This window comes from Rhinolophus hipposideros (assembly GCF_964194185.1).
Source record: "Rhinolophus hipposideros genome assembly, chromosome: 6".
Classification (NCBI taxonomy): Eukaryota; Metazoa; Chordata; class Mammalia; order Chiroptera; family Rhinolophidae; genus Rhinolophus; species Rhinolophus hipposideros.
Genome location: NC_138052.1, coordinates 84,665,375 through 84,804,581, shown reverse-complemented (window position 1 = coordinate 84,804,581; position 139,207 = coordinate 84,665,375). Strand labels below are relative to the sequence as shown.

Below are 139,207 nucleotides of genomic sequence, written 5' to 3'. Positions count from 1 at the left end.
ACTTTTGTTTTTTTACAGTTGCCTGAAGGCACAAGCAATCCAGGATCCTCACCCTAATTCAATTTCAGCAGTGAGATGTTTTGAAGCTCAGCTGCAGCCCTTTAGAAAGCGAGTCTATTTCCAGTCCTCAATCCTTTTGGGTACCAACCCAAAGTTTGGTATAAGAGATCATGGGCTTCAGATTTTCACCCGCAGGTCAGTGAAGCTAAACTACTCACTTCTCATCATCTGAAAATGAGATGTACCACTGATAGGAAAGTGGTACCTGTGCCTAATTTAACCCTGGATTTCTGTCTTCTCCTGGTTCTTGTCTGCTAATTCCTTGTTCCCCCGTTTGTTCCCTGATGCTGATGACTTCAAGTAAATGCTTGTCATGTTTTTTTTTCAGTTTTTCAAGTTATCCTTAGAAAGAGGGTTGAGTCCAGTATTAACAAAAGTGGAAATTCAATTTATACTTTTATTTTTATTTTTCCCCCTTCTGGGTTCATTTTCTTGTTTTAAATTTTTTTTAACCTTTTAAAAATTGCTTAATGAAATCTCCTAATACATCCATATAAAGCTATACATTTTCACATGATACTATTTTGTCCATAACCTACAAGAGTCAATAATCAGTTTCTCTCACTGTCATCTATTTCCAAATAGTTTGTAATTTCCATTTGGATTTCTTTTTTAATCTAAGGAATTAAGATCAGAAAGATAGAAAGGTGTTTTTATTTACTTGTAGTTGGAGTTTTATTCTTGGTTTTGAAAGAGAACATTCTTTTTTTATTAATTTATAATGTTATTACATTATGGTCAGAGTGCATAGGTTCTGCATTTTAGAATTATTAAAATGCCTTTGATGGTACAGTATTTTCTGCATGTCCCTTGTGTATTTTTGAAAAATATGTATTCTGTTTATTAATTTATTAGTTTTGTTATATAAATCCTCTATAGCCTTACTTATTTTTGTCTACTTGATTGGTTAAATTTTGAGAGTTATGTTCAAGTATCGCCAAAAAATGGATTTGTCAATTTTTCTTGTATTTCCAACAGTTTTTGTTTTATATTTTGAAGGTCTGTTGTTAGGTTCATAAAGGTTCATGACTATTATATATTCTTGATGGAAACACCATTTATAAATGTGAAACATTAAATTGCTTTTGATTTAGTTTGTTTGATTTTATATTGTTACTCCTACTTTGTCTTTAAGCATTTGTTTCAGATATCTCTATTCATTCCTCTATTTTCAATCAGTGTGAGTTATTTTGATTTAGAAGTAGCTCTCATAAATAACATGTAGCTGGATGTGTTTCTTACCCAATAAGAGATTCTTTAAATAGCAAATGTCATTTTTATCATTTGAATGAAAGTTTAAAAATAAATAAATAAATGAAATGAAATGAAAACACAATGGATAAATTCATAAAAGAGGAATTATAAATAGCTCTTAAACATATACACAAATGTTCGACTTTACTTATAATTAAAGCATGACAAATCAAAACTACATTGGAAACAATATTTCATCTATAACATTGGCAAAGATCAAAAGTTTGATACTACTATGTAGTTGAAGGGCCAGGTCTGCTGTCTCAATCATGGTTCAAGGGAGTATAAATTGCTACAAAGCTTTCAAAATGTAAGGTGTACTTAACCTACTTCTAGGGATTTATTTCACAAATATGCTTGCATATTTGCAAAGTCATGAATGTACAAGGATATTTACTGCAGCACTGTTTGCAGAGATAAATACAATATTGGAAACAAAATGAACACCCATCAGCAGGGATCTAATGAGATAAACCATGGTTAATCCATGCATTGGAATCATTTGCAGCCTTAAAAAACAATGATACCAGTAGTTCAGTGGTTACCAGACGGTAAGGGAGGAGGGGGGTGGTAGATGAGGGTAAAGGGAATCAAATATATGGTGATGGAAGGAGAACTGACTCTGGGTGGTGAACACACAATGGGATTTATAGATGATGTAATACAGAATTGTACACCTGAAATCTATGTAACTTTACTAACAGTTGTCACCCCAATAAACTTTAAAAAAACACAATGACACAACCCTATATGTACTGATATGCCACAATTGCGAAGACAAATAAAAAGAGCAAGATGCAGAACAGTGTTAGGGTAGGCTATCATGTAATTATGCCAGTCATTGCAAATGCATAGAATATCTGTGGAGAGATATACAAGAAACTTATGAGTATCTACCTCAAGACAAAGGTGGCAGGGACACTAAGAACTTCACACCATGTTCATATGAACCATGTTCATACCTCTGAGTTATGTAATATGCATATGTAATATCCACTTCTTCTCAACTAGCCTATCCAAAAGTCACATAGCAAGGACATTTTCTTTTGAACTTTCTGAAAATTTGTTTCCCAAAGTGATGTCTGGCTGTCCATTAACTTGGTCATCAGAGCCAAGAACTTTAGTGAGAGCAATAATAATATATTAAAATAATTAAATCTTTACATACATACATATATATATATATATAGCACCTTACTTTTTCTTTCTTTCCTTCTTTCTTTTCCATTTTTGGGGGGTGGGAGGATATCCAGAAAGAAGTACGCTGTGGAAAATGTATAATTAAAGATATCCATGAATTAAGTACAAGGAAAAACAGTGTGCATAAAAATTGGTTTGAGATGTGAGAGTAGATAAAACTGATCTGATTATTTTAATTAACTCATATTTTGTGATTTTGAAAATTAAAATAAAAAATTTCCAAAGCTCCTGAAAGTGGAAAATTTGCGTTGCTTTCAAAAGAATTAAACTGTACAGAAAAACATCCCCAAAGTACAAATCACCCATAATCCCACCACTTGAAAAATGTATATAAAGTAACAAAATGAAAGACCCTGCTTTGCTTCCCCAATTACATTCCCTCAAAATGAAGCACTGTTCATATTTTAGTACATATTCTTCCAGACCTTGTCCTATATTAATATAAACATTTTTTTACTGTAGGTGAAAAATATTATATTGATACTTTAATGTGAATTCCTTTAAATATTATGAAGGCTCAGGTTTTTTGTTTTTGTTTTTTTAAATATGCTTATTAAACATTTCTCTTTCTTACATGAAGTCTTTAGTTATATCATTTGATTTTTTTTTATTTTATTGGATTGTTTTTTCTTATTGTTTTGTTGGTGTTCTTTTTCTATTTAGGGAGATTAACCTTTGCTATATACCAGGGGTGCCAAAAAAATGTGTACACATGACTTGTATTCATCTTTTGTGATCGGTATATATTGAGTTTTACAATTTTAATTTTCCTTAAAATGTGCATACATTTTTTTTGGCACCCTCTGTATATTATAAGTATTTTCTCCTGGTGGCATATTCCCTGTATCTTGACTGTATTTAGGGTATCTTTTGGAAATTCCTGTGTGGTTCGATCTGGCATTTTTTCCTTTTATAACTTCTGACTTTCCTATCTTGCTTGCACTGCTCCAAGATTATAGGGGAGAAAAATCTCTTATACTTTTACCTTACATTTGATAGTTTCAATTTTCACATGCTACATTTTTTTTTCAGTTAGCAATTCAATCCATCTGGACTTAATTTTTGGGTTTGGTATGACCTAGAATCTTAACATACATTCTACTTATTCCAACATCGTTTATTAAATAATAGCTCAAGAGATTGCTGGGTACCGACATTCCCTATATGGGAACAGCGTTCTTTAAATTACAGGACTTAGTTAATTTTCCGTTTCATTCCAGGGTATTCCTTTGGTGCCATCAGCTTTCAGAAGCTGGCTCTGGGTAATCCTCTGATACTGCAATGAGCAGCTGGAGCTCAGAGTCACAGTTTCCCCAAGGGTGACCCTCCATCTTCACTGGAGGCTGGTAGGAGATGAGAAGAATGGACCCTTCCACCACATCCCACTCTGTGTCTTTGGTGTTCACAAGACCAACATTGCAGAAAGCACATGTTCCTTTAGCAAAAGGTTAGGACATTTCCAGAGGGGAATCACTCACTACATAGGAGAATTGAACATGTTAAATGTCACTTCTCCCTCGGGCGGCATGAGGATAGGCAGCTGGTAGCCTAGGCCTTCATGACCCTATACTTCAGAGGCTTCTCCAGCAGCCCTCTCACTGGCTTCTCCAGCACTGTGCTTAGTCCATCGTCCCTTTTGCTTCCTCTTCTCCAGGTCTCAAAGTGCAGAAACTCCACCTTCCTTTCCTTAGGAAAATGCCACCTTTACCCACAAGGACCCTGGTTTCTTTTCTTCAAATAAGGTTTTGAGTCCTAGTTTGGTAGTCTCATCCAATTCCAAGGTCCCACAGGTGTGGGGGACTGGGGTATCCAGCTCCTGGGAGATGGTGAAAGAAGAATCTCTAGCTCCTGTTTTATTGACAATATTTGTACCCATAATCATGGTGTCAAGGTTGCTGGTTTGATTCCTCTCCTGGTTGATCTATAAAAGTAAGCATCTCAACCTAGATAAATTACTTTTCTTCCCCTTTAGGCTACCCTAAACCCATGCTGAAGCAAAAATATTTCTTCCCAACATTAACAGAATCAGTAAGTATCGATATTTTGCTAAAGAACAAAGCAGCTGGTTTCTCTCTTGAGTACACTCTCTGATACCCAGGGAAAGGCTCCTGCCTTTATTAAACTCTTTCATGTCAACAACTATCCTCTGATTTAGGATAGGATGGGATGGGATGGCTAATTCTTTCACACAAAGCTTCCCCAGAGGTTTGAAATACTATATACATTTTTTCTTCAATTCTAGTAAGTGTTTGGATCTATTTCTGTACTCTCCATCCCAGAGGTCAAAAATCCAAATAGCTTTAAATCAAACAGACCAGGACAGACCCCAGAATAAGGGAAGGGTCAGAATTGGGGTAAATTGAAGGATACGGCCTCAGGATAGTCACCACCCAACTCCAGCAAACTACTGGTGTTGCTAGAGCTTTGGATTTTTTGAAGAGACGCCCAAACTCAGAATTTTTATGAGAAAACAGTTGAACATCTTTTTAAAAATTAATCAGGTCAAATAAAATCTGTGTGTGCTAATTTTCAGCCTGTTTTATTATATTCCACTTTTCTCTGCCTGTTCCTGTGCCAGTACAATCCTGTTTGAAATACTGCTATTTTTAAGCTGAACTGTGTGCCCCCAAAATTTATATGTTGAAGTCCTAATGGCCAGTGCCTCAGAATGTGACTGTATTTGGAGATAGGATCTTTAAAGAGGTAAATAAGGTAAAATGAGGTCACGTGGGCCCTGAACCAATATGAGTGGCCTCCTCGTAAGAAGAAATTTGGACATAAGCATACTCACAGAGAAGACCAATGAAGACACCTGAGGAGCATAGCCATCTACACACCAAGGAGAGAGATCTTAGAAGAAACCAACCCTGCTGACACCAGGATCTCAGACTTCCAGCCTCCAGAATGGCGAGAAAATAAATTTCTGTTGTTTAAGCCACCCAGTCTGTGGTACTTGGTTATGGCAGCCCTCACAAATGAGTACACTGCCTCTTCACAGAAAGATTTACTGTTCACAGCAATCTATTTCAATACCACAGCCTCCCTGAATAGTTAAGAGGTTGTTCTTCTTCACATAAGAAAAATGAAGTTCAGGTAAAGCACAGTAAGGGGCAGAGCCAGATTTTGAACCCAGGACTTCAGGGGCTGAGTTTAATGCCCTTGCCACTAGATTTGAGGTAAGAAGGGAAGGACTAGGTAGTGTGAGCATTCTCACTGCAGAAACGGGAAGTCAAGAGCAGCGCACTATTACCATGATAACCAGAGGCTGGGTGATGGTCCATAAGAAGGTAGAACCCCTTGCCTGGCCCTGCATAGTGACACCTGCCTGGAACGAACAATACTCTCCAGCCCCAGTGATGAGCATCTCTGGGAGGGAGGTGTGTGTGTGGGGGAAGAGTTGGCTCACTGTTATCCCAACCAGGGCTGCCACGCTAAGGTCTCTAAGGACAACTTCAAGGGCATGTGCCGGCCTTCTGAATCTGATAGACTCTTGTTTGGAATTCCATTTTGTATCAGAATGTTATCCTCAGTAAATTTAGGGATACCTGATGCTGTATAACAAAAAATTTTTCTGGTCTTTGTCCTAGGTTCTTAAGATGGAGCTTCTAACTCCTAAAATTTCCCAAGTGATGGGAGTGTCTTTGTTATTCATGGTGGATCCCTAGACAGTTTCAGAGTGGGGGCTGGTCATGCTGGAAAGACTGGTCACATGATTAGAGGGGTGGGGCTTCCAGCCAGGTGATTCCAGCCCAACTTCTGGGAAGGGGAGGGAGGCAAGAGATTGCATTCAATCAGGTGGCCAATGCTTCTATCAATCCTGCCTTTGTAAATCCTGCCTCCAGTAAAAACTCCAGACACCAAAGCTCAGCTGAGTTTCCTGTTTGGTGACTATATCAATGTGTTGGGGAGATGATGCATCCTGATTCCATGGGGAGAGGACATGGAAGCTCCATGATCAAGACCCTCCTAGACCTCATCCTATAGGTCCCGTCTCTTGGCTTGTCCTGATTCAGATACTTTATAATAAAATTGTAATTGTAAATATAGAGCTTTCTTGAGTTCTGTAAGTCATTTTAGTGAATCATCGAGCCTGAGGGGGTTGTGGGAGCGCTGATTTTGTAGTCAGTTGGTCAAAAGTACAGGTGGCCTGGGAAGCCCCAAACTGCATCAGAAGCAAGGGCAGGCTTATTGCAGACTGTGCTCTTAACCTGTGAGTCTTCACTAACTCTCAATGGTTAGTGTGAGAACTGCAGTACTACACGTAGCCTTTCCTTTTCCTGTGGTTAGGTCTCATTTGGAGGGATTACATTATACCGAACAAATGTAAGGGTCCCAACCTGGTCCTCAGCTGCTATTGGCCCATGCTGCCATTACCGGAAACATCCTCATTTCCGCCTGGCTTCTCCTGTACCCCTATTCCGACAAAGGGCTCTCACTTTCTTTTCTCTCTCTCTCCCTCCTTCCCTGTTTCTCTCTCTTCCACATCCTCTTGGGTTCCTGGGAGCATCTGGCTCTTCCAGAACTTAGGGCAAGGGTAACTTTGAGGTCATCTCAGGCCTATCTGCCTACATATCTCAGATGTCCCCATACAGGGCATGAAAGAAACTCTGGGACCTACCTTCCAGGCAGCAGGAATAGGTATTTTCTGTTCTCAGATTCTCAAAATAATTGGTAGAGGAGAAGTGCAGGATACATGCTCTGATGTCAGGAACACATACCAGCCTAGAAAGAGGAGGAAGAAGGGAAGGGAAGAGGAGAAAGAATGAACATTTGAGGGTTTACTATGTACCAGGCACTGTTCTGAGCACATTCTTAATATTAATTCATTTGATTTCTGCATCAACTTTAAAAGTTAGTAATATCTTAGAAAACAGAAGAATAGAGATTAAATATAACTGCCCAAGTCAGACAGCTAGTAAAGTCAGAGCCAGAATTCAGAAACTGGGATGCTCCAGAACGACTTCCCCTTGCTAGACCTGTGTCATGCCTCCCCTTCTACTACCTAACGTAACTCTTCCACTCTTCAGGACAGGAAATTCTGGCTCTCAGTAATAATCAAAAATTTTTTGTAAACATTTCATTATATAGCTGAAATTCAATTTTTACAAAGCAAATCACTGACTACTTTGCTCTCTGCTATGTCAGTCTTTCCCTAAAGGGAATGAGATGAAACACTTTAACTACTGCTTCCTTAATGAGGGAAAGGCCACTCAATTAAAAGGGAGCATCTGGAGGTGTTGTTATACTTTGACACTTGAATGGAGCTCCCTATCTGAAACCAAAGAATGTATTGAAACAAGATGGAGCATGTTACAGTGATAAGAGTGTGGGTTTTATTAAAATGCTCACAATGTTCCAGTAAGAAGAAACCAAAACAAGTTACAAAACCATTTCAACAGTTGATTTCTTTCTCCCCACCTCCTCAAATGTTTACAATATTAAAGGACATAGACTATACAGATATACAGTCATACAGACATAGATTCCAGTCTTTGCTTTGTTACTTCTGAACTATGAGACATTGGGCACATTATATAATCTCTTGAATAAGCCTCAGTTGTCAACTGTTAAATAAGAATAATTGCCCAAGTCATACGAGGTCTGACAATTAAGTTCGTGAACTTGTTGCAACAATGTTGCTAACCTTTTTTGATATCAGAAGGATTATTCATTATAAATTTGTACCAACTGGACAAACAGTTAACCCAGTTAATTATCTGGAAGTGCTGACAAGGCTGTGTGGAAAACACAACCTGAACATTTCGCCAACAATTTATGGCTCTTGCATCACGACAATGCACCAGCTCACATGGCACTGTCTGTGAGGGAGTTTTTAGCCAGTAAACAAATAATCGTATTGGAACATGCTCCCTACTCACCTGATCTGGCCCCCAATGACCTTTTTCTTTACCCAAAAAGAAAGAAAATATTGAAAGGAAAATATTTTGAAGACATTCAGGACATCAGGGGAATATGACGACAGTTCTGACGGCCATTCCAGAAAAAGAGTTCCAAAATTGCTTTGAAGGGTGGATGAGGCACTGGCATCAGTGCATAGCTTCCCAAGGGGAGTACTTCAAAGGTGACCGCAGTGATATTCAGCAATGAGGTATGTAGCACTTTTTCTAGGATGAATTTGTGAACTTAATTGTCCGACCTCGTATATGTAGTAAAACAAATAATTTGTGTTAGACTTTTGCTATTGCTGCATGACAAGCTGCCCAAATACTTAGCAACTTAAAACAACAATCATTTTATTACGAGTGTGAATTCTGTGAGTCAGGAATTTGGAATGGGCACAGTGGGGTAACTAGTTTCTGTTCTACAATGTCTGGGACCTCAGCTAGGAAGGCTCAGAAGCTAGAAGAATTGGAAAGCAGCTGATGACTCCGCGAGAAAGACTGCTGTCCAGAGCGTCTCCACGTGGCTTCTCCTTGTGGCTTGGCTTCTTCACAGCATGGCAGCCTCAAAGTAGTAGGACTTACTACATAGTAGCTGAGGGCTTCAAGTATAAATGCTCCAAAGAATAAGGCAGAAGCTGCATGATCTTTTTTGACCCAGCTTCAAAGTGATGTAGCATCACTTCTGCTGTACTCTTTGGTCAAAGCAGTCACATGCTTTCCCAGATTCAAGGGGAGGAAAATTAGGCTCCGTTTCCTAATGAAACAGTGGCATGTGTAGAACAGCATATGTATTGAAGAAATCATTGCAGCTACCTTTGGAAAAAAACAATCTCCCACATTAGCCATCAGGAAAATGCAATGTAAAACACAATGAAATAGCATGAAAACAATTACCAAGACAAATGAATAAAATTAGAAACACTAAAATTACAGATACCCAAATGTTGTTCCGCTTCAACTGGAACCTTCACACACTGCTGGTAAAGTTTCAACGGCTACAAGTACTATGAAAATCTAGTCACATTTATGAAAGCTGGACTGTGCCTACCCTATGGCACTGTAATTCCACTCCTACACAAATCTAACAGAAATGTGTAAATATGCTCACCAAAAGATGCATGTAAGAATGTTCTTAGCAGTTCTACTTGTAATAGTCCGTAAATAAAAATCATTCAAATATGCCTGACAGTAGAATAAATAAATGATAATATATTCATACAATGGAATTATATACAGTATGAGAATGAATGACCTGCAACTACACACAAGTGAATCTCATTAGCATAACGTTGACTGAAAGAAAACAAACCCAAAACACAACATACTGCATGATTCCATTTACATAAAGTTTAAAAAAAAAGTTTAAAAACAAATGAAAGTCATGTATGGTGCTAGAGGAAGGCAGTGATCAGCAATTAGGGGGGCTTCTGGGGTTCTGATCATACCTGTTTATTGTTCCGAGTGCTGGTTTCATGGCTCTGCACACTTCCTAAAAATTCATCAGACTGTACACTTATGATTTGTACACCTTTATATATGCTATACATCAATTAAAATTTAATTAAAAAATAAAGAGGATGTCAGTAAAATGGTGGAGTAGGCAGCTCCAAACGCCCATGCCTTCACAGAAACACCACGGGGGAAAAACCCCTGAAATTGTCAGAACCAACTTTGTTAGAACGTGGAAAAACCGTCCAAAGCTCACAGCAACCAAGCAAATGCTGAATCAAGAAAAAGGCAACTTAAAAACAGTAGGAAAGCTTTGTGGCACTTTCACTTGTCGTTGTCCTATCCCTTTTCCCAGCTGGGTGGCACCGCTGAAGACAGCAGCCAGTATGGGCCCCTGACCCCTGGTTCTGGAAGGTGCAGTGTAGACTTTTTTCACAGACTATTTTTTTGTCTGTTCTAACCTGTCTGGGAGCTGCCTGCAGGACTGATAGCAAGGTGCTAGTCTCTGTTTCGCTTCTCTCAGAACCAGACCAGGGCAAATGGCAGACATTGCCCAAAAACACTGCAAGGCAAAACTGCAGGATATAAAATCAACACACAGAAATCAGTTGTATGTATAGAAATACATATACCAGCAATGAACAACCCACAAAGAAAACAATTCCATTTACAATAGCATCACAATGAATAAAATACTTAGGAATAAATTAAATCAAGGAGATCTAAGACTTGTACACTGAAAACTATAAAACGTGACTGAAAATGACCTAAATAAATAGAACAATATGCCATATTCATGGATTGGAAGACAATATTATTAAGGTGACAATATTACCCAAATCTATATTTAAATTCAATGTAATCCCTATCAAAATCCAAATGGCATTTTTTGCAGAGATGACAAAACCTATCCTAAAATTCATACGGCATTTCAAGGGACCCAGAATGGCCAAACAATCTTAAAAAAGAACAGAGTCAGGGGACTCACACTTCCCGGTTTCAAAACTTACTACAGAGCTACAGTAATAAAACCAGAGTGGTACTGGCACAAGGATAGAAATCTGGACCAATGGAATAGAATTGAGAGCCCAGAAATAAACCCTTACATTTTTGCTCAATTGATTTTCCACAAAAATGCCAAAACCATTGAATGAGGGAAAGAACGGTCTTTTCAACAAATGATGCTGGGAAAACTGGGTATCCTAATGCAAAAGAATGAATGAGGACTTTATCTTAAACTATACACAAAAATAACCTCAAACTGGATCAAAGATTTACATTTATGATCTAAAACTATAAAACTCTTAGAAGAAAGTGGGAAAATTTACATGACTGTAGATTTGGCAATGGTTTTAAAAATATGACACCAAAAGCAGACAACAATGACAAAAAATAAATTGGACTTCATAAAAATTAAAAACTTTGTGCATGAACAGGCACTCTCAAGAGGGTAAAAAAAACAATTTACAGAGTTGGAGAAAGTATTTGTAAATCATATATTTGGTGTGAGTTTAATATCCAGAATATATAAAGAAATACTACAACTCAAAAATAAAGATAAACAACTAACTGCTTATTTTAAAAATAGGCAAAGGACTTGACGACATTTCTCCGAAAAAGACATACAAATGGACAATAAGCACAAGAAAAAATGTTCAACCTCTTTTTTCATTAAGGGAATGAATTCAAAACCACAGTGAGATATTACTTCATACCCTCTGAGATATTTTAATTTAACAAACAAACAAACAAAAACAAAATAAGTGTTGCCAAGGACGTAAAGAAAATTATAAGTCTCGTACATCACTGGTGCCCAATGGTGCAGCTGCTGTAGAAAACACTTTGGTATTTCCTCACATAGTTAACCAAAGAATTAACATGTGATCTAGCAATTCCACCTTTATTTTTTATTTTTATTTTTTTAAATTTTATTTATTTTTAAAAGATTTTATTGGGGAAGGGGAACAGGACTTTATTGGGGAACAGTGTGTACTTCCAGGCCTTTTTTCCAAGTCAAGTGGTTGTCCTTTCAATCTTAGTTGTGGAGGGCGCAGCTCAGCTCTCGGTCCAGTTGCCATTGCTAGTTGCAGGGAACACAGCCCACCATCCCTTGTGGGAGTCGAACAGGCAATCTTGTGGTTGAGAGGACTTGCTCCAACCAACTGAGCCATCCGGGAGGCAGCTCAGCTCAAGGTGCTGTGTTCAATCTTAGTTGCAGGGGGCAGAGCCCACCATCCCTTGCGGGACTTGAGGAATTGAACTGGCAACCTTGTGGTTGAGAGCCCACTGGCCCATGTGGGAATCGAACCGGCAGCCTTTGGAGTTAGGAGCATGGAGCTCTAACCGCCTGAGCCACTGGGCCTGCCTGCAATTCCACCTTTAGATATATACCCCAAATAATTCAAAACAGGGACTCAAACAGATATTTAACATCAATGTTCACAGCAGTATTACTCACAATAGCGAAAGGACGGAAACTACTCAGGTGTCTGTCAACAGAAGAACAGATAAACCAAGCTGGTATATACATATGTACAATGGAATATTATTCAGCCATAAAAAGAATACATGCTGCAACATTAACATTGTAAACATTATGCTAAGTGAAATAGCCAGACATACAGGGACAAATATTGTATTATTCCACTTGTACGAAATGTCTAGAGTAGGCAAATTCATAGAAAAGATTAGAGTTTACCAGAGGATGGGAAATGGGGGGGTGGGGAGTTATTGCTCAATGGGTACAGAGTTTCTGTTTGGGGTGATGAAATATTTGGAAGTAGGTAGTGATAATAATTGTGTAACACTGTAAATGCAATGCCACTGAATTGTACACTTAAAATGGTTAAAATAGCAAATTTTATGAAAGAAGAAGGAAGGAAGGAAAGAAGGGAGGGGGGAAGGAGGGAGAAAGGAAGGAAGGAAAGAAGGGAGGGAGGAGGGAGGGATGGAAATAGGGAAAGAAGGAGACCAAGATCAGTCTGGGGCTGAAGTAGGCAGGAGTTAGGTGGGAAATCAGGTATGCATTCCATTAATCCAAGCTGGAGTCTATGTCCATACTCATACCTGTGCACATAATTTGTACCCCCAAGATTCCTCACTCCAGAAGTTTGTTATATAGTAGAGGGTTGGCTGGACCCATGATGAATTATACTCAGTAGAGCAAGTGAAAGGTCAAGAATAAAACCAAAGGACCCACCTCCATTTCCAAACATAAAATATGCAAATGTGCCATAAATAATAATTGAGTAATGATGTTGGAAACCCCATTTGACAACTGGCAGAGGTTTTTATTTGGACATATATTGTCTATTTCATCATTCTCAATGAGGGGAAATGTATAGGAACATATTGTATGCGGAAAACACGAAAATATCATTTACAAATTAATTATTACTTTATGAACTGTTAGGGTCATAAACTCTTGATCACATGATTAATTCACTGTCATATTTGTCAATCTCTTAGTATTCTTGCCTCTTTTTTGGCTTCATATTCCATCCTTCCTTCAACCCAGGTCTTTGCATTGACTTCTGAAGTCAGCCGCTGCTACAAAGTACTAGGAAACAGGGTGGAACATGTGTTCAATAATTCATTCAATGACTTTGGACGATTCATTTAACCCCTCTGAAACTTGTTTTTCTTATCTGAGAAATAGAGATAACACTGAAGGGTTTTTTTTGTAAGAACATGTGTGTGTGCATATACATGCACATGTGTCAATACTGAAAGTAATACCTGAATCATAATAGAAACTTATTAAATCATAGCTACTATTTGTTTTGCTTGAGCATTAGGGAGAGAATTACACTTATGCATATATTAATAAAATGTCTATCTCTTCCAGTAACTACAATTTCTCTTCTGAAATATATTATGATGAGATCCTCAATGTCAAAGAACTCATGTGTTAATACCACAGCCCATAAGGAAAGTCATTTGTACAGGATAGAGATGAATTATAGAAAAAGAAATTTATCTCCAGGGATGTGAGCCTTTTCTCATCTGGTAGAGGCAAGAGAGAAATCTGATAAGAGAAATCAGTGATGTTTATCTCCGCTATTGTCTCAGGTATGATTGCTGAGATACCTGGTCTTTCCCCAAGCCCATGCATTTTGAGTCCATTTCCCAACAAGAGAAATGTGTCTTAAAAATTTATATCCCACTGGCTATGAGCATTCAGATTTGAGATGTCTGGTTTCAATTAAATAGTCTTTCCAATTCTAAATCTACCATGCACTCTAATAATTTTCATGATTATTTGCATCCCAAGACTGATAATGTCATTGTCACAGCATTGTGAACTCCATTCCTAGGTATATACCTGTGATGGGTTGAACTGTGTGCTCCCCAAATTCATATGTTGAGGTCCTGGCCCTCAGTACCTCATAGTGTGACCTTATTTGGGAAAAGGGTTATTGCAGATGCAATTAGTTAAGATGAGGTCATACTGGAGTAGGGTGGTCCCCTATTCCAATATGACTTGTTCTTATGAAGACGAGGACATTTGGACACAGATATGCACACAGGGAGAAGGCCTTATGAAAATGAAGGCAGAAATCAGGGCGATGCATACACAAGCCAAGGAATGCCAGATGGCCAGCAAACCACCAGAAGTTAGGAAAGAGGCATAGAACGGATTCTCCCTCACAGCCCTCAGAAGAAGCAAACCTTGCCGACACCTTGATCTGCTAGCCTCCAGAACTGTGAGACAACAAATTTTTATTGTCCTAACACCACCCAATTGGTGGTACTTTGTTACTGCAGCTCTAGCAAATACAATATTCAAAGGAAGCGCAAACAGGTACTCAAACACGTTCACAGCAGTGCCGTTCACAACAGACCAAAGGCAGAATCCACCCAAATGCCAATCAGTGGATGAGTGGAAAACTAGATTATGGTATATACACACAATAGAATATTACTCAGTCATATTCTTCATATTGCATTCTATACAATGGAATATTAGTCTGCCGTAAAAAGGAATGAAGTACTGACAGATGAAACTTGAAAATATTACTCTAAGCGCAAGAAGCCAGACACAAAATATCACGTATTGTATGATTCCATTTATATGAAATATCCAGAATAGGTAAATCCATAGAAACAGAAAATAGAAAGCGGGGGCAGGGAGTAGGGGGGCTGGGGTTTCCTTTTAGATTGATGAAAATGCTTTGGAACTAGACAGAGGTGGTGATTGCACAACACTGTGAATGTACTAAAATGTTCACTTTAAAATAGTTAATTTATGTCAATTTCACCTCAATTTCTAAAAAACATGCTATCTTTAAAGCGCACAGGTCTGAAGTATACAATTCGATGGGTTTTAACTAGTGCATTACCCCTATAAACAACACTCCCAATAAATAGAACATTGCCGTCACTCCAGAAAGTTATTTTGTGCCCCTTTTCTTACTATACTATTAAGTCCCCGAGGAAATCACTCTTATAATTGTAATCCCCATAGATTAATTTCCTCTGTTCCTGAACTCCATATAAGTAGAATTATACAATATATACACTTTTGTGTCTGGCTTCTTTCACGCAACGTAATGTTTTTGAGATTCATCTATGTTGTTGCAATTTTATTTTTTTTACAGTATCTTTATCTGGTTTTGGTATCAGGGTAATGTTGGCTTCCTAAAATGAGTTTGGAGTTTTCCTTCCTCTTCAATTTTTTGGAAGAGTTTGATGAGAATACATATGAAATCTTTGAATATTTGGTAGAATTCACCAGTGAAGCTGTGTGTTGCCCTGGACTTTCGTTTGCTGGGAGGTTTTTGATTACTGATTCAATCTCTTTGCTAATAGTATATTCAGATTTTTTCCTCATGAAGTCTTAGAAGATTATGTTTCTAGGAATTTAACTATTTTTTTATGTTGTCCATTCTATTGGCATATAATTGCTCATAGCAGTCTCTTATGAACTTTTGTGTTTTTCTGTGTCAGTTGTAACTTCTCTTTCATTTCTGATTTTACTTATTTAAACTCTCTTTTTTTCTTGGTGACTCTAAGTTTGTTAATTTTGTGTGTCTTTTCAAAGAACCAGTTCTTAGTTACATTGATCTTTTCTATTGTCTTTTTAGTATTTATTTCCACTCTGATCTTTATTATTTCCTTCCTTCCACTAACTTTGGGCTTCACTTGTTCTAGTTCTTTTATTTTTTTTAAAGATTTTATTGGGGAAGGGGAGGACTTTATTGGGGAACAGTGTGTACTTCCAGGACTTTTTTCCAAGTCAAATTGTTGTCCTTTCAATCTTAGTGGTGGAGGGTGCTGTTCAGCTTCAAGTTGTCCTTTCAGTCTTAGTTGTGGAGGGCGCAGCTCAGCTCCAGTTGCCATTGCTAGTTGCAGGGGGCGCAGCCCACCATTCCTTGCGGGAGTCAAACCGGCAACCTTGGGGTTGAGAGGATGCACTCCAACCAACTGAACCATCCAGGAGCTCAGCAGCAGCTCAGCTCAAGGTGCCGTATTCAATCTTAGTTGCAGGGGGCAGAACCCACCATCACTTGTGAGACTCAAGGAATTGAACTGGCAACCTTGTGGTTGAGAGCTCACTGGCCCATATGGGAATCAAACCGGCAGCCTTCGGAGTTAGGAGCACGGAGTTGTAACCGCCTGAGCCACCGGGCCGGCCCTTTGTTCTAGTTCTTTTAGGTGTAAAGTTAGATTGAGATTTTTCTTGTTTCTTGAGGTAGGCCTGCATTGCTAAGATCTTCCCTCTTAGAATAGCTTTTGCTGCATCCCATACATTTTGGTATGTTGTACTTCTGTTTTGTCTCTAGATATGGTTTGATTTCTCCTTTGATTTATTTGATGACATATTGGTTGTTCAGTAGCATATTGTTTGATTTCTAGTTTCATACTACTGTGGTGGGAAAATATGCTTGATATTATTTCAATCTTAGATTTATTGACTTGTTTGGTGGTATAACATGTAACCTATCCTGGAGAATGTTCCATGTGCACTTGAGAAAAATGTGTATTCTGTTCCTTTCAGGTAGAATGTTTTGTATATATCCATTAAGACCATGTAGTCTAATGTGTCATTTAAGGCTTTATTATTCCTTACTAATTTCAGTGATTCCTTATTAATTTTGTCTGAATGATCTATCTATTGATCTAAGTGGTGTGCTATTGTATTGTCAATTTCTCCCTTTTGGTCTACCAACATTTACTATATATTTTTGGTGATCCTATGTTGGGTGCATATATAAATATTACATCTTCTTGCTGGATTGATCCCTTTATCGTTATGTAATGCCCCTCTCTTTTATTACAGTCTTACTTTTAAAGTCGATTTTGCCTGATATGAGAGTATAGCTACATCAGCTTTGTTATTTCTATTTGCATGGAATATCTTTCTCCATCCCTTCACTTTCAGTCTGTGTGTCCTTATTTCTGAAGTGAGTTTCTTCTAGGCAGCAAGTGAATTAGTCTTGGCTGTTTTTGGAGTTCCTCTCTGTTCCTTTCTTCTTTCTTTCTGCCTCTGGCTTCCTTTACATTTTCTTATATGTATTTACTATAGGCTTTTTTGCTTTGTGGTTGCCATGAGGTTCATGTATAACATTCTGTGTATGTAACAATCTTAAGTTGAAAGCAACTTAAATATGAACACATTCCAACACTATATTTTTACTCCCATTTTGGTTTAATGTCAAACTTCACATATTTTATGTATCCTTTAACTAGTTATTGTAGTTTTGTCTTTTGACCTTCATATTAGCTTTATAAGTGATTAATCCACTACTTATACCTTTTACAGTGAGATTTTTTACTTTTGTGCTTTCTTGTTATAAATTAGTACCATTTCTTTTCAGCTTAAAGAAGTCCCTTTAACATTTTTTATAAGGCCAACTTTTTTTTTTTAAGGCTGTAGTTTGTTTCTTTTGATTGCCGAGTAGTATTATAAACCAGTTTATCTGATCTCCTGTTGAGAGGTATTTGGGCTGTTTCCAATGTTTTTATTATGAATACAGCTGCAAATAAATATTTTTGTTGGACATATTATTTCATTAGTGGGGAGGACAGAATACCTGGGAGTGGAATTGCTGAGTCAAAGGCAAATATGTTAATTTGTACAAAGTTCTGGTGTTCCATAGTAGTTGCAACATTTTACACCCAACCACCAGTCACTATGGGAAAGCCTTAATTGTTGCAGTCTCTCCAACATTTGGTCTTGGCTGCCTTTTTAATTATCCTAGTGTAGTTTCATTGTGGTTTTAATTCGCATATGCATCATGAAATAGTATTATCTTTTTAAAAGTTAAATTTACTTATATACAATAAAACACCCATCTTAAGTGTAGAATTTGATGAGTTTGGACAAAAATACAATCATATACCTACCACCACGAGATACAGTATTTCCAATGCATCTCTTTACAGTCGATCCCCTCCCTCACCTATAGTCCCTGGCAATCACTGATATACTTTGTTACTAGTTTACCTTTTCTAGAATGTTATATAAATGAAATTATATAAAGTATGTAGTCTTGTTTCTGGCTTCTTTCACTTAGCATAACAGCTCTTGAGATTCATCCATGTTGTTGCATGTACCAGTTTATTCCTTTTTTATACTTAAGTGGTCTTGAACAGATACATCACAATTTGTTTATTCATTCATTAGTTGTTGGATATTTATGTTGTTTCCAAGTTTTTGCTGTTATGAATAAAGCTTCTGTGAACATTTGCATGCAGAAGTAAATTGCTGGGTCATATTTAAGAGGTTTTTTTTTATAAGAAATTAATAAGCTCTTTTCCAATGTACCATTTTGCATTCCCACCAGTAATGTATGTGGCCCATTTACTCCCCATTCAGACATTTGGTATTTTAAGTTTTCTCTATTTGAGCTATTCTATTCTATGAGTGGTGTCTCGTAGTTTTTTTCCATTTTGTTTTTGTTTTGTTTTTTAGTATTTTTTTCCCTTCAAACCCTTGTGTTAAAGGCTGGCTTTCAATAAATCAGTGAGGGAGCAGCTCTGCTACATAGCAACCCTGACCCAGGAGCAGTACTTCTGAGTGGTGCAGCTCCCCAAGAAATGTACATTGTGTGACATGTGTGTGCGGGGGGAGGGGGGGGCTTTCCAGCTATGCCATTTCTCTGGAGGGGCTCTGCTCAGTGCTCAGTCCAGCATGCCCCTGCACCACCTGGGCAGCACTTAGCCACCTGCCTGCAGGGTCAGTGGGGTACCAGCAAACCAAGGCTCAGCCACACTGCCCTATCATTCTGCCTTCATGGGATTTGGACTTAAGAGGTTCAGTCATAATCTCACAGATGGTAGCTTCACCCCACTGGCTCCTTAGCCAAGCATATACACCAAAGGTCTGAATCTGTTTCATTATTGTTTTAATTGCCTGCAGCTTTCAATGTTCTAAAGTTGATGAAAGGTCAAATCCAACAGGCCTGAATCGATCCCTTGACATCAATGAGGGTGCAAACTCTTAAGGAGGATCTAAGAGGTAAAGAAGGGTGGTTTGAGGCTGGACCACACTCTCTGGTGGCATGAAGTGGAGCTCCCTCAGCCTCATCTCTCTGAAAACCATCAATGTTGCTAAGTCTCAAAGTAGTTGGGTGATTCGAACAGTAGCCAGAGGTGAGCCTTAGTCCTAAGGGAGAAAGCCAGAGGAAGCCAGGAGGGGAGGTCTCATGGCTGCCTTTGGTGACTACCTTACTTAGGTAACTGGTCCAACTGATGGGCCAAGTGGAATGGATTGTGTACCCAATTTATCAACCTCCTTCACTGGCCCAGTGCTGTATGGTTCCAGAGGGCAATCAGGTGTGTCGTTTGGCTAGGGTGACAGGGAGGGACAATCACTCTCAACTAAATAGTTTGAAATCGTAAGAATGTACCTGTCATGACAACAGTCCCTTCTCACAGCTGTCAGGTCTGTTCTCTGGCTCCAGCTCTAGTTCAAGGTCTCTGTTTTCTGTACCAGACTCCTCCTCTTTCCAGCCACCGAGCACCCATTGCCCCCTTGCTCTCCCTTTCGTGTCAAAGCTTCTCTTGGGATAAGACAATAATCTCATTCAATTCACATACTTCTAATATTTAATGTGCGTCCCTACCCAAGGAATACGTATTCTGTGAAATATTTAAGCAAGGAAATAAATCCCCGACAAAGAGTAAAACAGAATCAATGATGATAGAGTTTCTGTGTATTGGGGTGAAGGTAGGGGTGGCAAAGTATCTATCTAAAACCCTGTTCTGGCCTTCTTCACCTGTAAAACGGCTCCATAGCTGCTTCACTTCCCTTTTACATTTCTTGCCTGCCTTTCCCTACCCAAAGAATAGGGTTTGGAGAGCAAATGGAAAAAGGAGTAACCATGCGCTATGAACCCTCTAAGGGCTTTCAGTGTATTTTGCTTAATTTTCACCTTCCTTAAATCTAGGTATTATTTTCGTATTAAAAAAAACAGAAAAAAAAAAAACCGAGACTTTAAAAAGTTAGATGACACGCCCAAGGTCACACAGCAGACCCACGATTTGAACCCAAGATCAGCCTCCAAGGCCCACGCTCTTTTCCTATCAGAACACCACCTTTTCATTAGTATTTAGTTTCTGACCAATCCTGAGTGAATCTGAAGTAAACAGGAAGAGTGCCTACCCCCCTTGCCCTCCACCCAAATCCTTACTGCAGCGCTCCAGAAATACTCTACTTCATTCCGCGACTCAGGAGCACTCACTCCCCTTTCTCTAAACAGGGACTGGGTAAGTTATCACCTTAGGAAAACGACTGACATGTTCTGACCAACATTTATTCTACTATACCCCCAAATTTAAACTTTCAAAAAACCCCAAGAAACAAAACCCAAAACCCTCATTACTTTCCCGAAATTCCTTATTCAGCTGAATAACTTATGCTGTGGGTATTCATTGCTAAGTATGTATGCTGAATGCTTAGTAAGACTTAATTTTCTCTCGAGGGCGAAAGGGAAATGATCCATAAGCCCCATTTCTTCTCCCACCCAGCATAACATCCATCAGATACTTAACGGTGATGAAAATTTAAAAACGCTTGGCTTCAAGGACCTCTCCTATTGGCCCTGAATGTGAAGTCCTTACTACAGAGCAGCAGGAGCTGCCCCAGGACTCTGACACCATGCTTTTTTCACAACTGTCAACACAGCCTTCACACTGGCCGGCAGTCACCTACTGTGGCCTTAAACCCAGTCAGGGCTCTTAGTGATCTTTCCCTGGTTCTATCTGAACTCACCACAGAACTCCAGGAGCCATGCGACAGGGTAGAGCATCTTCCCAAAGCTCTGGGAGAATGAAGGCAGAGAGCCCTGGGGGAGAGCTTCCTTCCCGCCTGATGTGCAAAGGTGAAAACTTGGGTATGACAAACAGGGACCAGTTGGCTTCTTGTTGGGCCCTGCTGCTGGCAACATGAAGTAAAGGGATTGCAGGGCTACGGAGGGGGCAAGCAGCGACCGGCAAGTGTGGGGTTAAGGAGGAGCACTGCTCAAGTGAAAACAGCCTTTCTGATCCAAGCTCCCGCCTGGCTCGACCTTCCTCTGCAGAGAGAGACGCAGAACTCCTGGGTCAGGTGTCCTTGGAGATCTCCATCTGTACAGTTCACTCGAACATTTATTGAACACTCACCATGTTACTGAGATTGAGGGAGGGAGGTAGATTCAGTGAAGAGTACCAGAGTTAGTCAGCAGTCTGACTAGGATCCCATCCTACAATGGTGACGGCTCCTGAAACCCACCTGCCATCCCACTAGACTCTGCTTGCCCTAGGGACCCGTGAGCCAGACCCAGCTAATCAGAGACACAAAGGGGAGTAAGCAGAACATGAGCCTCCTCTGGGTTGGGGGGGAATCACAGCTCCTTCTACTGTCCCCCAGGACCAGGACTGTATCCTTTGATATACGGACACAGCCAAGAGCTACTGGGATTCTCTGGGCTCCTTCACTGCGGCTATACGAAATTCACAAAGTTCACAGAACCTCTCACTCTCAGAAAGTCAAAAGCTAAAGAGGTAACATCCATAAGAGAGAGGTCTAGAAGGCTGACCACGTAGTGATGGGAGGTCAGAATAGGAAGACCTAGGGCTACTGGCAGGCTGGATGTATGAAAAGGTAAATGGTCTGGCGGTGGTGAAGCCCCCGAGACGAGGCTGACAGGAAGTGAGTTCATCGTGTCACAGCCTCTCCCTGTCTACCGAGGATGCCTGAAAGTGGCTCTTCTGGAGAGACGGTGAGACCTGAGGAGACTGTGACCTTCCCGATGACAAAGGGCTTCAGCCCAAATACGTTCACTATGTTTCTCCTCTTGAACTATAATTCAATCACTGTACCAAGGCCTAAAATAAACCACACATGGCTCTCTGAGGGTAGAAACCAAACCCTGCTTTATAAGGCTGAGTGGCCATCATTGGCTTCTCTGCTGAGATATGAGGTACCAGCCAGTGACCCTTCCTCACCTTGTCTCTCCCCGTCCCCACCACCCCTCCAGCCCTCCAGATACCCATCTCTGAAATTCAGCCACTTCAAAAAATACTCTGAGGAGGGGCAAGGTGCAGGGGGTGGGGGCTCAGGCTGGCCAGCTGGCCGGTTCCCATGAGGTAGCTAACAGTGCTGATCCTGGGCAGCAGCTAGTGGAGAGAGGCCAGTCATGGGCTCACAGCCAGGAGGGAGTCACCGGTTGATTGGGAGGTGGGGGAAGCAGACAGTGTCAAAGTCTGCCCAGAGGACTTGTGGGTGGCGAGGCTGGGCTCTTTGCTGGTGTCCTCACTGTCCTTTGAAGAAATGGGATTCCTGAGGAAAGAGGAAAGGTCAGCTTGAGTCTTCTTGGGCTTGGGTGTGGTCCCATCATTGGGGAGTGGCATTATTCCCTCAGAGAAGCTGTGTTTTCTAAAGGGAACAGGCGAGAAACAAATGGCTGAGACTGTGTAGCTGAGATTTTGACCCCTGATCTGCCTTCAGAGTCTGGACCAGGCATTCCCAACATTACGGTGTTATAGGTCATAATTATACGGAGACATAAATAATCATTTATCTGAAGGCTTGAGAGCTTAAGTCAAGTATGAATGTATGTAAGGCAGGAGGGCTAAAGATTTCCTACAGCTAGTGGGCATGGCTGCAAGTGGCCACTTGTGCAGACGATTCTGTGCTCAGCTCAGTTTCACTGGGCATACCAAGAGCCACCAGGATGAAGGTATAATGGCTGCATATTCTAGTACTGCCACCAATGCTCAGTTGGAGAATGCTGATCTTATCATGATCGAGGAAGACAGGAAGAAAGAAAACTCCCTAAACTCACGCCCAACACCTTTCCCTTGCCCAGGGAGCACTCACCCCAGCTTGCCAGTCTCTGATTTGGAGCAAGCACTGAGCGTCGTGTCACCCTTTGAGCCAGTCAGAAGTGACGTTGGGAGAGACCACTGAAAGCAAAGGCAGCGGTGAGGCCCAAAGGGCGAGGCAGGGATCAGGTATGGCCGGGTCCTGGGACTCCCTCCCCGTTCAGCTTCTCAGTGACCCTGGGGTTTCCCCTTTCCTACCCTTCCGGCATGGGCCCAGATGAGAAAAAGTCTTGGTTCTCTCCCAATTCAGACAAAAATTGAGGCTACACAGCACTTTTTGATCTTTGAAAGAAAGGTACCCAGAGACAATTATCCCCTTGAAAAGGACGGGTGATTGAGACACAGAGGCAAGACCCAGGGGAGAAATGAGAGGGTCTGGAGCTACACTCAACCCACGCGGCACTCTCCAGGCACAGAAGGGAGGCACCTGAGACGGAGCTGTCCCCCTTGCCCTGACAGCACCACTCACCACTGGAGCAGAATCAGAGATGGCTCCTGTGTGGAACCCTTTGTAGCACCAACTCCGAAGCAGATCTACTCCTACGACAAGATTAGCAGGGGTGGGACTTAAGAAGGTGGAATCAACTGGCCAATTCTTCTTGCCAGGGAGGCTGATTTCTGGGTTTAATCTCTCACTAAACATGGCCTCCTGTGGGCAGGGAGGACACATCACCTTTGAGCTTGTTGCCATGGTACTTCTGTTCCCATTGGGTGGTGAGAATGTTGAAATATCGTGGCTGCTCAAAAAAGCGGAGATAGCGAGAAGAAATTCGAGAAGGAAAAATTCGTTCAAATTGACCCCGGCGAGAAAACTCATCTTCCATCTCGACCAGAACCCGAACGTCATCTGGTGTCAGGACATCCAGCACTGACGCATAGAAGTCCTACGGCCCAAAGAAAGGGAGGAAGAGGGTGTGACAGAGAGTATAAGCCAGAGGAAGAGAATCAAGAAGGCGGGGGACAGGGAGCAGAGTTCTGGGATCCTAGGGCCCCATGACTCTCAGGAGACCACCAAGGCAGTCTGGTGGGCCAGTTCTGGATTTCATCTGTTCCCAAGTCTACTGAGCTTAGCTGGGGGATGGAGATACTCTTGCTTGGGGTGAGGGGAGCCACTGAGGTTCCCCAGTGTTAAGTGGTTTGTTGGATGGAGTCAAGATCAGAATCCAGCAACTCAAACTTGGCAACAGCTTTGTGGCTGCCATTCTTTCATCTGGCTCCCTCACCTGCTCTGAAAAAGCCAAACCTTCCAGGAGCTCACTGTACCTCAGGGAAAGAAATGCAAAGGGTCTACAGCTTTGAGAACAATGGTGGGTTAGTGCAGCATTTTGCTAAGAGCAGTGGCTCTTGAACACATGATAAAGACCATCAACTCTCTCCTGGAATAATGCACAAGCCAACATAGCTCTGCACATCAAGGGGACCGGGGTTAGGAAACCCTGCCCTAGACAGAAGAGAAACTGGTTGCCTCAGGGTTCCAAAAGTTTGAGCAGGGAAGCTTCCTGCTGGCTCTAGAGGGGAGGTAATTTCCTACCTGATCAGGAGTTTTCTGGGACAGGTAATAGGCTTTCTTCATCTTCTGTGCAGTGAAGTGCTCTGGGACCATTTGACATTTGTCTCTGGGGGAGATGGGCAGGCTAAGGCGGGGGGGGGTGGGAAAGGGAGAAAGGGCAAGGTCAGCAGCTTCACATCCTGAAGACATGTGGGGAGAGGGTCCAGCCCAGGAAGACACCCTTCTCAAGAAATGACAAAGAAATAGGGACAGATGTTTGTTACTTGAGAAGATTAGACTGCAATGTATTCCATTCAAGCAGCCAGTCAGAAAGTCAAAGATCAAGTACCATGGAAGAACTAAAAGAGTACAAAGTGCCAATTCTAGATTGTATTTCAATGATAAAAAAAAAAGACACTGAGGTAATTACTGTATACTTCAGTTTAGTTTAATTTCGTGAACACTTATTAAATACCCAGCTCGGCCCTACTGGCTGTGTAATCCTGGGCAAATGACTTGACCTACCTTCACCTCAGTCTCATCATCCACATTACTACAATTACTACTGAGAGACACAAAGATGGCCTCCAAGGAGCTCACAGGATGGCAGGTGTCAAATGACAAGTACAGCACAGAACCAAACATGAGTCTACAAGGTATGGTAGGAAAAACAAGTTTGTTACCGGCAAATTAGGAATTGAATTCCAACTCTATACCACTTTATAGATGAATGACCTTGGATGGACTACTTAGTTCCAGTCATTTTCAGCTTTCTCATTTGTCAACGGAGGATAGCAATACCAGTGTCACAGGGCTACTCTGGGGATAAGTTATAGGTCTTTCCTTACACAAGAAGGTATTAAATATTGGCTCCTTTCCCTCAAGAATAGTTCCCAGAGGTTTGGGGGTGTGGAGGAGAGAGCCCACACTGAGCTGGCGTCAGAAGATGTTGCCTTGAGGTAGGCTTTGAAGTACGGGTGAGGTTGCAACAGGGAGGTCTGGCTGAGAGGAATTTCCGGAGGAAGGAACCCCTGAGCAAAGAAGGGGACACTATGGGGAAACAGCAAGGGGCCACAAATGTTTCAGAGAGACTGGATTAACTGATCTTTAAGGAGTCTTCCAACCTTGAGGTTCTATGAGTGATTCCGTTTATCAGAGCACGGAGACCGGAAGAGGCATAAAGGGAAGGGCGCCTGGGAAAAGGAGGCTGGGGCCTTGAACGTCCACGTGAGTGGAACGCTGATTCTGCAGGCCCTGTGGAGATTCCTGAGCAGGAGAGCAGTAGAACCAAACGTGCCTTTGGGACGCTGACACGGCAGTAGCGCATGAGTAGACCATAGGGCAGATGGCGCAGCAAGAGACACCAAGCAGGAGTGCCCAGGCACCATTCCTTCCCAGGGACACGACGGGCTGTGCATGCTGCCAGCCGGCTGCGGAAAAGCAAGGAGGCTGACCTGGTCGTGGAGCTGGAGCTGCTGGAGCTGCTGGAGCTGGAAACGATATCCTCTGCGTTGGGCAGAACAAAGCCTGCCAGGTTCAGAAGGTCACGGATCATCTGGCCTTTGATGCTGATGTCCAGTGGAGAGTTGGAATGGAGGCTTTGGGGAAAGGATGCAAAGAGTGGTCAAAGCACATTCCAAAACTGTTTCTGGCCACACGTCCCAGTCAGAGCTAGCCCCATTTACTCCCTTGAATCTCTAGGATGAAAGGCCTCTGACTTTCAAACTCATGGGCACCATCATAGGGGTCGTCTTGCCCACAGATGTGAATACCCTTATTTAGGTGGTCCTTGTCTATGGCCTTCATTTTGCTAGGGGAAAGCAAGCAGTGGGATCAGCTTCAAAAGAACAACTTTTAACAACCCCTGTCCATCCTCAAAGAACCCTGAGATCATGGCAAAGAATGAGTAAATGGGCAAACAAACAGATGATGAAGGGAAAACTCGAATTGTAGTGAAGGAAAGGTCTGCCCAAAGTAAGCAAGACTTGAGTGGAAACAATATCATGAGGAGACAAGAAGCGTGGTACTGTGAGTGCCGAGAACACCTCCGACCTCGGGGAGATGTTCACTTCCAGGACCCAGGGCTTGAGGTGCTCGTCCAGCATGATGTCGAACCCGAAGAGCTCATGGCAGCTGTAGGGCCGCCGCACATACATCTTCAGCAGGCTGGTCACATATGGTTCTGACCTGGTCAGAGGCAGAGAAGTATTCAGCCCAGCTCTTCCCAGGGGCTTTACCCAGAGCTGCCCTGCCACTGGAATGCCCCGGAGATAGGAGAGCAGAGCAACCTAGAAAAAGTGCCTCTCAGGAGAGGCCCCTGATCTGGGGTCAGCTTCCGGGGATGAACTGCAGTAGAAGAACAGAATAGTACTCTGTCCACACCTTCCTATTCCCTGTCCTCAGAAACTGAAACACAGCATGGCCAAAATCTGGAGCACAACAGCATGAAGGCCCACGGTGGAGAGGGGGTTCCCTGGTAGGACCCCCACCAGGGTGGCAGTGTGACTCACGAGATGATGGTTTTGACAACCACATCCTTTATCTTCTCCCAGATGGCATCACTATTGACTCCCTTCTGGCTCAGGTAGTTCCATAAAGCCTTCAGTGCCCTGCAGGAGGGGGAGGAGGGGCAGTATTGGGGGTTTTAGTCCATGAACTGAGTGATGAAGAGAAAGAAAAAGGGATAAGAAGCCCAAAGGTATTTTCTTTGTATCTCTTCTATATTTTGAATTAAGAAAGAGATGAGCTTGGATGCAAACTGACCGATTCTGAATTGCCAAGTGTCTGTATCATCTTTGGGTCTTATATTAATTCTCTGCCCACCATCTCCCTGAACTGCCCCAAACCCCAGAACCCTGCACGCCTCCAGGCCTCCACTCGACAAGGACGCAGCCTAGGTACCATTTGTGGCCTTGGCAGGCCGTTTCATCTGCATTGGCCTGGTACTCAGCATTCTTTTTATTGACACTGTAGTTGGTCAAGTGCATGAACTTGTTGCCAAGGCTCTTCATGGAAGGGGAATACCTGGAAATAAGTGGAAAGGCCAAGGGTAAGATGGTGAGATAACAGACAATGGTCCCCACATTTTCCCAAATCCTGAGGCGGAAAAGGGCAAGTGCACAGATCTTTTCAGATGCACAAGAGCCTCAGAAACACGTCTCTTGGTAAGGTTTCTAGAATACCACAGCTAAATTCATCTCCTTTATCCCACCTCAGTCCTAAAGGAAGATCCTCCCCAGATTCAGTGAAGTAGAGAACCTCCTTAATTCCCATTCCTCATGTGATATTGTGATTTATAATTTTATATACGTATGTAATATATATCTCTGTCCCCAGTTCCTGACAGAGCTCCTAAAACTCTTATAAATTCTTAAGTGATAAGAGCACTAGGATCACCTTTTGTTCTGATATTTGGTCTTTGGCCACAGTTCCTTAACATAGAGCTCCTGAAACTTTGTGATTTCCTGGGTGACAGGAGTGCCTTCTGTTCTAACGAGGAGATTTTGGGGTGGGCTCCTGGGTGAGGGCTGGTCTCCAGAAAGACCAAGCCATGCATAGAAGTTTGGAATTTTCAGCCCAGACCCCCACTCTCTTGAGAAGGCAGATGGGCTGAAAATGGAGTTAATAATCGATCATGCCTATGTGAAGAAGACTCCATAAAAATCCCAAAAGTATGGGGTTCAGAGAGCTTCTGGGTAGGTGAACACGTGGAGGTGCTGGGAGAATGCAATGCCCAGAGAAGGAATGGCAGCTCCATACCCTTCCCACATACCCTGCCCTGCACATCTCTTCCTTCTGCATGTTTGTTTGCGTCCTTTATCACGTCCTTTTCTTCTAAAGTAGTCAACGTAAGTAAACTGTTTCCCCGAGTTTTGTGAGCTGCTCTACCAAATTAATCAAACCCAAGGAGGTGGTCATGGGAACCTCTGATTTATAGCTGATGGGGCAGAAACACATGTGGCAACCTGGACTTGTGACTGGCATCTGAGGTCGGGGCTGGGGAGCCCTGTGAGACTGCGCCCTTAACCTGTGGGGTCTGACGCTATCTCTAGGTAGATGGTATCAAAGCTGAGTTACATCGTAGGACACCCCACTGGTACTGCAGAGAACTGCAGGTGTGGCGGCAAAAACATTTGGCGACCAGAAGTGTCAGAAATGAAGTATTCTGTGGGAAAGTAAAAGAGGCACACAGGAGGAAAGGAAGACTAGGTTTTCCCAAATAAATCCCCCCTTCTCCTTCGCTAACAAAAACTACCAAAACATCTGTTATTTTTCTGCTGGCTGTCCTCCAGTTTCCCTTCCTCTCAGGAAAGCAAACCCCGAAAGCTGTCAGGGTGACACCTCACCACTACCACATACTTGCAACTGGCAAAGCGGACAAGTCCATCGGAGAAGAGGTAAATCCGTAGAGGATCATAGGAGGTGACGTAAACATAGATTCGCAGATCAAACTTGCTGCCACTGATGAGGTAGGGTTTGTGTAGATACCTACATAGGGAAAGGCGAGTGTCAGGGACATGGCACATGAGATAGGCTCATGAACCGTGGCAAGCCAGCTAACAAACAGTCCCCCAGACAAAGACTTAAACAGTTGGCTGAAGAAGGTGTGTGGCTGGAAGGGCAAAGGGCAGAAGAACATGGTAAAAAGGGAACCTCTAGGGCAGAAGAAATGAGAAATTGGGGAGCGGGATCCGAGTGGGAGGCAGGCTCACCTCTGTACCAGAAGGGGCCTTCGCTTGGGGAGCTGACTCCACTTGTGAATGACCTGGATGCCAATGCCTCGAGCTGACGCTGGCTGGAAGGCAAGTGGGAAGGAGGTGAGATCGGCTACTGGCCCAGGACTCCGCCGTTCCCACTCTCAGACTCTGGCCTGCTACCCTCTGTGACTCACTCACTGGTTTAACAATCCACTTTTGGCGGCGGCTGCTCTCCCAGGCTTTGCGCAGAAGCTTGGCATCCTGGGGCAGGATAAAGGACTGGGGGAAGAAACTGAACTCCTTCTTGCCAAAGCGGCTTTGCATTCGGGACAGGTTCCGCCACAGTCGGTCCTTTCGCCCAATCTGGAATGAACCTGGAAAGTGGTTTAGCTACAGGAGGGACAGAAGGTGAGAACAGGGAGAAGGCCCAGGTAAGACCAGGAGGAAGATGGCAGGACTCACGATCCCATCCCAACTTCTTAGCAACTTTCTAAGCTCCTGCTCCATCTTCTTATCACCGCCTAATAGTCCTTAATATTCAGCTACTGAGCACTCACCAAAAGATGATTAAAACACAAACAAAACACAATAAAGTTCATGCCCTCTAGGACTTGATAGTTCATGACACATAATAGCGATTAAGACAGGCATGACATCCACCTTAAGTGCAAAGAATAAGCTGTTAAGTCTTTCCCCATGGCAACCTATCGGACAAACACAGAAAAGAACTGGTCCTTCAGTAAGTCTGGGGACAAGGGACTCATTCATTACATGAGACCAGAGTCCTCTTTATACATCTTCAGCTGGAGGAAGGGAGGAAATGTGCAGTGGTTGTAGGGGAAAGATAACAAACTGAAAACAGACACTGCTCAAGACACATTAGAGGCTAGTGTCTCTGAGAGGCTACGACTGCCCGTCACTGCAGCTGACCTGCTAGATGTGCGTGATCTGCTAGGGTCTGAGCCGGCGCCCTCCTCCTGTACTTTCTCCACTCCTCCACAAACCTCCCTGACTTCTCCGTGGTCAGCCACCTCTTCCCCCAATGCCATCCTCCTCCCGTCTAGAGCAAACTCTTGGGGAAGAGTATGTCGGAAAGGGCCCCTACCTTCTGATGTTCCCGGATGGACCGGAAACCAGGAGACTTCATGTGGTGACCCCAGCAGCCCAGCCAGTCGTCATTTCCTATGGAAGGCACATCAGGGAGTCAGTCCTGCTAGCAGCTGAGCCCCCGGGAGAGAGAGAGGTCCGGAGGCCCCCAGAAATTCCACTGGGCCTGGGCATAGCTCCCAGACCCTGTTTGCTAAGAGTTACCATGGAGCCGTCCTACACGAGGCCCTGGGGTCAAGAAACAGAACAACGGCTCTCTGTCTTACAATTTTGAGGAACAGGGTCTAGTCCAGAGAGTGTTCAGAACTATGTACTCCTATGAGGTTGGAAACTTCAGGACAGGGTCCCCACATAGCAGGAGGCAGCTAGAGCTCTCCTGCTGCCCGAAGCCCACGTGCTGGGGCCGAGGACAGGCTCACACTAAGGCAAATGACTCACTCTTGCTGATTTTGAAGTGGGACCGTCCAATGGTCTGCTTGACAATGTTGGGGGTCACTGTGCTCATCTTCCACCGGAGCAGCTTCCTCTGTTCCCAAGGAAGTTTCTCCACTGGGGGAGAGTGGGGGTAGGAGGTGGGGGATGGAGAAGAGCAGGAGAGTCGTGGTGAGAAGAGGAAAAAGATGGCACTATTGTTCAACCTTCCCTGGGTAGGCAAGTCACTAAGTATTACTGCAGATCAGAGTTTCAAAGAAACAAACTTTGGGGAAGAAAGGAGGCTGCACAGGAATGAGGAACACAGAATGAAAGAGAGGTTGAAAGGGGAGAAAAAACATTTTAGAGGGAAAGAACGAAGAATGAGCTTATGGGGCTGAGAAGGATCAGCTCAAGGACGAACAAGAAAAAGGTCCCCAGATCAGACCCGTGAACCCGGTGGGGCACCGAGCACCATAACAGCCACTCTGGAAAGGTAGCCACCCTTTTGCTACCTCCTCCTAACTTTGCTAGCGTCCTTCTCCTGAGGGCTCTTCTGAGCTTAGACACTTGGCTAGGTTTACCTCTCTCATCCCGAGTGCTAAAATAGATGGTAGGGGGCACGTTGGGAAAGAGACTATAGATGAGGGCTGGTCGGACAACTTTCTCACTGGAAAGAGGTTTGGTCAGAATCTCCATGCAGCTCCTAAGGAAAAAAACAGACATGTAGTAAAGAAAGGGAAAGCCACAGCCCTCAAGTGTTGTTACTGTTACATACAATTTCTTTTAGGGTGCTGTCTTTTAAATTGTACTTCTACAAAGACAAGTGCTCAATAATTATTTTGCAAATATTAATCAGTGAGGTGCTAGGGCTCACCCATATACAACCATACCATTAAATGTCACCTAAAGACAAGGCTTTCTTATACTTCATCCTGTGATACAGCTCCAAAATTTCCTATGAGAAGCCACAGGCTGGGGAAGTTCCTGAGAAGAGTGGTTCTCAGAGCAGGTAATGAGTTTGGGTGGATACTAGCACAGGAATATGCTACACTAAAACAAAGAGAAATAAATGAAGAGAGAAAAAGAATGATACGGATAATTAAAAAGGGGGGAAAGTAGAAAAGACCTAATGAGAGGTATAGAGATTTTTAAAAAGAAAAAGGAAAAAAGCAACAGAAAGAAAAGAGATGCTTTTAACTCATTTTATATTTAGGTTTCTCTGAAGATACACAGTTGATTAATGCTCTTCTCCATTTGGGAAATGATTTGTGACACCAGATTGTTATGTAACAGTGCAGTTAGGGTTTCCGGGCAGGAATTCCCGCCTGTTCTCGTGAATTTTTTTTGCTTTCCTGTTCCCGAATCCCGAGAAAAGTTGGTCGGGAAATCGGGAAAATCAGCTCCTTGAACCCAGTAATACCCATAATGGGAAATAAATGTACTATTCACAATGCATCTCTTAGACATTTTCCTATTTATTGCTAGGGTTTCCAGACGGGAATTCCCACCCATTCTCGGGAATGTTTTTCGCTTTTCCATTCCCAAATCCAGAGAAAAGTTGGTCGGGAAATCGGGAAAATCAGCTCCTTGAACCCAGTAATACCCATAATGGGAAATAAATGTACTATTCACAATGCATCTCTTAGACATTTTCCTATTTATTGCTAGGGTTTCCAGACGGGAATTCCCACCCATTCTCGGGAATGTTTTTCGCTTTTCCATTCCCAAATCCAGAGAAAAGTTGGTCGGGAAATCAGGAAAATCGGCTCCTTGAACCCAGGTGGTTGGTAGTATTGGCCGTCACTTTGTGGAAATGATTCATCGTGGAGAACAGAAAACAGTTTATATCTTGGGACTCGGGGATGAGAAAGCAGAAAAAAAACTTCTGAGAACGGGCAGGAATTCCCGCCTGGAAACCTTAAGCGTGGTAAGACAGGTCTTACGGGGCACGAGGCAGTGGGCCGTGGGGTCCCTGTTGTTCCAACAATGGCTAGGCCAAGGCTACCTCAAGGGGTCTCAAAACAGTGAACATGTCAACTATCTGTTAATTCAAGTTGATAGATCCAGACCATGTCTTTAAATAGCACTGAAAATGAAGAGAATAGCACTACTCCTCTATCCTGAGCTGATATGATCCACAAATATTACTATTTAATTTTTAGCTTATAAAAAGCCATTCTACCTGTTGTTTTGCAGCACAACAGAAATAGGCACTGTATGTAAAACGCCACAGTGTTTTAAATCTTCGGAATTTTTAATGAAGTTTATTGGGTCAAGTTAAATACTAAGTCCCAATTAAAGAATTCCAATGAATTCAACGATTTCTCATTTCCAAAATATTTTACTTCAAAGACTTTTAATTTACTGAGTATCAGAATTTGAAAATCAAGGAGAATGAGTTAATTTAAAAACAAAGACATCTGAAATTAACGTAATATTGTATGTTAACTGTATTTGACACACACACAAAAAAATCCAAAGACAAGATATAATGCAAAATGGTACACCATTCCGGAAAACAGTTTTGGCAATTCCTTAAAAAACTAAACATGCAATTCCATATAACCCAGCAATTGCACTTCGGGGCATTTAGCTCAGAGAGATCAAGACTTATGTTCACACAAAAATATGTACATGATGGTTTACTTGTAATAGCCAAAAAAGTGGAAACAATCCAAATATCCTTCAACAGGTGAATGGCTAAACAAACTGTGGTACATCCATACCATGGAATACTACTCAGCAATGAAAAGGAATGAACTATCGATACGTACAACAACCTGGATGAATCTGCAGAGAATATGCTGAGTAAAAAAAGCCAATCCCAAAAGGTTACACATGGCTATCATTCCATTTGTATAACATTTTTGAAATGACAAAATTATAGAACAAATTAGTGGTTGCCAGGGATTAAAAGGGGTTGGGAATAGGAGGGAAGTAGGTGTGACTTTCGGGGAACAGCAGAAATGCTTGCAGTGATGGAAATGTTTATATCTTAATGTTAATATTTTGGTTGTACTGCAATACTGTAATTTTGCAAGACGCTACCATGGGGGAAAACTGAGTAAAGAGTTTGGAGGAATTTCTCTTACAATTGCTTATGACTCCAATTATCCCCAAATCAAAAGTTTAATAATTGAAGAAAAGAAAGAAAATCTTTGTTAGCTGCCTTTCAAGAATACTGGACTTTTATCTTCAAGAGGCTTGGCTTCCGGCCTAACAGTGCTAGAAACGATGACCTTGCAACAGCTACTTAAATTCTCTGGTCCTCAGATTTTTTTGTTTTGTTTTTTGTTTTGAAGATTTTATTGGGGAAGGGAAACTGTGCATTTCCAGGACTTTATTGGGGAACAGTGTGCCCTTCCCAGGACCCATCAGCTCCAAGTCAAATTGCCGTTCCTCAATCCCAGTTGTGGAGGGCACCATCCAGCTCCAAGTCCAATCACTATTCCCAATCCAGTTGCAGGGGGCGCAGCCCACCATCCCCATGTGGGAGTGAACGGGCAACCTTGTGGTTGAGAGCATGCGCTCTAACCAACTGAGCCATCCAGTGGCCACCCACCGGGAGCACAGCAGCAGCTCAGCTCAAGTTGCCGTCCCCAACCTAGTTGCCATCCCCAATCTAATTGCGGAGGGCACAGCGCACCAGCCCATGTGGGAATCGAACCGGCAACCCTGCTGCCCAGAGCTTGCGCTACAACCAACTATCCAGCCATGAGCTATCCAGCCGCCCATCTGGTCCTCAGTTTTTACATCCGAAAAAAGAGGCTAGACTTGGTAACCTCCATCTCTAAAATCACGTGATTGTTAGAAAAGAATATGGAACTGGAAATGCAATAAACCATTGCTGGGTAGAGAAACAGAGGCAGTGTTTTCAATGATCTTTCCGTAATTGCTGAATTTTCTCTTATAAATCTTTCATAATTGGAAAAAATAAGATTTTAGCAATTCAAAAGAATTTCTGTTTTCATCATCCTTAAAATGCAAAGTGGGGGTGGCCCGTTGGCTCAGTTGGTTAGAGAGCAGTGCTCATAACACCAAGGTCTCTGGTTCGATTCCCACAACGACTTGACTTGGAGCTGATGGGTCCTGGAAAAACACAGTTCCCCAATATTCTCCAAAAAAAAAAAAACACCATGCAAAGTGGTTGAGAATTCCTCAATCTCCATATGCTTGAAAACCCATGTTTTAAGCCTCATATAGATTATAAGTTCTGTGCGTTTTGTAGGAGTTAAATTAATTAATGAAAAAATTATTAACAAACACCTTTTGTGAATTTTATCTTATAAGTCAGAAAGGTTAAATAAAGGGCTATGCAGCTATCTTAAAGTAGGCCTGAAAATAAACCCAGATCACCTTTAAGCATGGAAAAGGTGGGGCTCCAAGTCAATTACATGTCAACTATCTTTCTCTCAGGAAGAGTGGTGGTGCTTAGTCAACATCCAATATATACAACCAGAAACAGCTTTGCTGTTCTGAAAGGAGGATGGGTTAGGCTTAAAGGAACAGAATTTATGCACCAGACTCAGGGCACCTATAACAGGATTTCTGTCCACCTTCACAGAAAGTCCCAATTCTGTCTCTCCACTTGCCCAACAGCTCTCTCTGCCTTGCTGGTTTGGGGCTCTAAAATTGGTACAGCTGTTACCACCATCATATTCACAGAGATGCAGCTTGCTTTGTCCATAATAACCAAGGCATGGAAAGCTCCTTTTCCTCTTAGCTTCGTCTAAGGCACAGCTGACACAAAGAAACGCAAGCTGAGTCTGGGTGCTCCACATGTTAAGCGACCCTTCACATATACGGCTGGATTTTAATTAAAATTAGAATAGAAAGTTTTAATCAAAAATAAAACACAAAAACAAAACTCACCAACTTTCTAACTTTTTGTATTTATGTTTTGTTTCTTTTACATTTTCAGTAAAAGTTACTTTTAAACAGAAAAATTAATGTTTAGTACTTTGGGCAGTTCTTTTTAATATTTAATAAAACAATATAGTTGAATGGAGCCTCACATTGAGGCAAGGCTGGAAGTGGTGAGGGGAACCGGGAAGATTATGTTGAAGAATGTTAACTTTTTACCCTGAAAGGTGGTGTATACGATCCTTTAGCAAGTTCTACCAATCTTCAGCACAATGCCATGTCCTCATTTATAGTAATTTCCTCATAGCCCAGCATTCCTTCCTTTCCCACAACTTTCCACCTCAGTTATGCAGCATCCTACGACTGTTTCACAAAAGAAGGGCCTACTCTAAGAGATTGATTTTTTGGTTCCCTTGTTAGAGACAGATTATCACTCAGACTCCACCAAGGGCTGTCAATAAAATAATGTAGACTAAAGCTACAAAATTTTTAATTCAAATTCTTATTACTAAGGTTAATGCCAGTCTTATTTCCCAATATAAAACTAATCTCAGAATGGAGCAAAAGAGCATTTCCAATTTCCAAAAGCTCCAGTTAGTGGTACATCTATCCCAGAACTGTTCCTGACAGTGGAACACATTTATAATGCAAGGTGGCAATTACCCTCGTGTGAGTGGCCTAACAAATAATTTACCTCAAACATTATGTTTCATAATTAATTGGTTATTAATTTTCTAACCACTTCTTGAAATTATTTGCTTTCCACTTGAACAATTTCTTGGAGCCTAAAGACCAACTTGCAGCCTAAGAAACACGGTACTACTGCTTTTAGCCCAACTGACAAAATATGCTTCTGGTCCTTTCTATTCCTCCTTGTTTGAAAACTAAAGTTCCAAATGTGAAAATCTGGTAAAAGTGAGTTAGGGTTAACAGGGTCATTCATGACTTAGGTGATTAATCTCTTTATAATCTTAGAAAATGAGCATCTACCAACGATCTGCAGAGACAGCACTCACCGAGAGATGACTGCTATCGACCCGTTGGGGGAGACGGCACTGGGTAAGGAGCACTCGGAGTCTCCTGCAGGGGAAGCAGAGAAATTCTGAAGGGAAGAGGCTGCTATACAAACTCACAAGCCTAGGCAGCTCGTCCTGGGACATCATGGTCAGCCTTCTTGGAAAGCCAGGAGTACCACCCTGCTGCCTTCCCAGGGCTCAACAGCAGCAGGGACAAGGCAAGACTAGTGGGACAGGAGGACTAGAGAACAAAGTCCCCCAAAAGCCACTACCCACCAGCCTTGGAGCCCCAAGGCAAATGAGCAATGCAGATGATAAAGTGGGTCAAGGAACTGGTACACAACTGATAGCCCCCCCCTCGCCCCATGGGTAGTGACCAATTCCCAGCAAGAGGTAAGAGGGCCCCCTACTCACCTTCCTCCTCCTCATTCTCGTCATGGCTGCAGCAGTCCTCCAAACCATCTCCCAGCTCTTCTTCTACATCTTCAGCCTCAGCCTGGTCTGGCTGGAGGTCAGCAGCTGAGCTATAAGAAAGATTCATGCCGCAGCCCAGCCAATTCCATAATGGAGGTCACAGTCAGATTCTCATTCTGTCCTCATCGCCCCATGTTTGTCCCTCCCCCAGGTACCAATCTGCTGTCTCTTGCATAGCTCTCACAATTCGCTACCCTTGCCCTCAGAGCTTAGGGCTAGCCATACTCAATCCTATATCCCCTATTCTGTAGAGGCACTACCGTGTTTCCCCAAACAGTAAGACCTAGCCGGACGATCAGCTCTAATGCATCTTTTGGAGCAAAAATTAATATAAGACCCAGTATATATTATATTATGTTATGTTATATTGTTATGTTATATTATATCATATTATATTATATTATTATATCAGGTCTTATAGTAAAACAAGACCAGATCTTATATTAATTTTTGCTCCAAAAGACGCATTAGAGCCGATCGCCCAGCTAGGTCTTGTTTTTGGGGAAACACAGTATATACGTCTTTTATCTTCTCTGAAGTCCCTCAGAACATACAAGTACAAAATTCTGCATTCAGAACCCCATCAATGACTGTCTGGTAATGGACTTCAAAGGTCCTTAGGCCTCTCTCTGGCCAAGGCCTGGGTGAACCAAGGCTCAAGAGAAGTAACAAGAAGCCAAGAGAAGCAGCCAAGTACGTGTATGCTCTAATGCTGAAACGGCTGTCATACCAGGAATGACTGAGAACCTGATTGGGTTTGGAAGCAAGGAGAAAAGTCACAGGCTCCAACAGGTGGTGTCTGGAATTCTTATTTCTACCTGGTTATAACGTAAAGCAGGGTCAGCAAACTCTTCCTCTAAAGGCCCAGACAGTAAATATTTCCCGTTTTGTGCACCATTCAGTTTGTCACAACTACTCACCCCTACCACTGTAACAAAAAAAAGTCATAGATGGTAGTAAATGAATGGGCAAGGCTCCATTTCAATAAAATGTTGTTTACAAAAGCAGGCAGTGGATGCGATTTGGCCTGCAAGCTGTGGTTTGCTGACCTTCAACCTAAAGTGAAAACCAAAATTCTAGGGCAACTGAAAAATAAAACCTTTGGAGACACAAGATCAGTGTCACCAAATCATGGTGTGTATACTCTACAGCTCTAAAGGAACCAAAACGTTTCCCCCACTTACCCAATATCCCTAGAAGATGAGTCCAGCTCCCTGGCTTCTTTAGGCCCCTCCTTCCCAAACTGGCCCAGATGGATGGAAGAGAGGCGGGTGGCCACGTCGGCTAAGCCACAGGGCTGAGGGGGAGAAGGCAGAACTGGAATTCTGTCTTCTCCAAGTGGTGGGGAGTCGGTCGCAGACCCACAGGCAGGGCTGTGGCTGAGCCCATTGGCGTGTGAGGCAAGGAGGTGAATGCTGATGCGCTTGGTGCAGAAGACGGTGCTATCCAACTCCAAGGCGTCCGAAGCTCTGGGGAGGGTCCTACCGTCTGCGCCAGCATCCTCCTGCGGGAATGGCGGGTCTACCGCTGGAGGTTTCCACCGCCTGTTCCTGTTGAGGAGATCCCACTGCAAGCTGGGGTTCATGAAACAAGACTGATCAAACTGGCAGCCTTGCCTCAGCGGCTCAAAGCCTCGTGCAGTCAACTTCCTCACGGCTTCAGTGAACCGAACCTCCCTGCTCAGAGCCTGGGAAGCAGAGTCGCCATCCAGGCCAAAGGGATGTGGCTTTGCCCTCGTGGCTAAGTTACTCTGGTTAGACTGGGGAGAGGCAACACTGGTGGCGGAAGCGTCTAAGGAGCTGGGGGAAGCCAGGGTGCTACGGGCAAGGGCGTCCTCTAGGACAGTGCCATTGCTCTTGGGGAACTTGTGTTCAATAGGCTGGAGTGCACAGTCTCCAGTGCCCCCTGAATGATGCCAGGAGGCAAAGTGGACCCTGGGTGAGGACAGTGGCTTCAGGCCCTCTGTGGCCTGTGATAAAGGCACTTTAGTGCTATTTGGCCGCATGAAGGAGTTGTTATTTAGCGTGGGCTTGTAGGAGGAGGAGGAGGAGGAGAGTGGAGATGGGATCTTCCCTGAGATGGCAGAGGCCAGGCTATTCCCTGAAGGGATTTCCCCGGCTGCTCCCAGTGAGAAGTACGGATCTGTGGATGAGGATGCCGTGGGCTGGGCCATGGGGGAGACCGGGAGAGACGTGGCCTGATTGGCAGTGAGTCTGACAGGGAAGCTCTTTTGAGGGAGAGAAAAAGATCTTCTTTCTGACGGGCTTGAACGCAAGCAGAAAGACTCCAGTTGCTGGTATGTTCTGTGCCTACAGTTGGAGCGGCGGTACAACAGGGTGTGGCTGACCAGGTCCGGGAGAGAGTGCAGGTAACAGGAGTTGCTGTGGCCTGCAAGGACAGCTGTGGGCCCAGGGCTACATAAAGTGCTGGGGCAAAAGAAATATGCTGGTTGGGGTGGGCCCAACTCTGCCGAAAGTGTCCCCACGTGCTTCTTCTCCAGCTTCCAGATCGGCTTCACCTGCTGATGAGCCTGAGGCCAGACTTTGCCCTCACAGCGTTTCTCAGGTGGCAGGGCAGGCGCGGGGCCCGCAGGACCCGTCTGCTTAAAGCCGTTGCCCTGGCGGACGCCAATGCTGTAGTGCTCTGCTCCCGCTGAGGCCATGGGGGGCCCACATCATGGCCACGTGGCCTCATGGCCCGGCTGAGGAAAGGTGCCACATGCCTCCAGTAACGGCAGCTGCATCCTTGAAGTCCGTCAGCTTGAAGGGGAGAGAAACAAATGGGAATGTCACAGTCCCAGGAGGACACATACAGTGCGACAGCAGTCCCCAGGTAAACGACAAAGTCCCACATCAGTATTTCTTGGGTGACCAGTCTTGGTCGTCATTTGGAGCCCTGGGAGAAGAACACTAGATTCTTAGGATTTTTTCAGTGGCCTTCCTGCTGCCCTCATGCGATCAAAGCTGGCAACATCAAGGACTAGACTTTACAGCTCCGCCATTGTGAGTCTGCTCACCTGATGCCACTCTCTCCCTCAGAGGGCCAGTTCCTTTCTCTCCAAAAACAAAAACAAAAACCCCATCTTTTTGTTTCATTATCCACAACTTTACATGAGGGGCTTCCTTCCCTCACCTAACACTGGTGGGGCTAGGAATAAGGCCAGTCTGGGGGTGACACAGAAACCATCCAGTATCTTCTTTCTCATCAACCAATTCTAAAAGGTCAAACATCATTCAAGAAACATAGTTCACATCTACTGCTCTTTGACCAACGCTCAGCTGCTCCTGGTGTGGTCTGCTTTTCAGCGAAGTACGACAAGTTCAGAAAACTCCCCTGACCTCTGGAGCTGGGAAAGTAATTTCATTTCTTCAAGAGTCTTGCCAACTGTATAGATTTAAAATCCGTCCCATGCGTTGGTGGGAAATAAAAGAAAATGGAAGTAGATACCAACATTACTTTTACTTAAAATGACTTTATTTCCAGTGGGTCAGGAGAGTTCAGGGAGTAGAATATAGAGGCAAGAAGAAGGGGACAGAAGCCTTCTTTATTCCAGATCCCAGGCTGACCCCAGGGACGGAGAGCCTGTCTCCTATGTTTCTCATTTAGTATTGTCTCTAAAGCAAAAATCTCTGAACCAGCTGTAGTTCTGGGTCCCAAACAGTCTGTTCAGCAGGGTCACTTACTTTCTAAATCAACTGCACAAAACAGTCTCCAGTTTTCACAACTGCAGGGAAAGATGGGCCTTCTTTCATGACAGCATCCGGAGGGAAAAACAAGGTCCTTTTATAAGAAGTCATTCATCTGAATGGAATCCTGGCCTCCTCCTCAAGTGTTTTCAGAGTGGCTAGAGGGAAGGAATTAGCAGAGAATTTTTTGTTCAAGGTACATTTAAAACATAAACTTCAACAGGGAGAGGACCTTGTATTTTGATAAGAGAGTAATGGCCAAGGGAGATCCACGATTCCTGTTTGCAGCTACAAAAAGCCTGCAGAAGCCACACGATGTCACCCTCTTCCCGCAAAGGCTGACTTATGTGGATTCTTTCTCAAAAGTACAAAACCCAGAACTCATCACTACTGATACTCAAAATGATAGTGGGCTAAAACAGCGGAAGTGTCACAACTAGATTTTGATGCCAGTAACTTCAAATTAAGGACAGTAAAAGGACCTCCACCACGTCCAAACTCCAGAAGTACCGTGCGGGGCACAATTACAGTCTATGCACTCATGGTAAAGCGGCACACACAGAGGAAGAGGCAAATCGTGCCCATGACTTTACAATATGACACATGAGTGCATGCGCTGTGTACCATCAACAGATTCACAGCCCCAGCTCACGGAGTCCTCTTTCAGGATTCCACATCTCGCCCCACCGATACAACACAGCAGACCCCAAAGTGGTGGGAGGAAAGGGCTAAGGACATGAAACGTGGGGCTGGCACTCCCTTAAGAATATCCCACCTGTGGTTCCCATGTGCATTCTGCTATGTCAGGCCTTCATGTCTTAACAAGTGCTGCTCCCTGGAGCCCTTTCCTTCTCTTTCACCAGACTTCAAAACGATCAGCTAGAATATCACCTTCTCCAGGTAGCCTTCCCGGACTCCCTTGTTCAAACAGGATGCCTCATCTCCATGCATGCCACCATCATGGTTTCTCTTACAATGAGCTTTAAGTATGGACTGCTCATCTGACTAGGAGCAAGAAGCACGTTTTCCTCCTACTGCTGTCGCCAGTACAGAGTCTGGTACACAGTAAGTGCTCAATAGTCTGTTGAATGAATAAACTGAAAAAGCACACTGCATGAACAGGAAACACTCAAGCCCTGAGGAACGCTAGTTTGGGTGCCTAACGAACGCCAGGTCCTGTGCTAGGCGTTCTGCCTGCATTACCTCATTTCATCTTCACAGCAGCCTCCATTCCATTTCTGATGATGACTTGGAGACTCAGAAGAGCCGCGCAACTCTTCTAACTTAAACCACCAATGATGAGTGGTGCCTAGCTGAAAACTCAGGTTTGTCTGACTCCACACGGCCTCTTAAACAGGAATGAAACACACACAGTCACTATCCCCTCAATTAGCCCTAAGCTTCTGGTATCAGAGAAAAGCCAGGCTGGAAATACTCTTCCACTGTTTATACTGAGCTCCTTTGTGAGCGAAGTGACTACTTCATTCTTATCAGCACCACAGCCAATCCCACTTTCCTTTGCGGCCCTGGGTGCCCTCTGCACAGACTGCCCAATGTCTCCCTCTCTGCACTGTACTGTGTGAATCCTCAGGGCCAGGAATATTGCACACAAGTGTCCTGGCATCTAGCCGACTTGACTTCTAATGCAAATGGGGAAGAGGGAGGCGACGCTGCAGGTGGCTTGCTTCCAGGCAGAATGGGAAGCAGGCCAGCGGGGCAAGTGCCCGAGGAAAGTGCATTCTCTTCTAAGAGGATTCCAGCTCTCGCATGTCTCTGCAACGGCCATTTCCCACTCATGGTTTCCTCTCATAGTCCCCATGACGTGTAGGATGGCAACTTGGAAAAGGGCCACCTGTCTTCCCAGAGATGCCTATCTAGACCCAGGGGCCTAGCAGGTGAGAAGATGTTTCTGTAACTCTTTTTGGGAAATAGCTCCCCAGCTCGTAAGAAACATTCAGAGATGGCCAAGATAGCTGTGTCAGAACTACCACGCAAAGGCCAATCAATCCGGTCAGATAATTTGGAGAGAGTAGCTTCAAGAACATGAAGTAACCAGTACCACTCAGAACACTGTCACATACAAACGTTCCAACCTGGCATCACTGTTTTGGGTTCAGAAGTTGTGTCTGGTGTAGACGAGGAAATGATGATTGCTAAAAGTCACTTCCTTCTTTCTGCTTACAGACAATCCTGATGAAATCAAAGCTCCATGTGATGGGAAAGCAGAGACCTAGCTCGAACATTCCGGCAGCCTGGGTCCCGGCCCCCACTGCTGCCACAGGTCACCTTCTCCTGTGTGCTGCCCTCAACAGCACTGCCACTGAAGTGCCAGGAAATGACCCCTTCACCCTACAGGAATGCAAAGTGACAAATTTTAAAAAGCTTTAAAAGGCCCAAAATATAAGAAGCAGAGGAAGTGAGAAAGTAGTTCTAAAAATCTAACATACTAAGAATAGTGGTTTCTGCCATAAAGTCAAAGTCCAAGTGGGCAAATAATGGCTGGCACCCAGACTCTCCAGACAGCATACACCCAGCAGGCACGTTTTCTTCCAAGTCATAAAACCTGTCCCCTGTAGTGTACTTGGGGCTCCTGACACAATGTCTGCAAGGCCCTTCTCCCAGCTTCCCTCAAATTTCTAAGTGAACTGTGATGCAACAAACTTGTGGTGTCTGTGCCTTTAGAATCCAAAAGACAGGTTGCCCATATCCCAGGAAATATTTTAGGATGAGACATCAAAGAAAAAAGAACAAGGAGAAAAGGTACTAATATTTATGTATGTAGACGGCCGCTAATGGGAAGCATTGTTTCAAAAACACCCGACTTAAGCAAATCTAAACTTATAGTAATTGGTGATCATGTAAATTAAAAGGAATCACAAGTTCCATTGTTTTCATTCAATTTACATATATATTTTTTAGCAACATCTATCCACTACTTAAAGATAAGCAAAGGCATTCATACATACTCTCTACGTCCAAACGATCCATCAATTGACCCTCCAATCAACAGTTTACAAAGAACTTACTTTAGGAAGAAATAAACTGACCTCATCTGGAAAATAATATTTTGAATAATCTAACATATTTTAAAGAGCTACTAATCTTACACCTTTCTTGCTCCTACACATTATCCCTGGACAACAGGAGGCTTACTTAAGAAGCAAACAGGGGGTACAAAAGTTCAAGTTTAGAAGAAACAAGCCTGTGTCTGGCTAAGTTCCTCAAAGTCCAAACCGGAATATGCCCAGCTGAAAAGAAAGGTTAGTTGAGGGCAGAGCAGCTGAGGAACGAGTTCTTGGGAAGAAAAGTCCCTCTGAAACAGTTCTCAGGACATTTTTTATGCTTATGGAAAAACACAGGTCTGGAAGAATATACACTAAACTATTAGGGTAGTTATCTTGGGGGAAGGGGTGGGATGAAGGATTGGGCAGTGGAGGGGAGTGGGCCACATTTCCAGGTTACTTCACAGGCATCTGTATTGTTTGATCTTTCAAAAACAAACAACCACATACTACTTGTGGGAAGTTTTTCCAAGAGTCTCCAGGGCACTGCCACTACTCACACCCATGTGGCATCAGCAGCTTCCACCCCTTGGTGACTCATGTTAAACAGAGCTCTGATGAATAGAGAATCCATTCAATGCAGAAACAACACAGCTGGAATGTCTGGGGAAAGACTAGAGAGGAAGTACCATAACCCCACTGGGTAGAGGTGGAATCTAACTAGAAAGTTCACATACAGCACAGTGCGTGGCCCATACTCACATTCAAGTGATGCTCAGTATCACACTCACTATTATGGGAACCAAATGATCTGACCTTCTCCCCTCAGCCTTTTTCTTAAGCTTCAATGAAGAGGGGAAACACATGGAGCAGGCAATATTACTCCACCCCTGAATTTCAGCTAGTATGTGTAATGCTCTTTTATACAAAGACATACCTGTCTTGTCATTTGAGGACTTCTGTGATATTTGTTACTTGACCAGTAACTGGATTTTTCAGCTGCAGGTATGACTTGGCACTAAAAAGCAACTGAAAAGTGCTTTGGGACATACCAGGAAAAGACCCTTGCTTCTGGATCTTCTTTTGGTTTTTATAACTAGATATTCGAGATTTCTGAAAACATTGGGTGAAAAGGTAAAAAGTGATTGTTACTCACCTACTGCCCAGACACCGGTTCCCATACATCATTTGTTAATAAAGGGAACCAAGGAACTCAAGTTCCTTGAAAAACAGCTGGGGCAAGAAAAACATCACATGAGCCTAGAATATGCTGTAAAAAGGAAATACTCAAAATTTGATAGGAACATGTCATAAGATCACAGAAACAGGTAATATCATATTTAATAGTGAAACACTTGATGCTTTTGCTCTAAGATTGGGAATAAGGCAAGGATGTCTACTTACCCCATTTGTATTCAACACTATACTGGAAATTCTAACCAGTGCAATAAGGCAAGAAAAAGAAAATAAAGGCATGTAGATTGCAAAGAAAGAAGTAAAACTAAATTTATTTGAAGGAGACATGATCGTGTACATAGAAAATCCTAAGAAATCCACACTAAACCTATTAGAATAAGCAAGTTAATTAAGATTGTAGGCTATAAGATCAATATACAAAACTAGATTTTATTTCTATATACTAACAAGTAAAATGAAATAAAACAAATAATTCTACTCACAAATAGCATCCAAAGGAACAGGAATAAATTTAACAAAAGTACACTGAAAATTACAAAACACTGCTGAAAGTAATTAAAGCTCTAAATAAATGGAGAGATATAACATTCACGAATTAGAAGACTCAATATCGTTAAGATGGCAATTCTTCCCAAATTGATCTATGGGATAAATGCAATTCCTATCAAAATCCCAGCAGGTTTTTCTGGAGAAACTGGCAAGCCGATCCTAAAATTTATATGGAAATGGAAAAGAACAGAATGGCCAATACAATTTTGAAAAAAAATAAGTGAACCAAGTTGGAGAACTTAATACTACCTGATTTTAAAACTTAGTATAAAGCTACAATACTCCAGATAATATGGTACTGACCTAAGAATATAGATCAACACAACACCATAGAATCTAGAAATAAACCCTTACCTTTATAGTCAATTATAGGCATATCTTGTTTTATTGTGCTTTGCTTTATCAGGCTTCGTAGATGTGTTTTTTACAAATTGAAAGCAAGACCTTTCATCAGCAAAAAGATCATGACTTGCTTTATTGTGGTAGTCTGGAACTAAACCTGTAATAGCTACAAGATATGCCTGTAATTGTCAACAGGCTGCCTAGGCAATTTAATGAGGAAAAGGACAGTCTGTAACAAATGATGTTAGAACAATTGGATATCCGTGCACACAAAAAAATGAACTTAGACACTTACCTTACACCATAAATTCACTCAAAATGGATCAGAGAGCTAAATGTAAGAACTAAAATATAAAACTTCTGGAGAAAACACAGAAGAAAATTTTTATGACCTTGAGGTAAAGGTTTCTTAGATATGATGTCAAAAGCACGATTGATAAGAGGAAAAATTGATAATAGTCCAGCTGTTAGTTAGCTATATCACAATTAAAAATGTAGAAAAACATCACTGGAAAGATGAAAAAAAATCCACAAACTGGGAGAAAACATTTGCAAATATAATATAAAGGATTTATATCCAAAATATACAAAGAACTCTTACAACTCTTACAACTCACTAAGAAGATGAAAACCAACCAACTTTAAAAAATACATTAATAGGCAATTTTAAAAATAGGCAAAACATGAATAAATCTTCATGTTCACTAAAGCACATATACAAATAACTAATAAACATATGAAAAGATGATCAGTATCATTAGTCATTAGGGAAATAAAAATTAAAACCACAATGGGATACTACCATGTGTCCCCGAAAATAAGACGTAGCTGGACAATCAACTTTAATGAGTCTTTTGGAGCAAAAATTAATATAAGACCTGGTCTTATTTTAATAAAATATAAGACTGGGTATAATATAATATAATATAATATAATATAATATAATGTAATATCAGACTGGGTCTTATATTAATTTTTACTCCAAAAGACACATTAGAGCTGATGGCCCAGCTATGTCTTATTTTCGGGAAAACATGGTACTACGTATCCACTAGAATGACTATCATCAAATAGATTGATAATACTAACTGTTGGCCAGAACATGAAGAAATGGAAACTTTCATACATCGCTGATGGGAATGTAAGATGGTCCAGCCACTTTGAAAAATAGTTTGGCGGCTTCTTTAAAAGTTTAAAGAGAATAGACATTTCTCCAAGGAGAACATACAGACAGCCAACAGACATATGAAAAGATGCTCAGCATCACTAATCATCAGAGAAATGCAAATAAAAACCACAATGAGATATCACCTCACCCCTGTCAGAATGGCTATCGTCAGTAAATCAACAAACAACTGCTGGTGAGGATGTGGAGAAAAGGGAGCCCTCACGCACTGCTGGTGCGACTGCAAATTGGTGCAGCCACTATGGAAAACGGTTTGGAAGTTCCTCGGAAAATTAAAAATAGAACTACCTTATGACCCAGCAATTCTACTTCTGGGTATTATCTGAACAAATACAAAATACTAATTCGAAAAGATATACGAAACTCTATGTTCACTGCAGCGCTATTTACAATAGCCAAGATATACCGTGTTTAAAATAAGACCAGGTCTTTTATTAATTTTTGCTCCAAAAGATGCATTAGAGCTGATTGTCCGGCTAGGGGTGAAACACAGTAGAAGCAACCTAAGTGCACATCGATAGATGACTAGATAAAGAAGATGAGGTACATATATATAATGGGATATTAGTTGGCCATAAAAAATAAAATTTTACCATTTGTGACAACATGGATGGACCTAGAGGGTATTAGGCTAAGTGAAATAAGTCAGACAAAGACAAATACCATATGATCTCACTTATATGTGGAATCTAAAGAAAATAAACAAATAAAACAGAAACAAAGATACAGAGAACAAATTGATGGTTGCCAGATGGGAGGGTTTGGAGACCTGGGTGAAAAAGGTGAAGGGATTAAGAAATATAAATTGGTAGTTACAAAACAGTCATGGGGATGTAAAGTACAGCATAGGGAATATAGTCAATAATGTTGTAACAACTATGTATAGCGCCAGGTGGGTCATGGACTAATCAGGGTGATTACTTCATAAATTATACAAATGTCTAACCACTATGTTGTACACCTGAAACTAATATAATATTGAATGTTAACTGTAATTTAAAAATTAAAAACTAATACAAGTTGAGGTAAAGATTTTAAAAAACAGTTTTATAGTGACCCAGCAATTCCACTAAGTATCTACCCAAGAGAAACAAAAAAGCATATGTCCGCACAAAGACTTATACACAAATGTTCACAGCAGCATTTTTCAAAATAGGCAAAAACTAGAAACAATTCAAATGTCCAGCAGCTGATAAAGGAATAAACATATGACATATTCATATAATGGCATGCTACTCAACAATAAAAAGCAGTGAACCACTGATACATGCAACAACCTGGATTAATCTCAAAAACATTATGCTTAAGAAGCCAGACACAAAAGACTATGAGGTGTGACTGAAAACTACGGTGAATATTTAAATAAAAATTATTACAGTAAAAGACACATTGCTATTAATCCCCCTCAAAATACTCCCCCTCGCTTCGAACACACTTATCCCATCACTCTAGCCACTTTCTGAAGCAGTTCCGGAAGTCCTCTTTTGTGAGTGTCTTCAGTTGCGTTGTCCTGGCTGCCTCGATGTCCTAAATCAATTCAAAATGTTTGCCTTTTATGGTCATTTTGACTTTGGGGAAGAGCCAGAAGTCGCACAGTGCTAAATCTGATGAATAAGGTGGATGAGGACACACGATAATGTTTTTATTTGACAGAAATTGCCATATGTCAGAAGCGATGTGTGACACGGAGCGTTGTCATGATGGAGGAGGAAGCAGAAACACTCACAAAAAGGGACTTCCAGAAATGCTTCAGAAAGTGGTAAGAACAATGGGGTAAGTGTGTTTGAAGTGATGGGGAGTATTCTGAGGGGATTAATGGCCATGTGTCTTCTACTTTAATAAATTTTTTTTATTTAAACATTCACCGTATTTGTTGATCACACCTCATACATAATATGATTCAATTTTTACAAAATTTCTAGAAAAGACAAAGTTACAGAGATAGAAAGTAGATCAGTGGTTGCCTAGGGCTAAAGGTAGGAAGAGGAATGAGTATAAATGGGGATGAGGAAACTTTTTGGGGTGGTGCAAGTGTTCTACAACCAGACTTGTGGTGACAGCTGCATAACTGTTCAAATTCACTGAAAGCCATCGAATTCTACTTTTATACTGGGTCAGTCAATTGTATGGTATGTAAATTATACCTCAACAAAGCTGTGAAAAGTGGAGGGGACAAAAAGGACAGAGAGCCACCTTCAAGACAATCCCTCTCACCACATCTAGGACGATACGAACAGCAAAATAAATGAGTTATCAGATTAACTGAAAGAAGAATCCACAAATCCACGCTGATATAAATGAACAGAAGAATGAATGATGAGGGAGAAGGAACTCTTCCTTACAGTACAATTCCAATTAATAAGAATAGAAAATCCCCATTGGCAACCACTACAGTAACAACTGCTTCCGGCAAAACTCATCAGTGGATCCGAAAATAGGTGGGTGAAAGATTGTTGGAAAATAGGATAATTATATTGTCTCTAAATATCTCTGCACCAGATTTTATTAATTACAAAGGGGAAATCCTAACTTGAAGTGGAGAAACCTGACAGACACCAGGTAGTCAAAGATGCCATGGTCAGAAATAGCACAAACTGACTTTGTGCCCCATGACATGATGCATTGAAGGACACGTCATCACTTCTGTGATTTCCTGCCCGAAATGCATCATCTTCAAGGCATGAGAAAGTATCAGGCAAGGTCAAGTTGAAGGTTGTTCTACAGAGTAACTGGCCTGTGCTCTTCAAATGTGTCAAACTCATTAAAGACAAAGAAAGGCTGAGGAATTATTCAGATTAAAAGAGACTAAAAAGACACGACACCGGAATACAGTGTGTGAGCCTGAAACAGATAATAGGCATTGACAATATCTGAATAAGGTAGACCAAATAATAGCATTATAGTATATGGTATTACATCAAAGTTAATTTCCTGATTTTCATCATTATACTGTGTCAATGTAAGAGAATATCCTTGTTTTAGGAACTTTTTAGGAAAGATTCAGAATGGAAAGGGGCATCATGTCTGCAGTTTATTCTCAAACATTTAAAAAAACAGTTCACAGACCAGATATGAACGAATAATAAAGTGAGTGTGGGAAAACATTAACATTTGATACATCTGGGTAAAAGTAAATAGGAATTCTTCATACAATTTTTACAATGTTTACAATTTTTGGCAAGTCTGAAATCATTTCAAAATGAAAAAGGCATTACTATTTTAAGGGAAGCCTGGTTTTCCTCGGACCAGCAGGCAGGCAGCACCCAATCAACTTCAACGTTCTTTGAAATTAGACTGGCAGGAATGGATTTTACCAGTGAATGATTCAAGACGATAAAACAGAAGTCACTCCTTGCTCCATTACCTGAAGCAGGCTCGACTGGGGGTTCCACCTATCATCCGAGGTACAAGAACTGAGGTCACACGCTTCAGGAAGAGCCTAGTCAGGACACAAGTCTTTCCCATGCAGCCACTGGGGGGTGGCCACCTTCACATGAACTAGCCACCCAGCACACTGCGGTCTAACCTGCCAGTGCATCTGCAAACTTTGGCTTCAGGGGAGCGTAAGGGGGAAGGCACACACCCGCGCCTGGCAGATGAAGTTTAACATTTAATAGTACTTTCTCTGGGGCCCATCAACACACAACGTGGGGGGAGGGCTCCAATTTTCAGGGGAGAAATGCTGTTTAAACTTGGTTTTATGTGAAAACCTCGTTGCCCAACAAAACCCGAAGTTCTCGTTTTGCCTTCAATTGAGAAGGCCGTTGCTGTCAGCACCAAGCTGAGAATCAGGAACCTAGAGGCTGAGATAGGAGTTTAGAGCTGCAGTCTAGGGAACAGGGGGCAATGTGGGAAGCTCAAAGTTCTCTATGACCAGTTATTCAAGGAAGGAACACATTATCTTTTAATCTCCTTGAAACTAGACAGGAATGTCAGATTTTAGTAAAAAGAAGGGCTAAGGGAAGTGGGAGGAGGGCTAATAAAACAGGAATGATCAATCACATTCCTTATTTAATTGACCTTTTAGAGTCAAATAATCTTTCAGAATCAGGGACGGGAAATAAGCTGCAATTGCACAAAGAAGGCTTCAATTAAAAAAAAAAAAAAAATATATATATATATATATATATATATATATATAAATCTCCAGGCAGAAGGGTGCTAAGTCCCTGGGACAAGTGTTCATGCAACACAGAAATTCCCAACATGCCCTGCGGCAATGATCTCACTCTGACCCAGCATATCTTCACTTCCACTCCTCAATCAACAAGTCCTTCCAGTTTCAAACACACGCCCTTGCACGCATGTATCCGTCTCCATTTCCACTGTTACTACGTTAGCCCCAGTTACCATCATCTCTCACCTGTGGTTTCAGCTTCTTCTCTGACCTCTTCTTATAAGCTAGTCTCCGGGTAGCGATTATGCTGCTCTTTGTAAAAGGTAGTTTAGACCATCTGACTCCTGACTCTCTGACCTTATCAGAGCCACTCTTGCCCCTCACCAGGCACGTACCCATCTGTCCTCCCAGGGTCTTTGTGTTCCCTCTAAAACACCCAAGTGGCTTAAAAGGCTAGCTCAGATCCCTCACTCAGTATTCAGCTAATATCACCGCCTCACAGAGCCTGTCTACCCTAATACTGTACTACCCCCCATCATTCCCTATCACGTTACCTTGTTCCAGTCTCTGTTTTCATTCTCCCAGGATCTAAAATTATTATATATTAACATTTCCTCATAACTGCCTAAAGAAAGATTGGAAGGATGAACAGAAACTGATTTTTTTCTATAAAGGTTACCAATGGGGTGTGAGACTTCTCTGTGTATACCTTTTCTATCATTTTGACTTCTGGGCTATATAAACGAATCACCTAGTCAAAAACCTTACTAACTATATTTTAAAGTGAGAAACTCCAATTATTTAAACATTCCTTTGCTATTTGTCTACCTTCTCTTCCGGAATGAAAGCTCTATGAGAACTGGGACCTTGTTCGCATGGCATATGTCCAGCCCTGGAAATGTAATCAGGGTTCCTTAAACATTTGCTGAATAAACAAATGCACCTACAACAGGTACAACCAGCAAAACCACAAGATGGGCCTCTTCAGATTAAACAGGCGCTCCTCTCCTCCCACCGTCTCCTTGTTGCTGCTTCTTTTCTTGGTGCAGAATCTCTGCCATCGCCACACCCGACTCCTTCAACAATAAATACCTTTTTTCCTCCACCGAAGGACCCCTCCAAAATTCTCCACAGCATGTCTTTCTTCCTCTCCCACATCAAACCAATCTGCTCTTATAATTTCAACTATCACCTGCAGGAAGACAGTTTTCAGAACTTGATCTCTCTCATGCTTCATGTCTTCACCATCAACTGTCTGCTCCACCTTTTCCCACGTGCATGCCCAGCCCTCTGCACTCTTGACTTTCCAGGGTCTTTCAGTGGAACCTTCTTTCTCTCAGTCATCTAAGAGGAAAACGTCAGTCACTTCCGACTCCCTCCTTTCCCTTATTCTCCAAGACCACACCAGTCACAAAACTTAGATGCTTTCTTCATAGCATGCTTCATCTTTTATTTCCAGCACCACCGCCACAGAGCTGGACCACTGCGAGCATCCAGCCTGAAGTCTGTGTCTCCAGAGTCTGCCCCTCTTAATGCCGTCCTGTGCTGGTCTTAACGCTAAGTCCTGGAACAGACCTTTGAAACCGGTCGGTAGGCCTTTATACTCCACTAAGCCTCCTCCTTCTGAATCTTTATATTTTACTCACCTTTTTTTCTCCAGGCCCAGCTCAAGCCCCACTCTCTCTATGAATATCCACTGTGTATTTACTCCTCTAATGTGACATTTTGCAAAGGCTATCTTTTACCACTGAGTGCTCTCCTTTCACACGGATGTGCCGTGTAAACCCACAATAGTTTTTATAGGGAAGCCCTGTGTATCTATAACAGACAAACGCAGAGCTAATCTGGCAGAAGTGGGGAGATCACTGCCCTAGTTTGGTTTCCTCAGCGATGCTGCCCAACTCTCCTCCCCCAACAACAGCATGGGAGCGCTGAGGCTCCCCAGAACAAAGTTTGAAAACAACAATTAATTCATTTGGGAGTGATGTATACATTCCACGTCAATTATACCAACACAAAGCCGTTAAGGAAAAAAACAAAACTTGACTAAAGGGACAAGAAAGGAGAGTAAAGAACTGCAGAGTATTCTAAAGATTAAAAACAAATGGTCTCAAACATGCCTTTCTGTTTGCACAGCTGGCTCAGCCCAATCCCTAATCCACCCCCCACCCCCACCACCCTTCCCCCCACCGCCAAGTGTAGGACTGTCACAGTAGACCCCTGACAGAAGTCCCTGGCTCCAGCCTCTTCCCTTCTAAAGCATTCAGTCTCAGGAATCTCACCATCCTGCTCTGTCCTCTTTATACAGCATTCAGAAACTGCCTGTCTCATTCTGCCTTCCGCTCTGTGATTGTGCCTCAAGTTTCCTCCTTAAGTCGGAGAGTGATGAGCAGCCTAGGCTTGAAAAATCTATGGTTCTTGTGCCAACTCATCAGGTCTCCAGGGGCCCAGCCCAGACCAACTTGGACAAGGTATCTGTTTGTACAGAAAGCAATTATTCATTACCCACTGATTAAATCACTCTCCTCTATCACAGGAGTGTGTGTGACTCCTGGGATCTGCAGGTTCCCTTTCCTCCTCCATCTAGGTGTTTCCCTCGGTCACCAGGGGAACTCAGGACATCAGAAATGGTTCAGAGTCTACAATTCACAAGATCTCTCATGAGATTACTTTAATTGCTCTGTAGTTATGTTAGAAGATAGAACTGACTTATGTGGAACAAAATAAAATGGGGAGGAGTGTAGGAACCAGACTCCCTTTCTCTTAGAAGATAAATCTAAGCTGTGTCCCTAAAGAAAGCTGGAGGAGCAATGAACTTCCTCAAGTCCTACTGAGAAAGGTCAGTACCTCAGCCCTAATGAGAAGGGAGGGTCAGTACACGTGAAGACAGGGAGCGCTTGTAGAACACAGTTCAACAAAAAGAGTTAGCAAACCTGAGGGGAAAACACTGATCACACCAGTTAGAGCCCAGGGAAGTAAATCTCCAAATTACTGAAAAAGGAAAAACAGTTGAAGGCTTAACATAATTAGGTGACTAGCTCTCCTGAAGCCCTGACCTTTATCAGCTTCAGAAAGGACCTTCTTTCCTCCTCCTGAGTAAGCTCTAGAGCAGTGGTCCTCCAAGGATGGTCCACAGAACATGAGGGAACCCCAAGACCCTTTGAGGGGTTTCACTAGGTGAAGCTATTTTCATAACAAAACTAAGATGTGGTTTGCCTTTTTTACTATGCTGGCCTTTTCACTGATGGTGCAAAAGTAATGGTGGGTTAAACTGCTGGTGCCTGAGCAGGAACTGAGAAACAGCACCTGGCTTGTCAAACTAGCTCTGCACTCTTGACTTTCAAGGGTCTTTCAGTAGAACCTTCTTTCTCTCAGTCATCTAAGAGGAAAACGTCAGTCACTTCCGACTTCCTTTTTTCCCTTATTCTCCAAAACCACACCAGTCACAAAACTTAGATGCTTTCTTCATAGCATGCTTCATCTTTTATTTCCAGCACCACCACCACAGAGCTGGACCACTGCAAGCATCCAGACTGAAGTGTGTCTCCAGAGTCTGCCCCTTTTAATGCCGTCCTGTGCTGGTCTTAACGCTAAATTCCTTCACCATCACACACTTCTTCACCGCACAGTGAAATAATAAATGCCAGCTTTACTTAAGAATGTCCTTGATGATGCAGTAAAAATGATATTAAGTCTCAATCCTTGAGTATCTTTGTAATATTGTGTGACAAAATTAGAAGTACATTTGTGTGCATACAGAAAATGATAGTCTCTATAAACACTTGTGTGAGTGTTTGAATTGCAAAATTTTTCTGTGAAACACATGTTTACTTAAAAGAATGAATGACACACAGTGATTTGGCAGACATTTTCGGTGGAGGGGGAAAGAAAGCTGTCACTTCAGGGAAAACAACTGACAATATTTGTTGCCAATGGTAAAATTTGAGCTTCCAAGAGAAAATTAGAATTTTGACACTCATATCTGCCACCCTGAGCTTGACAGCTTCCCAATACTTAACCATTTTTCTAATGACAGTGTGGTAACATGACTATGGTTTTTTGATACTGTGTAATAAAATGTGGCAAGAATTAGAAGATCTGCATAACTCAGTGAACCACTATTTTCCAAATACCTCTCACACAATGTTACAGAATCACACATGGGTAAAAGATACTGTCAAAGTGAGAGAGACCAACAGATTTTAATGTAACAAAGTATGAAAAGTTCAGTGATACCATTTCAGATTCCACACTGCAACTAACCTTCACAAAACCACCCTTTAACTTTTGTGTAGTACCAAAGAAGAATACTCACGATTACCAGAAAAGGCTATGGAAATATTTCTCCCTTTTCCAACTAACTATGTGTGTGAGGATGGATTTTCTTCATAATTCAACCAAAACAACATATCACAACAAACTGAATGCAGAAACATATGAAAATTCAGCTGTCTTCTATTAAGTTAGACATTAAAAAGATTTGCAAAAACAACGCCACACTTCTCACTAATCTTTTTTAAACAAAAGCACTTTCATTTAAAAAAATGCTACTTATGTTAACTTGTAATGGATGTATTATTATTTCTAAATGAATATTTCAATTTCTAATATGGTAAATATCAGGACATATGTATCCCACACTAAAAAATATATTGAAGATCCCAAAGAGCTTTTGAAGTGCTTAGAGGAGTCCTGAGACTAAAAAGTCTACGCACCTCTGGTCCAGAATACTGCTGCCTGTCCACGGTACCCAGGAGGGCTCCTAAGGACAAGGTCCTTTGTATTTCAGGGCCTAAGAGAAATTAGTACTCTCAGCATTTGTTCCAAAATGCCAGGTCTGGCTTCCCAGTTCTGCCAGAAGAGGGTGAGAAGTTCAGGCATTAGAGAAAATTTTTCTCTGTATTTCACTGGCAGATCAAAGCATTTGATCCCATCCTAAAATCCAGGAAGCCAATGACCAGATTATTCCAAGGTTATAAAGGAATCTAGGTGAGAAAGCTAAACTCAACTCCAGATCATGAATATCAGATTCTGAAGCGAAGACTTCATCTAGGTAAGTTTTCAGCAAGTGACTTTTCATTTACATACTCATTTTTGTGTTTGGTTATAAATTCTCTGCCTTCATCCTCCATCCCATTTCCTCCCCACTCTTTCAACGGTGGTGTTCCTCTGAGCTCAGGCTTCCCACATTGCCTAGCACATGGTAAGTGCTCAATAAATGGCACCTGCCGTTATTACCACAAACTCGCCCACAGCAATCTGTTCCATCCCATGACTTCAATCACCTGCTGTATTCTTAACTTTCTATCATCACCCAGACCTCTGCCATGAGCCCCAAATCTACACAACACCTCCTGGGCCTTTCTACCTGGATGTGCTGCAGTGACCTCCACTCACCATGTCTGTTGTGTAACTCCTTTATCATTCTCCTCAAAGCCGCCCCTCCTCCTATTTCCTTCTGCATCAAGAACCACCTGGTCACTAAAGTCAGAAACTTAGGATCATTCTAGACTGCTCCTTGTCCCACTCTCCCTAGAGGTATTCTGCCATCAGGTTATATCCACTCTCCCATCTTTAATCTCTCTCAACACCCTCTCCATTCCTACTGTAACCACCATAAACCGCTCATCGTCTGTAGCCTGGTCTCTAGTTTTCTCATTGGCTCCCTGCATCCAGTCAAATTCTTCCTATGCAACCCACACATTGACACTACAGTAATTTCAAACACAAATCTGATGTTATTTTCCTGTTATTCATCTTTCTGTGGTTTTCCTGCAGCATACTCTTCAAATGGTTTTACTCATGTATACTCATGTAAAAGGATTTTTAAAAACGTGTATTCCTTGTACATCTTAAAGTTGAATTGTAAAATTTTTCATCGCAAGTTTAAACCAAGTTTATTTTGTTAAAAGGAGGTAGAAAATACTAAACATTTTATTAAAAGAATTGTTAAGGATTAATTGTAACTAGAATAAACACTTTATGGTAAGATAAGTTTTAAATATTTTATTGAATGACACATACCTAAACTAAAAAAAACTCTTTAAAAATTTTTGTGTAAGTTTTACCAACTGTAACTTGAAAAACCTGTGGTCCCAAAGAACATTCCAGTCACATTTAACTGTTATGTTCTTCTGAACTCAAAATATCCCAACAGGGAACAAACTTCACCCTAATAGCAATGTGTATTAAACAGGGAAAGACAAGAAGCCTTCTGGGTTTTCGAGGTAACTTAATCACTAAATGAGGCCTCTCTCAAATCAGTATTTCCAAAATATTCCATTTTGCAACTGAGGTTTTTGCACTCGGGACAATATACTACAATAAAATTTGGAAATCTGAGAGAGATGACATTCCCTCCACCACCCCTTTTTTTTTGTAAGATGAGTTTTAGAAGAGTTCATTTGGAAACTGAGGTTCTGGAAATTGATTCTTCTAAAGCTTTGTGTGCAGGTACTGTATATCCCTTGGAAGTCTTGGGCACTGGTTATCCCAGCTTGAAAACCACTGCTCTGGAGGATACAACTCTAACTCCTTAGCAAAATATCTAATGCCCTTTGTGATCTAACCCCTATTAATTTCCCTCTTCCTAAATGTCACTGGATGGCTCCCATCAAACCCAACTCAGGTCTGTCAAACTGTTTCCAGTTCTGTTTTCAGGATTTGCTGTATCTTCTCTAAAGTTACATTGTATCTGGAATGTCTTCTCACCTCTTTATTCCCAGAAAACACCTGATAATTTTTCAAGGTTCCATTCAGTTCAATCAATGAGCAGCTGGTAATTTACCGGGTACCAAGGAGGTGGTTTTCACACAAGAAATGAAGGATGGATTGGAATACTGTCCCAAAGGGTCCCCCAGCTGCTTGTTGATTGGCTAAATTAACAGGTGCTGAAGTTAAGGAAGATGCCATCTGGAGTATCTGGGAAAGCAGGAATGACTGCACAAAGAAGGAAGGATTAAAGCACTTCCTAGATCCAGGATAGGATTGTGAAGACCAGGGAACAGGAATAATAGTTTTCCAAGTGAGTATGGGTTAAATATCTTTCTAATGTTCTATCAGAGCACACACCACACAGTATGACAAGTGCTTGTTTACTTGCTTAAAATCTCCCCTAGACTGCAAGCTCCGCGAACACGCCTGTCTCGTTGACCACTGTATCCCGCCAGCGCCTTCCATCGTGCCCTGGCTCATTAAATATTTGTTGATGTTTATTAAAAATTATTGAATAATTAAATGAAGAAATGGATGGATAAATGAAGAGTTAAATTCCGCAGGATCTCAGATGCTGTTTCAATCTCTACAGTTTAGGATTTTCCTATAGGTACTGAAGGTGGGAAAGTAAACATGTAGGTATCCAGGTTAAAGGCAGTCGCGAAGCCTGAGAGGAGCTTGGGCTCACACCCAAGGGAGAATTTAAACCGCAGAGTGGCGGGAAAGAGGAGGCCCGGAGGCCCGGGGTGAGGGGATGCAGCAGGGTTCGGTACCCAGAGGCGAGGCGGACTGAGTTCACACGCGCAGAGAAAGAAAAGAAGGGTTCGGAGGAGGGGTCCAGTCCTGGCCGGTGGAAGCCACGGCCCCCTGGCCTCCCAGCGGATGGAGAGTTGGAGGGGAGGGAGCCGGGCTGGAGCGGAAGCGGCCGAAGGGCTGGGGACCCGCGTGAAAGGACCCGGGCAGAGGGAAGGGCGGGAGAATAGGGGCGGAGGAGAGTCGCTGCCGCGGCTCCGCGGCCACACTCACTCACCTAGCCGACTCGGCTTCGCCCCGGCACTGAGCTGGCTCCGCGCTGCTGGCTCCTTGGCCTGCTGGGCGAGCGGGCGGCCTCAGGCGCCCCTAGCAACCACGCACCGCCACGCGACCCGCGCTCCCAGCCGCCAGCTCCGCTACCGCCTGCCACGCACTGCGCGCGCCCCCAGTGGACGGACCCAGGGCCTGGAAGGGGCGATAGCGCGGGGAGGGACGCCGGCGCAAGGGATCTCGGGGGTTGTGGGGTTGGGCGGCCTGGGAGGGCAGGCCTTCACCGGCCTCGCGCACGCGCAGTCGCTTCAGGGCGGGTGGGACCCGGGGAGCAGAATTCTGGGAGATGTAGTCCTGAGATTAAATCCCTGACGGGCTCCGTTCTGGCACTTCAGGACTCTCTCGTCTCTGATTCTATCTAACCCCTATGGACTCTTTCTTTGGCCGTGCTTTAATTCGTTCTTATAAAATCAAACATCTCGGGCTTTATTAAAGATTAATTTTTAGTAGCTCTTTCAAGTAAAAGCCTTTGAGTTTGACCCCGGGTAAGATCACCAGATCTACCATGCGTCCCTCCAACCCATCCTTCCCTACCCCAACCCACTCAGCAGGGTACAGCTACAACCACCTGTTTTGTGGGCTTCAGGTGTGAACTTTAGGAAACACTGACTCAATTCATTATCTCCCTAGGCAAGACCGATCATGCCCCCTCAGTCTCAAATGTCCGTAGACCTAATGGATTTGGAGATCTAAATGGAGCTGAAGGCTAAGAAGATCTCTTCTAAAGAGTCTGCTACATTAATAAAGGGGACAATAAAAGATGAAACTAACCTAATGAAAACAATCTGCACCAGAGCAAGGATGCTTCACAAACAATTGATTTCGGCAACAGTCATTGATGGACACTAAAACCATCAGAGGATTAATGGAAGAATTTTACTCTGTAAGGATGTCTGCCATCACCTGTATATTTTAAGTAATCTTGGATCATGAAACATAGGACAGCTAAACATTATGTCTTCTGATGTGATGCAATCTGAACTACACAGTAATATTTAGGAAGTAGTGTATTTTGTCAAAAAAAAAATTAAAAGTTGAATCTGAATCTAATCAAGCTTTTGGCTCCAACTTCCAGTTTATAGGAAACAAAGAGAAACACTACCACAAGAAAGCCATCGGACAAATCCAGAATGTGGGCCAACATACAGATGAATGACCTTGTTTCTTCAACAATTTCAGAGTATAAAAGAGTGAGGTGTTCTAGATTGTAGAAGATTTACGAGACATAATCAACTGCAATGAGTGAACCTTGTTTGGATCCTCATTCAAACAAACCAACTGTAAAATTATATTTTTCAGACAATGGAGAAATCTGAATATGGACTGGGGACATAAGAACATAGCCAATGTTAAGAAACCATTATTAACTTTGTTATTGTAGGACCCCCCCCCAAAAAAGATATATCCACATCCTAATTCCAGAAACCTGTAAATATTACCTTATACTATGGCAAAAGATGTGATTAAGGATTTTGAGAGAATGATTTTTGAGATGATTAAGGAATTTTCCTGGATTATCTGGATGGGCCCTAAATCCAATGACAGATGTTCTTAGTGAGGCAGTGGGAGATGTGACAGACACAGAAAAGAGGAGGCGGCAATGTAACCACAGGCAGAGATTGGAGTGATATTCCTGGAATGCCTGGAGCCACCAGAATGTGGAAGAGGCAAGCAATGGATTCTACCCTAGAGCCTTCTGCGGGAATAGGTCCCTTTGGGCAGCCTAATTTCAGACTCCTGGGCTCCAGAACTGTGAGAGAATAAATTTATGTTGTTTTAAGCCACTAAGTTTGTGGAAACTGGTTGTGGCAGCCACAGGCTACTTTGGTTCTTTAAGAAAATACCCTTTTTTTCTCTTTTTTTTAACAGACACAGACATATATATTTTTCACGATTAAATGAGATGATGCCAGGGATTTCCTTTTGCTTTAAAACACCCCAGTAGCAATGAGCACACCTGGCGCCCAGGTCTTAGTTTCTAGTACAGACAGTCCCCAATTTACGATGATTCCACTTAACGTGTTTTTGACTTTATGATAGTGTGAAAGTGATATGCATTCAGTAGAAACCATACTTCAAATTTTGAACTTCAAATTTCGAATTTAATCTTTTCCCGGACTAGTGATATACAGTATGATACTCTCTCGTGAAATAATTAATTTTAGTTCAATGCTTCAAACATTCTTCAGGCCCAGAGTGATTTCAGCTGCAAGTTAATGGTGAGTACCCACACAACCATTGTTTTTCACTTTCAGTACAGTATTCAATCAATTACATGAGATAGTCAATACTTTATTATAAAATAGGCTTTGTGTTAGATGATTTTGCCCAACTGTAGGCTAATGCATGTGTTCTGAGCACATTTAGGGTAGACTAAATGTTAAGCTATGATGTTCGGTAGGTTAGGTGTATTAAATGCATTTTCGAATCATAGTATTTTCAACTTATGATGGGTTTATCGGGACATAACTGCATTATAAGTCAAGGAGAATCTGTACCATTCTGATTTAAAAGGAACCAGGTCTCCTTGGAGAAGTGGCTGATTCTAGGACCATGACAGGAAAACACAAGATGAACCTCAAGTATCTCGTAGTACCAGAAAGAAGGTATTTAAAAAAACTAAACAAAACCACATTGTTGGGAGTAAGTCACAGGAGCTAACTAAAAGAACTCCCAATGACCAAAGCTGGAACAATGTGAGCAACAAAATTAAAGTAGTAGTAGTTTATAACCAAAGTATAAAACAAATATCCATGAGTCCCTAGTATAAATAAATGGTTGACTATGTTAAACAAATGTGGTAAAGAGACAAATCTGTGCAGAAGAATTCCAAATAAATACTCAGCCCCAAAGGAGGGGGAGCATTACTCCCTACTCCTTAAGTGTGGGCAGTGCAGAGTGACTTCTTTCCAAAAAGCACAGAATAGAAAGGGGAGTGGGGTAGGGCAAAAGGAGTAATAATAGAAAAATCTGACAAACACTACTTCAGCCAGGTAATCCAGGTCAATATCAACAGGCAGAAATCATGTAGACAGTATGTGCCCTTGATATGTGATGAAAATAGAACATAACTTTTGTGATATTGCTCCCAAAACTGTAACACCAATCTAGTCATGAGAAACAGACGAATTCCAATAGAGGGACATTGTACAAAATGCCTGCCCAGTACTTCTCAAAACTGTCAAGGTCATCAAAAACAAAAATCTTCTGGGAAACTTACAGCCAGAAGAGCCCAAGGAGACAACTAAATGTAATGTATAATGAGATCTTGGAACAGAAAAGGGACATTAGGTAAAAATTAAGGAAATCTGAATAAAATATGAGTTTTAGTTAATAATATATAAATATTGGTTCATTAATTGTAACAAATGTATCATAATACTGTAAGATGTTAATAATAGGGGAAATTATGTGTAGGAGTGGAGTATAATATGTGTACTCTATACTATCTGTTCAATTTTTCTGTAAATCTGAAACTTTTCTAAACTATAAAGTCTATTGAAAAAAGAAAAACTACAGCAACAGAAATTTGCCCAGCCTACCTTAGCCAAGTGATCAGGGGTAACTTCACCAATAATGGGAAAAAGCAACATCATCAACCTCCAGATATGATGTACGAAGAGGACACATCATCACTTACGTAGTGTTTCTGCCAAAAATATATAACCTGAATCAAATCACCAAGAAACATCAGATGTACTCAAATTGGCCAGTACTCTTCAAAATGTCAATCACTGTCAGAAAAAAACAAAGAAAGGATGAGGAATGGTTCTAGATTATAGGCTAAAGAGAATCACAACCAAACACAAATCATGATCTTGGATTGGATACTGGACCAGGAAAAAAATTGGTATAAAGAACATTATTGGAACAATTGGCAAGATTTGAATATGAACTGTAAATTAGTTAATAGTATTATATCAATGTTAACTTTCCTGATTTTGTTAATTATACTGTGGTTATATAAGTAAATATCCTTGATCTTAAGAAATTCACTGAAGTATTTAAAGCTAAAAGGGCATGATATTTACAACATACTCTCAAATCATTCAGAAAAATATGATAAAACTAATTGTGGCAAAATGTTAACAGCTAATGAATCTGGGTGAAGGGTATTTGGGAGTTCTTTGTACTATTCTTAAAACTTTTCTTTAAATTTTTCAAAATAGAATGCTTTTCTAAACTATAGCAATGACAAAATTAAAAAAGGAATAGGTAGAGCCAGTGTCAAAATGTTGGTAACAGCTGAATCTGTGGGATCAAGGTATGGGGGTTTATGATGCCATCTCTCTGCTTATGTATGTTTGAAAACTTGAAGCTCCCTCCCCTCCACCCAAAAGGTAAAACACATATACGCTCATACACAGGCACAAATCTTCAAGCCTTCCAGACATTCTCTGAATTCCAGACACTACTCAGACCGTTTACTCCCAATCCTCTCAGCACTTTGTGCAATGATCGCTAGATATAAAATTGTTTTCATATTTCTAATCCTTTACACTGTATGCTCCCGAGGATGGGAACATGTTTCCTTATTATGCATCTCGTAAAATGATTAAGTATTGCTTTATGTGAGAGCCTAAAAAGTTTGGATGTATATTTAATTTCTCTACATCAAATTGTTTATGTACCAAATAAGCATGATCTCTCAAGCTAGTATTAAATGAATTATTTGAAAAAAAGAATTGTTTCATAAGGTAACTCCCCCTAGTTTATCTTTTAGAAAAAAATCCAGATTTTAAAAAACAACGTTGTATTTGCCTAAATCCAGGCAAGTCTTAGTTTAGTAAGTACTGTGGTTCTGTTAAAAACAAAAACAAAAGTTCTGATCTGGTAGAGATATACACTCATAGAAGTACTTATCAGTAACATTGTATGTTGCCCAGGATTTGTTTTAAAACACCCAAGTGAAAAAAGGATACAAGGTGATCGCTGTTGAAGCAGTGATGGCATTCACTGGGCTAATCTCTCTACTTTTGTGTGTATTTAAAAATTTCCAATTAAGACAATGCATTCAAAATTGAACTTGAGGTTTCCCATCCACTACCATTCCACTAATAGCCTTGCCTGTTTCAGTGAATGGTAATTCTATCCTTCCAATTGCTCAGGCCAAAACCTTGGAGTCACCTTTGCTTTTCTTTGTTCACACCCCCACATCCAATCAGTCCAGAAATCTGACTTTCCCCATGTTTCAAACATATTCAAAAATCTGACTACTTTTCATCACTCCATTGGTACCACTCTAGTCCAGAATGCCTGCATCATTACAATAGCCTCTTCGCTGTTCACCCTGCTTCCCATCCTCCCCGATTCTTCATAGTCCATTGACACCAGAATGAAGAGTAACCCTTCGAACATAAGGTAGAGCACAGCCTTCCTCTATCAAAACTCTCCTGTAGATCCCTCCTCTATTTGAAGTACAAGATCCACAAGCCTTCCACATCTGGTCCCCATCACTGTCCTGCGCTCATTGCCTATTCTTCTCTCCCTTCTTCCCTTCTTCCATCCAAACTGACCTCATAGCTCCACAATCACTCCAGGCATACTTCCAGCTCAAGGCCTTTGAAGAGATCATTCTCTCTGCCTGCGCTTTTCCCTCAGATAGCACACTGCTCATTCCCTCATCTCCTTCAAGTCTGCTGAAATGTCGCCTTCTCAGTGAGCCCTACCATGACCATCCAACTCAGCACTCCTCATTCCCCTGCCTTATTTTTCTTCAGTTTTTATCACTTTCCTACATACTAGATGTAATTCACTCATTTTAATAAGTTCAGTCTCCCCCACCACAATGGAAAGTCTATGAGAGACAGGCACTGCCTGGTATACACAGAAAGGATTCAACAAATACATTGAAGTGAATTGAAATAATCTGGATAGGAGGAAATTATGGTGGTCTCTAGAGAGTAAAAATATTCCTTTTGCTAAAATGTGAACAGAGTCAAGTCAATCAGTGGGCAATAAAGATGATGACTAACTATAAAATTCCTTGTCAAAACAAGGAACATGTGGAAGGCAGTCTTTGTGACAAGGTGTCCATTGTCTTCCCTTAATGCTGCCATTTTGGAATAAACCTGTGCTTCTTCCAAAAAAAAAAAAAAAAGGAACATTTTTCACTTCTAAAACAGCTGGAATTTAAGGAAGGACAAAAGTAGTCTCCCATCTTATGGATGGAGAAATAAGGGCCCTGGGAAACTTGCCACAAGGCATCCAATGAGTCGAGGTTTAAGCTTCTCAGTATGTTTCCAGCTGGGTTACGATTCTAACTAATGGGTCTACCAAACATCGCTTTCTGGTAAACCACATCATCTCCATACACAGCGGCCCTACTAAAGCAGCTGGGGTTCCCTATACACTGAAACTCCAGCAAATGTTAAAACTAGCCACTAAACCTGCAATCTCAAAACAATCTAATATACCTCTCTGTTTAATCCTACCCTTTCCTATTTCAGCTCCACTGGCCTGGGCTTGGAAGCAGGTGTCCACATGCTGCTCATCTGGGGTGGAGAAATCTTCAAGGCAGGAGGAGATATCAATAAGCTCCCACAGCAGAGTCTTGTGTGAATGCGATACCAGGGCTTCCAGCACCACACTGCAGCTGTGGTGTTGCTGTACCTCCCAACCCCTTTCCCTGGCAGCTCACAGGAGGGTGAGGAATACCTTTTATTACAAGAGTTTACAAACATCTATAAAAATAATCATAATAAAAAGGATACACTTCCCACCCCCTCCCAATGATGGAATGCGGGCTATAGGCTGGGGAACTCTCCACAACAGACAGAGCGTTTATCCCCGCCGCCTAGAGCTGGGGCAGGCGCTGTCTTCATGTGTCCTGAGGTCAGCGCACCTCAACCCAGAAACTGCTGGGAGGATTACAGGAGCTCTGGAAAGAGATTCCTCAGGTAGGAAGCATCTCCCTAAGATCCAGGAGCACGTTCCTGGGGTTAAAGGCACAGTAGCGGAGAAAAGACCCCTGGATGTAGAGAAGAAAGGAATCTTCTCTGGCACCAATAGCAATGAAGTTTACTGGTTGAAATCATCCTGAATTTGGGGGGAGGAAGGAGCTTTGTACATAAATCTCTCCTAGTTTCTTGTTCTCCAATCAGTGGAGTTGGCAGCTTCTCTCTCTTTTTTCATCTTTTTAGCGCTCAGTTGAGTTGGTGGCTTGTAGAGCAGAAGAAGGAAGAGCTGGCAATAGGAGGGCAAAAAAGGCTGAAGACTGGACCCCAGGAATCTGGGATCATGTGCTGTGGGTCGGCCTCAGGAGGTGAATGAGTTTCCTGCAGTGTTTGGCAGAGGTGGGTCTGGGACTGCTGCGTGGCAATAACTGATTCCCCAGAGAGAGCAAGGCTAATTTCTCACTGGCACCCAGGGACACCAGCACCTGTGGGATAGAGAACAGAGGACAGTACATGAAGGACTCTCATTTGGCCGAGCAATTCCCACTCCAGAAAAGGAAGAAGTAGGTTGTGTGGGAAAAGAGAAACCTTGGAGACAGGAATCGTCAGGACCACAGGTCTACTTCTGATCTCTTTGGTTACAGACCCCGAAACCAGTGCCTCAAGGGACGATGCACTTGTCCCCAGGAAGAGGTCCTGACTGCAGCAGTGATAGTAAGCCAAAAGGTGTGACTCCCAGCCATGGATCTGGACCAGTGAGTCTTAACCTCATCATTGCCAAGAATCCCTTTTATTGTGCCCTCATATGAATTGCCAGAAAACCCTATAATATATATCATTGCCATCGTGTTAAAATTGTATGAACCACCCAATGCTACCACACTAAACTTCCTTATAATTTGGAGGTTTAGCCTTATCGTACGTAGATGTGTGATTTCATTGGGCTGCTTATATATTGAAAACTGAGAAGGAAAGGCAGAATATAGCAGTGGCTAAGAGGATGGGCTCTGGAGTCAGGCTCTTGAGTTTAAAAGTCTAATCTTACATACTAGCTTTGTAATTTGGACAAGTTATTAAATTCTTTGTGCCTCAGTTTCATAGTCCGCAGAATTAGGAATACAATAGCTTAAACCAGATAATGAAGGCAAAATTCTTAGCATGGTGCTTTTCACATGGTAAGTGCTAAGAAAGACAGCATGTACATGGCCCCCAGAATGAAACCACCCTATACCTCAACATCTCTAATCTTCCCTCATCTCCCTCCCATGCAGCCTCTAGAAGAGACAAACAGTGGTCCTTGAGATTCCAGGCATTTCCCAGCCCAAGGGAGCCCTCTTCTAGGGTGGGAGACGGTAGATGGAAAACTCATCTCCAAGACACTGGCCCTGGGTTTCCTGCTCCCAGAGAGGGACACACCTCGGGTTTCTGGATGTCCTAGTTCCTCAAAGACTAGCTCAGAAAACTGCTGTGCAATACAATCCATCACCATGGTTCCTACCTGATGGATGCAGGGTTCCTGGCGGAGGCTCCGAAGGGCAATGAGGGCGGCCTCCTTCACGGTTGGCTGGGGGTCTCCACATGCCACCTCTAGGAGCCGCTGGGGTACTTGGCACTGTAACAGCTCTTCCCCCAACCCCTCAGGCCCCAAGTTGCCCAGAGCTGACACGGCATTGCGCCGGATACCAGCCTGAGGATCTCCAAGCAGCTGGGTCATACTGGGCACCGCGGCTGCCAGGGCAGGCCCCAGGGGACCAGCCTGGTAGGCTGCATTGCCCACAGCAAAGCTGGCACTGCGCCGCACAGCAGGGTCCTTGTCCCCAAGCCCCAGCAGCAGAAGGTTGAGCAGTCCAGCCTGGCTCTGCAGAGCTCCACGCAGGGCCATGCTGTGTTGGAGCAAGTGTCCCAGGAGCCCGTAAGTGCGGGCCCGCACGGAATTCTCTGGGTGGCCCAGGAGGCTGCGCAGGGGCCGATAGGATTCATCGGCACCAGCCAGGAGGTCTTGGATAAAGGACAAGTGGCTGGGAGACAGAACCCGGGCTGTGTGGGCCAGCAGGGAGAGAAGGTCAGAGGTCAGCAGCGGCTGGTTACCCAGGAGGGCAACTGAGAGAAACGAGATGACGGTACTAGGGGAGGCAGACACAGTGTTCACAAACTTGCTGAGTGAAGTGGGATCTGTGAGGGCCAGGCGTGTGAGGAGACTGATGGGCAGCTCGACCTGTGGCAGCGGAAGATGATGGCAGCAGACCTGGGCGAAGCGGGGGGAGGAGAGCAGGGAAAAGTAGTTCAGGGAGAAGGAGAGTACACTGCAGCTCGACAGCCGGAAGGAGCCAAAAATCTGGGAGAAAAGCCAAGTGCCCAGCTATAAGAAAGACCCCAGAGCTGGGAGAGTGGATCCACAGCACACAGAATGGGGGCCCCTAGAGGACAGGTCCTTTCCAAGTTCAGTCCTTGCTCTGCTTGTCAAAGGCCCACTGCTTAATGCCAAGAACTGCCAGGGCAGGGAGTCCTGATGGAGAAGCTGAATCGCCAGTACCTACACGGGGATGTTCTCCCCACTGAGCTCCAACGGAGTCCAGCTAAGGGACGACGGAGGCCCTAGCCGCAGCTCCCACCACACGCCTCTGTTCAGGCCTGAATGCTTTCTCTTAGGTCAAGCCACGTGCTCCTCTCCTACAGGGGCCATGGAGAACCCTGGAGCTGGCGGGAAGTGAATTCGAGTGCACGAAGTGGCTGGCCAGCTTCCTCTCCCACTTTCATGCCTGGATAGCTTCCCATGTACCTGCAGCAGGTGGGCTGCGACTTCTGAGTCCCTGAGGTCAGCCAAGACCCCTACGAGAAGATCAGCATCCACATCCAGGGCGAAGGGGCAGCAGAGGATCTGGCAGACAGAGAGCACCACGTCGGGGAGAAACTCAGACCCGTGCGGCCTAAGGAGGGGAGCGGGGAACGATTTCCTCGGTCTGGCTCCCTCACCCTTATCACTCTCCCCCACCCTCCTCCAAATCCCCAGTCCAGCTCTCCTTCCCCAGTCTCAGTGATACCATTTCCTGCCTCACAGCTCAAGCTGTCAGCTAATTCTCTCCTGCCTTCCCCTTCTTACCCCCCATCGCAGACTCTCTGGATCTTTTGGTCTCCCTCCTCTAGTTCAGACTCACGCCTGGCCCAGCTGATGCAGGAAGCTGGGGCAAAGCAGGTGCTTCAGGGTGGACATGAGGATACTTCCACGCTGAGACAGGTGGTTCAGGCATAACTGGGGCTCTTGAGTGAAGGTGGCCACCGCCAGGTTCAGCAGGGCTGCCACACCTGCAAACACCAAGAATGAAGACCCAGCGTAGCAGGCAAGAGTCCCCGATGCTCCTGCTCCCCCATGGCTCCCAGGGTTACCGCCTATTCAGTCACCTCCCCATCCCTGGGCAGCCCCAGTGTATATGCTGCCATCCTCTCCCCGGGCGGCAGCGGCAGCAGCAGCAGCAGCAGAAATCTCCAAGGGCCAACCCAGTTCTAGGCTGCTTCTCTTGAAGAGGGGTCAATACTCTGGCCCCACAAAGGACGCCGTGCTAATGGAAAGGTACCTTGAGGTGAGATCAGCGTCCAGTCTGGCTCTGGGCTTTGTGGACTGGACAGCAACAGCTCCTCTTCCTGTGTGGACACCTCCTCGGGGAGCCTCAGAGCCATGGAGAAGCGGTGCCACAGAGCGGTCCACATTTCGGAGCTAGTCACGTCGCTTATCAGGCTACCCTTCTCCTGCTGGAAACAAAATTGAAAGAGGGTGGGTGGGAAGGTCAAAGTCAAGAATCAAAAGGCCTTTCTGCACTCCTATCCCTGACCTACAAGAAATAATTCCTTCTGTTTTCCCACCTAGGATTTCCCTGTTGTCTTAGTTCCCTTTCTTCTTACATCTTGACCCCCACCTCTCAACCTATGTGTAGGTCTACTGGAAACCAGGGAATTACAGCTTTTTTTCCCACTGACTCCCAAGGGATAAGCTGAATGGTTCCTTTTTTAAAGCTCCCGAGGGCAGGTGGGCCCCTTCTAAGGCCACCATATGCACAGCAGTTTGTGAGATGCTCCCTTAGTGTCCAGTGGCACCCCACAATGCCCAGTGTCTCTCTCCTTACTTCCCATCCATCCTAAGATGCAGCTCTACCTGGGTGAGGAGCTGTAGCAGAAGGATAAGGAGACCATCGTAGAATCCACAGCCACCTGGTGGAGTCAGCCGGACCTGCAGGAGAGAGGGAGGCAGAATGCAGATCCTGAGAGGCATGAGGTGGCCTCACAGGCCTGTGCACCCGACTCCTGGGGCCACGGGGAGAGTTCTTCTGGACTTAGGAGTCTTGGTTCCTGCTTATGCAGTCAATGACTAACTCTGTCCTAAAGACACACAGTCTGGTGGCGTAAGCAGACACGGAAACAATTATAGTTTAGGAAGAGACTTTCCAGACAAGAGGCTGGCGTGGGGGTGGGGGGTTCACAGTTGAGAGTGCCTAACTCTGCCTCCTGGTAGGATTAAAAGTTGAAAAGGCAGACAAGAGAAGGTAGAGGTGGAAAGGGAGAATATTCCAAGAAGTCATAGCATACATAGAGGCAGGTCATGAAACAGCATAGTGAATTTTGGAAATGGTAACTAGTTCGGTATAGGAAGATTACAGAGCCCAGAGGTAACAGATGAGCTTTGAGTAGCCTGTTCAAGAATTTGCACTTTATCCCAGAAGCAGTGGGAAGCCACTGATGACTTACAGACGCTCCAGACGGGCAAGATTTTTGTCTTTTATTCACTGCTGTATTCTCAGAGCCTAGAATAGTGCCTGCTACTCAATACATATTTATATTTATGTGGTAAGTAATCAACAAATGACCAGATTTTCCTTTAAGCAAGATCACTCTGGTGGCAGTGAAGAAAATGGACTAGAAAAGAGGGCCTAAGAGAGAGCTCCTTTAGCAGGCATTGCCAAAATCCAAGAGACAGATGACGCCTCTTTCCTCTTTAGAAATCCAGCGTGTTAACAACAGATCTGAAGCCCTGATCAGTCTGGGCTGAGAGGGGTCATTTATCTGGGGGCAGAAGGGTAGGAACGACTCCTTGATTCCTTTAGCTTTCTTTAGTTAACTCTAGGCTGGCTGGTACTTCAGCCTTTTCTCCAAGAATGCAGTCCTTGTTTGACTGAGAGAAAACATGTCCACACATTCCTGGCAAGCCTCACCTCCGCAGGGGCAGATAGGGCATGTGTGGCTGCAGCGATCCACTCCACAGGCTGGAGGTCAAAGGTCACCCCTTGCTGACCAAGCTGCCCCAGTAGACAGGCTGCTGCACTCTGGAGAGGTAGAGGAGAAGGAATGTCCAAATCTGAATGGTATTCAGCACAGGCAGAAAGATTTCGGTCTCTGTCTCAGGCCAGCAAATGCCTCCATAAACAGCTGCAAAGGGGATAATGACATCCCTGCGTCCAGAAGGGTTGGATGACAGGGTAAAGGAGGAGGAAGATGAAGGCTGAAAACTCACCACAAGGGAGACGACGTGTGAATGGGTAAAGACAGTAGCAATCTCACTGCCTAGCTTCTCCACTCTGGAATAAGGAGATACGTTAAGGAATGCAGCAGTGTGAAAGCAGTCAGTGGGGGGGACGTCCCTCTCCTGGATGGCACTCGCCACCTAAGCTGCATGTCCAACTCCAAGTCACAAAATTGGTGGGAGTCCAGGTCTATTCTTGGTAGAGAAAACTTCACTCTCTCTATCCCAATTCCTTCTAAGGATAGATTATAGGGTGCCACTCCCTATGTTCTATGTCAGGGTGAGCTATGCAAATGGAAGATTTCAGTGGAGAAAGCCTACTTTATGACTCACCCAGGAGGTAGATCTTGGAGCCGAAGGACAAGAAGGGAGAGGAGACAGAGTGTCACTTCAGTAGACTCTTCCCAATCCACTACCTTTACCTACAAAGGAAACCTAAATGATCAGAGCGACCTCGGAATCAGATGACAGGGCCACCATGAGATGCCCACCTATATTGCTGGCCTACCTTGCCCTGGACCAACATGGACAGTGACTCCAAGGCCTGGGGCTCTCGCCCTAGAAGATGGCACAGGGGCTCACTGATGTGGCAGCAGGAGTAGAGAACCTAAGGGAGTGGGGAGAAGTCTGTCAGTGAGCAGAGCAGCACCTGGGCTCCTAGATTGGAAGGCTCGGCTGAAAGCAAGCTAGCCTCTCCACAGATCTGGTATCCACACTTGTGGGTGTTAGAGAAGTTTGGGCTACTTCCAGCTCTTGATGTACTTCTCAGTTTGGGTGAGGATGGGCTAACAGTGGGGCCATCTCAGTTGAACAGATTTAAAAGCAGAAAAAGATTCCACGAGGGGATCTCTCATCTCTCTCCGTATGTCTCTCTCTCTCTCAGTCCTGGGGGTTAAAAAGAAATCTGAACTGCCGAGAGTTATGGGCAGGCAGTACCTTGAGAAGGTGTAGGCACAGGATGGGATGCTGCAGGCCAGAGATGAGAGATGACCTCAGTTGGCTGTTGTCTTTGGTGAGCTGATTTGCCAAGTGACGAGAGATCTATAGGGACATAACTGAAGACTCAATCGCATTTCCATTATTCCAATCCTATCCTATCCTATCTTCCACTAGTCAGTACTCTCAAACCCTCGCTAGGCCCAGCTTCACCGGGGACCTCAGACCCCATTGCATTCGCAGTCTTCATGGCCAATGGAGAACCAAAAGTCATGGGCTTATTTAGCCCCAGTGTGGCAGGTACAGAGGAAAGTGTTGCTAGCCAACAGGGAACAGCAAATCTGACTCCTGAGCCCTTGAAGAAGCATCACTGGTGGCTTCAGGTCAGCAACGCGACCACAAGGGCAGTTCGTCACTGAGCTCTGTAACCAAGGCCTCTGGGATTATTGGCTACATCATGGTCTGCAAGTGGCCCAGACCCAGGCTTAGAGCAGTTTCTGCAAGTACTGAGTACAGGGAGGCACCACAGCTTATTTGTCTGCCTTTCTGAGAAGCTGGCAACTCTAAGAAGCAGGACGACAAGAACGAGAGACTGCAGCTCAGACCTGCTCCTTGGCTTCCCAGCAGCCAGGCAGCCCCACAGGAGCAACGCACATGGCTGCCAGTGCAGAGGAAACGGCTCCCAGCAGATCCTCACTCTGCTCCCGCAGTGGCTGGCTCACTTGAGGGGCTCCTATGGAGAAAGGCAAAGAATGAAGGGTGGGGGCTAGCTGCTTCTCTCACATTGCTCCCTTCATTTGTTCAGTTCAGTCATTTATTGGGCACTAATTAAACGTGCAGAGCCGGACCCACTCAACAGTGAAGTCCAGAGAACCTTCCCTCCCCACGCTGGTTACCTGGAGGTGTGTGAAAAGGGAGCTGTGGAACTGTCAAGCCATGAAGGAGCCCGTCCAACACAGCCCACTGTGTCGTCAACAGACTGGAGTAGAAGGCTTTGGAGATGGTCGAGCTGTTCCCATCCATGGCTTCACACAGAACAGTAAAGCACTAAGGGCAGGCAGGGTTCACAGTAAAGGACACCAGGGCACGGTTAACATGAGGGCATCAGAAAACTGATTGGGCTTAGGGGAAGGAGCAAGCATCCCTGGGCAGCCTGAGAAAAGAGGAGGAAAACCCAGAGGGACTAGCTGTCTGATTCTAAGTATTTCTCGTACAAAAGATGCATTATAACGGCCTCCACATTTCAAGGACAGGAATTTCAGGTGTCATTCCTTCTTCTCTCTGACCAGCTGCTCCCTAGACGGTGTTTCTCAAAGTGTTATCTGCGACCAGAAGTATGAGAATTGCTGGGGATTCCTGGGTCCCTATCAACCCAGTTTTCCGAGTCAGAATTTCAGGAGGCGGGGTATTTATTCCAAACTCCCCGTGCTACAAGGACCTGTAAGAAGTGCTGGCCAATAATGTGAGTCACTGCCGGCCAACATTTAGGTTAGATATTAAAAGCTTCCTGACTTGAAAGAGTGCGGGACGCTAAAATAGGCTCTCACACTGGGAGAAATTGAATGGACTGCTGGCTAGAGGCAGGAATGTAGCCTAGATCTGTGTTCTCAGTTGCCAGTTTGAACAACCAGGCAATCGTTTACTTCCTTGCACATGTTCCCCTGTAATTGCCTCCTCCAAGATTTTCTCATTCAATCCTTCATTCTCTTGTCCCTCACCTCCGGAGTTCAGGGGAGAAAACCCACAAGATGGAGAAATACTGGCTGATCTGCAAGTCTCTTCAAGAAGAAATACTTGTATTTGTGGTTCCCTGAAATAGTCCACAGGGCTCAATGCCTCTGGCCCTTTATGTATGTTGCTCCCTTTGCCTGCAATATCCCCTCTCCTTCCTGCCTCATCCACCTAGCAAACTTCTCTGTATTCCCCAAATCCGAGCAGAGATGATTTCCTTCTTCAGGATTTCTTCTATGACCCTCCAAGGAGTGTTCATCTTCTTCAGGGGTGCTTCTGGATTTTACACCACGTTCTAATGTGCTTTCTACACTTTTGTCCTTGAGCACTTTACATCTGCCTACTAGACTATCCCTGGTCCCTTGAAGATAGGAGCTTTCTCTTCTCTTCAAATTGCATATGGCACATAGTTGGCATTCAATGACTGTCTGATGTATTACTTTGATCTAACCCTATCTAGTCATCAGAAAGGGGATGAGAGAAACACGGAGAAAGACAGGAGAGACAGAAATGTGGAAACGGGAGCCGATTACCGTAAGGCTATCCCTCCGCCAAGTCTGCTCAGAGTCATCTGGTTGGGTTAGTAGTTTCCCCAACAGGTCCAGAAAGAGGTTGGCAGCGTCCTGAAATACCTGTAGGCTAGGGGGGAAGTGAGCCCATGGTTTCTTCTCCTCTCTCTACTAAAAGCCCAGATGTGGTGAATGCAACCGTTCTGGGCAGCTAAGAGAAGCTCTGCAAAGGAACACATCAGAATGCTCCCGGCGAAGCACACACACAGACTCACACACACACCCTCTAAGCCCCCTTCTTTGCCATTTCCCTAGGTTATTACATCTTGATCCTTTCAGTTAGTGTTTGGTGATTGTGGAACCTAAAAACCTGAAAGTCTTGGGGCAAACTCGGAGGTGTCTCAGGGTCCTTACAAGGACTAGCTGGACTCTGAGGGGTCAGTCAGCTGATCCCTAAATCTGTCACAAATCACAGCTTCTCCTCACTTAGTTTCTTCTTAACAGAGAAAGGAAGAAATGGGAATAGAAATTGAAGCCAAACTGGTCAACAGAGCAAAACTGTCTCTCATCCCACCTGTCACCTGTCTGACTCCTCTCCAGATTGAAGGTGCAGGCAAAGTAGGCCTGAATCGCGGCCATCAGGTCCCGTAAAAAGGTCCCATACCAACATTGCTGCTGAGGAAGAGGACAAAGAGTAAGGGCAATGCAGGGGATGGAGACAGAGACTAGAAAACGCAGTAAAAAAAGGCATCAGGTATTCAATCAGGTTGACCAGACAGAATGCGGCAGGGGGAAGAGATGGGGCAGAATGGGCAGAGAGAGGAGACAAGAGGTAACAAGTAGCGGTCAATGGGCTATAAATAGCCTGAAAATGTGTCTTCTTTGACCTTAACAACATTTTGGAATTTAAGAGATTCTGTTTTTCAAAACAGCTCAAAATCTTTTCGAAATTTCTTTAAAACACTCAAGTTTAATATTCATCAGCAGAGTGCAGTTTTCTCGCTGCCTCAGCCTAGGTTCTCTTTATTCTGTCCTTGGCTCAGCTGCAGCAGGACACAGCATGGGGCAGGACACAGCATGGGGGAGTAGAGGTTGGATCTCAAATACGCTGAGTCTCAATCCTAGCTCTTCCACTATCGTCTCCATGACCATTTACAAGGTAGTGACTATGTAGTGCCTATGAGCCAGTCACTCTCTGAATTTCAGTACCCTGCTCTGTAAAATTGGGTCAATAAAGCCAAGGATTTAACACTTCAAAGCACAGTGCTCTAAATGTTAGGAGATGACACATAAAATCTGGATTTCTAGCTTCAGTTGGAAAATTGGAAGATCTGGCAATACTGGGCCCGTATTCCCACGTGGCAGCAGCAGGCTCTGGCTGAGGAGAGGATATCCCATTTAGACTGGGCACGAGCTCTCCAGTTTATCATATTCCCCACTACTCACACGGTCCCACATCATCTACTTCCCCGAGTGACATCTGCCTGGCCTCAGAAGGCATTAGAGTTTGTAATTCATGGTCTACTAACGAGAAAGAGGAGGAAAGAAAGTGAAAGGCAATTGATTTGAATAGAGATGGCAGTTCGAAGAGGAGAAACCCAAGGAGAAGAAACTCCTGGAAGTCTTCAGAGGCCCCTTGCGTCATGCTTACCTGCTGAATACTGTTGTTCTCCTGGCTGTGTCTGAGGAGGCCGAGCAGCAGTCCAGGGACTCCTGCTTCACGGCAGAAGGAATACAAGGGAACAGAGTCACTGCAGCTAGACAGAAGACTGCTCAGGACCCGGAGTGCAGGAAGGATGAGGGAAGCGCCCTCCAGCATGCCTTTCAGGATCTGGGTGAAAGAAGGAGTCATCGATGTTATCAGAGGTAAAAGGAGAGTCACAGTTACCAAGTGTCCCCAAGGAGTTGGCATATCACCAGATGTTCCCATTCCTTTCTCTGGGAGTCTAAAGCACAGAGAAGGAGAAGAGGGAAATAGGGAAACTGTACCAAGAAGAGGATTATAGATGGTCACGTCACTTGATTTATAACGGCAGTAAACAAGAAGGAGGGGACCACCCCGCAGGATCTCTCTGGCAGGCCCAATGCCATTCCTGCCTGCTCCCTCCCTTCTCCAGCCCTTCATCTTAAAAACAAAACAAAACAAACACACTCACACTCACATACACACTTCTGAAAATGAAAAACAATGGACACAAAACCATGTTATTCAACTCCAGATAGACAAAACAATATTATTCAATTCTAGATCGGGGTTGACAAACTATGAGCTACAGGCTAAATCCAGCCTACCACTTATGTTTATACAGCCGGCAAGCGATGGACAGTATTATATTTTTAAATGGTTATTCTTTAAAACGATATTCTTCAAAAGAAGAATAATATTTACATCAAGTGTTTTACAGTATGCTTTTCACTCTAAATCTTTTCACTTATGTGCTCATTTAATCTTCACAATAATCCTTTGAAGTAAATATAATTACCCATTTTATAGGTGAGGAGATTGAAGCATCCAGATAGGTTAAGTAGTCTATAATCACACAGCGAAAGAGTAGTTTCAGATGGAATTCCAACTCAGGAAGTCTTACCCTGGAGGCAGAGCTTTTAACCTGCTTCCCTACTGAAAAGTTGTCCAACACGAAGAGGACACTGTGTAAGGGCCAAAAGAGAGCAAGTTCCCACGGCAATTCACTGAGTAAAGGAGAGTCTTGTCAACAAGTGGTGCTGGACGATTGTACACCCACATGCAAAAGATGAACTTAGATCCCTCACATTGTATGCGTACACCTCACATTGTACACAAAAATTAATCCAAAGTGGGTCAGAGCTAAAACTAGAAAACTTTTAGAAAAAAACATGGGAGAAAACCTTCAAGAGACTTTGGGTTTGGAAATATTTCTTAGATACAATAACAAAACCATAATCTACAAAGAGGAAAAATGGTAATTGAACTTCATCAAAATTCAAAGCCCTTGTGCCTCAAAAGATACTCTTAGGAGAATAAAAAGACAAAGCATGGAATGGGAGAAAATATTTGCAAATCACGTATCTGAAAAAGATCTTGTATCCAGAATATATAAAGAACTCTTACAATTCAATAAGAATACAAACAACCCAATTTAAAAATGAGCAAAGGAATTGAATTGATATTTCCCCAAGAAGATATACAAATGGCTAATAAGCCAAGATGCTTGACATTAGTCGTTTGCAAAATGCAAATTAAAGTGACAATGATATACTATTTCACACTCACTAGAATAGCTATAATAAAAGAAATAGACAATAATACATGTTGGCAAGGATGTGGAGAAATGGGGACTCTCGTACATGGCTGATAGGAATGCCAAATGGTGATGTTCAGCAGTTTCTTAAAATGTTAAACATAAATCTACCATGTGGCTCAGCAATTCCACTCCTAGGTATCCACCCAAGAGAAATGGAAGCATATGTCCACAAAGACTTCCACGTGACTGTTCATAGCAGCATTATTCATAAAAGCCAAAAAGTGGAAACAACCCGAATGTCCATCAACTGGTCAATGGATAAACAAAATGTGATATATGTCCATATAATGGAATACTGATCAGCAACAAAAAGGAATGAAGTACTGATACACGCTACAGCATGAGTGAAATTCAAAAACACTAAGCTAAGTGAAAGGAGCCAGAAAAATTCTATGCTGTATGATTCCATTTATATGAAATGTCCAGGAAAGGCAAATCCATGAGACAGAAGGTAGATTAATGGTTGTCTGGGACTGGGGTAGGAATGATGATTAACTAACTGGGTATGAGGGATCTTATTGCGGTGATGAAAATGTTCTAAGATTGGATTATGGTGATGGTTTCACACTTACTAAAAATCATTAAAACAGACTTTAAAGAGAGGGGAAGAGATGCAGGCAGGATATTTTGGTGAGTTCCCAGAAAGGAAGATCACTGTGTTTCCGAGAAGCAAGGAAAAGCTTTGTAAGAGGGAACACTAACTATGAATGCCAATTAAGCAAAATGTTATTTCCTAAAAAAAAAAAAAATCGTATTCTTCTCGTTAGGATACCCATTATAGAAAATATTGTGTAGTTGTTACATCTGTATTTTTCATTTTGTCAATAAATGTTTTGCAGAAATGTGTTTTCTCTCATTGTAGAAGTCCTTACATAATGTCCTCCATTTTTGCCTCGTGGCCCAGACCACCTAAAATATTTACCATCAGGAGTTTGCGGACCCCTGCTCTGGATAAATACTCTGCCCTTCAGAAAGAGAAATCTGAGGCCTGCTCTTTCTGTGTTACTAAGAGGTTAGTGAATCTCCTAGAATGAAGCAGATGAACTGAAAAACAACGGAAAAGGGACAAACTTCCTCTTTCTCCTTATGTCAATGTTTTTTAACGCCTCATCTGTGAAAACAGTCTCAAATCCCCTCCACAGTACTGTAGTCTGTCACCTGCGCTCCAGCCTCACGCAGCTGACTCTGGATGCACTGGCAGAAGTCAGGATTGCACAGCAGGGTAAGAGGGGCTTTCAGCTGGATGGGCACAGGCTCGGTGGTCGCCAGCAGGTGTTGCCACTCATCGCTGCCATCATTGTCACTGTCTGGCTCCTGAGGCACAAGGGAGTAAAAGAGGTCATGCGGAGTATGTAAGGTTGAGGGCAGTAGCTCCCAACCTGGGGGACCGTGAAGTAACTGCAAAACACCAGTGGCTCCATTGCCACAAATGCATTTTTTCAGACACGAGTTTAAAAAGCTATAGAGCTGGCAGTAAGTAAGGGGTCTTGAAAAGTCTGTTGGAGAACACTAGTGTGTCTGCATAAAGAGATACCTAGAAAGATGTCTGTTGTAGCATGGCTTATAATTTTTTGTTTGTTTGTTTGTGTTTTTTTTTTGCGCGGAGTGGACGGAGCAGGCTCCTATTCCATCTCCCAGCTCCAAAAATCCATTTAATATGTTGTCCTCGGATAGAGGACGTAAGGACATATCAGATATTAAACTGATAAGAACAGATACTACACTTGATCTTAGCCAAAAGGCCGAGAAGCGATGCATGGTTTATAATTTAAAACATTGGAAATGACATAAAGCTGGTCAGCACATCCCTCTTAGGAAACACCATGAAGTTATTAAGAAGATTGTGGTACTGACGATGCATCTCTTATTCCTACCAAAACTGCATAAAGAAATTCCTTTTTTTTTTCCATTCCATCACCAAATATTTGATCCCTTTCACCCTCATCTACTACCTGCCTTCCCCCTTCCCCTCTGGTAACCACTAAACTATTGTCTGTGTCTGAGTTTTTGGTTTACTTGTCTTGTTCCTTTGTTGCTTTCAGTTTTATATCCCACATATCAGTGAAATCATATGGTTCTCGACTTTTTCTGTGTGGCTTATTTTGCTTGGTCAGATTTTGAAGAATCTTCTACAAAATAACTGGTCTGTGTACCTCAAAATTGTCAGTCACAAAAAACAAAGAATAAGAACTATTCCAGATTAAAAGAGACTGAAGAGGCAAAACAACTAAATGTAATACCTAACACTGGATTGGATCATGGACCAAGAAAAAAAATTTTGCTATAAAGAACATTACTGGAGCAACTGGCAAAATTTGAATATGGATTGTAGATTAAGTAACAGAATTATATCAATGTTAAATTTCTGACTTCTATAAATGTACTGTGTAGCGCAAGTGAATGACCTTGTTCTTAGGAAATATGCACTGAAGAATTTAGGGGTAAAGGGACATGACTACAACTAAATGATTCAGAAAGTTGATATGTCCACATATGGACATATCTGTACATACCTTTATACATAGATATATAGAGAAAGACAAATATAGATATATTTATATATATCTATATATAAATATCTATATTGATACATAGATATATATCTATATACACACACACACAGGGTACCAAAAAAATGTATACAGATTTTAAGAAAGGAAAAAACTGTATTAAAATTGTAATACTCAATATATACTGAAGTACTCAAAGTGGTTACCATCAGCATAATTTCCTTTCTTAAAATGTGTATACGGGGCAGGCCCGGTGGCTCAGGCGGTTAGAGCTCCATGCTCCTAACTCCGAAGGCTGCCGGTTCGATTCCCACATTGGCCAGTGGGCTCTCAACCAAGGTTGCCAGTTCAATTCCTCAAGTCCAGCAAGGGATGGTGGGCAGCGCCCCCTGTAACTAAGATTGAACACGGCACCTTGAGCTGAGCTGCCTCCCGAATGGCTCAGTTGGTTGGAGCGCATCCTCTCACCCACAAGGTTACCAGTTCGATTCCTCAAGTCCCGCAAGGGATGGTGGGCTGCGCCCCCTGCAACTAGCAACGGGCAACTGGACCTGGAGCTGAGCCCTCCACAACTATGTCTGAAAGGACAACAACTTGAAGCTGAACGGCACCCTTCACAACTTTCACAACTAAGATTGAAAGGACAACAACTTGACTTGGAAAAATGTCCTGGAAATACACACTGTTCCCCAATAAAGTCCTGTTTCCCTAAAAAAAAAAAAGTATATACGTTTTTTTGGCACCCTCTCTGTGCATGTGTACGTACATATATGTAGATATGTGTAGATATATGTGTAAATATATCTACACATATGTACGTATACATATATACATATACATACATAGAGAGAGAGAGAGAGAGAGAGAGAATCATAGGCAAATATGGTAGAATTTTAACAACTGGTGAATCTGGATGAAAGAGATACAGGAATTCTTTGTGGTATTCTCACAATTATTCTTTAAGTTTGAAATTATTTCAAAATAAAAAGTTAAAACCCTAAAAAACACAAAAGATTGAGGTAAAACTACACGTTCCGATGTGGAAAGATCTCTAAAACAGATCATATGGTAATATAGGCATGAGGCAAAACAATACATATGGTATGAACTCAGTAATGTAAAAAAACAGCCAAACTATATTTTTATGTGTACATATACATATATGTAAAAGTACAGAAAGTTTGGAAGGAGACAGACGAAATTAATAACAGCAGACACCTCTGGGACCTAGGTAAGATTCAAGAGGGACTTCCATTTTACCTATCTATCCTAATTTTTAATAATTGGGATAACTGTGCAATTAAAATCTATAAATTAATAACAAGAAAGCAATTTTGAACACAAGGGGAGCTCATACTTGGAGGGTTGGGAATCATTGCTCTAGAAAAACATCAACCCAGACCCAACATCCCATGGCAGGGACAAGGCCAAGAAGAGCCCCCAGGGCTCACCTCATTTTCTAGGTCCACTGCCTCAGTGGTCCCCTGGCCTGCCACCTCTGGCCTCAGCTCTGGGAATGCTTGTTCACAATCCTGGGTGATCCGGTTTTCTCTGGCAGAGGAAGCAGGGAGTAGGATGAGTTCTAGACCTGTGAGGCTTAGGGATCATTAACTTGTCCCTGCCTCTGGACCCAGGATAGGAATGAAGAACAAGCCACGTAGGACAGGATAGAGGAGACCTCCTTCTAGGATAAGGCCAGGACAGGATATGTTGACCACTACACACACATCCTAGACTACCCTCCCACTTTGGATCTTATCCTCAAGTCCACCTTAGCAGTTTACACCTGTGGCTCCCAACTCAAATAACCTTCCCATTTTCATGGAGATGATTCTTTCCCTTTCAGTTAATGTACAACTGAGGCATAGAGGCAAGGAAAGTTCCCACGTTTCCCGATCAATCAGGAAAGTATCTGGCATTAGAATTCAAGGACCCAGGACTCAGACTCGTAGGGCCCTGTCCATATTTAGGCAGTGGCTAGTGACAGGGACCATGTTGTATTTGCTTTGGCTAGAGCACAAGATCTGCAAGATACTTCACCCTGTAAATCCCTGGCTATACCCTCCTCACCGAGGTGCTGTGGGGGCCTCTCCAGCCCCCCACTCAGCCCAGCTGCTCTTCATTTCTGAGGCCATGATCCCAGCCAAGAGGCCTGGTTCCTGAGGACTAGCCCTTAGTCTGGGCAGTGGGGCTGTGCCAGCAGCCACCCTGCTGGTCTTGTCCTCTTGCTCAAGGGCAGGTCCTGTGTTGTGGTGTTTCTGTGGGAAGTAGGCAGGAGACACTGAATCAGAACTATTTCATTGCCATAAGGCAGTATAAATCCTATTTGTGGCTCTTTCCCAACCCTAGAAAGTCATCTGCCTTCTCCCACAACCCCCAGTCATTAGCCTGGTCATGTCACATATTCCCACAGACCTTCTTCTTGGCCTCCTCAGCCATGCGCTTATAAGCTTGATGCAAGATGCGAGATCGCTTGCCCTTGGGGGCCAGCTGATGCACCTGTTGGTCCTTTAGGATCTGAAGTTCTGGGGGGAGGCGACTGGTGAATGGGGTACCCAAATCTGGGTCTGCTGGTTCGGTTATTACTGCAGAGAGGGAAGGGGGGAAGACATTATCATGTAGGAGCTGTGCCACGTCCACTTGGCCAGAGACAACTTCAGTGTCTCCAGGCTTCTGTGACATATCATTTGGACAAAGTGACAAAGAGGGAGAAGGGTTGCAAGGGAAGTGGTAAAGGTTTGGCAAAGGCCTAGTAAGACAGTTCAAACTGGAGAGGTAAAGAGATATGTTAGATCCAGATGTTGGGGGAAGGTGGGTAGATTGAGAATACTAGGGAAGTGCAAAAGCCCTGGGGAACCCTAATGACTCACTGGTGACATGACCAGCAATAAAGGGGTGATGTAAAAGGTCTGGCCAGGCCAGACGCTGCTGAGGGTCCTTGGTGAGCAGTCCCTGCAGGAAGTTCTGTGGAGAGAAAAAAAAATCCCCCATCAGCCTTCACTTCTCTATAGGCTCTAACTCATCAGCAGAACCTCATCAGCGGAATCCGATCTTACAGAAGACAAGCTGGTCTTGATCACACCCTCTCTAACCTATCCTTAGGCCTCATTTCCCTGGCTGAAATCACGGACAGACTCACTGCCTCATTTCCTGGGGAGCCCCAATTCCTGTCCACGGACGTTTTGGAAACCCAGAAGGAGAAACAGAAATTTCAATGTCACCAGCTTTGTGAAGAAGTGAGGAAAAAACTAGGAGAAAGAGTGGGATGTCACCTTCACAGTCATCTTCAGAAAGCAAACATTCAAAGGAGTCCCCAGCTGCTCACTTTGCCCTCCCTTTGACTGTACTTTGTTTACAGCTAGGGAGGAACAGACTCATTTATGGTTAAAAGCACACTCACACAGGTCATTATGGAAAGATGTGTTTGGGAGCACTCAAAACCATAAATCTCTCAACAAGTGTTCAGATGGTAGAGGGGTAGGGAGACTGTCTCTGAAAAGGGTACATCATTATGAGGTATCTTTGGGGAAATCCTCAATGGGGCCTGAACTAGGAATAGAAGATACTAGATTATGACCACTATTCAAAAACAAAGTGATTAGGATACTATGGCTCTGACTAGAGATACCTGCATATCTGCCCTAAGGGAGAAAGAATATGCTATGTATATCACCCACTTAAGTTTTCTTTGTTTAGATTCTTTTTGATAATTACTTGGGCCTCAACAAAACAGGTTGGGGAGAAACCTGTCCCTTTTCATCTTAGATAAAGCAAAGGAAAGTTATAATGAAATTTCACTCTGGGAGAGGTTGCATTTAAATTCCGTTTAAGGCCCAAATTGCGCTAGATAAGAAACAAAATGGGTCAACTCTTTTTCCTCCCCCCTGGCCCCCACTCCTCCAGCCTGCTGAGACTTAGCTGCAGCTGCAAGGAGCACGCACCATCTCTGTCATCTGCCACTACACGCTGAGCTAGCCCCACTAGCTCTGGCCATTTGGATATCTGAAGATTCCTTCTTTTAGGAAGAGGACTGAAAGCTGCATTGGCAAACCCAGATATCATCTAGACATTGCATCTGATAGAAAATAAGTGAAACAGAGTTTATGTAAAAGGACCACTATCTGCCTCAGGTGTCTTGAAAGCCCCTTTCCATTGTGACACAGGATAGCCTGGCCCATGGAGGGGCTGCCATTCCCAAGTTGGGCAGACCTTAGAACACCCTCCAAGAATAAGCCCCTGCAGTAAAAAAAGGAAGGCAGCTTGGTCCAGCTCCTGCCTTAATTCAGTAACTGCAAAGTCCTGCCTCAGCTCTGGGAAAGGATTTTGGAAAAGGGAACAGAGCAGAGGGAGACAGGTTTCTGATACAGAAGTAATCTCCCTTTCTTCATTACCTTGAAGCAAGGACTAAAGGTGGGGGGCCAACGCACAGGATCCTTGAGAATGAGGTTGACCAGCTGAAAGATGCTTGTGGTATAGAAGGGAGGGGTCCCTACAGCCAGCTCATACAATATGCAGCCCACAGACCAGAGGTCTGCAGTGTGGTCATATGGTCGCTCTTCCACCAGTTCCGGAGACATATAGAGGGGTGTGCCTTTGATGGATGTCAGCACCATCGTGTTGGTGCTCATAGCCCGGGCAAATCTGCAGATGATGGCATGAAAATGGAGAGAAGATCGTCAATAAAAACCAGACATGGTCACTCCTCCTCCTTATTGTCTGAGATATCCCAAACCCAAAAAGAGAGAGCGCCTTCCAAAAGACCTAGTAGGAGTTCCAGTCTCCAGTTCAGGTTCTAAAATGAGGCCCGAGTAAGCCATGTATGTGTTCTAAGACTCCCTGCAGAACAGGAAGCAGACACGGAAGGTCAGGCTCCTCACCCAAAGTCACAGAGCTTGATGCCACCATCCTTGGCAAGAAGAATGTTCTGAGGCTTCATGTCCCGATGAAGGATGCGGTGGGAATGCAGATAATACAGGGCTGACACCAACTGGGCAGCAATGGCCTGAACCTAGGGGTCAGTCAGGTGGGAGGAAGAAAAGAGAGGTCAGAGGAAGGAACCTGCTGACAAGCCCAAAGACTCCTCCCTAACACGACAGTGGCTGGAACTTTTCTCTTCCTTCTCTTTCTTCCAGAGCTTCACACCATACCTTCCATAGTTCTTGCTCACTTACTCATTCACTCTTTCATTTGCTCATTTATTCAAAGAAAATTTACTGCGTCTCACTAGCTGCATGACCATGCGCAGATTATCATACGCCTCTCAGATTCATCATGTATAAGGTGACAATAATGATACCACTTACTTCAATGACACCACATACCTTACCACAGGATTATTGTGAAGGTTATATTAAAGTATGTAAAATAATGTCATGCTCAGAATGGTGCCCGCACTTAGTAAGCATTCAATATATGTTAGCTGTTATTCAATGAGACAATATCCCTTTCTCAAAAGTAGTCAAAGAAACAAGACAGACTAAAGGAATGACATGCTGACTTACAAACAATGATGAGTACTCATAAGGAAATAGAATACTGAGATAGGAAGTCCTGAGGGTGAACTACTTGCTAGAGTACAGAGAAAACCCCAGAATAAGTGTGGATGGAAAATGTGTTCAACCAAATCCCACTGCTAACCAGTATGTCTTGGTGGCAAATCTTACCCACAACCCATATACCTTCCAGCCCAGTCTCGTACCACCACACTGGCTCTTCTTCTGTAACGCTGCCTAATAATAACAACAACATTAATAACAGCTACCTATGTTGAATACTGTATGTCAGGCACTCTTTTAAACATTTTTATATGAATTAACTCATTAATCCTCACAGTAATTTTACGAGATAGACACTATTAATATTTCCATTTTAAAAAGAGGAAACTGAGCACAAAAAGGTTAAAGTAACTTTCACAAGAGGACCCAGTGAGAAAGTGGCAGAGCCAACCTTTGTATTCAGATTTTGGCGCCAGAGTTGATACACTTTGTTGTCACACCACACTGCCTGTATATACACCTAGGCTCTTGTATTTTTCTCAGTTTTCAAAAACGGAGACCCTCGGAACCTTCAGCTTTCCCTACCAGTCCTTAAGCTGAAGAGAGTCAGGGGTGGGGAAAAATTTGAGTCAGGAAACATACCTGGTCTTCGGGAAGTTTTCCGTCATCTTCCAGGATCTGAAAGAGCTCTCCCTCAGCATAGTCTGTCACTACCACCACCTGAAGGGAGAAGGGAAAGGCAATGGCGGCTCCAGATTTATGCATTCTGAGATTGGGAAATTCCCGGGACCCCTCTTCTTGGGGAGAGGTGACCCCAAACAAAAACGCACCTCTTTATCAGTCTCAAAGCTGTCAAGCATATGCACGATGTTGGGATGTCGCAGACCCCGCATTATTTCAATCTCTCGTTGCAGATTCCTCAGCTCCTTCTCTGAGCGTCCCAATTTTGGAATGAACTTCAGGGCCACCACCTGTCAGTGGTAAGATGAAGAGCCAAGGCCTAACCACACGATTGAAACATTAGCCTCAGAGCTCCAGAACGGAGGCTTTAGATTGAGCAATTCTCATTACACCTGCTGGTCTCCCACTCCACTTTCCCCATGGTGCCTTGGCCTTACCCAGGCTTCCCCTACCCCTTGCCCTAGGAAGAACCAGCGTCTGCCAGACAGATCCCTTTGGTGGATTCCGGGAGAGGTGTTTTGATCTAGGTAAAGAACTCAAGATATAGGGGATTTAGGAGGAAAGGAAGGAAGAAAAGATGATGAGAGAATAGAGTTCGGGTGGTTTATTGCTTCCTGCATGGAGCGAGGGATTCATAGTAATAACAATAATTATTGTTTACTAGGTGCCAGGCACTGTACTAAGTGATTCAGTGTGATATCACATTTAATCCTCAAGCCCCATCAATCAGATACTGTTCTTATCTTCACTCTATAGATGAGGAAACGGAGACATAGAAAGGTTAAGTAAGTAAGTTGTCCCTACTTCTAAAGCAAGAAAGTTGTAGAGCTAGGATTTGAACCCAAGTAATCCGATTTCAGAGCTCATACTCCATAAGAAGTATGAAGGAGTCCATGCCTTAGGAACACAGGTTAGTTTGAATGCTTCCCTTCTGGCCCTATTTCCCCCTGGAATTGGGGGTGCAGGAATCCCAACCAAAAGATACCCCTCTTTGTTCACCACCTGAGCACTGTATTTTCTCCGACCCTTGTACACCCTCCCAAAAGAGCCTTCTCCAATCATCTCCAACACGTGGTACTTTTCCATGACAGAGGTTTCAGGATCCCTCAGAAGCCAGATGGTAGAGATGGTGGTGAAGCGCTACCGCTCCGGAGACAGGTCCACATATCTGGAAGGCCTGGTTCGGGAATGGAAGAAAAATTAATGTTAGCCGCCTTGCCTTGTCCTCGTTTTCATTTCAATCCTGGCCTCAAAACCATGGTAGGGTGGACTGGATGAAAAGATGAGATCTTGGAGTAAATAGAATGCCTCGATGTTCTCCTTTTTGAACCTCTTCCTGTCCCCTAACTCAAACTCGCGCCCAGCCGACCCGGTGTCCCCCTCCTTCCTCCACCCAGCCTAGCCTCGCTCACCCGACCCCGACCCCCTCCATCCAGCCTCGTCCGCCGCCCCCGCCCCTCCCAGCTGCCTCCAAGGTCTTGCCACTGCCCCCCCCTCAGCACCCCACCCCACACCGCCGCCCGCGCGCTTCGCACCCCGGAGCCCCTGTCTCACCCGCAGCCGAGGAGCTTCAAGCTCTCCAAGCCGAGGACAGCCAGCCCCGGCCTTCGGCCCTGCCCCTTCTGGATGCCTGCGTGCTTTGCCTAACTTACAATTATTCTCCACCCCCACTGCCCGTCTCTCGAGACTCCCATTGTTACCAGTTTTACTCGCTAGGACCGGTCAGAGAGGCAGAGGACTAAGGCATGACGAGGCACTGGGGAGACGGCGGACCGCCCCGAGGCACTTTCTAAGGCACTTTCCAACCGTCTCTCGGCCACCAGGACCCAGTAAGGACCCAGAGTCTGCGGTTGCCTAGAAACGGCCTCCAGCCTCACGGCCCCGCCTTTGACGTCCCGCCTCCGCCTTCCCCGAGAACATTTCCGGTTCCGGCTGTGGGCCGGAGAGGACATGGCGGCTTCGGCGTCGGCAGCAGTGGGAGAGGAGGACTGGTAACTTTGGGGCATGGGCTTTGTCTGACCGCCTGGATCCGGTCCGGGGGACAGGCGGCGGCCGCGGACGGTCGGTACGGCGGGCATGTGGGGCGGAGCGAGGGCTGAGGGACGGCAGAGACGCTGACATCGTCCGCTAAGAGCTGCTGGACTGGGGAGCGGGGGGTGGAGGGGCGCTGAGCGGAGAGAGGAGACCGGATCTGCGCCGGTCGGGCCCGCCTTACCTGGTTCGATACCCTCTCCTCAGGCCTCGTCCCACCCCGTCGTCTCCGCCTGAAGTGCATTTGCCCCGGGTCCCGGGCATGCCCGCTTCTCAGCTCGCCCCAGCTCCCCTTTACCTCTCAGCACCGATGTGATGTCCTCCATGTCCCGTCCCCTTTTCCCCTTGAATCAGCCCGTTTCCTCCGAGGTTTTCCTTAGCTCTCTCCCATCCTGACATCAGTAATGAGGACTGTTGTCTGAACGAAGCTTTACACTTCACAAATAGCTCGTAGTCCTTAAGCATTCTTCACAAGAGACTAGAATGTGGAAGGACTCAGGGACTCGGAAATAGGATCAATGTGGGTTCACTCCACGTTTTATTAGCGGTGTGATGCTGGCCAGGCCACCCACTTACCTTCTGTGAGTCAGTGGACTCCGCTGTACAAAACAAACAAAAAAAAAGGAGCTGGTGTGGCGTCTACCTCATAGAATAGTTGGGAGAATCACGATGGATTTGTAACATATACAAGCCTCCTTTTCATTATTAACTCCGAGATGGAGATATCTGAGGAGACTAGATGAGGCCGGAGAGGTGAAAGGAGTATGACCAGGAGTCCAGGTTGTCTGACTCCAAATCTTAGATTCTCAGTACGAGGACGTTCTACCAACGTTTTCTTTTTTTTTTTTGTCTTTTTTTTGTCTTTTTTTTTTTTTTTTTTTTTTGTCACCACCCATCCCAGACCTCGCACCAGGGCCCAAGTCACCTAGGGTGGGTGAACGAGTGAAGGGCCCCTCAATGGAGGTTATACCTCCGTGTTTCATTTGTTCACGAAGTGCAGCTAGTGCTGGTCTTGACTGAGACCATCTCGATTCATGGTTTTCAACTTCTTCAGGAAAACGTGAAGATTCTGAGGAGACACTTGAGTCGTGGAGAGGGCAGCAGTGATTGCACCGCTAGCCCGTGGTGCTCTGAGACTCCCACACTCAGGGCAACCAGACCTACGGCACTGGTACTTTTTTATTTTGAGGTGTCTGCTTAAAAAAAAAATTTGGAGGGAACCACTAAAACATAGGTCATGCTAGGGCAGCCCTGCTCTTGGTAAAGAGGGGACAACATACCGATAAGAAAGCAAACCAAGCGCGTACCTTTCCATGTATTATCTGGGTACAGCTGTGGACTCAAGCCAGTCACTCATCGTCAGTGTCATCCGACTGCTATTTCTGTGATTAACAACGTGTGCCTTCTGATTTACATCAGGACCACTGGGTCCTGCCCTGGATAGGTTGCTCCAGATCAACTAGACAGCAAGGGTCGTAAATACGTTGAATACTAACTACATCCTTCCCTCTTTCCTTTTAAAGGAAAAACTTACATACAAACAGGGAAAAAGAGGCCAACATGCTATTAGGTACTTTCCATAAACAAATCACCTTCCATCCGCACAATAAGCCCAGGTGGTATTATCTAGTATGTAGACAGGGTAACTCAGGCCTACAGACAGAAGTCACTACTCAGATCACATGGCTGGTAAGTGATTGGTACCTAGTACTAACCCCTGGCTGATGGCCGTTCCACTATAATACAGCTTTTCTACCACCTAGATCTGTTCAGGTTGTTATGTCCTTTGAGAAGATTTAGGTTGACTGGTATTGGCAGTGTGTGTAGACTAGGATCCACATGAACGTAGTGTAGGGAAAGCCAGGAGTGGTATTGATAACCTTGATGTTAATCAATGGACATCGTATTTCTTGGTCAAAGAGATGGCCGCTAAGGAACAACCAACAGTGCAGTGAAACTTAAACAGGGAATCAGGAAACCAGGCTCCGGTCTGAGTTGCGCCTCTGTTAAGCCTTAAGTTTCGGGCTAGTCATTTCACCTTCCTGGGAATCTGTTTCCTTATCTGTTGTAGAAATGATCTCTATTCCCATGCTCTGATTCCCATGCTTCCTACCTGGCCGTTTGACAACTTAAAGAATAATATTTTCCCCGTTTTTATGGAGCTTAGCAAGAGAATGCACACAGGCAGATTCCTGTGTTCCTACAAAGCCAGCTTTCATTGGCCTTAGTAGATTTTAACAGGGAGAGCTGTAATCGTGAGTCAGTCTCCCCCTTTCTTTCTAGGGTGCTTCCTTCTGAAGTCGAGGTGTTGGAATCTATCTATCTGGATGAACTACAGGTGGTTAAAGGAAATAGCAGGTATGTATTCAACTAGAGGTGGTCAGGAATCCCCTTAGTGATGAGAAGGTTCCATGCAGAATCTGTGAGACTTGCATCAGAAATGTCTCTCCTAGACAAAGACTCTTCTTTTAATCCCCCGCAAAGGAGCAAGCCCACTGCTTGCATCCTCTGCCCACTTTACTGTCTCAGCCCCATTCTCCCCAACCCGCGAGCCCCTGCCCAGTCACATCCCAGGTCTCCATCTACCTGCAGATCGTCACCATGGGAGGCCTGCATCACCCTGTACCCGGCCACTGCAGAAGACCAAGATTCACAGTATGTCTGCTTCACGCTGGTGCTTCAAGTTCCAGCACAGGTGAGGCCCCTACTTGGTGGTGGCAAGCGGAGGCAGGGGACAGGCTCTGGGGTGGAGTCAGCAGTAACTTGTGGTTTTCTCCTACTAGTATCCCCATGAGGTGCCACAGATCTCTATTCGTAACCCCCGAGGACTCTCAGATGAACAGATCCACAAGTAAGTGGGCTGTTCAGAGCCAGGCAAACTCGAGATACAGCTCAGCCTAGTGAGTGAAGGGTGCAGGCCTAATGTTTGGTTTGCCTCCTTCCTCCAGGATCTCACAGGCGCTGAGCCAAGTTGCCAAGGCTGGGTTGGGTACTGCCATGCTCTATGAACTCATTGAGGTAAGAGGTGTCCTAGCCTGGGGAGATAGCCTTCCCTTCAACCTAGAGCAGTTCTTCTCAAAGGAAGCCCTGGACCTAGAATCTTGAATATATCTGGATTCATTCTTTTAGTCCTTGTTTAGGTGAGGTCTCAATTAATCCTGAAAGGTGAGACTCTTCTGTTTCAAAAACCCTCCCCAAAAGATAGTTCTATAGCTTTCCCAAGTTTCCTATTCCAGCATCTTGGCAGAAAATTACTTCCCCTCTTTAACTTGCATTTTTCTTCAGTTTCAGTGCATTTCTTGTTCTCTTGGCACTGGCAACTGAGTGTCGCAAGAGGTGGAGCCTGCCTGGGGCATGGTCACTCTAAATGAACATCTGAAAGCTAGTCTGCTATTACAGCTGACTAGAAGAACTCATGGGTTTTTTATTCATAGTTTCTATCCTAGTGAAGGAAACAACCCATATGAAGCAACACCTGCAGCTACAAGTTCATATACACAGATCACTTTTGCTGTTTGGGATTAAAAACACAATTAAGCACAGTCTTGTTTTCCTCTACTTTGAGTTTTTAAGAAAAATGTTTAGAAAAGAATGAAGGTGGGTGGCCTGGTGTCAGAGAAAGTGGGTGTAGACCGCTGTAGCACTCCTGATGCAGGCATTCAGGAATTCCAGAATATTAGCTATTCGGATAACAGTGCAAATGCATATTTCGTAGCTCAACACGATGCCTTTTGTATTCTTTGTCCCTCTGGGTTGTCCATGCCTTGACTGACTTTCTGAAAGCCTACTCCAGTACAGACTCATTGGGGCAGTGATGCTCAAAGGGGTTAACCGAGAAAGGCCTCCCAGAAGATGTGTTTGAATTGAACATTTTTTTCTCTCTAAGGTATATTATTTGCATCCCCAAGAGCTATTAAAGGTGACTAAATGACTGGGAAACTTAAATTGGATTTGGAGCGGGGCTGATTTGGGAGGAGGGGTAGGGACTGCAGGATTGATTCCAAGCAGAGGGAGTATCACCAAGACAGAAACGCGTGAACGCGAGGTAACAGACTGGCTTGGTCGGAGACAGGCCAGCCAGCCAGTCACTCCCGGGACTAGTAGACAGGTTTTGCTCCCAGTTCTCGCCACTGCCTCTGTTTGAACAGTGTCTTCTCTCCTCTCAGAAAGGGAAGGAAATTCTCACAGATAACAACATCCCCCATGGCCAGTGCGTCATCTGCCTCTATGGTTTCCAGGTGGGTTTCTCTCTTGGGACCTGGGGTCTGCTTGGGATGAGCACGGAGGGCTCCTAAGAGAGCTCTGACGCACTGCCCTGTATCTGTCCTCCCTCCAGGAGAACGAGGCCTTTACCAAAACACCCTGTTACCACTACTTCCACTGCCACTGCCTTGCTCGGTACATCCAGCACATGGAACACGAGCTGCAGGTTCAAGGACAGGAGCAGGAACAGGAAAGGCAGCATGCCACAACCAAACAGGTCGGCCCTCCAGGCCTTGCTCTCATGTGGCACCACTGGCTCTCACAACCTTTGCTCTCCCTCCCCGTCAGTGGTTCTTAACCTTTTTCGTGTCGTAGATATCTTTGAGATTAATGAACGCTCACCTCTGTCCAGAAAAAGGGCATCTTCATATACATGTAATGACATTGCCTGCAGCTTCAGAGGGTTGCAGACCTGGCAGGAGGCAATCCTCCACTGGGCCTCCTCACTGCTGAGCAGCTACGCCTGAGCCCTTCGGACCCAGGCCTCTGCACATTAGGCTGGCTGACTGGGTGGGGCACCCGGCCACCACCCTGGGCGTGAAACGGGGTGTGATTTCTTTTTAGAAGGCAGTTGGTGTGCAGTGTCCAGTGTGCAGAGAGCCCCTCGTGTACGATCTTGCCTCACTGAAAGCAGCACCCGAACCCCAACAGCCCATGGTAAGGGAACTCCCTTCTAATCTGAGCCAGGAGTAAAGGCATTCTCCAAGGAGGGAGGAGTGGCATCTCGTTTGCCTCCAGTGGGATCTCTGGAATTGGGCTCAACCTGCTTGGGACCTCTCTGCAAAGCCACAGCTCCCACTGGGAGCCCAAGGCTTCATTTGGGAGCCCAAATCTGAGGGACAAAACCAAGAACCTTGCAGATCTCCTGAGCCAGTCCTGGAAGAGCAGGGGCTTGAGCCTGCCGTCTTCTGTGTATTCTTTCCTCCCTGCCAATCTGCCCCTTTCCCTCCAGGAGCTGTACCAGCCCGATGTGGAGAGCTTGCGCCTGCAAGAAGAGCGCAAGCGGCTCTACCAGAGGCAGCAGGAAAAGGGGGGCATCATTGACCTTGAGGCTGAGCGTAACCGGTACTTCATCAGCCTCCAGCAGGTGAGGAAAAGGTTTCCCACTCCACCCATAATGACACCAACCTTTCTACCAACACCCCTCTGCCCTAGGGTGCGCTTTGTCCTACCCAGGGAGGTGATAGGCTGACAGTGGTCGGCTCACTGAATGGGTGGGCCCTGCTGTGAGAAGCTGCATCTCTCACGTCGTCTGCTCACTTCTCTCTAGCCTCCTGCCTCTTTGGAATCCGAGTCAGCTGTGGATGCCTCCAGGGGATCCCAGCCACCCAGTGCTCTCGCTGCAGAACTGTCCGCTTCATCAACTGGCCAACCCACCCTCTCAACTCCTCTGTCTATGGCCTCACAGTACACATGCGAGAAGATTCCAGTGGCCGAGCCAAATCAGCAACGGTTGGGCGAGACCCAGAAAGCTGTGCTAGATCAGCCGCGGGCCAGTCGAGGCCCCTGGAGACAGCCTGAACGGAGGCACTTGAAGGGAAAGGAGTACATTGCCCCCAAAGGTACCGATGACACCCAGCTACTGCCATCTACTGAGGGGCCCATTAAGGAGCCCATGGACTTAAAGCCAGAACCCCATAACCAAGGGGTTGAAGGTCCTTCCCAAGAGAAGGGGCCTGGCAACTGGCAAGGTTCCTCACCCCGCAGGACTCGGGACTGTGCTCGCTGGGAGCGCTCCAAGGGTCGGACATCGGGTTCTTCCTACCCCCGCCTGCCTCGGGGTCGGGGAGCCTACCGGCCTGGTACTCGAAGGGAGCCCTTGAGCCTGGAGTCTGAAGATGGTTCCTAGCAGTACTGTGGGGGGTGAGGGAAATGGGGGTGGATGGGGACAATAAAGAGATTTGGCCTTGTTTGGCTTTCTTTGCTCAATAGTGCCTAGCCTATGAAGTATGGCTGTCCAAGTTCCTAGCAAGACTGGAGTATGGCAGAGGTGCCCCAACCTTGCCCTGAAATCTGTTGCCCCATGAGATCGGGGTCTGGGTAATTTTTTTTTCTTTCTCTTTTTTATTTTATTGGAGAAGGGGAACAGGACTTTATTGGGGTACAGTGTGTACTTCCAGGACTTTTTTTTTTCTCCCCAAGTCAAGTTGTCCTTTCAATCTTAGTTGTGGAGGGCACAGCTCAGCTCCAGGTCCAATTGCCATTGCTAGTTGCAGGGGGCACAGCCCCACCATCCCGTGCGGGAGATCGAACCGGCAACCTTGTGGTTGAGAGGACGCGCTCCAACCAACTGAACCATCCAGGAGCTCAGCGGCAGCTCAGCTCAAGGTGCCGTGTTCAATCTTAGTTGCAGGGGGCCAAGCCCACCATCCCTTGTGGGACTCAAGGAATCAAACTGGCAACCTTGTGGTTGAGAGCTCACTGGCCCATGTGGGAATTGAACTGGCAGCCTTCGGAGTTAGCACGGAGCTCCAACCGCCTGAGCCACCGGGCCGGCCCGGTCTGGGTAATCTTAAGGAGTGTAGTAGGTTTCAGGGAAACTAGTGGATGCCAACATCTAAGAACATGCAGGAACCATTCTGCCGTGTAACCCACTGTTTATATACCCATATTGTATGTGTGTGTGTGTGTATATATATATATATATATATATATATATATATATATACACGTGTGTATACATTTTCAAAAATAAGGTAGAGGATTGCACTGTTCTATTTACTATGGGGTATCCTCTTTCTCCTGTGTCTTAAGCTGTGCTGCTAGCACTTAGATATGTGGACACCTGGTGACCCCTGTAGGCATCTGGGATTACATCCACTGCTTTTTACTCTCGTACCAACACAGGGAGGTAGGAAAGGTGGTCAGAGACCAGAGTAGTGTGGCACATGTTTATTGACCCCCTAGAGGAGGGCTGCTGAGCACAGCCTCGTCACCGCAGGGACTCAGCATTGTGAATTGCCGCTGCAGGGTCGTTCTTATACAGCATGAAATAGCCCTGCACCTGGGCGGGACTGATCTGGGTTGTAGACTGAAGGACACGTTCTGCAAAGGCCTCCGCCAAGGAAGGTGCCTGCCCTGGATAGAACCTCTGGAACATCTGGGTCAGCTGCCAGCGTGAGCAGTAGCCCACGTACTCCTTCAGGTCTACTCGCCCCGGGCGTATCAGAGCAGGGTCCAGTCTAAGAGGAGAAGGCAGCAAAAGCAGAGTCATGGGCAATAGTACCACGGGTACCCCCAAAATGACGGTCCCCTCGGAACCTCCTCATCCTCCTAAGACGCTGAGGTGGAGCCTGGCCTCAGAGTACCTCACTCCTTCCTACCTGTCCACGTGGTTGGTGGTCATGAACACAATGCGGGCCTCAGTGGAAGCCACACCATCCAAAGCATTGAGCAGTCCACTGAAGGTGAGACGACCTAGACCTTGGTACTTTACCGGGTCTAGTGGAAGGCAGAGAGAAAGAAGGTTAAAATCAGTCCTTTCTGTTCCCCACCACATTCCCCTACTTCTCTGCGCCTCTGTGGGCTCTTATTGCTAGCCCAGGCAACCTCCAGCAGCCCTCCGGATTCCCACTTTTCTTCTACTGTTCATTTAGAAACCCCTTCCCTCAACTCCTCTCACTTACTGTCCACAGCAAGGTCTCGACTGAGAAAGGCAGCATCCACGTCTTCCAGGAGCACCAGGCTCTGCTGAGGGGCCACACTCAGCAAGTGGTTGAGCCGGTCATCGGAGAGGCTGGAGTCTGTGAGACTCAGTAAGCATATGCTGTGCTCCAGTTCCCCAGCCAGGGCTGTGCTACAGAAGACGGGAGGACGGATGGTTGGCAAGCTGGGAATTCGTCCTTGGGCCCACTGCTTGTTCCTCACCGTACTAGGTGTGTCTCAGGCCTACCCCTTCCACCACCCCACCCTAATGTTCCTCATGTCTCATGTTTATCCCGGTCCCTGTTCCCCACACTCCTTTCTCTTTCCAATCCCATCAGCCCAGTTTTCCTCCAGTTTGAGGACTAAGAAAAACATTGACTCTACTTACATAAAACTGCTCTTTCCACAACCAGGGGGTCCGTAAAGCAGGTAGCCACGTCTGTAAGGAATGCCTAGAAATACCGCCAGGATGATCACCAAGGCCTGAAATCATGTACTCTACCCCAGACATCCACATTCATTCCCACCCTGCTCCTCGGAGGCGCAAGGACCTTGGCATTGGAAGAAATCATCGCCGTAGGCAACTTTCCCCTCATCTCTGGGAACTGGGCTAGAGCTTTACATTCATTCCATCTGGCCAGAGACTAGCCTGTTTCCTCCTGCTCTAACATCAAACACGGTCTGACCAAGACCCCAGCTGCTGCTCACCTCTGTCAATGTACCACTTGGGGTTATCAATGAATTCCCGGATGTCTCTGACAATTCGCTCAGCCAAACCCTGTTCTAGAACCACAGAATCCAGTGGCCGCCGCCGGCGTGGATAGCCAAAGGAGCGCCATTCAGAGCCCACGGCTGTGTACATCACTGTCTTCCCTTCCTCCTGCTGCAAGGCTAAATCTCGAGCTGGAGGCGGGGGGGTGGGGGAGAGGTGATATGAGACAAAGCCAGTATTCCTCTCTGCTGTGCAACTAAGGCAGAGCTGTACAAAACCAGCTTCCCCTGCTGGTTCCCCTTCCTCTGGCCCCCTGCTCCCAGGGCTCATGGCTTCCAAGCTTATTTCCTCTAAGTTAAATGCCCACATCCCTGCAAGCCCCCATAGGGCCTGCCTATGCCATCATCCCACACCTTCCTTCAAGATGTTGAAGAAAACCTTGCGGTCAGTGCCCAGAGCTGTGAAGGTGACAGATTCCCAAGGAGTCCCCGTCTGCAGGTCTATCATTTGCATATCTCGGCTTCGTTCCACTCGGATCCATTTCCCCTGATACCTGAATAAGAATGATCAAAATTGGGGTGAATGAACTGGTGAAACTCAGCTCCCCTCATTCTCCTTTTCTACTCTTGGAGCCCTCCCTCCCTGGCTCCCCACCTTACCAGATAAAGTGGTTTCCAGGGCTGGGGATAAATTCAAACTTAGTGGAGATGCGGCCACTCTCATGCTGAAGGTACGAGGTCTCGACACTGAGGTGCTGCGTACGGGTACTATGGCGGGTGAGCCAGCTCAGCAACCAGGCATAGCTCCTGTCTCGAGCAGGGACTTCCAGTGTGATCATGTAATGGCGCCGGAATGCCACCAGGCCTAGCTGGGCGCCCTTCCGGGCCACGGCCAGGGCCGTGCCCACACCCACCAGTCCAAATCCAGCCCCAAAGTAGGGATTGTCCTTCAGGGCCAGAATAAAGTCTGAGAAGGGCATCTTAAAAGGGAAACACTGAACCTCACAGGCCCTGAAGCATTTTCAAAACCTGGGGATGAGCGCAGTGGGGATGGGACAAAGCACAAGATTAGTTTAGAAATTGGACTACACAATTCCTCCCCTCCCCCCTCCTGCACAAGCTGGGAGCAGGAAAGACAGGTCAGCTACCGTGTACTTTAATATCCTCCCTTTGTGGAACGGCCACGGTGTTGTAACGCAAGGGCTGAGACTCCAGGCCCCTTGACCCATGTTGCCCATCATTATCCTGCTCATACCTGTTTCCTGAAAGAAGACTATGTCTGGAGATTTCTTACTTCTGAGAGTAACCAGCTTCACAACAGGATAACAGAATTTTTGTGGTCCCTGGGACCAGCTGAGATACAAAGGGGCCCACTGGCCAGAGTTTGTAGGGGATGAAGCCATTGTCTTCCCCTGACCTGTCAGTAACCCCAAGCCTTGTTACCATGAGTGACGTCCTTCGAATATCCTCTCCTTTATATGCTCAATTCCTAATGTCCTGTTTAGCCCTTTATTACCTCCTACCTAAAGTCTCTTTAAAATTTAGTTCTTGAAATGGCATTTAATTGGTCTCCACCCTCTGTGCTATACAGAGGCCCAGGTCTTCCTTAAGATTGGCTTTAATTACTATCCCTACTCCAACACTCTCCACGGACCCCTGAATTAAGTAAAAAACAAACAAAAAGACCTTTGCCTGATACCCAAAGCCCTCCATAACAAACCGCCCACCTACCTTTCATGGCTTAGCTCCTAAAACTAACTCCCTGTTGAACAAACGCAAACCACCTCCCACCTCCTGGCTCAAGCAGTTCTCTCAACTTGAAAGCCTATTTTAATTGCTCTCCAACTGAAGTCCTCCTCATCTGCTACTTTCTCCATGGTGATTTTTCAGAATTCTCCGCAATAAAACGAGACCGGGTCTAACTGTAGACTATAGGATCCCGAAAGGTAGGAAGCCAGATGGTTTCTAGCACACCTCCCCGGCCCCCTGTCACTTCGCTCTGCTCCTGGCACGCGGAGCGTGAACTGACAGCAGTGCCCTCCGCTGAGGCTCCGAGTTGGAACCAGAATTCCAAAATACCTATGCGTGGAAGGCCACAGGCAAAGCCCTATCCGTTCCGGGTCCTTGATGGACGCTCAGAAGCCCCCTCCCGAACGGCCTCCACACCCCAGCTCGCGCCTCCAGCAACGTGCCCTGGAGCAATGTGTCACTCCGCCCCCTTACCGCCATGACTCTCTGGCCCTCCCTCTCAGTGGTGTCACCGCTCCGCACGCCAGGGCAGCGCCGCTCGGCCCCGCCCCGAGGTCTCTCATCCACTTCCCGCCACGCCCCCCACGAGAACCCTGCCACTCTGCTCCACAACTCTCGATGGTACTCCTCGGGCTCCTTGGCTGGGAGGAGTTGGAGGTTGGGGAAACGAGAGAGAAAACCATAGAGTACTACTCCCGCCGCCAAGAGGTAGAGAGAGCGGTCTCCATAGGCCCGATGCCACAGAGGCCGCTGGGCCGGAGGCGGTCGCATAAAGGGAGTCCCGGGAGGCCGCTCCAGCTTCTGGTCGACCATAGCGATGCGGCTCCTGCCGGTCCTGGGCCGAAAGGTGAGTGAGCGGCTGCGGGGAGCGAACTAGTAGGGATTGTGGATGGAGCGGGCTGGAGGGAAAAGTTTCTCGAGCCCCGGAATGAGGGTGGGACTGGGAAGTGGGAACCCTTGAAAAGGAGGTGCTGAAGGGAGCACGCCGACGAGCGGGGCCCCGGCGCATCACATCAGCTGCCCCAGTGCCTCGATCGCGTCACTGCTCTGGACCCCGCCCTGTCACCCGCTGGCTCTCCTCAGGACCGTAATCATGACAATGCTTCATCCCAAGCCTTGCAGGTTACAAATCGGCTTTCCCGTTCGCCCGGTCTGTGATTCCGCCTCCTGTCCAGCGATGTGGACTCTGTCGTCGCCTCCACTTTATGGATAAGAAAGCTGAGGCCCAGAGAAGCGAGGTGACTGTATCAGTCCAAATCCACGCGGTGAGTCAGAGCCCACGGGCAGGTGGAAACCTGGCGCCTCTGGTCCCCAGGCCAGGTCTCATTCATTCCCCAGGCCTTCTTTCTGCCTTAACCTGTCAGGAAACCTTCATAGTGGAAGTGATATGTGTGCAGATTCTTAAAGGAGTTGGTGAGCCAGACAAAAATGAGACGGGGAAAGGCCCATAAAGCCGAGAGACAGGCAGACACACAATGTGTGAACGTACAGAAGGAAAACGATGTGGTGAGTATGGGGAATGGCAAATCATTGGTAGGCGTGGTTGAGAGATCTGTTGAGGGAAGATGAGTCTGGAGAGGTCAGCAGGGGCCAGATCGTGAAGGAAGGGCCTTATACCCATACTAAGGAATAGTGAGTGTGTTCATGAAATGTTAAGAAGGGAAGGGGCATCTGAGATCCCTGGGCCCCACCCGATTTTGTTGCAGCTCAGAAGAGAGACCCAGATTGCTTACTGGTTTGACCAATGTCACTTAGCTCCAAAAAACTTAACCTGCTGTCTTTAATATATTGGCCAAAACTTGTTGGCTCTCTCCTAATATAATTTTTATACTTTTTGTTCTAGACATTGTCATAAAAATAAAACTTCTAGGTTGATGAGTTGTGGCATGCTGCCATGCAAGGCAGTACCGAAGGGGGCAGGCTCTGGGTTGTCCACTCACATCAAATGGGAAGAAAGTGAGAGATCTTACTATATTTTATTTGGTTTCTCTTCTAGTTGTTTTATCAGCACTTAAGAGACCATAGCACACAAGTTGGTGGTAATGACAGACCCCGTGTTGGACTCACAGCCAAGCAACAGCACTGGAGAGATGGATGGACTGTGTCCTGAGCTATTGCTGATCCCCCCACCCCTCTCTAACCCCGGAATCCTGGAGCCTGTGCAGAGCCCGTGTCCTTCTGGGGACCCCACACCTTTACCTGCTAACCCAAGCTGCCTGCTGGTAGAGACCACAGCCACTGAAGAGGACACAGGGAACATGGAGATCATTGTAGAAGCAGTAGCTGGAAATCTCTCCCCAGGTGCTCCTGGAGAGACCTCAGGTATGAACACAGTTGCTAGCCGGCCAGTGGGGCGAATAGCCCTGAGATTTTCGTTTGTGCTATTTTTGTTCCTTCTCTATAAATATGATAAGAACACAAGGTAGCATCCTATCTTTATACTTAGGGATGTGGTAACATGATTTGCAGTTGGTAAATGTTGATTGAAGGCTGGCAAGGTGGTGCACAACCTTGTACCAAGCTCTTGGCAGTCTGTCCCTGTAAGGGCTTTATGTCGGCTAAGCAGTAATCCAGAGGGAAGACCTTTATGACACCTCCGTCAATCCTTACTCCAATAATCCTTGGGGATTCTTTCCCCCATATTGACCCTCCCACCCAGGAACTGCAGCCAGGGATTAGGCAAAAGGCCCAGCCTCTCTCCACCACCCTGGACTTGGCAGGGCTTCCCAGAGGTAATCTGGGCAGTTATTTCCCTGCCCTAGTTTCTTGTGTATAACATACTTAATTCATCCAAGGCATGTGGTTAAGAGTGGGAGTTGAACATATACACTTAGGCAAGAAGAAAGATTCTCCCCTTTATTCTTCCCACATCTATAACTTCTTATTTTTAAGTAGTTTCCTGTTTTTTAACTGCCGTCCTTTAACTATAGTTGTCACAACTTCCCTCTGCAGTGTACAAAGAACACAGGGAAAGATTAGTTAATTTGATCATATAATATTTCTAAACTTCTAATCAGTAAAGAAATAATAAATAACAAACATACCTGGGAAAAGCATTTGCAATAGAGTTCCACAATAAGAAAAAAGAAACAGTATTATTTTTTAATTTAAACAGTATTTAAAAAAAAAAATGGGGGGAGAAATCTATACGAAATTCAATAAAGAAGAAATAAAAATAGTAACTATAAAGATGCTTAATCTCACTAACACACCAATAAATTCCAGTTAAAAATAACTATGAGATGCCATTTTGTTTCTCAACTTTGGCAAAAATTGAACATTTTTTTTATGATACCTAGTGTTGGTGAGGCTGTGGGGAAACAGACACTATTGTATAGCTTATGGAGAGTAAATTAGCATAAGTTTTTGAAGGCCAATTTATTTACATAACAAATTTTGAAATATGCATACTCGGACCCAGTAATTCCACTTGTTGGGATGTGTCTTATAGACTCACACACATGCACAAGGATACGGGGTAAGGATGTGTAGCTTTATTTGTAATGGTTGGAAGCAACTCAAATGTCCATCAGTAAGGACAAAATTTCATTTTAATTTATCTGTGCTCAGAAGTACTGTGAACTAAACAAAAAAATATGAAGTAGATGTAAGTGTACTTATAGATAAAAAAAAATAGATAAGTGAAAAAAAATAGGCAAATTGCAGAAAAAGGACCCCAAAGGGCCTGAAAGGATATAGACCAAACTGTGGGGGGGGATGGGAAATATTCTTTTTGTGATACATGTCTGTATTGTTTGAATTGTTGCACTCAATATTTATTTAAACAAAAAAAAATCATAACAAGAAAAAGGACCACCAGAATAAATATAAGACAAACCTGGGCGTGAGTCAGGGCTCCACCATTAACAAACATGGTGGCCTTAACCTCACAGAAATCCGGGGCCCTCTTCTCGTAGGGCAGTTGGAGGACCAAAAGCGTTTCCTAAGCCTTTCTTTATCAAGGTCCTGCCCATTGCTTAAGAAATGGCAGTGATTATTATGAATAGGATTTGGCTGTTTTCAAAAAGGATGTTCTCCATTTTGTGAATTACTGTGCTGATAAAAATCTCTTTACAGAATATAACACTCATATTGTAATATTGCAGATAGTATCCTGAGATTGTCATTTTCTTTTTTTTTTTTTTTAAGTTCCTGATTTTTTATCTGAGCAAAATATATTGCCTTTTCTTAATGCTTTCTAATTTGGTTAATGCTTGCTATATTCATTTAACAAATACTTAAGTACTTACTTTGTGCCAAGTACTGGGCTAGGTACCGGGAATCCAAACATATCTGCAAGGCAGACTGTCCCTCCCCTGGTGGGGTTTATAGCCAGGGGCAGAACCAGACTTAAAGTCCGTCTCCACTCCATGAATATTAAGATTCACCTATGTTTTCTGCTAGAAACTAACTCCTATGCATCTTGTTCCATCTGATTCTGTGCCTTTTTCTGTCGGTCCTCTGCCTGCAGGTGTCCTGGTAAAAGTGGTGGAGGTGTACTTCTGTGAGCACTGTGAGCAGAGCTTCGCAGAGCCTACTCTGCTGGCCCTGCACCAGTGCACTGAGACCCTTATACAGCCTGTGCAGGGCCTCGCTAGCCCCCAATGTTCTGTAGAGCTGCCCCCCAGCAACCCCACTCTCCCTGGCCCTCTGCAGGGCCAGAACCAACCAGATAGCCCCCTGCCATGCCCTGTGTGTAGACAGGAGTTTGCCCAACCCCAGACTCTGAAGAGCCACTTCAAAACTCACCGGGGCACTCCTGACACCTTCTCCTGCCCGGAGTCTGGCTGTGTGTTCTCCGCTGAAGATCGTAAGGGTCTACAGTACCACCTGAGGCAGACCCACAGAGCGCTTCCTGTGCCCTGTTCTTTCCGGGGCTGCCCCCTGCTCTTCGGGAGCCAGCAGGGCATGGAGCTGCACCGGCAGGCCCATTATCCTTTCCACTGCAACCATTGCAGCTTCATGGGCTCCAACGTCAAACTCTTCCGGCAGCATCGGCGCAGCCATAGGGCCGGGACACAAGGAGAACTGTCAGCCATTCAGGGTCTTCCATCCCAGGAGCTGCTGCCAGGTATGAGGCCAGGGGACCAGCAGTATGTTGCCTGGAACGGCAGTTACTTCTAGGGCCATGAATGTATGCCTGAATATAAAAGAATCCAGAGTAGTGGCTCAGGAGGACAGAACCACTGGCTGACATGGGAAGAAACTTCAGACCAGTCAGCATACGTGGTATATAGAGAAAGTCTTTGTCCATGACATTGACTGAAATTTGGCTTCAGCTATACTGTGGCCTTGAAGTTACTTAACCACTATTCTCTCCAGATCCATTTCAGAACTTTCATGCCCATCAGTGGCTGTAGCTACTGGTAGAATGCCCCTAGACTCCCTTTTAGAGCAAGTGGGGTTGGGTAGGAGAAGCTGGGGTTATTTTAAAAAGAAACCTTCAAGGAGGGTGGTGCTTCATGATTCTTCCTCCTCTGGGTCTCAAAAAAAGGGCATGGGATGAGTAAAGGAGAAGGAAGAAATAGACAAATCAGGCCAGGAGAGGCCAGGATCCTGCTGAGAGAATTTGGCCTGCAAAGACTCATTTACGCTCTGCTCCCAAAGAGAACGCCCCTTTTTTCTGGGAAGTAGTCATAGGTCTTTGCCTTTCTGAGGCAGCTGCCTCTATTGAGGGACAGAAAGGACGGATTTGAGAGGACAGGATATGACCCTGAATTGCTGAGTTGCGTTTCTCAGAACAGTTTCAGGATATGTTCACTTGCACTGAGCCACCAGCCATTAGCCCTGGGGACCCAAGCCAGGGAAGTGCAGACCACCCATTCTCTACTTCTCAGTCCCCTAGTCCTACTCCAGTGACCTCAGAGCTCTTCCCTTCCAGGGGTCTGAGGATGGTGTTATCTGAGGTGTGATTTACTTGAGGCTGGAGAATTACTGATAGCTCCTGGTCTTCCTGTAAGAACCCAAGATGCCATTATGCTAAATGGGGACGGGGTGACTCTGCCAGCCAGTAAGAGGACACATACAAGCATTCAGTGCTGTCATTGGCTCTAGGAGACTATCAAGTTTTATGTGTCTCCAGCTCCCAAACTGTCCCAAGGAGGAGAGCCTTCAGAGGAAGCAGGTACGCGCTTGCCTAGGCAGGAATCAGCTGACGATGAGGACATAGAGGAAGAGGAGGAGAGTGGCAACCTGAAGGACTCCCAGAACGCCCTGGAGAAAGGCCAGGGGACTCAGCAGTTGGAAGGTAATGACACCATTGCTCTTGAACCTCTCGGCGGGGAGGAGTGAACTGTGGAGAACCTGGCACTGAGGCTCTAGGCTTTGGTTTTCTGAGCTTTGGTTCCGTCCATTTTGACAGGTCTAGTGGGAAATGATAAATGGGTAAAGACTCTAGTAACATCAGGTGTAGAGGTAAATAGAGTTTGCTCTCGTGGACTGGGTTTCCTCAGGCAGAAAGCTCTTTTGCGGGGTAGGGACAGGATATCCACAGTTTAAAGATGCCGGAGGTTATTGATGATCAGCAGCCTGTCTTGTCTGGAACTGAGCCTCCTAAGATATTTTTCTGAATCATTGCTTCCCTGTTTCCAACTCAGTAGAACATTTGAAACCCATCACAAAGGGAACATGTTGACTGTCGGGTGAATAGGAAAGATCTGATTATATTTATTAGCAGCTCCCCATGACCTAGATAGAACTCATGAGCCAATGTTTGAAAGTTGGAGCACTTTACCTTCTTCTCTTCTCGCCTGCTCCATCCCTGTAGGGTTCGTTTCCTTCCAGCCAACCCTGCTGATCCATCCACCTGCCACAACAATGCTCCGTCCAGGTTGTTCTTTTGAGCAGCTCTAGACAAAGGCATAATAGTGGGTGGCTGGGTAAAGCACTTCAAACAGGCCACGGCAGGGTCTGAGAAGTGAAAAATTCTGAATCCTTGAATTTTTCATCTCTTCTTTCAGTCTGCAATGTTTGAGATGCTATTGTTTGATTTCCTAGAGTGAAAGGGGAAAGGCCAAAAAATGTGTCTGGGCAAATTGTGGTTCTCCCGTTACCTGGCCAGCCCCTGACTTATCGGAGAATCTCATTCTCAGCCCTCTCTACCTCTCTCTGGCACAGGGGATGTGGCTTCTGGCACCGAGTCCCTCTTCAAGACCCACATGTGTCCAGAATGCAAGCGCTGCTTTAAGAAGCGGACCCACCTGGTGGAGCACCTACATCTCCACTTTCCCGATCCCAGCCTCCAGTGTCCCAACTGCCAGAAGTTCTTCACCAGTAAGAGCAAGCTCAAGACCCACCTGCTGCGGGAGCTGGGCCAGAAGGCCCACCGCTGCCCACTGTGCCACTACAGTGCGGTGGAGAGGAATGCGCTCAACCGCCACATGGCCAGCATGCACGAGGATATTTCCAACTTCTACTCAGACACCTATGCCTGTCCCGTCTGCCGGGAGGAGTTCCGCCTCAGCCAGGCCCTGAAGGAGCACCTCAAGAGTCACACGGCGGCCGCAGCCGCGGAGCCACTGCCCCTGGGCTGCTTCCAGGAGGGCTGCAGCTTCGCCACGCCCGACCGCAAGGCCTTCATGAGGCACCTGAAGGAGGCTCATGGGGTGCGGGCTGTGGAGTGCCGCCATCACTCCTGCCCCATGCTCTTCGCCACGGCCGAAGCCATGGAGGCCCACCACAAGAGCCACTATGCCTTCCACTGTCCCCACTGTGACTTCGTCTGCTCCAACAAGCACCTGTTCCGCAAGCACAAGAAGCAGGGCCACCCTGGCAGTGAGGAGCTGCGCTGCACCTTCTGCCCTTTTGTCACCTTCAACCCGGTGGCCTACCAGGATCACGTGGGCAAGATGCATGCTCACGAGAAGATCCACCAGTGCCCTGAGTGCAGCTTCGCCACTGCCCACAAGAGGGTGCTCATCCGCCACATGCTGCTGCACACAGGTGAGGCGGTTTCCGTCCTGGCCATCAGATAGTGATGGTGGCGGTGACCGTGATGGCAGATGGGAGCTTTTACTGTGTAGCAGACACGTGAGGGCTTTGCACTCGTTGTCTCATTGGACCTCAGATTCCTAGAGGTAAATCTGGTATTTGGAATGCATGAGCCTTGAGCTGAGTGTCACTGAGCTAGTGAAGTGGTCCGGCTAGGATTCAGATCCAGGCAGCCTGATCCAGAGCCTGCAGTGTAACCACTGTGCCCCACCTGTAAGGCCCTGCCCAGTTCTGCCCACCCCAGTCAGGCCTGGGCAGGTCAACACTCAGCCTCTTAAAGTGAAGAAACCAGGTCAGGACAAACACCTCCGTTTGCAATGCAAGTTTTGTGATGTGCTGTGAGGTGCGGGGCGAGAGCACTGAGCCATGCATACGCGTTATAGCTCTGGCAGCTGGGACACTGAAACACGATCGTGTCACAGCTGTGACGCTGAAACACGATCATGTCTGGTGGCCTGGAAGTGGTAGATATTTCAAGGCCGACTTTTAATTGGTTGCCAGCATTACTGATACTTGGACAACCAAATCAGGCTTCCTGCTACAGCACCATGCCATTTGATCTCTTTGTAAGCATAGTGGATTGATAAAACATTTAAAAATCTCATCAAAGACTCTTTAGTTTGCGGGGACAGTTTTTAGGCAGCCTGGGACAAAGCCATTGTTGTTCCTACTGAACATTTCTATCAATATTTTAGTCACAAAGTCTCATTTTTCTGAGGCCTTTCCTAAAACCGTACATGTATATAGTGCTTCATAGTCTATAGAGTTCTTTCATAGATATTATCTCATTTAATCCATACAGTCTTGTAAGGAAGGCAGGTAAAGATGAGAAACTGAAAATGTAAATGGCCTATTTCAGGGTTACAGCTAGTGTCAGAACCAGAGCCGGGATACCACGTTGCTGGCCTTTCACCACAGAGAAAGGGGCTGAGTGGGTGGGCAAGGATAAGAGGGAAGGATCCTGAAGGAACATGGGCCCCAGCTTCTTAGAGCCAGGTCTTGGCCAACTCCATGGACAGCTCACTCTCAAGTTCTCGCGGGGCACCACGGAGGGCTCTGGGACATCTCGTTGAATCTTCCTATCAGCCACGTGAGCTCTGTATTTTGTTGCCCTCTTTTCGGACACAAGAAAACTGAGACTTGGAGGGGTTAAATGACCTGCCCAAGGCCACATAACAGTAAGTTGGGATTTGAGCCACCACTTAATAGCTCCGTGATTTCTCTGTGCCTTAGCTTCGTCCTCTAAAATGGGATGATCATCGCCCCCGCCTCATAGGGCTGTTGTGAGGATTCTGTGAGAGCAAGCGTTTTTATAAAGTGCTCAGAAAGGTTCCTGGTACAGAGTGGGCACTCTATCCATGTTGGCTATTAATATCTTTATTACTGTGTTGGACTCCGGAGTCAGGTTCTCAGCCACTGTGTTCTGTTGCCTAATGTTTACTCCTCCACGCCCAGAAAACCAGAAGGAACTGGGCTACGGGGAGCAGTTGGCTGTTAGTGACAAGAAGCTGTATAAAAAACCGGGAGTGGACTTTATAGTTAGTTTTGTAAGGCTCAGCCTTCACTGTCCTCCCATCTTCATTGCTGTTGGAGCGGAGGCATAGTTGTCAAAAGCGCATTGACTCTTGTGATCAGCACGTGAAGCTTTTGCTCCTGCCTGGTGTCAGGACAGAGTTGCTGGGGAAAACGGTCCGTCTGCTCACTCGATCTGTGTGTGACCTTTGTTCTCTCCCCTCTCATCCCCACCCCTACCCCCACCCCTACATAAGGCGAGAAACCTCACAAGTGTGAGCTGTGCGACTTCACGTGCCGAGACGTGAGCTACCTGTCCAAGCACATGCTGACCCACTCCAACACCAAGGATTACATGTGCACTGATTGTGGCTATGTCACCAAGTGGAAGCACTACCTCAGCGTGCACATGCGAAAACACTTAGGGGACCTCAGGTATGAGCGCACGCCTCCATGCCTGTCCCAAGAACCATATGCTAAGCTAGCCTCCTGTGAATCCAACTGTGGCCCACTCCTCTTCTGGCCTTGGGGAGATGCCTCAGAACGCCCCTCTGCTCCTGTCATCTCGGCTGCATTGCCTGTAGCTGGCCTCTGTGCCTGTGGCCCGTTCTCCGTGGTGAGAGATCTCTGACTCAGGGAAGGAAGCATAGAGCTAGAAGATAAGCCTAAGCACTAGGGTGTCACTTGAGTTCAGAGTCCGGTCCTGGGAAAGTAGATAGGCTACGCTGTGGCCCCCATCCCGGCCACCTCTAAATTCAGGCAAGTTCCATTCTGATCTCGGCACAGCTGGCCAGGGAATTTCTCCTTCATTTTCATGCCTTCATGGGAGAATGAGAACTAGGCAGAAAACCCTGCCCCATAGGGCTGTAGGCATGTCCGCTCCTTAAAAGTCCCCATTGGGTTGCTGACTTGTGATACCATCCCTTGAGGGAGCAGTAGAGAGTAGGGGCTAGAACACAAGCCATGAAACTAGACCGTTTCTGCACTTTGCTCTATAACTTCAGGCAAGTTATTCACTTCTGTGCCTTCGTCTCCTCACTTGTAAAATGGGTACCTATTTCATAGGGTAATGGCAAAGAAGACCACGTCAGGTGGTGTATGTACAATACTGAGTATACACCCTGACTCACAGTCTTTAGGGACCGTGAGTTGGGATGACGGGTTTATAATGGTGATTTCACTCCCCCTCCCTCCGCCTCCTCCCCCCTCGCCAGGTACCAGTGCAACCAGTGCTCCTATCGCTGCCACCGGGCCGATCAACTGAGCAGCCACAAGCTGAAGCACCAGGGCAAGTCGCTGATGTGCGAGGTGTGTGCCTTTGTTTGCAAGCGGAAATACGAGTTGCAGAAGCACATGGCATCCCAGCACCACGCCGGCAAGCCAGCCCCGCTCTACCCGTGTCGCTACTGCAGCTACCAGAGCCGCCACAAGCAGGCCCTGCTGAGCCACGAGAACTGCAAGCACACCCGCCTCCGCGAGTTCTGCTGCGCCCTCTGTGACTACCGCACCTTCAGCAACACCACCCTGTTCTTCCACAAGCGCAAGGCCCACGGCTACGTGCCTGGGGACCAGGTCTGGCAGCTCCGCTACGCAGGCCCGGAGCCAGACGGGGCCAGGCAATGCCTGACACCCCCTCCAGGCTCAGCATCCTCCAGCCAGCTGTCTGCCCAGCCTGCGGGGCAGGACCATGACCCTGGGTCCAGGGTGGACCCCAGCTTGGACCAGGCTCTGCCAGAGGCCAGTGAAGAGGACAGTGCCGGGAGACAGGATGGCGATGAGGGCCCCCAAGGGGATGACCTAGTTGACAGCCCCAGTCCAGCAGAGGTCGATGAGGGCAGCTGCACACTACACCTAGAGGCCCTGGCAGTCGAGCTGGAACCTGTGGCCGAGCCACCCCTTGAGGAGATCACTGAAACAGCCCCTGTGGAGTTCAGAGCCCTGGGTCCCTCAGGGCCCCTGAGACTGGAAGGGCCAGATGGAACTTTGACAGCGCTGTCCGCCTTTGAAGGTGCTGAGACTTCTGGCCTGCGTGCTGAAGAAGCGCCCATGCTGGACAAAGCAGTCCCTGAGCCCCCCAGGAGCTCCCCTTCCTCAGAGGAACCCCCTAGCAGCTGGGTGGGAACCTTCAAGGCAACTGCACCCGCTGAGACAGCACCCCTGGCCCAGTTCCCTGAGTCAGAGTCATTACTGAAGGCGCTAAGGAGACAGGACAAAGAACAGGCGGAGGCACTGGTGCTGGAGGGGCGGGTCCAGATGGTGGTCATCCAAGGAGAGGGGCGGGCCTTCCGCTGCCCGCACTGCCCTTTTGTTACCCGCCGGGAGAAGGCCCTGAGCCTGCACTCCAGGACAGGGTGCCAGGGCTGCCGAGAACCCCTGCTGTGCCCTGAGTGTGGGGCTAGTTTCAAGCAACAGCGTGGCCTTAGCACCCACCTGCTGAAGAAGTGCCCTGTTCTGCTCAGAAGAAACAAGGCCTTGCCCAGAGCAGAGCCACTCATTGCTCCGCGACCGCTGTCCCCGGGCACCCAGACCTCGGAGGCTGCTGAAGGTGGGAAGCCCCCACCTGCACCATCAAAAGTAGAATCAGAGCTTCCTAGGGAACCCGGAGAAATAGAGGCACCTCTGGCCCCCCTCTCTGTCCCCACAGCACTTCCTCCGGAAAACTCCTCAGCCCCTGAGAAGTTCCACTTTGAGCAGGGCAAGTTCCACTGCAACTCATGCATGTTCCTTTGTTCTCGGCTCTCCTCCATTACCTCGCACGTGGCTGAAGGCTGCCGGGGAGGACGTGGCGGGGGAGGGAAGCGAGGGGCCTCGCAGACCCAGCCTGTTGTGTCCCCACTGAGCAATGGGGACTCTGGTCCCCTGACCAGTGGGGGTACAGAGTGCAGCCCTGACGACGGGGACTCAGCTCTGGTTCCAAAGCAGAAGGGGGCTCGCTTCTCCTGCGCCACGTGTCCCTTCAGCTGCCAGCAGGAGCGGGCCCTGAGGACACACCAGGCCCGGGGTTGTCCCCGTGAGCCGTCTGGAGAGTTGCGCTGTGGCCGCTGTTCATTCACTGCTCCCACAGCTGCCGCCCTGAAGCGGCACCAAAAGCGGAGACACCCTGCTGCAGCCCCAGCCCGGGGGGCCCGGCCCCCCCTTCAGTGTGGGGACTGTGGCTTCGTCTGTAAGCAGAGCAGGTGCCTCGAGCAGCACCGGCGGCTCCAGCACGAGGGGGTCAAGCCACACCAGTGCCCTTTCTGTGACTTTTCCACCACCAGGCGGTACCGGTTGGAGGCTCACCAGTCGCGACACACAGGTGTCGGCCGCATCCCGTGCAGCTCCTGTCCCCAGACGTTTGGCACCAACTCAAAACTGCGCTTGCACCGGCTGAGGGTACACGACAAAACCCCCACCCACTTCTGTCCACTCTGTGACTATAGTGGCTACCTTCGCCACGATATCACTCGCCACGTCAACAGCTGCCACCAGGGCACCCCAGCCTTTGCTTGTCCCCAGTGTGAGGCCCAGTTCAGCTCCGAGACAGCCCTCAAGCAGCATGCTTTGCGTCGGCACCCTGAGCCGGCAGCCCCAGCCCCTGGCTCTCCTGTGGAGGCCACGGAGGGCCCCGTGCACTGCTCCCGCTGTGGCCTGCTGTGCCCCAGCCCTGCCAGCCTAAGAGGACACAGCTGTAAACAGCACCCCCGGCTCGAGTGCGGGGCCTGCCAGCAGGCCTTCCCCAGCCGGCCAGCACTGGACGAGCACCGGCGGCAGCAGCATTTCAGCCACCGCTGCCAGCTCTGTGACTTTGCTGCCCGGGAGCGCGTGGGCCTGGTGAAGCACTACGTGGAACAGCATGAGGACACTGCGGCAGCGGCCTCGGACGGGGCTGGGGATGCTGGCCGGCCCCCACTGCGCTGCCCCTTTTGTGACTTTGCGTGCCGCCATCAGCTGGTACTGGACCACCATGTGAAAGGGCACGGGGGCACCCGCCTCTACAAGTGTACAGACTGTGCTTACAGCACCAAGAACCGGCAGAAGATCACCTGGCACAGCCGCATCCACACCGGGGAAAAGCCCTACCGCTGTCACCTCTGTCCCTATGCTTGTGCTGACCCCTCTCGCCTCAAGGTAGGTAAGGTCAGGGACCATAGGGGCCAGGCATGGAAGGAGTACAGGCTGTGGAGATAACCCCCCTGGGGCCTCTAATTGTGACTCCCCCAAATGTTAGCTCTGTGACCTTTGTCAAGTTCCTGAACTTCTCCAAGCCTCAGATTCCTCATCCGTAAAAAGGGGAGATAATACTTCATAGGGTTGTTGCAAAGATAAAGTTCCATAATACATGCTAGGCATGTAATGGGTTGGGGGTAATCTAGATAATAACAGCCTACATTTATCGAGCACTTACTGTATGTAGGGCACTGTAATTTTAATCCTTTCAAAAAATGCGGGATATTGTTTCTTTTACTATGTCCCATTTTTACAGATTAATAAGTGGAGAATTAGGGGTTAGGAACCCAAAGACACAGGTAATAAGTGGCAGAGCTGAGATAATCAGGGCAGACCCAAGGGTAGGCCCAGCAGGTAAGGTTGGTGTCAAAGTGGCCTGACGGGGGAACCCGATTGGTAACGGGAGTATGGATAGGATAGGAGCAGAGAACACAGTTATCTGCCAGCAGATTCTCTGCCTGCTGTCCCTGTTTCCACACCCTGTGAGGACCCAGGGATGCACATTTTCTGAGTCTTTCTTTGCCCTTCCCTCCTCCAGTACCATATGCGGATCCACAAGGAGGAACGGAAGTATCTGTGCCCTGACTGTGGTTACAAGTGCAAGTGGGTCAACCAGCTAAAGTACCACATGACCAAGCACACAGGTGAGTCTGTGGTTTTGACAGGCCCAAAGGGTCGCCCATTCCCTGGCACTCCCAGCCTCCCTGAGGTGTGTGTGTCCTTACTCAGATTCAGTGTGCATGTCACTTTCCATACTGGGGGTAGTGAGTAGGCCGAGTGGCCAGAATAGCTTCCCAACCCACTGAAGGTCACAGTCAGAAGACAAGTGAACCCGAGAGCCTGGGCGTATGTATTTTGCAAAGGCTTCCCAGGTGATTGTCGCACCATGTCACGCACTTCCCATTGAGAGAACCCCCCCAACTCACACACGAGTGACGGAAGGTAGGCCTACCTGCTTCCTACAGACATGATGGAACCATCATGAGTAAAGAGGAGAAGGTGGGAGGGTTCGCCTGTTTTAACATATCCTGTTTTTCTCCTGGGTCTGGAGTCCACGAGCTACAGGTTCTCAGAAAAGGGTTAATGATGGTATGCCTCTGATTATTGCATGTGATCTCCCCATGTAAAGGAGTTGATCGGATGCATTTCACGGCCGTCTGCGTCTGTGAATGCCACTTGTTTCACCTCCAACGAGTTCCATGAATACCTCGTGACCAAAAGGAGGTTGGAATTTCCCATTTGAAAACCCTGTCATCTCTGAGTACTCATTGCTATCAGGCTGCTATTTAGAAGTACAGTTAGTTATCCGCATTCATTGAGCACCTATTGTATACAAAGGGCTGTGTTGGGAAAAGGGCACAGAAATGTCACACAAGACTGGAACATTCCAAAGATAGGGTCACTAGTCAGTTTGCTGCTTGTCTTCTTTATGTCCCACAATCAGTGACTCTTAGAGTCCACAGAACCTTGTTCCACCTCCTTCCCTGGTGATTTGGTCCCTGTCCTTGCCATGCCCTACAGGACTGAAGCCATACCAGTGTCCCGAGTGTGAGTACCGCACCAACCGCGCGGACGCACTGCGTGTGCACCAGGAGACCCGGCACCGGGAAGCACGGGCCTTCATGTGTGAGCAGTGCGGCAAGGCCTTCAAGACCCGCTTCCTGCTGCGTACCCACCTCCGCAAGCACAGCGAGGCCAAGCCCTACGTGTGCAACGTGTGCCACCGTGCTTTCCGCTGGGCGGCTGGCCTGCGCCATCATGCCCTCACCCACACGGACCGCCACCCCTTCTTCTGCCGTCTCTGCAGCTATAAGGCCAAGCAGAAGTTCCAGGTGGTCAAGCATGTGCGCAGGCACCACCCCGACCAGGCTGACCCAAACCAAGGCGTGGGCAAGGACCCCAGCACCCCCACGGTGCACCTGCATGACGTGCAGCTGGAGGATACCAGCCCTCCTGCTCCTTCTGCTCCCCCGACTGGACCTGAGGGCTGAGCGCCCACCCCACCTCCCACACACAGAGAGGGCATGGTGTGAGATGTGCAGACTGAAACCAGAGCTCGCCGGAGAAGCCCAGAGCAAGGAAGGGCTGGCTTTGGGGTGTCAGGGTGGCTGGAGCCTGCCTGGGACACTGGCTAAAGTACTTTGAAATTGACAGCTACATAAAGCAAGACATGGACCACAAACGGATTTCATGTTGAGGCCCACGGTGCTTTCCCCTGTGAGGTCCTAGTTTCTTCATCACTCCACCAAACTCCCTGGCTCTAAGATCTTGGTTTTACCCATTCCGGCTTCTCTTTCCTTCTCACTATGTCAAGTCCTACTTTCACTCAGCATCCTCAAGACAGTTGTATCCGACCGCATGTGCTGCTGTGCTTGACGCTCTATAAAGCATGTTACACAGAGTGGTTACAGCTCATGGCCTTGTCCCAGTCCTGTCCTAACATCTCCCGGCTGTCTGCTTGATCTGCCCTGTCCCCTTGTAGACCTCTGCGTCTTCTTTGTCTCCTTCCGTCTTCACTGAGTGATGGCTTCTCAGACAGGCCCAGGTCTGCCTCCTCTCTGTCCTTGAGCCCATCCTGGCCCGTGCCCTGCTGCCTATTTCTGGGCCATTCTGTCTACCTGAGGGAGGACTGCCGCCTACTAAGCCTCCCAGGAAGCGGCTTTAATTCAGCATCAGACTGAGTCAGCAGCTGCACTAGAGTTAAAGCACAAAGATAGTGTGAAAGGCCAATGATTTGGGGCAAATCTCTAATGCGGAATTATAATTAATCATCCAAACTGGGACACACCGGGAAAATGACAGAGGGTACTATTACTAATTATGCTGAGCCAACAGACAGAAACCAGGACTGTTCCAGGCAAATCTTCCGTAGAGCTGGGATCACATACCCCCTTGTCTGCTCCTTTTGCCCTGCCTCTTAGAAGCCGTATTTCTGTATCCTTCCTATGGACATGCAGGGGACCCCTGGAAACTTGTTTTTCCACCTTTTCCCTGCCCCACCTATCTATCCAAATGACCCCCAACCCTCGAATCTCCCCCTCTTGCCCCAAATTACAGACCATTCATACTCAAGCCAAGTTAGAGAGAGCAGCTCTATTTATATTGGGGCCAGGGAGGAGCCGTCCAGTGGAGATGCTGAGCGCTGGGCCACGTTCTCTTGAGAGTCAGTATAATCTCTTTCAGGGGTGAGGTCTCTCCCCAGCCTTTGCCTGCGGAGCCTTGCGGCTTGGTTTATTCCTTCCTTGGCTCTGGGCTTTGAGGAAGTTGGGGGTAGAAGATAATGCCTCTTAGAGTTTCTCTGCCCCACACCCCTCTCTGGATTTCTAGTTGCCATCTGCCTTTGAGCCACAGTTGATGGGAGAGATTAGTCCTAGGTCTGGGTATGAGATTACGCCCACAGCAAGAGGAAGGAATTCCAGTATAGAGTGTGCACAGGAGAAGGACAGGAGATACCAAAAGGCTTGTGAAAGGGAAGAGAAGGTGAAAAATCTGGTCCTAGATTTGCTTGTTAGGAAGGGGGACGTCATTTTGTGTCTAGGAATGTACAACCCAAAGCCAACCCAAAGGTGCTTTTCGTCACCTCTGCTTTCTGGAGCATTTTTCCAGGTTCTTATCATCTGAAACCAGTGCCCCCACCCTTCCCATGAAGTGCCCACCTTAGGATTCTTCCCCATCCAGCCCTTCCCGGATGCGGAGGTGCACGAAGATGGAAGCGGGATGCAGGCTGGTGCCGTCCTTGGAGAGCAGGTGTATGTGGCGGTAACCTGGAAGGCGCAGGAGGACAGCGTGAGGCAGGCAGCCCGAGCTGAGGGTTTGACCAGAGGCCACAGGAGGGGCTCACCTTGTTGCATGCAGGTCCAAGGCAGGGTGTACTGGCCCACAAAGTCATTTCGGGACCTCCGGTTGTAGTCCTTTACCACAAAACGCAGCAGGGCCAGTTCGGGCACCAGGACCCGAAAGCACAGCGTCTGCCCCCAGTATGGATTAAAACCTGAGGTGGCAGGGAGGGTGTGGATGAGGGACGGGAGGAAGGAACAGATGTTGCTGACCAGTTCTTAGGCCCGTGCTGGGCCGCTTTCCCTGTGTTCTCCCACTAAGTTTTCATAGCAATCAGCGTTTTGCAGGTGAGGAAATTGAAGCTCAGTGGATGAGCAATTTGCCCAAATCACTTGAGTTGATAAGTGAGGGGCCAGGATTCAGACCCAAAACGTCCAAGCCCTGATTCTCTGTCCTGTTCCACACGGCCTCCCATGGACACAGCGGGAGAGAAGGTGCTGGCCTGGGCACTATTTGATGGAGGGCAGGATGATAGGCAAGTAAGAGGCACGGCCCTCCCACCTCCCCCCAGCACTGCCCGTTCTCACCGTTGTTCTCCACGTAGCTGGTCTCTTGCCGAGCTGTGTCTGGGCGGATGCCAAAGACCTCCACTCTCACCAGTGGATCCACAATGCACCCCTCTTTGGTCTTGTCCACTTTGGGGAGTTGCTGACCACTGATCACCTGCAACCAGGGCTCTAGAACACCTCAGTGTTTCCTGCTCAGCCCATCCCCACTCCAGCTCACACCCCAGGGGAAGAAGCAGGGACACAGGACCTCGTGCTCTAGCTTTGGGTTTGCAAAGCCAGTCCTCCATGGGTAATACATTTCCTGCTAGTAATCTATGTGCAACTTAAACTGCGTCCAAATGGGAATTTAACAAGGTTTGAAAGGCACGTTCATAATGACAGCAGGCCCTCCGCTACCACTTGTTATATACCAGGCATTGTAAGCACTTCGTTTTAACTAATCACATCCACCCTGTGAGGTAGGTGGTGGTATTACCCCCACGTCGCAAATGAGGAGACTAAGGTTACGGAACTTGCCCGTCATCACACAGTGAGTAATGGGTTTGAACCTAGGCAACTGGCTCCAGTGTCCCTGCTGCTCCTGCCTCTCAAGGGACTTCTCACCCATTACACTCCTGTCAGGCCTAGCCACCTCTTCCCCCTGCTTCTAGCCCAAGTAGCCCAAGATTTTTCCGATGCTGTTGCTTTCTGTTATACCTGGACTAGGAGGGTCCGGGCTTTGAAAGGGCTGATGGGCCTCTCGGGATGGAAGGAACTCTGGGTATCCCGTAGGAAGTCTGGCTTCAGCACATAGCCACAGCCACCGTTCTGGCGGAAGAGCCCATCACAGATGTCCATCTCAAGCCCCGCAGTCTGCACATTCATAGCCACTGAGGCCCCAGGAGAAGAGAAGGGAAGGGTTCACCTTGGGGAGCCATCTGGCTCCTCTTTCAGGGAGTTAAAAAGCTGCGTTGGGTATAAAGGCCTGCTGGGAACACCTCCGCAGGTAACTCAGCCTAGCACTTTTGGAGCATTCCCGGCTGGATGCCACCCAGGGACTTCCTTCCCACCTGCTGCTCTTCCCTGCCCCTACGACCTCCTCACCCATCTGGCAGCCTGCATTCCAGAGGTCCTGGGGATTGTAGTTGGATGAGTCTGTCCTCAGACCACTGGGATACACACGGCTTAGTTGCCAGGCGTTGTGCTGCACAAATTCATTGCCTGTGAAAAGGGTGGAGGTAGAGAGATGGGCGGGGTGGGGGCTCCGCTGTCCCTGGTCCCAGGGAGCCTGCCTCCTGACTTCACTCTTCTCCCCAGCACCTCCCGAGGCTGGCTCCCGAAAACTCCACCGTGCCTCTACTCTTCCATCCAGACCCTGCCCCTAGCTGTCTTCTCCCCAGAGCTCTGAGCCCACTCTAACTCCTGTCCCCGGCCTCCTCTGAGGAGTTTCTCAGCTCTCTGATCTCTCGCTAGCTCCCTTGCCTTCTTTCCTGGGACTCATCTGCTTGCCCGTCCGTCCTGCTCTCACTCGTCCCTGTTTCCTCCCTACCCCGCCCTTTCGGTCCTGACCGGCCTCCTTGATGAGGCGCCTGGCCTTGGTTTCAGAGAAAGATGACAACTCATAGAAACGGTAGTGCTCCCTTGAATGAATGAAGCTGTGGAATGAAACCGTCTTCATGTAGACAACCAGGGCAGAGAGCGATGGACACATGATGGGCGTGGATTTCTGGAGAAGGAGAAAGCAGAGAAAAAGATGGAATTGAACCATCAGCAATCTGAGGAGCAAGAAGCCAATGGCCAAGGTCTGAACGTCCCCAGCCAACCTAGGCCTCTGCCCACGTCCTCCCCACTGCATTCTCCCTCCTACCTCACCTGCTTAGGAAAGAGAGGGGACCCAGGCTTGGGAAGAGGAGCCTGGGCCGTGATCTGACAACAGACAGGCAGACAAAACAGCTGGCACATCACAACCTGGGGTGGGAATGGGAATGAAGGCAGTCTATGTATATGGTGGGATCGGTTTCAGCCCCTGGGCTTGGAGGGTCTGCACTATGTTACTTTCTGGGTAACAGGTTTTTCATTATTTTTAAACAAGTTCCATCCTTCCTGTCTTTCGTCTTTTAAAACAAATCAACAATTTTGGGTCAACATGTACACGAACTCACAGGTATGTCAAGTTATGCAAATGGTCGTGGAAGTCGCAGCTGGAAGGATGTGAGGGTCCCAGAGTAATATCTTTAGATTTGTCTCCTGAATTCCCATTTCCATCCCTGGACATGGCAGCAGATTATACACCACAGCCCCAGAGAACTGGATAAGCTAGACATCAGCCAGCTGAGCCAAGCAAGTGCACAAGAGAGAAATGCAGACTTCAAACCAGGATCGCGGTGGTCCCCCAAATGGCTCCCCTTCCCCACAGGGAGCTGGGCTACTCAGGCACAGACTTCCCCTTCCCCACCTCTCCCTGCTCCTCTTTGGCTAATTCTGGCCCCTCCTCAAACTCACCTATTCCAAGAAGCTTTCTCTAACTAAGCCCACTTTAGCTGAGGTCACAGCAGTCACTCCAATAAGCCCTACTTCCCCAATATAATGCGGCGCACATGCACCCATCAGTGGTTTTCAAACTGGCCTTCGAGGAGACTGCGAAGTAGTACCAAGATGTCTCTGGAGTCACCCGGGGGACGCAGGAGAGAGCCAAACGGGTGCTCCAACTAGGATGGCTCTGCATTTTGTGTACTGAGTTTCCAGATAAGATTTGATTTAAAAAAAAGATTTCATGGCCCAAAGAAGTTGGAAAGCCACTGCAGTATATCTATATAGAGCAATACATAGTGGTGCCAAGTATGCATTCTTATGCCTTTCTTACTGGGGGTAGAGGGCGTTTTGCCCCTCGGCCCTCTACCCTGACTGGCTCTAGAGTCTCTGACCAGATACCAGAGCAGGAAGACCACCCTCCTAACCTACCTTCTCCTTTTTGTCCTTACTGCGAGGGCTCAGCTCCGGGGTCTCAGGCTCCGTCTGGGCCTCCAGCTCCAGCCCAGCCTCCTGCTCCCTCTCTAGTTCAGACTCTAGTTCTTCTTCCTCTTCTTCCTCCAGATCTTCTTCAAGCGTCCTTAACTTCTTTCCCTTCACCAGGATCTTCCTCCGAAGCTCCTAAGAGACAAAAATGAAGGAGCCTGTCTGCCTGTCTGCTCTGGGACCTCCTAGGGACCATGCAGCTCCCACTGCTAGCACAGGGCCACCTCAAAGGCAGAGGACGTGAGTGAGTGGCCGGAAGTTCCCACAGGAAAGCTGCTTGACACATACAGTCAGGATTCCATGTTCAGCAGACTTGTGACATCTCTGTCCATATGAAAAAACATCAATAGGAACCCTACCTCACATTCGATGCATAAAGATTCCTCATAGATTAAAGATTTACATGTAAATATAAAGAACATAAAGGATATTAGAATAAAATAGAGAATCGTTTTGAATAATCTTAAGGTGAGAAAGCCTTTAGAACATGAGATGAAAAGTCAGAAGACATAAAAATGACCGGCAGATTTGACTACATAAAGCTTAACAACTCCTGTAAAGCAGAAGATGATATAAACACAAAAGAAAAAAAATAGACTGCAAAACACTTTCCAGAGCATTAATATCTTTAACATTAAAAAAAATTGTCATACATCAATAAAAATTATAAACCCTCAAAGTGGGTAAATATTATCGATTAAATCAAAAGAAGAAAACAGATTTTTCTTTTAAAAAAAACCAAAAACACCAAACGACTTTTTTGTCATGTTTTTCATTATGAATCATGCCATACTGGAGTTATTTGTGATCCCTCTCTTATACCGTTGGTTGGACGGCAAATTGGTATTTTTTCCAGAGGGCAACTTGGCAATAATAACCAAAAGGCCAACATGCAAACTCAGCAACTCAGGAATTTTGTTTCTAGGAATCCATCTCAAAGAAAGAGTAAATGGGCAGAGCTGTATATACAAGAGAAAAATTACAGACAACCTAAATGTTTACCATTTACTGGTTATGTTTCTCATCTACTGGTTGAATAAATTAGGGCCCATAACATAAAATGAAATACGAAAGAGCTGTTAAAAAGGGAAAAAATTATTCATGAAAAGACACCCATGATATATATTATATGTGAGATATTAAGGGATATAGAGGATAATCCCATTCACTTTATTTTTTTTAATCCCATTCACTTTAAAAAATGTGAATATATATATACATATATGTTTATATAAGCACTTAAAAATCTATTGACAGCAGTTATTGGGGAAGGTTGATATAATGGTGAGGGGATTTCCCTTTATATTGCTGGTATAGTCTATAACAGTTACAAACTATCAGGAAAAAATGGAAAAGATATTTCCATTGAAAAATAAATATAAGGTAAATAAATTATTTGAAATTTAGAGAACTACAAATAGAATTCTGTGTTCAATTAGATTTTTCAAAAATTAAAGTCTCCAAGATATTAAAGAGCAAGATGGTTCATCTGAGGGTGAAAAGGAAACAACATGGAGGAAGGAGCCAAGGTGGGGGGATATGGAAGGCACAGTCGAGCCTGGGCTGGGGGAGCAGGGTCCCTACCTCCGGCGAGGGCAGCTGAGTGGGCAGCAGCCCATCCAAGGTGGAGCTCAGCAGCTGCTCCCCCAGGATCTCGGTCAGATGCTGTGCTATGATCTCCTGCTGCTCCCAGCTGCAGTGGATCTCCAGGGACAAGATGACCGGATAGTCTGATGTCTGATGGGGAGGGAAGGGAGCACTGGAGCCAAAGTTGTAAAGCCTGTAACCTCCTTGCTTCTCCTGTCCCACCTAGGTACTCAACTGAGTACCCGATTGCTAAACTCCTCCGACCCTATTCTAGGACTCAAGGAGATCTGGCTGGATCTGGAGTCCACCCCACATCTAAAAGTCACTCTTGGGACCCCAAGTCTCAGACCTGTGCTAGGTAGGACACAGGTCCCTCCAGGACCTTTGATTTTTCAAAGGTTTCAAAGGTTTCAAAGATGGGAAGGCCAGGCCATTTCCCTGGTGACATGTTCGTGTTACACTCTCAGGCTTTCATTTCCAGATTCCTATCTTCTCCCAGCCCTACCCACCACTTGCTCTGTTTCCTAATCCACACTGTGCCAGACAGGTGACGAAGTTGTTAGAAGTAATACTTACTAATCCCTAGCAATTACCTCTATGACAACTAATTACTAGTAACACACCCAACACTTATTCATAATAACCCCTTAATATTTGTCTGACGCTTCACAGTTAAAATCTTTTACCTATATGCCAATTTGACGTAACCTCCCCTTGTCCCTCCACCCTCCCCAGACCCAGAGCCAGCCACTCTTCCCTCAGATCCTCTCGCCTCACCAGTGTCGCCATCCTGGGGCTCCTACCTGGAAGGCATACTGTGCTACAGCGGCCACAACTTCTTTAAATAGGATACGGGAGGTCAGGGTGTGTCCATGATAGACGATAGGTTCCCCACTAGGTCCATCCCATATATCCACCTCCACGCAGCGGCACCCTCGCTTCAGGGCCCTGCAAGAACCCCAACCCCCCAGGGACAGGAGGGGTCAAGGTCTGATCTTCCACCTGGGAACCCTCTCCCCACGCTGAAGAAAACAGCGCTCACAGGCACTTACCTATCACGATCCCTTCAAGTTACAGCTCCATGGACCCTTCTCTGCCCACTGGGACACGGCTGCAGCTCACATTGATCTCCACCGCCCCCCAACCCACCTCACATGCTTTCCTTAGCAAGCCGTCACATACTGTCTCATGATACCTCTGGTATTCTGGCTGTATTTCATTATACAACACAGGAATTATTCAAACTGTCAGTAAGTTTCTGCTTTCTTTTCTCTACTAGACTTCCTAGGGCAGGAACTATATGTTCCACTCACCTTTGTATCCCCTGAAGCTACTAGTTCAGTGACTGGCACTGCAAAGATATCTTGACTATTTGATCTAATCCGTGATGAATCACAATAAAAGCTGGTACCTTTTATTAGCTATTGACACATGGTTGATCTCATTAAATCCTCACAATAACCCAGACAGAATAGACATTGTTATCATCCTTATTTCACAGATGGGGGAAACTGAGGCATAGAGAGGTTAAATACTTTGCCCTAGAGTACCAAGTGAGGGAGCTAGAATTTGACCTCAAATGGTCTGGCTCCAAAACCTATGCTTTTGACTCCTATGTGATACTGCCTTCTGTTTAACACTTAGTTTACTTGTTTATTCCAGATAAATCTGTCAGGACCTCTCAGTTCCAAGAGAGTTTCATAGCCTACGAAAGAGAGAAGCTCCATTTACACATAGGGCTTTAATACCACTCTCCCACCAGTCTTCAGTCTCCTCTCTCAGGTATCCAGGGATCATCAGCCCCAAAGTCCCTGCGGCATCTATTCAATCCCTTTTATGTACTGTCAGCACACCTCAGTTTCCCACAGTGGGTCCCTTTTCATGAGCTCGGCCCCTTCTCCCTTCCTCTCACCGCACCTTATGTATCCCTCGACACTGCTCTGGCCACAGAGCTGGTCCCCAACCAGGTAAGTGTTGTGAGAGGAGTTGATGTAGTAGTGGTTGAGGGGTTGAGTCATATCCTGGTAGATGGGGAGGCAGGTTGGGTTGAAGATGTCTCCGTCCTTGGAGCTGAGGTAGCTAAGGAAGCCATCCACGCTCAGTACATGCCGCAGCTTGCCTAGGGTGTGGAGTGGGGGGACACCAGCGTGAGAGAACTCTGAGTGGGAGCTCCCCAGCACCCCTACAGCCTGGCCTCCACCCCACCCCTCTCCAGGGTCCTGCCTGTGAGATGCTGTCCACTCCCAGCTTCCAGATCCCAAACTTGCCTCCCCCCCACAGTGCCTGTCATTTCAATCCTCCCCACCCCCAGAGAATGTCAAAGCTACAAGGGGAATCATGACGATCACTTTAATCCAGTGCTGGGACTTCTAATCCAATGGGACTTCCTACAATGATGGAAACGTATTCTGCACTGTCCAATATGGTAGCTCCTAGACACATAAACTGTGTGGCTGTAGAACTGAATTTAAAATTTTGATTTTAGTTCATTTAAATTTAAACACTCACATGGAGCTCATCGTTACCATAATGGACAACACAGTATGTAGTCCAAAGGGCTAATTTGATAGATGGGGAACCTGAGGCCCAGAGAGAATCAAAGTCAACGACTTATCACTGATATGACCAAGGTACCTTTGTTTCATTCCCTGGGCTGTGTAGCTGCTGCCAACTCTGACCCGAGGGTTTCTTCCTACTGTCAATTCCATGTCACGTTTTGAGGAGTGTTCGTCCAACATCCCCTTGAAGTCTACTCCCTTCAGGGGCAGGGCCCTGACGCTCCTTCTTAGCCCTCACCCATTTCAGCACAGGGTTCATATAATAACAATGACAACTAACAGTTACTGAGTACTTGCTCTGTGCCAAGGACGTTACATGCAGTGTCTCTCTTAGTGCTCTCACCAACATGGGAGGTAGATATAATACAGTCTGTCCTGGGAAGTTAGGTAACTTATCCCAGCTCACACTACGAATAAGTGAAGGAGCTGGGATTTGAACCCAGGCAGCCAGGTGGCAAAGCCATGCCCTATACCACTGGGCTGTGCAGTCTCACTGAGGGTGACACTGCTGCAGGGGCTCCCTTGGGAGGCAGAACAATTGCACTGTGATGTCCAGCTTCCTTGTGCTCTCCAGGTTTGACAAGGCCTGGAGGTGGTGGAGAATGGCAGGTAGTTGGGCAGGAAGTTTCATTCTAGACAGTAATAACTCAAGTCCTTAGGGTAAATCCACAGTTGCCAGATACTTTTCTTGTGCATCATTTCATTTCCTCGCCAATTGTTGCACAGATGAGAAAAGTGAAGCCTCAGGTTAAGCGAGTTGCCCAAGGTTACTCAGTTAGTGGGAAGCAGAGTAGGGACGTGAGCCCAGGTTTTCTGAATGACACTAATACTACACTCTGCAGCCAGAATATAGTACCTGATAGTCAAGTGCAAGGGGAGGGAACACCAAGGGCTGGGAGGTAGAACAAATGTAACCCATGTGTGCTGGATCCTGCACTGGGAATAGGAGGTCCTATTTCTTAACGCTCTGACTTTCCTCTTCTATGTAGTTTTCCGAAATGATTTCTTTACAGCCCCATTTCTTTTCTGAGCACCCACATGAATCTGGAATCACTGATCCCAACACTTTCTTCTTGACCCTGTTCCATGAGGACATTGTCCTCGTCTGACCTGCTGTAGTGTTGCTGGTGCCGACGGTAGGTGATGGCACATTAGGAGTACTCAGTAAGCATTAGCTGACGTCATGAGTGCATGAGCGAATGAAAAGAAGTGGGAGTTGAGACTTAGGGAACCTGGGGCACTTGTTCAGCTCTCATTCATCTCATCTCCAATCCTCACGCGCAGGAGAGGCAACAAGTAAGAGTCAGATGGTCTGGGTTTTAGTCCCAATTCCTCCTCTCACTAGCTGTTGGCTTTGAGCAAGAGATTTGATTTTTCTAAACCTCAGTTTTCTTCTTTTGCACAAGTGACTTAATAACAGAACCTACTTCAACGAGTCACTGGAAGGATTAGAAGAGAAAAGGCATGTAGAGATATTGGCACATTATGGGATACTTAGCAAAGGCCCAATTTAGGTTATTGATTTTGATTTATGAGGTTGTAGTGAGGACTAAATGAAGTAAGGAATGTGAAAGTGCCTTATAAGTTATTTATTATTAATAATGTAAATTCCTCACATTTTGAAGGGAATGGGGGGCAGGAAGATGTCTACAAAAGGGGCAAGGAGAAAGGTTTGAGGGCAGACAGGGCATATCTTAGCTGTGCTTGTTAAAAAGCTAAGTTTTTGGTCTCATCATCGTCCCCCTCAGCCAGGGGATGACTAGCTTCCTAGGGCTTTCCTAGGCTTAGAGACTTCAAGAACCATTTGGTGAATTTGGAGAAAGCCCAGGAAGGGACGGAGAGCTAGTATTTAAAGAGACAGCAAACAGGATCTAGAGGAAAAGGAATCATATGCACTAGAGAAGAGGCCAAAGCAAGAGGATCTAGGATGTTCCATTTCCACCGAGGCCAAAGGTTGATATCAGGAAGAACTTTTTGCAAGTGAAGGATGTGAAACATGAGCATGATGGAGGAAAGTTCTAATGGAACGGACTAATGGAATGTTCTTCCTCCAGGGAGACCTAGCATTACAGAGGAGACTCCTGTCCTATCGGGGTGGGACATGGCTGCTCTCCTTTCAAAGGAGTGGTTGAATGAGATGAAGATTGGGCAGGGGACTGGCATGGGGTGGACTCAGTCTTCCTTGAATTAGGCAGCAGGCTGCTGGTCTCTGGAACTTTCTGGTCATGGTCCCCTCCCTGCTCCCATGTCTGGTGTCTTTCTGTTCTGGTCGTCTTACCACTTTCTGAAGGCTCATAGCGGTCGATGAGTTCCAGAGCAAGGTCAGAAGCGTGGTCTCCTTCTTTCTGCTCCTCTTGGAGGAAATCCACAAATTCCAACAGGGTCAGCTTCTGCCCATCAGCCGAAAAGTTTTCAAACAGTTCCTGCACTTCATCACGCTTAGTCAGTGCCTTATAGAACTCTATAAATTCTTCTCCCTCCAGAGTGTCAGACTGAGACATGTCTGCTGCCTGTAAGAGGGTTTAGAGGTGAGTAGACGAACCCTTTAACAGCAAATTTTATGGCCTTGACTTGTCTTGGAAGGACAGTCTTACAGGCAGGTGGACCCAAAATGCTTCCACAGAACACCTAATAGTGTTCCTAGAAGAAGCCACCTCAGTAAATAAAAAGCAAAATTTCAGTCAGACCATTTGCTACTAGAGAAAATGTTCCACTAGAAAAAGTTAAGTGCCCCAAAGCTCCCTAAAAGGTCAGAAGACTCCCTCCTCCTATTCATTCACCTTCCAGTTGGAGTTTTCCATTATACTAGGCCCCTGTGAAATTCTGGCCACCGATAGAGAGGTCCTTGAGGTCTGATGTGATAGCACGTTGGTATTTACCTTTCATAGATTACAAATCATCTTTCCAACAAGACTGAAGAATAAGAACCATGGCCTACACTTCCCATTGAGCCTGGCATAGTCCTGGGGTCCATAGTAGAGATTTGATAAATGAGTGTTGCTGGATAGGGTCAGAGTACTTCTGGCCGAGTGACAATGTGGCCTTGGACGGCGTCAGCAAATCCTCCCCCAGAAGACTCACCTGAAAAAGCTGAAAGGCATATTCTTGTTCCATATCCACGTTCATCATGTGTAGTAACCGCTGCACCTCTTGGAAACTCATCCGACCGTCCTGGTTTCTATCTCCACACTGGAACCAGTCACTCAGCCATCCAGGTCTGAGTCAAGGCAAAAGCACTGGGTGTGTGTGCAGACATTTTGTGCACGTTCATCCATTGACATCTCACGCCTGTCTTTGCGCCCCTTCTCTCCACCACATCAATTAATTTCCCACATTAGCTTCCAGAATAATCTCCCCAGAACGCCAACCTAGCTTATTCTCGCATGGTTCAGGTGTGTGCAGGGACCTCCCTGTTGCCTGCAGAAAGAAGCCCAAATTCCTTCACATAGGAGTTAAGCTCTCCTGCGCTCCTGTGATCCAGCCCCAACCCAGCCTTCTCAACACATCTCTGTATTCCCTGCATTTTAGCCAGACCCCTAACTCCCTGCTCTCTGATGTCCCACTCTCTCTCTAGCTCTTCAGTTTCTTATCTCTGGGCCTTTACTCATGTTGCTCCTTCAGGCAGGAGTGTCTTTCCCTCCCACTGTCTTCATGTTCAAATTCTACTCATTTTCAAGGCCCAGCTCAAATGCTACTTTCTCCCTAAAGCTTTCCAAGAACGCCTTCCTTTGAACACGCTCAAATTATCTAAGCACCATACACGTCCATGGTACTTAAATTATTTAGACAATTCCGCCCTCTCCACTGACAAACATGATATCTGAATCTCATTAATCTTTGTACCGAAAGGCCTGGTTTAGTGCCAGATACATTCTACTTAATAGATGCTGAATGAATGAATGAATGAATGAATGAATGAACGGAAGAACGAGCTGGCGTAGGTGAATACAATCTAGGAAACTTGAAGTGAGACGACACCAGTAAGCCCTCTGAGGAGGCGCTGCTTCCTACCCCTGTGGGAGATGATGACCTGGCATCTTCGGTTAACCTCTCAGGATCACACCTCGTTTGGTCCTTGGCCTCTCGCTGTCCCTTTCCCCACTCCCGGGGGGCCTGATTCATGCCCAAACTCTGCCTGGCTCCATCTTTGCCACCTCAGGCCTCCATTCCTCCCTCAGTATTCTCAGCCTCACACTGGCCTGAGCCGCCCCTGCCCAGCCCGTCTGGACTCAGGCGTCCCCAGCCCTGCGCTCCCTCCCACCTGTCCTTAGCCCTGCAGCCTCTGCTCCTCATGACCCCCGGCCCCCACACTGAGTCCGTCCTCCGATACTGGTCCAGCCGCTCCTGTTGGTCCATGCTCGTGACAAAGTCCACCAATCGCTGGAGCCCCTGCATCCACGTCTGGGCGTCCTCCACGCTGTTGGCCACCAGGTCCAGGTTGGAGCGGCGGCCGTGGAAGACGATGGTGAAGCCCTGCTCCAGCGGAAACTCCTCGGCCAGGCTGCGTAACAACTCGGACTCATGGCCCCCACGCACTGTTTCCACGTCAGAGATTGAGACTGCCAGAGAAGGAGCAAGTGGGGGCACTGAGGAAGAGAGTCCGCCAAACTGCAGCAGCTCCGGGCCAACCATTACTCCCTTCTCTGTGAAGCCAGAGAGAGGAGGAACCCCAGCCTCCATGGGCTGCAGATCCCTGGGATGTAGGATTCCACACGAATCCTTGCTGGTTTCGTAGGCAGCATGGCAAGGGGCCTGTGCTGGGAATAGCAAGACTGGCATCCAGCCATCAGCTGACAGTATGACACAGACCAAAAAAGCCATGACCTTCAGTGTTCTCATCTTAGATAAGGGATGGTCCCTTACATGGCCAGTGCGCATGGTGATCACAAGAGGTCTGTCAGGCTGACAAAGGGACACGCACTTGCCGACAGAAGCAGTTACACCAAAGCATGATATGCCCGAGGTCAAGTCTCCCATTCCAGGTTTGAGGACTTCCTCTTTCCAGATGTTTAGGAGGGAGCCAGAGAAATTCTTATGCCCCCTGTCCTCAGCTGGGGATGGTGTGGATTGTGAGCTTTGATTATGTCTTTAAGGCAGACTCTCTTAGCTGTGTCCTGGGATCTGATTTTTAGACGGATCATAAAGTGTTTATAGTCAATAGCATGCACATGTATGATGCATGTATGGTGTTTTAAAACAGTCACCATAACGGCTCACATTTATTAAATGTGTCCTCATTTCAGGTCCCAGGTTTTAGACATGAATTTACTGAGTCCCTGTAACCCTACTAAGCAGGTACCGGTTAATCCCCATTTTACAGATGGGGAAACTGAAGCTTAGTTTAAGTAACTTGTCCAAAGGCACTCAGCTGGAAAGTGGTGGAGCCAGGGCTTTCATCCAAGCAGTCTGCTTCCTGAGATCATGCTCTTATTATAATAATAATAACAAGATATAACCTATGATTTATTGAGACTTGTTATGTGCTCGGACTCTTCTGAGCCCTTTACGTGAAATAACAATGTAAGCCTCATAACATCCTTAAGAGGCAGGTACTGTTATAATTTCCAATGTATAGGCTCAGACGTAGATACGAGTGGGACAGCAGAAGGGCATATCATAGCATCCTGGTTCCTCCTGTTCCCAGGCTGCTGGCTGCTCAGGGTCCCAGCCACCCATGTGTCCACCCCTAGCGACCCCATCACTCACAGCTGGGCTTGGCTCTGCCTCCCGCCTGCCGGGCATGCCAGACTGTCATGCCATCTTCCTGAAGTCTGAAGTATCTTAGCCTCTTCCAGCTTTTGGACCTCACCTTCCGCATCAGTGTGCCTTTCTGCATGAGCAGCACGTCTTCATTGATGGGCAGCCCTGGGCCAGGAGAAGCAGGGGCTGGAGAACCGGCCAGGAGGGTGGACGGCCCAGGAGGTGCTCTTCCCTGTCCCTGGGCCGGTACCCACGCCCGCCTCTGTACGGGTACTCACGGCCTTGCAGCGAGGATAACGCCATCACCCACTGCTCCACCAGCTGGCGCCAGAGTCACCTAAAGAAATAAAGGGGAGCACAAGACTGGGTTAATCTTGGTGGTCTTGAAATAACAGATCAAGGGAAGAAGAGAGGGAAACCAGTGTTTCCTGACTGCCCATTATGTGTCAGGCATTTCATCTATACAGTCTGTAGCAATTTTTACTTCTAATTTGAATTCGGTGATGATGAGGCTTAGAGAGACCAAGAAACCTATCTGAAATCACACAGGGAGTCAGAATTTAAAGCTAAGTAGGTCTGATTCCAGAGCCTCTGCTATTTCCCATAGCCATCTCCACAGAGGGCTAAACCAGGGCTGTCTGCCAAGTACCCCTCTGCTTCCCAATACCCTGCAATCCACAAGGTAACCTCATGTCACCCTGCCAGTTTCTCATTATTAGGAACCGCAGTCTTGCTGGCTGCCCTTTCAGAACCTGGCATCTCTCTACATCCTAGCCTCCTCTTCTCCAGGTGGAAGCATCCTAGCTTCCCTATTCTGGGAGCCCTCTCCATGATCTCATGTAGGTCACCCAGCTCCTGAAGGGTTAGGGCAGAGTGTTTCTTTTGTCTCTTCTACAACACTTAGTACTGTACTTAGCTAAATAAGCCATCTTCTTCTACCTTCACATGGCAAAGTATATTTTACACTTCTTTTCATAACAGTTATTCTCACAGTTTTAACAGACCAGATAAATTACAAAGTCTCAGAACTGCATTTTCAAGTTTTCTCTATTGACTTAAAAAAAAAAAAAAAAAAAAGAGTACCTCCTTTATGCTAATGTAGGACCTGGTTAAATTGTCCTAGTAGGTAACCACAAGCTTTCCTTGAAAAGAACTAGAAGATATGCTATGTGGCCACTTTGATTCTATCTCTGCCCCTATAAGAAACACTCAACTCTTGACTAAACCATTCTTAAACTGTGAATGCTCGTGAAACATAAAGCTCTATGCTTTTGTATAAGCAAAGGAGCTACACTTGAATAGAAATGTGTTTTTTCATTGATAAGTTTAAAATGTTGGCAATGGTGAACATCTAAAAAAGTAAAATAATCTCTGAAGCAGTCATTCAGCTAGTGCTTCATTAAAACATCATACAATTCAAATCCCGATATTATACAAATGAAAAAGCAGAAGTCTAGGAACAGGATGGGAAGTGTCCGAGGTCACGCACCGTATTCGTGCCCTATCTCTCTTTAGTGGGAACAGCCTATAAAGTCACCTGGGGGTGGCCAAGTCTTTAGGAAGAAGGTAGAAGTCACTGCAAATACAGCTTCTCCCACTGCAGGAACTAGAGAAGGCTTTCTAAATGAGTAGCCATGTGCAGGTACCCAGATGGAGAGGGCAAGGTTGGGAATCAGTCTGTGCTGAAGTGGGAAAGACAACTCAAGGCAGTTCTCAGGAGAGAAAGAACCCCGCAAGTTCCAAGAAGAAAAGGTTTTACTCGCTGAGGCTGACTATGGGAGACTGAGTGAGAAAACTCTGGAAGGAAAAAGGTCCCCAGGTGCTTCCGGGGAGACAGAAAAGCATCTCTGCTTTTCTGGGTGGAGATGCACAGTTTGGAATCTGAGGTTTGCCAAAGACACATGAAGACTGAAGTCGAAAGTAACAGGTCTCTCTTAAGTGTTTCAGCTCCTCAGACTCTGGGGTAAGGCAGGGAGGTCAGCCTGGGGTGCAACTTTAATCCCCCTTGCCGACACCTTATCTTATCTTGTCTCTGAACTTCAGCTCTCATGTCTGGGGCATAGGGACTCTGGGATGGGGTGGGCCTTGGCCTTGGGAGAAGACAGAATTACTTCTATTACACCTGACAATGATGTCCTCAAACGTGGGAAGACTCAGAACAGAAACCGAGTGCCCGGACATCCCTATTTCGGAGCCTAGTTCCTCTCAGACCAGACTTAGAAAATTATTCTATCCTCTTTTGTCGAACTCTTCCAACCCCAAGGGTTGGCAGGCTCGTGAAATCCTGCTCCCATTCCTGAATCACTATTTGAAAGCTGTATGCAGGTGACATGTGGCCATAAGAAGGCCAATTTCAACCCAAGGGGACATAGAATGTCAGTGCTGGACTTCATTTTATAGAAAAGGGTACTGAGGACTAGAAAGGTTAGCCGAACTGCCAGAGTCACCAAATGAATTAAGTGGCAAAGCGGGACTAGCACCGAAGTCTCCACATGACCAGCTCAGAGATCTCACCAAGACTCTACCCTCAGCAAGGGCTTTCTCTAGGAAGCAGGTTAAAGCAGGGCTAAGAATCATCGAGGGATATCAATGTTTTGTCTTTCCCCTCCATCATTTTCTATCCCTACCATATCCCACCAAATAGCCTTCCTTTTTTTTCTTCTTCTTTTCTTTCCTTTCCCCATCTTCTGCCTGACCCCTTCCTTTTCCTTTCTCCCCAATCATTCTTCTCTCTCCTGATCCTTTCTGTGTCTCCCCATTTGCTCACTTGTCAGCCTCTCTTTGCTCTCTTCTTCTCACATCCCTTTGCTCAGCCTCACTCACTTGCCCCCGTATCCTAGGAGACCGACTAAACAAACTGCCCAGAGAATGTGACTTAGAACCCAGGTGTTCTTGGTCTTGGTGTTTCCTCTGGTGTCTGAAGGTAGGATGGAAAGAATGGTCACGGCAGAGTCAGGTGCAGTTAGGCGAGAAGGCACAAAGGACTTGGGAGTGAGAGCAAGAGCAAGAGGCAAAAGACACGGTGGAGACAGAGAAAGACGAACTGGGTCATCACTGCTCACTCCTGGGTATGCATGTGGAGATCCTTGGGAATACAGACCATTTCCTCTATAATACAGATGAGAAAACAGACACACAGAATAAGGTGGAAGTGGCCAGGGCTGCCGAGCAAGATTTGGTTCTCAACTTCCAGGCGGTTAATGTCACAGAAAGATGGATTTGGGCAGCATTGCCAATGGTGCCAGTTGGCATTACAGTGGAATTCAGGGTGTCTCAGGTCTCTCTGAAAAACAGGAAGAGAGCATTTTGTCTGCTTTTACTTCTGAGCAGGATTATGCCTGACCTGGTTCATACCAAGAGGACATAATGATTCCAGTCAGAGGCCTCAGAACGTTAGTTTCAAGACTCTTTTATAATACATCTAATGCAGAGGTTCTAAAGCAGAGCTGTCCTGACACAGAGATTCCTTAACCCCACCCCAAATCTGCCAGATCAGCATTTCCAAGGATGGGGCTCAGGAAGATTGTATTTTAAAGAGCACCCCGGATACACAGGCAAGTCTGGAAAACCCGAAATCCCTCTTATCACAGAGCAAGAAGGTGCTGTCCAAAGTCACATAGCGAGTGAATGGCAGGGTCAGGACTGAAAGCAAGTCTCAGCACAGCGCTTGGGCATACCACCAAACTGCTCTGGCCCATTGAGGAGGCGGAGAATGTGGGATAGAATCAAACCCTGGTTCTTTCCAAAGAAGTCTCCTAACTCCTTATTATCAGGGGTTTCTGTATCCCCAGGGATTTTGGCCAACCCTCATTTGGTAAACCTCAACAATCTGTTCATGAATATGCGAAAGCACAGCTACTCAGTTCTCTCTCTTCCCCTTGCTAGGTTGGGGCTCACCTCTGAGTGACAGCCCGGGGTAGCTAAGAGGTCTCATGTAAAGGGGTGACTGACACAGCCAGGAGGAAACCTGTAAATCAAAGAGGGTAAGCAGGAGAGAATCAGGTCGGAGCCTTGTAGACCTGTTCTGGCAAAGGAATCCAGGGTGCAATTTAATCAGGGTGGATTAATGTGGAAGGCAGAGCTAGGGACTCAGGCAGGTCAGAGCTTGGAGCAGAGGCTGCTCGGAGCCGCCAGGCACTTACCTTGGGCAGGAGAGCAGTCCTGCGTCTGTGAGCTCCGCAATGCTGTGGGATGAGGAAACCCAGCTGGCTCCTTCGCTCCTTTGCTCCTCGTGTACTCGCTGCTTTCCTCCCTCTTCCACTGCAGTTTGCTGCTGTGACTGGCAGTTATAGGCAGAGGCAAAGCGTAGGGTGGGGAGAAGTGTGAGCTCTCTCCTCAGTCCAGCCCACCTAACTCTTAAAGGCCCAGGACATTGGTTGGTGAGGGAGTCGTGGGGGTGGAGTGGGTAGAAAAGAATTAAGGGGAGGGATTGGAGCTCCACATCTCTAGGGAGGAGGAGCCTGGCAGCCCTTCATCTTGATGCCAGCTCTAACTGACCCCAATCCCGCCAGAGCTCTCAAAGTGAAACCCAAGGAGTGCCTGAGCTCCACGAATCACTGCTTTTCATTCTGGCCAGTTTCTTGCTACATGTTATACAGCTGTCTTTGCCCTTATTTCATCTGGCTCCTTTCCATGGTGTCTATTTCCACCATCCAGCCTGCTTCTGCTTCTCTGCGTCCTGTCTTGCCAGGCCACTCAGTCTAGCTCTGTGGCACAGGGAAAGGAAAAAAGAAATAGGATGGAAAAGGAGGAAGATGAGGTGAGAGGGAGGAGAGGAATGATCTTCAAGTGTAGAGGAACGGGTTAGTATCTTTGTGTATATTAGGCACTCACTAAATATTGAAGGAATGTACGCAGAAATTCATTTGTTCTTCCTTTGTCTTCATTTACTCTCTGAGCATTTGTTCAGCACCTCCAATGTGCAAGGACATACATGCGTGTTTATAAAGGTGTGTGTGGAGATGAAAGACTCATGGTGTGTAGGAATCCAGGGCAAAAAGAAGAGCAGCAGACTGGAAAGACACCCAGCTGGGAAAGGTAGGTAACGAGCTTCTTGCAAGGGTCAATGAATAGGCAGCTGAAACAGAAACCAAGATTGAGGAAAGGGGAACAAGTGAGGAGAGTAATATGGGACTGTAAAGGGCTTTATTATGGCCCCATTCTTCACAGTGAGAAACTGAGGCCCAGGGGAGTTTAGGCAACGTCCTAGACTCACATCGCAACAGCAGAGACAACCAGTCCCTTGCACTCTCCCAAGCACTGTGCGCTGGGACCTACTTTTGCTCTGCTTTGGCAAGACTGCACGACATGGCTCTTTGTGGACCAGCGGACGACCATGAGGCCGCTGAGGTCATAGGGCACGCCTCTGTACTTGCACTTCTGTGGGATCCTTTCCCCGTGCGGTGTCTTCATCGTAGGCAGAGTGAAGCTAACTATATGAAATAATGTGATTTTAAGTGTACTGAGATCTGTCTGCTTCTCATGGCTCCCCAAACACCCCTCAACTGCCCAATATTCTACCATTAGTGATTATTTATAGCTAAAACGTTAGTCCCATTAAAATAAAATCCTTCTAAGTGGTTACCATAAATGTCAGGCTAGTAGTTACTTTGGGGAGGAGGCAGGCGTTGTGATGGGATAGGACCCAGAGCTGGTTTCTGAAACAGCCGGCCAACTTCTAGTTCTACTTCGGGTGCTGACAAGGACCTTCCCTTTGTAATAACTCACTAAGCTATCCATTTTCTTTATGTCGTTTTCTATATCTGTGTAATATTTTACAATGAGAGGGTTTCACAATTCTGCAACTGGTCATTTCTGAAGCCTTCCTGGTTTTTCACGATTTATACCAAGGTTGAGTTTACCATACTCTACTGAGAGCAGATTTTGATAAAAGGAAGAGGAGAGGCAGAAGAGGGAGGCCATTCATCGGGAACAGAAAGATTTGGGGCGTATCAATATTTAGACGGTGCTGATTTCATCTTTTACTGACTAGAGGCCGTGTCTCACTGCCTCTCTCCCATTTCTGCCTCCCCAACCTGGCCATGTCCTTACTTTCCCACGCTTGCTCTTCACATGCCCCATTCCTCTTCAACACTCTAGGATCAGGTAGGGTTTGCCTCTTGGAGTCACTGTTTGCTTCACCTAATTGGTACCCCACATCCTTCCCTTCTGGGTGTTTTGTGAGGCGTAGCATCACTCATTCTGGATTTTCTGGGAGAGTCTAGATTTCAAATTTTCTGTTTGTGTCCTCATAAACATACCAGTGCTCCCAGATCATGTGTTCTAATTTTGGGGACAGGCACTTGGAAACCTTCACAGGTGAGAACAGCTTCTAAGAGTGGCTTAGACAACATGCCCCCCTGCAGGGCGCTCTTTAGATCAGGAAGTGAGCAGAGAGACAGGGCCCCAGGCACAGGAACTGTCCATCTGGTTTGGTTGTTCCTATTTCCATAATGATCCTGGCCCTTTCCCCACTGTTGTCTATTATTAACAGATCCAGAAACCTGATCAGGGCAGCAGCAGAGGGACTCTCTGGGAACGATGCCCAGGAAAGGTCGAGAAGCCCCAAATTGAAATGAAAGTACAGCTGGCAAAGAGGAACACCTAAACATTATACTCTCACATTGCCACCCAGACAAGCCTAGACCCTCCTCCTGACGCCTGGGAGAGAGAGATGCCCCAAACATTTTCCTTTTGGGGACAGTCAGGCTAGGGACTCAAGAGATCAGTTCCCCAGCCCATCCAATCTACTCGCACTTCTGGAATAAAGCCCATCTTCTTGGTGGTCAAAAAGGCAAAAACACAAAATATTAAATTTCATTTTAAAAATCACAAATGAGTCCACCTGAAGAATTAAAAGCCATGATATATAACTTCAAAAGACCAGATACTATATAGCCATTCCTCCATTCCAAAAAAATTAAAAACAAAAAACCAAGGGGAAGAGAGAATAAGAAGGTACAAAATATAAGTTAAAATAAAAAATACCAACGGTGTAATATGCCATAATAAGAGACCTTTCAGAAAAGGTCATACAACAGAATACAAGTGTGTGGTCTTTGTAACTCATCTGGGAACGGGAGGACTCTAATTTTGTTCTTACTCAAGATTACCTTGGCTGTTTTGACACTCTGAATTTCTAAACAAATTTTAAAATCAGCTTGTCAATTTTCACAAAAATAAACCTACTGGCATTTTAGTTAGAATTGAATTTAACCAGATCATTTGGAGAGAATTGGCATCATTTTACAAGTTTTCCAGTCCATGGAGATGATGTCTCTCTCATTTATGTAGGTGTTTCATTTCTTTCAAGAACGTTTTATTGTTTTCGATGTAAAAGTTCTGCACATCTTTTGAGATATCTATTTCTAGCTATTTGATTTCTTATATTTTTAAAAATTTCACTATTTATTGTATTTATAAACATGCAATTTTTCTTGTGTATGGATTTTGCATTCTGTGACTTTGCTAAACTCACTTAATTCTGAGTTTGTAGATTCTTTTGGATTATTTATGTACACGATCACGGTGTCAGCATCGTTTATACTCTTCTTTTATTTTCTTGTCTTATCACACTGGCTGGGGCCAGAATAATGATAAATGGAGGTGAGATATTTCATTCCCCATTTTATGGTGAATGATTTCAATATTTTATCGAGAGGTTTGCTGTAGGCTTTTGGTTGATATTAGATTAAGGATGTGCCCTTCTGTTCCTGGTTTTCAGGGTTCTTTTAAAATCATGAATAGGTATTAAATTTTAGTGTTCTTTTCTGATTCTATCTAGATTGTGATTTTTCTTTCTCCTTATATGTTACGTGGTAGGTTGCATTGGTTCCCTTTCAGGTATTGAATTCTTCTGTTTTTGCAGTAAACCCAAATTAGATGATACATTATCATTTTTTACATTGCTGGATTTGATTTGCTTATTTTGGGAATTTTATGTCTTCATTCACAGGAGTTTGGCCCCTGGTTTTCTTTCTTGTGATATCCTTGGTAGGTTTTGGTGGCTGGGTTATACTGCTTTAAAAGTGAATTGAATGTTCCCTTTTTCTGTTCTCCCAGTTTATGAAAGATTGGTGACTGTAAACTGTAAGTGATGTCCCTTTTTCCATTCCTAACATATTGACATATGTTCGTTTCTTCCTGATCAATTTACTAAGGGTTTATCAATTTTATTGATGTTTTCAAGGGAATGAGTTTTGGCTTTGTTGATTTTCTTTATTGTACATTTGTTTTCTAATTCACTGACATACTTTTTAAAATTCTTCCTTCTATTTTTTGAAGTTGCTTTTCTTTTTGTTTCTTGACATGAAAACTTAATCATTGACTTACTTCAGCCTTCATTTTGTAATGTGTGAATTTAAGATAATGTATCTCTTTTAAGTAGTGCTTTACCTGTACTCCACAGGTTTTGATACCATTATCATGCAATTAAAATTATCTAATTTCCTTTGTAATTCTTCTGTGATCCAGGGGTTATTTAGAACTGTACTACCTGTTTTGTAAATAGCTAGGGAGGGACTTACCGGTTTTTTATTCCTAGCTTAATCCCATGTGTTTGGTTCAGAGAATATCCTATTAATTTTCTTCTTTTTTGTTTTTGGAAATTTTTTGAGGCTTGCTTGATGGTGCAGCTATGATCAATTTTGGTAAAATGTTTCCAGTGTAATCAAAAGGAGTATGTATACTGTTGGTTTAGAGGACAGTGTTCTATATGTCAATCAAGCTAGGTGTGTTGTTCAACATACGCTGTATCTGCTTCTGAAATAAATGTATTCTTTTTAAGAATTAAATTCTACAATATTCAGGAAAGAAATCTCATTCCATTGAACGGTTTACTATTCCACATGTCTCTCTTGGGCTTTTGATAGCAGTAACTTTGTATATCTACCCCTTTCCCCAGCCACTTAGCAGCAGGAATAGTGAGCAAGGGAATCACATATTTGGATACTAAGGAAGGCATGCTCTGAAGGCTACCAGTGCCTGCCCTTGCCCTGCTCCACCACTGAAACAGCCAGAGGCCCTCTAAAGTCTTGGAAGAAAGAAGCTGGAAGCAGAGGTTGGTTCTGTCCCATTGAGAGCCAGGAACAGGAAGGGAGACAACTATGGAGATGTGCCCTAAGCCTTGAATCTTAGAAGGAAATGAGGATTCAAGTCTGTGATAAAATGCTGCAAGTGTTACCTCTTTACTTATGCAAGTCTCTCCCATACCAGTACTAAGTTCTGGCCACTACAGCCAGGAGTGAGGTTCTG

The 139,207-nt window shown here is 45.7% G+C and overlaps 6 protein-coding genes across 41 annotated transcripts; 2 read left to right on the top strand and 4 right to left on the bottom strand.

Annotated features, from left to right (window-relative positions):
• Window positions 1-18,417: 18,417 nt before the first annotated feature.
• Window positions 18,418-59,233, bottom strand: TTLL4 (tubulin tyrosine ligase like 4). 5 transcript variants are annotated; one of them, XM_081052706.1, is made up of 20 exons: window positions 59,061-59,233; window positions 40,921-41,081; window positions 38,422-39,996; window positions 37,178-37,287; window positions 36,764-36,827; window positions 31,466-31,587; window positions 30,909-31,019; window positions 30,469-30,545; window positions 29,562-29,753; window positions 29,379-29,461; window positions 29,026-29,154; window positions 27,568-27,690; window positions 27,177-27,275; window positions 26,719-26,853; window positions 26,121-26,264; window positions 24,709-24,811; window positions 23,851-24,061; window positions 23,647-23,717; window positions 23,173-23,258; window positions 18,418-22,632 (listed from the first exon to the last, which is right to left on the bottom strand). In XM_081052706.1, exons 3-20 carry the CDS (start codon window positions 39,897-39,899, stop codon window positions 22,488-22,490), a joined length of 3,483 nt encoding a protein of 1,160 aa, XP_080908832.1. In that variant the 5' UTR covers window positions 39,900-39,996; window positions 40,921-41,081; window positions 59,061-59,233; the 3' UTR covers window positions 18,418-22,487. The 5 variants fall into 5 exon arrangements, with proteins under 5 accessions (XP_080908832.1, XP_080908834.1, XP_080908830.1 ...); XM_081052704.1 differs by having other exon boundaries at window positions 22,348-22,728; XM_081052708.1 differs by lacking the exon at window positions 27,177-27,275 and having other exon boundaries at window positions 59,061-59,218.
• A 6,527-nt stretch (window positions 59,234-65,760) lies between these two features.
• Window positions 65,761-88,462, bottom strand: STK36 (serine/threonine kinase 36). 9 transcript variants are annotated; one of them, XM_081050928.1, is made up of 27 exons: window positions 88,365-88,462; window positions 87,667-87,841; window positions 86,814-86,954; window positions 86,626-86,703; window positions 85,366-85,496; window positions 84,880-85,129; window positions 83,359-83,452; window positions 82,904-83,073; window positions 82,559-82,746; window positions 81,940-82,039; window positions 79,137-79,292; window positions 76,346-76,525; window positions 75,269-75,369; window positions 74,719-74,824; window positions 73,351-73,501; window positions 73,060-73,187; window positions 72,455-72,559; window positions 72,027-72,125; window positions 71,852-71,940; window positions 71,510-71,573; window positions 71,211-71,321; window positions 70,157-70,231; window positions 69,582-69,756; window positions 69,165-69,312; window positions 68,789-68,936; window positions 67,508-68,344; window positions 65,761-66,494 (listed from the first exon to the last, which is right to left on the bottom strand). In XM_081050928.1, exons 2-27 carry the CDS (start codon window positions 87,748-87,750, stop codon window positions 66,351-66,353), a joined length of 4,053 nt encoding a protein of 1,350 aa, XP_080907054.1. In that variant the 5' UTR covers window positions 87,751-87,841; window positions 88,365-88,462; the 3' UTR covers window positions 65,761-66,350. The 9 variants fall into 9 exon arrangements, with proteins under 9 accessions (XP_080907054.1, XP_080907053.1, XP_080907056.1 ...); XM_081050927.1 differs by lacking the exon at window positions 88,365-88,462 and adding an exon at window positions 88,219-88,356; XM_081050930.1 differs by lacking the exon at window positions 88,365-88,462 and adding an exon at window positions 88,219-88,356 and having other exon boundaries at window positions 67,508-68,254.
• Window positions 88,463-88,571: 109 nt separating this feature from the next.
• Window positions 88,572-94,885, top strand: RNF25 (ring finger protein 25). Of its 2 annotated transcripts, XM_081050925.1 has the most exons (11): window positions 88,596-88,655; window positions 90,979-91,053; window positions 91,288-91,390; window positions 91,479-91,546; window positions 91,644-91,713; window positions 92,862-92,933; window positions 93,032-93,175; window positions 93,523-93,615; window positions 93,911-94,045; window positions 94,229-94,520; window positions 94,666-94,885. In XM_081050925.1, exons 1-11 carry the CDS (start codon window positions 88,615-88,617, stop codon window positions 94,779-94,781), a joined length of 1,209 nt encoding a protein of 402 aa, XP_080907051.1. In that variant the 5' UTR covers window positions 88,596-88,614; the 3' UTR covers window positions 94,782-94,885. The 2 variants fall into 2 exon arrangements, with proteins under 2 accessions (XP_080907052.1, XP_080907051.1); XM_081050926.1 differs by having other exon boundaries at window positions 88,572-88,655; window positions 94,229-94,885.
• Window positions 94,886-95,811: 926 nt separating this feature from the next.
• BCS1L (BCS1 homolog, ubiquinol-cytochrome c reductase complex chaperone) lies at window positions 95,812-99,638 on the bottom strand. 6 transcript variants are annotated; one of them, XM_081050919.1, is made up of 8 exons: window positions 99,538-99,638; window positions 97,975-98,343; window positions 97,729-97,868; window positions 97,312-97,506; window positions 96,992-97,055; window positions 96,585-96,754; window positions 96,282-96,399; window positions 95,812-96,140 (listed from the first exon to the last, which is right to left on the bottom strand). In XM_081050919.1, the coding sequence occupies exons 2-8, from the start codon at window positions 98,292-98,294 to the stop codon at window positions 95,891-95,893; spliced, it is 1,257 nt and encodes a 418-aa protein (XP_080907045.1). In that variant the 5' UTR covers window positions 98,295-98,343; window positions 99,538-99,638; the 3' UTR covers window positions 95,812-95,890. The 6 variants fall into 6 exon arrangements, with proteins under 6 accessions (XP_080907045.1, XP_080907046.1, XP_080907047.1 ...); XM_081050920.1 differs by having other exon boundaries at window positions 95,837-96,140; window positions 98,570-99,567; XM_081050921.1 differs by having other exon boundaries at window positions 95,837-96,140; window positions 98,463-99,562.
• Window positions 99,639-99,820: 182 nt separating this feature from the next.
• ZNF142 (zinc finger protein 142) lies at window positions 99,821-115,178 on the top strand. 2 transcript variants are annotated; one of them, XM_081051039.1, is made up of 10 exons: window positions 99,821-99,910; window positions 100,178-100,328; window positions 101,060-101,385; window positions 103,535-104,134; window positions 105,146-105,310; window positions 106,180-107,004; window positions 108,822-108,999; window positions 109,779-112,671; window positions 113,309-113,414; window positions 114,292-115,178. In XM_081051039.1, exons 3-10 carry the CDS (start codon window positions 101,106-101,108, stop codon window positions 114,759-114,761), a joined length of 5,517 nt encoding a protein of 1,838 aa, XP_080907165.1. In that variant the 5' UTR covers window positions 99,821-99,910; window positions 100,178-100,328; window positions 101,060-101,105; the 3' UTR covers window positions 114,762-115,178. The 2 variants fall into 2 exon arrangements, with proteins under 2 accessions (XP_080907165.1, XP_080907166.1); XM_081051040.1 differs by lacking the exons at window positions 99,821-99,910; window positions 100,178-100,328 and adding an exon at window positions 100,477-100,569.
• PLCD4 (phospholipase C delta 4) lies at window positions 103,210-134,394 on the bottom strand. Of its 17 annotated transcripts, none has more exons than XM_081051049.1 (19): window positions 134,098-134,230; window positions 130,234-130,292; window positions 129,962-130,120; window positions 128,586-128,814; window positions 127,337-127,472; window positions 126,534-126,765; window positions 123,615-123,816; window positions 122,501-122,645; window positions 121,695-121,847; window positions 120,057-120,245; window positions 118,968-119,063; window positions 118,665-118,821; window positions 118,200-118,316; window positions 117,813-117,985; window positions 117,135-117,270; window positions 116,612-116,761; window positions 116,427-116,534; window positions 105,797-105,911; window positions 103,226-104,203 (listed from the first exon to the last, which is right to left on the bottom strand). In XM_081051049.1, exons 2-17 carry the CDS (start codon window positions 130,256-130,258, stop codon window positions 116,428-116,430), a joined length of 2,406 nt encoding a protein of 801 aa, XP_080907175.1. In that variant the 5' UTR covers window positions 130,259-130,292; window positions 134,098-134,230; the 3' UTR covers window positions 103,226-104,203; window positions 105,797-105,911; window position 116,427. The 17 variants fall into 17 exon arrangements, with proteins under 17 accessions (XP_080907170.1, XP_080907175.1, XP_080907171.1 ...); XM_081051055.1 differs by lacking the exons at window positions 103,226-104,203; window positions 105,797-105,911; window positions 118,968-119,063 and adding exons at window positions 115,563-116,023; window positions 132,723-133,238; window positions 133,853-133,922 and having other exon boundaries at window positions 134,098-134,394; XM_081051056.1 differs by lacking the exons at window positions 103,226-104,203; window positions 105,797-105,911; window positions 118,968-119,063 and adding exons at window positions 115,563-116,023; window positions 133,000-133,238; window positions 133,853-133,922 and having other exon boundaries at window positions 134,098-134,394.
• Window positions 134,395-139,207: the final 4,813 nt, after the last annotated feature.

Coding starts and splice junctions, on each gene's coding strand:
- TTLL4 (XM_081052704.1), bottom strand. CDS start 39,899: ATGGCCTCAGCGGGAGCAGAGCACTACAGCATTGGCGTCCGCCAGGGC. Junction 29,462..29,561: donor AAAAGTGGATTGTTAAACCA/GTGAGTGAGTCA, acceptor CTTGCCTTCCAG/CCAGCGTCAGCTCGAGGCAT. Junction 22,729..23,172: donor TCAGAGACTGGCAAGCTGGG/GTGAGTGCTCCC, acceptor TGTTCCCTTTAG/AAAACACAGCTTCTCTGAGG.
- PLCD4 (XM_081051049.1), bottom strand. CDS start 130,258: ATGGCGTTATCCTCGCTGCAAGGCC. Junction 123,817..126,533: donor CTATGAGCCTTCAGAAAGTG/GTAAGACGACCA, acceptor TCCACACCCTAG/GCAAGCTGCGGCATGTACTG. Junction 119,064..120,056: donor GTAAGGACAAAAAGGAGAAG/GTAGGTTAGGAG, acceptor TTCCCACCCCAG/GTTGTGATGTGCCAGCTGTT.
- BCS1L (XM_081050919.1), bottom strand. CDS start 98,294: ATGCCCTTCTCAGACTTTATTCTGGCCCTGAAGGACAATCCCTACTTT. Junction 97,869..97,974: donor CCTGGAAACCACTTTATCTG/GTAAGGTGGGGA, acceptor ATTCTTATTCAG/GTATCAGGGGAAATGGATCC. Junction 97,507..97,728: donor CTTCAACATCTTGAAGGAAG/GTGTGGGATGAT, acceptor CCCCGCCTCCAG/CTCGAGATTTAGCCTTGCAG.
- ZNF142 (XM_081051039.1), top strand. CDS start 101,106: ATGACAGACCCCGTGTTGGACTCACAGCCAAGCAACAGCACTGGAGAG. Junction 109,000..109,778: donor AAACACTTAGGGGACCTCAG/GTATGAGCGCAC, acceptor CCCCCTCGCCAG/GTACCAGTGCAACCAGTGCT. Junction 113,415..114,291: donor CCACATGACCAAGCACACAG/GTGAGTCTGTGG, acceptor CATGCCCTACAG/GACTGAAGCCATACCAGTGT.
- RNF25 (XM_081050926.1), top strand. CDS start 88,615: ATGGCGGCTTCGGCGTCGGCAGCAGTGGGAGAGGAGGACTG. Junction 92,934..93,031: donor TCTGCCTCTATGGTTTCCAG/GTGGGTTTCTCT, acceptor TCCTCCCTCCAG/GAGAACGAGGCCTTTACCAA. Junction 94,046..94,228: donor ACTTCATCAGCCTCCAGCAG/GTGAGGAAAAGG, acceptor ACTTCTCTCTAG/CCTCCTGCCTCTTTGGAATC.
- STK36 (XM_081050928.1), bottom strand. CDS start 87,750: ATGGAAAAGTACCACGTGTTGGAGATGATTGGAGAAGGCTCTTTTGGG. Junction 70,232..71,210: donor CCCTATCTGCCCCTGCGGAG/GTGAGGCTTGCC, acceptor TCTCTCCTGCAG/GTCCGGCTGACTCCACCAGG. Junction 69,757..70,156: donor TGCTACAGCTCCTCACCCAG/GTAGAGCTGCAT, acceptor TTTTGTTTCCAG/CAGGAGAAGGGTAGCCTGAT.